We start from the raw sequence: 144,179 nt of genomic DNA, 5'->3' as shown, positions 1-144,179 counted from the left end.
GTAGGATTGCTCCTTGGGCTCCAGGCTCTTCGCAGAAGAGCCTTACTAGGGAGAAAGGCTTGACTGCTTCTTTCTAGTAGTCTTACACATATTGATGTGTTTGGGAAAAACATGATGCAGTGCTGACAGAGAATTATCAAGTTCAGGCAAGATTCTGGAAGCTTCTTCCACCAGACTGACATCCATTCTATTTACGAAGCATGAATAGGTTGTATAATCTCTGGTGGTTTCAAGGTGGTAGTGCACTATTTTGGTAAATTGCACAACTCACGAGCAGTCCCTGCTGTGTTAAGTTTAAAATGAGTGACCAGCTGAAAGATCCGTAAGGACGTGATCAGGTTGAAAAATGTAGAAGGACGAATGTGTCTTAAGTGTACAAACTCTTCAGGGCAACTTTCCCAACTATGTAAAGTATATATCAAATATCACAAAGCAATGGATTTTGCTCATCCTGTAAGGTGCTGTCACCACTCCTGCTGAAAGTGCCTGAGTGATGATGTTTGACACTAATTCTGGTGTGCTGGAGATTTTTCTTTTTATTCTGATAGGGAAAGATCACTCAGAGAACTTCAGAAATAATTTGGGATGTTACTTCACTTTTGGAGGTCTTTGCTGGGTTTGATGATAGTTTGAGAGAAATGTGTGGATGTTCAGGTGTTGTTTGGTTTTTTCTTACTTGTTTTTTCATGCATGCTTTAAGTATGTCAGAGTAAACACTTTTCAATAATTTGTCATCTCTGAAAGCTATGTCTTAAAACAGTATTTTTAAAATACTATGTTATACTAGCATATAGGGTTATGTTCACACTAGCCAAGCAATGTAAGTGGCATAGTTTTGAATCCTCAGTAAAGTTTAATAAGAAAAAAAGTAGCTCTGTAATATCAGAGGGCTTCTATTTCTTAAAAAAAGTAGATTTCTCTTTAGAGCTAAAACACCAGAGACAAATTAATTGGATGAGCTCTGTAGGGGTAGCTGTAGTATGTTACAAAGCTCTGTATTGCAGCATCTTTCTTAGAGGATATTCTCCCTCTTATTCAGGGCTGTAAGTTTGGTGGGAATTTTACCTCTCAGGGAGAAGATAAAGGGTTATAAACTTATATGTATAGCATTTGGAAATTTTCAAGCCTCAGTTTCTCCTTGACAGCTTGTGCTGTCACATTCTTTGTATTGCACTAAAAAGTGCATCTTCTGGGAAATAATTTTTTTCTGTTCTAATTGAGCTCCAGGACTTCCTTCTGTTACTTTTAATGTGTGAAATTGCTATTCCTATGTTTTATAATACAAAAAGTAGTGACAAAATGATGCACTTTATTGATTGCTAATATCTATTGAAACATCTGTATTTTAGAAAAGTAAAAAACCTTACAAGAGAAGTCTTGACAGTCATTTAATTTCAAGATGTCTGAATATTTTTCAACAAATAATCTGTTAGGGATGGATCTGAAAATCAAAATATTGTGTATATTCCTAAGTGTTAAAGAACTATAAAGGGATATGTGGCTTTTGATGCTTAGGCCCGCATCTGGTCAAATGTTTTGGAAAAAGTTTGTTCAGATTTATGTTCTGAAATAAATGAATTTATTTTGGACAGCTCCTGTCCCATATCAGTAACATTTCCTGGAAAATAGAACTGCTTCATTCATGAGGAACAGTGGGGAGAGAAATAAGTAAGCCAGCAGTCGGGGTGGGGGATCAGAAACAAGTCATGGCAAAAGAAGCAGGAGTCGCTGAACAGTGCAAGCCTGGTTGGGTGGGCTCTAAGAAAGAGCAGAAAACTGAGACTTTACTGATACTTCATATTTATGGTAAATTAATGAAATGGAGCATAGGTCCAAAGTATCAGCATTGCAACTTTTAAACCTAAACCTGTTGTCTTGCCTTATTGTGGTTTTAGACTATTCCAAATTGTAGTTGAGTAGCTCAGGTGAAATAGAACACGGTCTTGCACCCTGTTTAGGCACTAATCTAACTGAGTGCATTCACTTCAACTTTTCTTCTTGTTTTTCTTACATTTATATTTTTCAGTAGTTTAATTTATTAATTTGTGTTCTGTGTATCTGTACTTCAGATGACTGACTACTTCATGTGGAAAGCAATCCAAATAGAACATGATTTTAACAGTCTGCTCAAGTAATGTGTTTCCAGACTTTTTTATTGTTAGTCTTATTTTGTATCTCTGACTTCTTTAGAAATCAGTTCTGAAGGCTGGCTGCTTGAGGTTTTCATTTTACTAAGTTCAATGACATTTATGGATCTGTAAATTCCATCAGTTGATCTGTATATTTTCTTTTACACATCTTTCCCATAAAGTTTCAGAGAGCTCAGAATTCTTCTGGTAAGTCAGGAATGTGTCAGACACTTTGTCTTTAACAGAGAGTTTATCATAAATTCTCAAGTGCGATAGCAATTCTACATATACAAAACTGGGAGGCACTGGCTTGACTGTGGTGTAGTTGCAAAGCAAAAGTTTATTTCTGGTTTGGAGGGCATGTTAAAATAGTGTGCATGGTTATAGGAGTGATCCCTAAAGATTGCTCCGTAACATTTTTGTTACTGCCAGAATTGGTGCATCCACTGTTAAAGTTTTGGCTCATGCCAGTGGGAATTTTGTGAGAACTAATGTTAGCAGCTCAAGTGAGATGTAAATATTCCTCACTTTCTTCTAAACTTCTCATCAAAATTTCATAAAACTAGCTGTTGCAATAATACATACACAGTTATTTCACAGTTATCAAATTCAGCCCAGACCTCTTATTATTCACCACCTATTAACATAAGAGAAAATGAAATGTAGGCCTCATGTGGACGTTTGTAAAAGGTATTTGTTGCATGGTGCTCCATGACTCTGAAGGATAGACTTGGCACTTGTTACTTCTGTTTCACTTTTTGTGAGCTCTAGGAATATTTTTGCACTTCCTAGATAATAGATCTGAACCTCTTTTCCAAGTAGTTTTGTCAAGTAATAGCAGCTGAAGAGCAAGTAGCCTTTCCTGTTTGTACTGTATTTCACATCATTCACTATTTTCTATTGCATGTGTGACTGTGCTTTTCCCATATCTCTGAATGTCCGATTTCAACTGAATGTGCTTTACATAATTTATTAGCCTGATTGTTTGTTTAGTTGCCCTGTGGAAGAGGGTCAGCAAACACAATGCTAATGGCTCCTGAGGAATTTCTTTGAGGACTGAAGAGCTCCCTGGTGATACAAACCACTCTTTCATGTCTCTAGAGCTCCTAGTTTGTGTTTTTCCAGTGCACAAGGAACACAGTTCTATGACTTCTGTGATTCAGCTATTCTGTTTTCTGGAGCGACTTTATTCCATAGCAGGTTTCTGCTTTTAATTAGACATTTGCAGCCTACACATAAAAAAGGATTCATTGACTGTCCTTCCCCTTCCATTCATGCTTCCTAATGGATTTATATTCAATATGATAAGCTGATATTATGATTTGCCCAATTGAATTTGATGCCAGAGATCTACAGGCAGTTGAGTGTAGTGGTACAATATAGAGTGGCAAAAATTAATTTCTGAAGATATGTAGAAAAATAAAACATGCAAGAAATTTAGGCATAAATGGATTATTTAATGAATCTGATCAAGTACTATTTCCTGTTCTCCAGAGAATTATAACATGGTGTAGGTGCATTCAACAGACGTATTACTAGCTTGTGTTGGCTGGTCTAGGGACATCAAGATATCACTACAGGCAGTTTAGCATGCAGCTGAGTTTTAAAATGTAAGCTATATGCTAGAATGTTTAAGGGTGAAATATCATATGGAAAATATTAAAGGCCTTTATAGAAACCTACTATGCTGTATCATTTAGAATAATTCTTTGTGCTAGTTGTCTTGTGGAAAAAATCACTCATGCAAGTAAAAGAAACTAAAATGGAAAGGCTACAATTGTTTCCTTAGACAAAAGGGGAAGCACTGCCATAAAACAGTGAAAAAAGATTTCAGAGAGAGTAGTTCAACAAGGGCACATTCATGAATTCAAAGAAGCAAATTCAAAACTGATGAAAAGAAATAGTGACAGAATGTGTGATTAGACTGGGAACAACTCCACCGTAATAAGCCAAAGAAAGAAGGAATTGAGTGAGAGTCAGAAAAGGAATGGGATGCTTTATTTTATATAGATGAAAAATTAATTTTCTGAACTAGTTTTAGTGAGTTGAAAGTTCTGTTCTCTGTTCCAGATGCAATTTTTTATCAAGGTGTAAATGGATGAAAAAATCCTGAAAGCATGAATCTTAACTGTGACACAGCACTGCTATCTATATATACCCAGCTATTGGTTTTTTGTTTTGTTTTGTTTGGTTTGGGTTTTTTTGTATACCAACCTTGTGGATGTACTCTTATCTAGACAGAGGTCCAGGTTAAAATTGTGGCTAGATGGAACTTTTTCTCACATTGACTCCCAACTTAGGTGTTACCAATGCTTTACTGTGAGGTGGGTAGTATAAGTCTGAATTCCCTCAGTCTACTACGTGGATTTAAGAAATGTTTCCCTGAAAATTTGGTAACTCCTTTAATGTTCTTTTGGTTGCTTTCTTGGGTATTTTTTAAACTTTTATAGTAGGCAGAAAGCACTCCTCTTCTATGGAAAATATTTTAAATCTCTTAAATTCTCTGAAACAGTATCTTTTTCAGCAGGAGTGGACTTTGAGTTTTTGTGGATGAAAGCCCTCTCTGCTCTTGATTCAGATAACTGAGTGCAAGAGAAGATGAAAAAACCCTGGAGTGCAAACAGCTCCTAATTTTAGATTCTGTCTTAGGGATGAGCCAAAGGAGCAGATGCTGCATATACTACCTGTGGATGTCCAGAACTGTTAACTGAGCTGGTCCATCTCCTGGGCAGACAGGGATCCCATACATACTTCACTCAGGGTTTTGGACCAATCTGCTTTATCGGATGCTGGTGACTGCAAGTACTGATCTGCTGGATTTGGGGACTGATCCTGCATTTCAAAATCACCTAAGTACATAATGCAATCAATCTGTATTTAGCACTCTGCTGTTCATATACTATGACAATAAACCCACATATGAAACCTAAGAGTAGGCAATTGGTTTGTGACTTAATCAAAATCAAAATAAGGTGAAGTCCTTGAGATGGGATCTGATCCAACTTTCAACATACTTGCTGGCAGTCTTTCAGTGATTTCAGACACTGTTAGTAGGACCTAAGCATATAAGAGGAAATAACAGGAATAAGAGAAAACTGCACTAACATTTTCCAAAATATAAAATAAAATCCGTATTTTAACATTTTAAAGTCTCACAGTAACACAAAAGTGATTATAGAGCTGAATGAGTTCAACAAACTGTTGCTTGTTAGACTTCCTGCAGCACAGTTAAGGCAGCAATGAAAAGAATAGAATCTCAATTCACTTTATCTTATTACATTTTCCTAGAACATTTTTTAATGTTAACTTTTAGCTATTAAATTTATAGCTCCTAGCTATCAAATACCTTCAATCAAACACTTCAGTTTATAGACGTGATGTCTTTTATGTAATCACCTTCCCCATTTAACGATATTCCTTAATGGCCAGAGTTGTAATTTAGCACAAATATAAATACTAGAGACAGAGAACAAAAGGAACCAAGTATCAAATTAATCAAGCAGCAATGTGAATAAAATAGAAGTTCCAGTTGGGAGTTTGCACATTTCTGCAGCCTCAGGGCTGCAATTTCTGTCAACACTGTTTATCTGAAAAATAGCATTGATATAGAGTAATTGCTGCAGCACTGTAGCAGTTACATAGATGGGTACTAAAACATAATTTTAGGACCATATTCCTGTGAAAAAATTAAATGGAAAGCTCAAGATAATTTGTGAAGGTCAAAAAACTACACAATCCCAGCTATGGGGAAGAAAACTGGAATACTTTATTGAACACTTGACCACTTTTTAAGGTTTCAGGGAGACATATGCTAATAGGTAGGAAGGGTTATGGTAATTCCAGGAATTTATGGAGGGAAGATAGCAAGGGATTACAACACAATCTGATAACATTCATTCTAGAGTCTTTTCTTATCTCAAAGCAGGAGACAGCTTATCTTCAAGTTGAGCATTACCAAGCCTCCTCTGTACTTGGTGATGGAATTTCTCTCAGACCTAAATTTCTAGAACCCGACAATAATTTATTTGAATGATCCTGTTACATGTTGTACACCATATTTTTCATATAGACTTGACTGTCTATCTGTGATCACCCAAGATTGCCTGTTATGTTGTGAGCCTCTGTCTGGTGAAGAGCACATTGAAGGTTCATCAAGAGCAGTGTGGGTGAGTTTGTGTCCAAGATTTGTAGTCAGATTGCAGAGTTTCTAATTGTTCATCAGCTCAGCAGGAAATCAAGTTGGGGGAAAAAAGAGCCCATGCCAAAATTTTGCCTTTTGATATAGAATATTCAGAAACTAATGTTTGCTGTAAGATGAACTTATTATTCAGTTAATTTTGGCTTTGTTTTTCAAATGTAGATGTTAGTGAAGAAACTGCTATGTTCCAAGATGGGAAAAGTAGAGCAGGGTTTGTTTTTGTTTGTTGTTGTTGTTTTTTTTTAATTTAATCATCTGACAACCCTCAATCTTCTTCATCTTCTTCATCTCCCCTGAAAAATAAATAAGAAAAACTAGATCAGTTCTTTGTAATTTTTTTTTCCGGTATTCTAGTGGGTGTTTCTTGTCTCATTAGTTTTGGAGGGGTTGTTTGTTTTGGTTTTGATTTTTTGGCTTTGGAGGGGTTGACTTTTTATTTTCTTCTTTTATTTTAAATGACATTTTATATCAGTAAGCAGGTAGCAAAGCAAAAAAAAAAATCAGAAATTTCAATTATATAAGATGGTATAAAACTTGGCATATAAAAATAGTGTTAATAATCAGAAAGTCATCTCTTCTAGTGAGCTATTCAGCAATTAATTTTTATTGGTTTTACTTTTTTTAAGGAACCAGTTGCAGGTGGTTCCTAGACAGCATGACTTGGAGCTTACAAAATCGTAGGTGTATATAATGCATCTTAACTGGTGCTCAGCTCTTGCTCTTCTCATTTTTAATCATACTTCATAATGTGAATTATGAGGTGTACTTTACCACTCCAATGCTATGATTCCCAGTCTTTCCTTCTTCAAATACTCTCTGAACACCAAAAGAACTGGTGATGAACTGTATAGTCTTTATCATTCAAAGCATATTACTTGGTCTGCCTTATGTTCCTTATAAAACATTTAATCTGTTTTACACTTCATTCCCCATTCTTTCATTAATCTTTATAAAAGGACTATGCCCCAAATAGTTTTCACACTATACCAAAAAACAAACAAAAAAGCTTTTTTTCTTTTTTTTTTTGCCTTTTTTTTTCCAGGGGTAGTCTTTTGGGTTTTTCCCCTCCCCCAAGAGTGAAAAATAAGAATATCATATTTCTGCAGTTTTATATTTTTAGGGGAACTTTTTAGAAGACCAGAAATTTTAGTTTCAATCTTCTTTTACTAAAACTTATTCACTGTCAAAACTGAAGGCCTCTAGAGATAGTGAAAATATATGTATGTAGTCATACATTTTGGCAATTACATTAATATTACTGAGTACCCATGTAAAACAATTGGCAGAAAGGGGTTTATGTGCTGCTCTGAGGTTTTTTTCATGGTATCATCTCCATATACCTGCTTACCATTGCCTACATACTGCTATTTTTACCCAACTCTGTTTCACTAATTTCATTCATTACTTGGCCAGGTGCTGAGAGATAAGGGAGGAAGTTAAGACTGTTTGTTAACTATATTTTCCTTTTGTCTACAGAAAGCATATGTCATAGAACATTGTCCATATATTGTTAATATTATTTAAAAGTGGCAGCTTCATTGCATTTACAATATGTTGTAAATGCTGGAAATATGTTTTTAATACACAACAATAATATATTGCACCAGAAATTCATATTTCTTCCACATGAATACTTGAGGAGGCGAATGGACACTCTATACATCAGGATTCATCACTATCCACATTCCAGTGTCCCAGCCAGGCACATGTGTCTGATTTGGCTGTTTCCTATAGCTGAGCTGTGCTGAAGCTGAGTGAGGTGCATATATATCTAGTGGAGTGTCACACTGGCATTAGCACGTGTGTACCTACAGACATCTATCAGTTTCTAATTAGCAGGCTATTGTGTGCTCTGCCTTAGAAACATTCTTTGTGTATTTATTTTGCCTCTATGCAGACAGCCTAACCTGTCAGTGTTCCATTTGGAATCTAGTCCTTAGTTTTCTTTGCTTAAAGCATATACAAATGTCCCCCTGTTCTGGAAGGAAGAAGCTGAAAAGACCTAATAGTTCAGTTTAAGCCTTTCAAGAGTTTCATCAGAAGGATGGTCCATTTGTAGTAAATAATAAGCAAATGTTGCCCTTTTCCTGTTTGCACTCTATTTAAGTGCAAGGCATGGATTTTTATGCATTTTTTCCTTGATTTGGAATTGCTGAGAGAACATTTCAAGTAAAAGCTTCTGGCTCATAAGCAGTTTCCAAATAATTTATTTAAATTGTCTTCCACTATTGGTTATTTATGGATTGGTGTCAGTTCATGCCCACATGGGTAAAGCTTTCAGAAAGTTTGGGAGGGAAATCCATGGCATTTCTCAAGGATGTGTAAGCATTTCTGGGTTGAATTTCCCCATATACGAGTATTTATGATTGTGATAACTTTGCAGAATCTGTGTGTATCTAGTGTGTTCTGGTTGACTTCATGGAGTTATAAGACTTCAGTTTTAAAAATAATCTCTTTCAAGTGTGTTTTTGATGCTGTTGACCAGGGCTTAACCACATTCCTTGCAGACCAGGCATACCTTGTGGAAGTTAGTTGTTGAGATGGAAATAACTTGTGACAATGGGCTCAGAGAGCCAGGGGGTTTTGCTTCCTATCTGCAGGCAGGAGTTTTGAAGTAGTGGAAAGTTAATAAAGGCAGAACAAAGAAGCCAGATGTTGTAAGAGAGACTAGAGTAGATTCAAAAAATGTTTTCCAACAGGGGAGAGAAGATACAGGCATGCTTATATGATGGGAGGTGATTTGGTTGACCAAGGTCAAAGACAGGGAACTAAACTGGGCTGAAACAACTCACACTGAGAACAGACCCCAAAGTATTTGAGGTGGTTTCACATCCTCTAGGGACTTTCTCACACACTCTACAGCATAATAAGATCATAAAGACAAGCGGTGTTTTAATCCTGTGAGGAGCCAGCCTGGATTTTTGAGTGGTTATGCCCTCCAAAAAAGTAAGTGGTCCAAATTCTCCTGCAGGCACAGAGTTCTAGCTTCAACTATGAAGCTATCTCAAGGACTTTCCTCAGATGAGATCTCAGAAGAGAATCCATGCCCCAGAAATATTTATAGTTTCATAAGGAGGAGAGTTTTGGGAGTTGTATGAAACCTGGTGATCTGCCTAACAACACGTACATTGTAACATTGTCAATTCTACATTACTTTTTATCTAGAAGTGTTTACATTCACAGTAAGGGGTTAACACAGTATGATTTAGATCTTCCATATGCAGCCCAAACAGACAACAGGTCTAGAATTGTGGAAGAGACTGTTTTTAAACTATTATCTCCTTCAGCCAATTTCAGTTGTTTCATCACTGAATAGAGTATAAATTTTAGATAATTCTTGAGAAAGGACGATGCAGTTTTGTAACTGCAAGCTGATTAGCTGACTGAACTGCATCTGGTATAGGTGCCATGGATCTTGCAAGACATTTTATTTTGACATATTAAACTAACACTGTCAAAGTAATCCATGTCTACAGGCCAAACCTTTTCATTGGGTGAATAACATTTGCTTGTATAATTAACTTGTGACTGATTAATTTGATCTTCTAGAAGTTTCCAAAATGAGATAGCTTCAGCAGCTTCTGAGATTAACCTGTAAAAGTTTTCAGATGAGTAACAACTATGAGAATGCTTAATGAAGACCAAAACACCAATGAAATGGCATAACTTTACTTTCTCCCAGATATAATCACTAGTGTATTTAGCAAGTAAATAAATCTAGGTTAAATCATTCCCTGGTAAAGTTGTAATATCTGTGGAATTTCTGTGTATTTATACAGGTTGTAACATGACAACAGTTTTTGCCAGGTGATATTGGATTATGGGAATTAATGTATTGAACTGTGTGAATGTTTACTTTTTACATGTGAGAAAACTAGTTTTAATAAATGAATTTTTGACTCATGCACCTTATAGAAGATGCAAATATTTCTTTCAGGCATTGATGTGGACTTTGAAATGAAAAGAAAAAAGATTTTAAAGAACCATTCATCCTTTTATATAATTGGATATATTTACTCTGTGAAACTTTAGTGTCAGGATATGTTGTTTATCAAAATTTTATATGTTGAACAGTTTGATTCTCTAACCACTTAAAAAAGCTCTCTGTCACTTCAGAGAAACTTGTAAAAATAATTCAATTTGCCCATAGCATTTTGAAATCTTTCCCTTACAAAAGTCATATTTTGATGGAGATAAGGACTCTAGCTTAACTGCTTCTATCCTATTGCTTAATTAGTTACTAAATAGTAGTGTGTGTCCATTTTTGGTGACCAAAAGGTACTGATGTAACACAAGATACCTAAGGGGTGAATGCACAGCAGAAACTGACAATTCAATTCCAACTGCTGAGAAAATCATATTTTTAAGGAAAGGACCAGTTTTTTAACTCTCCTTTAAAGAAGTCTTGAGGAGTTTGGGTGGTTTTGAAGCAGCAACGAACTATGCACTCCTGAGAAGAGCTCTAAATCTATATAGTTTATATAGTTTGTATATTTTTATGATGCCTGCTAGTGTATTTATCAGCCTTTCTTGTGATCAGCTTCTCACTTTTTTTGGTCTCCTGTCCCTTTCAGACCCCTGGTAACATACTGCCTACTGTGCACTGTATTATGGGGTTGGATGCAGAATGTTTCTGCAGCATGCCATAAAAAAGGGAATAGTTTAAATTACTAATTGCTAATAGTCTGTGGGGAAAGGGGTGAAGAGAAACACCAAGGATAATATTTCAGTGCCTTTCCAGAATGATTACAAGCAAGAGCATTCAGTAGACATAGTATGTAACCTTGAGATGTTTCAATGCAAACTGTTGTTTATTCATACATGCAAATGAAGGTATTTAGCAAAATTGGTTTGTAAACATACAGTAATTATTTTGCTTTCTTTCTCCACTGAGCTAGGAACAAACTATGAAAATAGGAAATTGAATCTGTGATACAAAAAGATTTTTTATTTAGAAATTCATGTGGTGCCAATGAGAGAGTCCCAGAGCCTTTCTCTGTAGCATTTGTCATTTAACAAGCACCTGGAAAGTTTCCTCTGGAAACTTGAACTGTGAGAGGCATAGAAACCATTTAGGCTCCAGTCCCTTTCAAAAGCTTGTCTTCTGGCTGTGGAGTTCCTCTTATAGCAGAGCTGAAAAAATTAGTCTGTGAAATTTGCAAGTGAGGGATGGGGACATGGTATTCTTAAGAAAAGGATGAAACATTTACACAGTTAAAAAGAATGGCAACACTTGTATTAATAAGAATAAAATATAGAATCATTGGGTTGTAAAAGACCTTCAAGATCATCAAGTCCAACCCTTGGTCCAACTCCAGTCCGTTTACTCAGTTTACTCAGTGCCATGTCCAATCTCTCTTTAAAACCTCCAGGGATGGTGAATCCACCACCTCTCCAGGCAGGCCATTCCAATGCCTGATTACTCTCTCTGTTATGAATTTTTTTCTGATATCCAATTTAAATTTCCCCTGGCAGAGGTTAAGCCTGTGCCCCCATGTCCTACTGCTATGTAAAGAATTGTATAGTTTTGCTTTGTGACAAGGGATGAAGGCAGCAACGACAACCCGTGAGCTCAGCAGTTACCAGTGTAGCAGTCTGAGAGCTCCAGACTGTTGCCCAGGTTGTTGGTTGGGACCAGCATCCTGCTCCTGACTATGCAACCGTAAAAATGTGTATTAATTAGATGATTTGTGTAGGGAATGTAGTTGAATCTTGATTGTAGTATGAATTTGCTCTCAGCCCGTTTAATGTGAGGTCTTTGAGTCACCCAATGATGCCACAAGGAAGTTAACCTTCAGATAACTGTTACTCTGAGTGACAAGGTAGGGTTGTTCTAATTGAAAGGGCTACACACTGAGCTGTAGCCAATCTCCTAAGCCCTTCAATCACTAATATCATTAATGACAGAAGCTTTGAAATGAATGCTAACATTTGGAAGTTAGTAGAATATAGAGGTACTAACATGCGACTGTATAAATGAATGTTGGAGGACTTTTCTGTTAACCCCATGTTGTCTGCAGGTAACAAAATGACTGCTGCTTATAAACTTGGGGACTCCTATCACAGCAGTAAAAAATCACATGCACCATTCCTGTTGGGCCAATGACAGATATACCAGTTTGTTCTCATTAAAGAATCCACTACTGTGGTATAGGTTGTGTTAGCAATATTATTTTAAAACATATTTATTAACCAGTTATAGAAGACATAACCTGACAGTAAAACTGTTACCATGTTTTACTGAGGGTAACATGGACCTGCACAGGAGGGATTTATGCAAATGATTTTATAATTATTTTGTTTATATTAAAACTGCTGTGTGTGGAATACAGAAAACTTCTTTCCTTCTATTCCATGAAAAAGAAATAATATTGTAAGAAAATATGCTGCTTGGGGCTTGTAATAAACTTAGTTTCCTATCTTTCTTGATAATTCTTTTAACAATGAAATTGTGGTGGTCGTATTCCTCACTCTTTTCCTAGTTGCAAAAGAGCAACAACTGGGACAAAATGTTCTCTAAAAAGCATCAGCCTAGTTTTTAAAATACATTTATGTGAAATACTGGTCTCTTGGTTTGGGTCTGTAGCTGATAGGTTCTATATTAAACTGATGGCTTCAACTGATCCTTGCCTAGAAGTTTGTGGATAGAAACTGACTCAAGTCAGTGGCTTCAACTAGCCTAAAAATGGCATAAATTCAGATACAATCTCTGTATTTTTGTATATATTCACCTTTAAATCATGTTTAAATATGTGATAAAAGAAAGGAATTGAGAGAAGATGGAAACAAACCATCACTTCTCTAATTCTCAGGGTTCATGAGTCTTAAGTAGAAGTGAAAAGGAAAAAATATTCATAATGGAGAATCTGATTAAAAGGTCTGGTTTACATTGCAGTGTAAGCAGGAAATGATGAATCTTGGCAGAGTTTCAGCTGTGAAACAAAGCAGTGAAGAAAGCTGATGCTTTGGGTAGAGAGGAGAAAAAAAGCACTCAGAAAATAGGAAATTACAGACATATTTCATTTTGGCAGAGCCTGAGAAATTGGTTATTGCCACCATTGAATGAACAGTTACTTATTATCTGTTCTGCACAAAAACAAGGGAGGGTTAATTATCTAACCGATGGGCTGAAAATAAGACCAGTGACTTGGGGATTGAGTGCTAGCATAAAATATAGCTAGACTGCTTGTCCTCTTGCTGGAGAATCATAATTTTAGGGGGAAAATCAGACATGTAATTAGAAGGAAGAGGCTCAGTATGTACATTGGGGTTACAGTAGACAAGTTTAGTAGTTGATATGACTAATCCTACTTAATCATCATCCTTAAAACAATATGCTCTTAAATTTATTAATGTTTAATAATTTTCTGTTTTTCTCTCTGCTTTTAAGAAAAAAAAATGAGGTAGTGTGCAGATGATTCTTATGATTATTATTTAATGTTGTGTTTCTGCAGAGTAGGGAAGTTCTAGATTTCCTCAAAATAAAGAATAATCAGTGACTCCCCATAACTTCAAGCAAGCTCCATTGCTAGCAGAAATCAAAGAGCTGAAACTACTGGGTTATGACAGAGTTTAATACTCTAGGATATTTATGTTCTTCTATTATCACCTGGGAAGATTTATATTGCCTATATGCAAAATTAGCTGGTAAAAAAATGTTGTGAATCTGGTTTTAGAAGGGCAAGCTCTTTGTCTAATGACCTGATGCAAAATGAGGCACGTTTGAAATGTACCTGAAAACATAGCTGTAATATATTTATTCTTCATCTTGATGATGTTTCCTACGGATAAAAGCTCTCCTTGTTTCTGAAGGTAATTTTGTCTCAAGTGTTTTTTTAAAATGTTTACTGGATGAATATGACTTGAAATTGGTCGTTTCACACCCCTTGTGCATAAATGCTACAATTTTAGTACCTTTGTGACCTATTTGAACTAAAATCTCCTTGCTTTATATAGGAGAGAGTAGTTTCAGTGAAATATTTTATGTCCCAAAGCTTTGATTTCCTTCCTGCTTACCAGAGATGACATTTGTTGACATCTGCACTTTGGGGAAACCACAATCTTTCATCTTTTTAGGAAATACAAGGATAAATGAGTCTACTGCATTATGCAGGAGGAATGGCTTGAAATCTCTGAAATGTATGGAACCTCCTTCTTTGTTTTATTGAAGAGCTATATTTTTACCTTTAGATTAGCATTGTTCTAAGTAGTTCCTTCAGTCTTGGAAACAGTAAGTACAGTAAGCAAGGCTTTAAAAGAATTATAAATACAAAATCCCAGAGTGGTATTCTTGCTTAATGTTGTGTTGGGATTCTCATAGTAAACCATAAATGTGGAGGGTGTGTGCACTGGGAAAAAAGTTAAAATATATGCTGGAAGTTTTAAAGCAGAGGAATTGGAATATTTGATGCATATGAGGTGAACTTTGAATGAATGTTGGTAAAGTCCCCATCTTCCTAAGTAGTCTGTCAAATATTGATACTAATCCATTACCCTAGATGCTAGTGCTGTACAGATCTGCAGAACAGACCTGGACAAACTCAGAACAGTCTTTCCGCTTTCCTGTGTGACAGTGGAAACAAAATGTGTGCAGGAGAAAGTAAGAGAAGTTGTGTGAATGTTTGTTGTGAACCAGAGAGTCCAAAGAAGCTTCAACTTCCTGAGTGTGAGTCTGAAGTGTATTTGGTGTCTGGTCAGGTACCACCTCGGTGACTACCCCCAAAGCCAAACCAACCCCTGTAACCCACTGCTGCCTTCCAGCCCAGGCCTTTGTGAAACTGTTTTGGTCAATTAATCTTTTTTCTAGAGAATCTCTGCCTTTTAAAATTGCTGATGACAAATATGTATAGTTTTCTACCTAAAGACATGAATTTGTGCTTTATCCAGTCAAATCTCAGCTTTCATAGGAAGCTGCCGTATTACTATAATCCCTGGAGCAGTGTTTGCTTGTGTCAGGATCACAGATGACCAAAATATTTTCAGCAAAGGAATTATCAGGTTTTCATTTCTTCTCCTTTATGTTTGATGGACAATTTCCTGCTGAAAATTGAGAAACTTTCTGCTCATGTATCAGCCTTTTTTCCAGTCTCTGTGCTGGCTGGTGTGACTCCCTTAAAGGGAAAAGTCACCTCTGTCTAATGCAAAGCGCTCTTTGTACCCAACCACCAACATTCCTTTCTGTCTCCACCCAAACTTCACACACAGAAGGAATGTTTCTTATAGTCTCTATATGAGTTTGGTAAGACTTAATGAGGCATTTAACCTTTTTCTTCTTCTGAATCGTTTCTGCCTGTTTCTGCACAACTATTGTACAGAAAACTGATTTGCTAAAACTTAGGGAGGTTATAATCCTTGGGAAGGTTTCTACTCCTGTTAGTTGAAGTCTTTGGATTCATGTAATCTTAATAGGAGTTTTAGAGGGCCTAGCCTTGAATATGGAGCAACTTTGGAACAACTGATCACTGTATTAGCAGTATTGTCTTAATGTTTTTTCTCGAGCTTTTGTTACAACAGTATCCAACTGGTTCTTTAAAAAAAAAAATTCTTAAATTCATATGAAACCATGCCAAGTCTTTATGAGTTTCTCAAAGGGTTTATGGCTTTATGAAGAACCCTTAAACTATGTCTTTGAGAAGCAGCTGCATTTGCCACACTTAGAAATCATTCCTATAACTTCCCTATTCATGCCAAGCTAAAATAAAACACCTCTGGTGCTCCCTCTGAAACTTTCCACTCCGGATAAGGCCAATAAGTATTTTTGGAAATGTTTCTTAGAAAGGTTGGTATAATTAGGCTTGCTTTCTTTTTTCCCAGCTCTATTTATTTATTTGGCAAAAGACACTTTTTCTACATTGATCTGAAAGGGCACTATTCCATTTGGCCTCAGACTCAACATTCACCCCTTTCATCAGCCTGGGCTTGAGAAACTGTCTTGTATTGAATGTGAAAAATTAACCTAATTCATCTCTCTGCTTATAAATAGCTTCTTTTAGAATACTGTTTTGTAGTGCCTGTACTTGTAAAGGAGGTATTGCTTGAGAAAGAGATTTATTACCAACCCTTAATTTGCAAACTCCAGTTGTTGTCCTTGTTTGCTGATCATGCCTAACATTAAGGTAGCCGAGTCTTCCATGTGGTGGTATGAACAAGGGCCTTGATGTAATTTCTGTTCATGTCAAATGGGAAGTCCTTTCAGTGCCACTTCTGCTCTGGTTGAAGTAAAAGGGGAGAGTGAGCATGTTCCTGCCAGTACAAGAAGATAACCTCATGTCATGGCCCTGGCTGTGTTTCCCTAAGGTCATGTGGTAGTGTTATATATTGTTAGTGGTAACATCTTTCTTCTCCTAAAAAATGCGGAAAAAAAAATAGACTCCTTGAAAATCAAACTTTAATTACTTCTGTTGCCCTTGCGTGCCTGGGAATATTCTGTACTCTCCACATTTTCACTGAGCATTTGTACTTTGCACTGTTCTGTAGAACTTCTTCATTTTCTTCTATTACCCTCAGAATAACTTTGTAATAGGAAAGACTAAATGATTAAGATAGAGAGGAATATAATGTTACAGCAATGTTAATGAAATGGTAGATTGTATCTTGATAGGAGAAGTCAGTGCCTTGCTCATGTGGCTTTGATTTCTCTACTCTAAAGTTGCTTCTGTTACCTGTATTCTTGGAAATGTGACTGGCTTATCAAATGTTTTCTCCACACCAGATAAAGAAAGGAAAAGCTAGTGAGAAAAGCAAAGACTGATCAGTAGAGGAAATACTAATCAAATAGTAAAGGGCTCTGCACCAAACTTGAAAGTTGATTTGGCTCAAATTTGTGGGCAAAAGGTCCGCTTGAAATGGCATTTTGGATAGTAAATGAGAAATGCTTGCCTTATTTAAGCTTTCCTGGAAAAACATATGGAAAGAGGTCATCAGTCATATTTTGGATCCAAGTAACTGCCTTTCCATATAAGTTTAATTCCAGCTATTTGAAATAATTACACTTGGTAGGAGATGCAAAGGAAATTCAGACCTTTGATTTGATGCCTTCATATGGATAGAGGTGTCCAATATTTCCCAAGGCTGAGTAGTTTGGAAAAAGGATCTAATCTGTGAAATCAGAGATTGAATCCCAGTTTTTTGGCAGATGTTAGAAAAGTCTCAAACTAAGAAAGATAAGTGTAGTTTACGTGCCCCAAGCAATGCAGAGCCACAACAGACTCTAATTTTTCTGTCCCTCTCTGCAACTATAAGAATTCCTCAATGTCATTGTCTCCTCCTAGTTTATCTGCAGTTTCCTGCTCTCTTCTCTTTCTCCAGCTTCTCAAGGTACACACTGTTCATGCTCACTAGAGTGCATTGCAGGGTGAGCAGGAGAAGTGAGACTGACCTGTTAAACAGCACTGAAGAGTAGAAACAGCTGGGAAGACTTGACAGTTCAGTTTGCTTCGCCTTGCAGAACTAAGTGTCACTATAATGAGTAGTGCAAGCTTTTGAGCTTGTTTTACGGAAATCTCTCTGCCACTAATGAGTAGTAAGTTCTTATGAAACTGAATTCCACCTCTATTTTTCCAGGTGTGTCTTTGCTTATCCTGTATGGTGACATATCCTTCTTACAATTAGTCTTACCTGGTTTATACTGAGAGAGAATTAATAATACCATGACTCACCTGCAAGTCTTTGAAGCGATATAATTAAGAATTAAACAACCAATGACTGAATTTTGTTAGTATTCAATAGTTGAAGTCATGCTCAAGATCCTGTAAATCTTGAGCTAAGCCTCTTTGACTTACTTACCTTTGTAGTTGTGGCTTTGTTCTTTTCTTTGGTGAGCTTTTTTCCACATTGTGCACTCCCTAATCTTGGCACGTGCATCCTTTCGAAGAAGATACTCTCCATTATGACTACAGCAGCTGCTCTGCAGATTCCTATTTGTCCAGGCCAAAGTGAAATCACCAGTCATGGGTGGGTAGCATCAAGTCTGGTTGTTTTATGGTCAACATGAAGCTCTTTCACATTCATTGGTCATACAAATGATTGATAGACCTCATTATTTTAAAAGAACTATTGCACTGTAATGTTTCCAGATGTTTTCCAATAGAAGCTGTGTTATTACTATGGGGAAGTATCAAACAGTAAATAACCCATGTCACTCATTGCCCTTCTATGCAATCACAGTGTTCTGATCTTGTGGCTTGGCTTCATTTACAAAGGAATTGTCAATTCAAATGGATTATTGTTCTGTATGTTACACTGCAGAGGGGACAGCCTGAGTGCACGATAGGATCAGCCTCCTGTGAGCTAAGTGGAATCAACTGTGATCAATGGTCAGGTGAAAAGTCAATAAGGAAAAGTGAAATGCTGCAAAGAAATTATTTCTAATGAATTGGTACAGGACATTAGACCATCAGTCACTGAACCTTTGCACTACTGTTGTGCTTGAAGGCACTCTACCCTTCCTTTCATGAAGCAACTGTGATGCTTTTAACTAGAGAATGTACGTTTGTTTGCAACAGTCTCTTATTTACTAATGCTGCCTTCAAAACTCTGAGGGTAATTGCAATGCAATAGCCAGAAAGTTCAGATATAAGTCAGGAAAAAGCATACCTGCATTGAGGCTTGGAGGGGTTTTACTCTTTGTGGACCCTCCCAAACTGATATAGGCCTCTGTGTTGTAATTAACTGAAATAAAATCTACTAAAACTGTTGCTTTGGAATCTTTTGTTTAAGAGCATCTAGAAGTCTGTTACAGTATTGAAAGTTTTGGTGTTACACCAAACCTAAATTATTTGTTCAAATTAATTCAAAACAAAGATTAGTAGCACCTACAATTTTCATGCTAAATTCTGTGGCATTTAGTTGATACTGTTTTTTAACCCGCAATCTTTAGAGCTGCTTTTAAAAGCACAGTTCAAGACACATTGAAGAAAAAATTCAGTCTTTGGCATAAATGAAAAATGACATTTGCATTTTCCACTTATCTTGAGACTCAAAATGTAAGAAGAATAAAAGAAATTAAATGTGCTTTAGTAAAAAAAAAACAGATTCATTTTAGCAGTTGCACAGTTCAGATGAACCTGGCCCATGAATTCTCAGCTCTTGGAACATTCTGCCCATAGAAATTGTTTGCAGGAGGAGGATCTGCACGACCACACAAAGATTACTTATGGAGCTGTTTCCAGCTTCCTCTGTTCTGGTGGTTCATTGCCAGTTCCAATAATTACCATCCTCTACAAGCTGCAATGGGGCATGAGTAACCATTGCTGGTAATATCTATATTGTCTGTGATGGGATGCTTTGCAGTCTTGTTTACCAATTGGCTGTGTCTGGGATTTGCTCAGATTTAATTTACTCTCTTTTAGCAGGATAAAGGGTAAAACAAGTGTGTCTATTCACTATCTTGTGAGTCATCATGTGAGCAGCAAGTATTAGTAGGTCATGAGGAACGAGAAGCAAGTATTGATTTGTTATGAGGCAAAGAACCTCAATAGAAACTTGGGTTGTGTTCTGAATTTGTATTGTGTGTTGTTCTGCTATACCATCAGTGCATCACTGTTAGAGAAGGACATCCCTCCCAAAAATAGTATTTGATAACTGTTTTAGATCTGTTGTAAAAGAGATGTTTTTCAGCATATAGACTTTTGTGTTACTACTGAGGGTCTCTAAGCCTCTACTGTAGCTGAAATTGCTAAATTAGATGAATTTAATGGGAAATGTAATGTAAAACAACAGTGAATTTTTCTTTTAAACTTTTGTGTGTGTGATTTAAACTACGTATTTTTTTATTTTCGTACTTAATACAGGCTTAGCAACTGGTTTAGTATATTGGTCTTGTATATATTTATTTAACTTTGCTAGCATAACTTTAGTTGCTAGCACTATTTTTGACTAGAAGCTGACTTTCTGATAATTTTCTTTTATAATGCAGTTTTGTCAAATTTCCAAATGTCTGAAATTAATGCAGTGATTACCCAGGTTTACTCAGGTATTTACCCAGGTTTATTTACCCATTTACAATATTAATCTGTCTTCCTTTATAATTTGAAACATATATGTAGTTTTGAGGATGCTGACAAGCAAAAGAATGACAAACTAAATCAAATATCCAGGTGCAGCAGATAAGCATTACACCAATAATTAATGAACTTGGATGGGTTTGGGCACAAGGGCCAAGGAAACCTGTAGCTGGAGTATGGCATATCCTAAATCTATTTAAAGACTACACTAGTGTAGCAATGGGGAAAGTGGAATACTTGGCCTTCCAGAATTGTAGTCTCTACTCTATTGCTTCTGGTATCCATTGCAAGTTCCCGCCCTCTTGACTGGTGTTACCTTGAGGTTCACTCCCTGAACAAAATAACTCTCCTCTCTTGTCTGTCCTTGACCAATCCTTGTCAGAGTGTAATTGTGCTTGGCTGTCAAATTCAACAGTTGTTACATGAAGTTTTCACAGAGATATAAGAATTTGCATTGCACTTGGTGTAGGGTGGTGACTTAATGTGTGAGTGCTTGGATATTTGGACCATGCAAAGTATTGTGTGAAATTTGTGTTGTTCTTCATTGTTTTTTACTATTTACCTGAAAGGAGCTCAGCTTCCTGTGTGTAGGGAAATGACTGGGATAAGAACAACGTGGCTCACAGGACACACAACTGAAAAGGATGAGGTGACCTTACCTATAAGATGTCTGTCTGCATTACAAAAAAAATATCTGGAATACCTCCTTTGCTGAATTTAATTAACTACAGGAGAATTTAAAGATTTTACAAAGGCTAAACTCAATAAAAAGAATTTTCACTAACAATAATCCCTGAACAAATATTTGTATAAGGACACAAACCACTTGAAACTTCATATAGACATTCCTTTTCATGAGACTTTTTCCTTTCCATATTTCCTTTGAACCTTCTTAATAAATTTAGGACTTTGTTTCCTCTGAGCCAACTGGGGCAAATGCTGATTTCATTTACACTGGTTTACTAATATTACTTTGAACAAACCCGATATGTTATGCTTCCCTTGCAACAAGTATTTTCCTGTGGTACTTCACTACTTCCAGAGTGGCTGAAAGCCAGTAATTAAGGATGTGGGTGTGTATACATGTGTGTGTGTCTGCACACACACAAGCAGCCCAATTAACTATTCAAATATCTCAGAACTTGATGTTTTAACTTGATAAAAACAGTGTGGGCTGTTTCTCAGAAATAGTGCTGATTCGCAAAGTGTTTTTATTTTCCCTAAGCTGATTCATGTTTCTTTATTGTAGCCTTGCACTGAGTTATCAGCCTTCACATACCTCTTATGAAGGCTTTTTCTGTATGTTGAATATGCTCCTTTTCAGAAAGCAAAGAATTTAACTTTCCTGCCACTAGAACCTCAGTTGTTCTGTCCCTGGTTTTCTATATTAACTTCTATATTCCCATCTTGTCACAATCTCTTTGGTCCTTGGCAGTGGTGATATCTTTTCTTTCAGGCATGCTGACCTCTCCCATTCCCTTTGAAGCATTTAAGAGCCATATACAAGAGCTGCATTCCAGCTGTGGCGCCTTCTGAGGTACTGAATATATTAAGATAAAAAGAAATAAGCTCAGTTATATTAATAAGAAGCTTAAATGTTTATGCAGGCATGAGCTTTGAGAAATTAGATACCTGAAAATAAGACTTCAGTAGGAATGATGAATTAAGTACAAAAAGTGATGCTCTTTTTTTCATCATGTTATGGTCCAGTCAGTGGTCATATAGCATTTATTACTGCTGTAACTATTTTAATATCTGAGTGAAAAATACTTTTCTTAGAGATTCCAACATGTAAAACTGCAAATTCTTTAAAATGCTTTGACTTACATTTTAAATTCAGCAAAGAGGTTGTAACTAACATTTATTCTCATACCTTAAGACTCTTACGCTTCAATATAAAAACATGTATGTGAGTAACTTTTTGCATAATCTTGGAACAAATGCCAGAGGATCTTTCCTTCCCTCTAGATATGAGCATTACAGAGGCTGTTGTCTGCTCCGAATCATATCTGATAGATAGGAGACCAAGGAGGAGTGAAAATGAGGAGTGGTTACTTAATGGCAAGCCCAATCTTATGGTACCCAGTATAGACTCAAAAATATCATGGATAGATGTTATAATGGATCAAACTGACCCAGAATAATTTTGCTAGCTGAAATATGTTTGGAGAGGATAACTTTGCGCTCGTGGGTTTCATTTCCTGATGGAATAGGTGAGTTCACAGAGATCACAGGTTCTTTGGGCCTGTTATTGTAGACTTGAGTGTTCAAAGAGAGCTTGAGACTGAAAGCTGCCTGTGGCCCTTTTTTTCCTGTGACATCCTGGATGGCTGACAGGAGGCTCACAGGCTTCCTGCAGAAGAGAGTAGCACTCAGGAATGTTTCTCAAAGCTGCATACAAAACACTGTTTTCTTTCTACAGCACAGATAAACAGCTTAAACAGTGAGGAATGCTTCTGTGCCATGACTGGCTGCCTTCCTTGGCCGACTGAGAAGGAACTGCCCTTAAGCACGTATTTCCTGTACCTTATTAAATCAAAGTCAAAGAAGGTGTTTTTCTGACTTGCATCAGAGCAAAGCCATATACACCTAAAGCTCCAGTTTAGGGATAATTTTGTTTTAAACCAATACAATCAACCCCTATCTTTAAAGTTATGCACATGTCTAAGTGCTTCAGTGGACTGAAAACTTTTAATATTTCTCAAAACATACAGTTGGAGCAGTTTTTAAATTGCTGGTGTTTAGTTTCTGTTCTTAAAATTGGAACAGTTGTATTTCCATCAGGGGTAGGAATGAACAGAAAGCAGAAAAAGAGGCTCCTCTGAAATTAGTTTTGGGGGTGATATACAGAGCAGTGGTACTTGCCAAATTCATATTCTATTTTGCTTGAGGGGAAGACAGTTTTCACTGTTGATATTCGGGAAAAGAAAAACATATCTGTTTATAGATGACTAATTAGATTTTGGTTTTCCCAAACCAATTTTTCTGGGAGGTCAAGGAGGTAGAGTTGTTAAGAAGACTGCCTTCTATAGAACAATCATAAATATGCAAGCAAAGGTCAAAGGTCCTGTTGCATATAGGTCAGTATGTATCTGTGTCCTGTTAGCTTCAGGTAAACCCTGTTCTGGGTATATGAGCAGTGAAATGGCCTGAACATTTACGTGAATTTTCCCATAAATGGAACATTAGCAGACAGATGAGGAAAGCAAGTAGAGAACACTACACTTAATGAGAAATAGGTTTGTATATCACAAGACAAGTTTATAAGGTTTCTTTTCAGAGAGATGTATAAGTAACTTCTTTTTTTAATTCTCTTTTGACCATGAAGAACTTTTTTTTCTAATGTGCTATGCAAGAATGAAGACCTTAAATTTCAGATGTTGCCTTCTTTATTTCATTACTGTTAATACAGGAAATCAAAAAAGATCACAAAAACACTATGTCTCATTATCAGGATGTTTCTTTTGAGTCTGAACATGCCAGCAAAGAATGCTTGATCCAGCAACATCAAAAGATGAAGCCATTTGTGCTTAATGGTTTGCCTTAGATATTTTTTCTTTAAGGCAGAAGGTTTAGCTTTTTTTCTTAAACTCCAAAGCAGAAGACTGCAAGTGTACCTCTCTTATTGCATCTGTATTTTATGGGAGTATCTTACTTGAAGCACAGCAGATGGACTCATTTTAGCCAAGATTCAGAATCTTCAAATGTTATAGTATTAATATGTGGATACATAGGCCTATAGTTTTATTACTGAGAGGCAGAGGTTGTTGATTTTAGTGCTTCTATACCATAGAAAACCAGCCAACAACAGAAGGTTTGCAGCATTACATTTATTTTTTAATAACAAAAATGACTACATGAGGTATAGTTGCTGAATCATTTATTCACCCTTGTTATATGGCTATTCTATGATAAATTTTATCCAACTGACCATACAGATCACTTAAAGTTGTTTTGGTAGTTTGAGCTGAGCAGAGGTTGCCAAAAATTCCCTGTTGAGTTTCAGATGATGCACACTGCAGTGCATTAAAACCCAGAATAATATTATAGCTAACCCATATTAAACTTTAAAACATATTATAACGTTTTAAATTGCAGCAATACCTTCATTTTACTTTGGACTGTAAGTCAATGGATATGTTTCAAGTATTTAGAGAGCAGACTTGATTTGCAGATGAAATAAATCAGGTTTTTGCATAGGTAGCATAACAGACCTGAGAACTTTCATTGTGCAGACTTCACTGATGGCTTGCAGTGAACTTGTATCTTGGAAATGAGCTGGTAGAGATTGCTAACTTGAACGGCCCACACTGCTTTAAAAGATGCACTGCTGGCTGTGTGTATGGCATATACACAGACAGTAGAGTCTCACTGTTACAATACACACTTTGTCATGATGTGATAAAATATTTTATCTATCAACTGTAATAATATGAAAATTATTGAATTTTTGTTTAATGTTTTGACCCTTGATCAAGCTTAAAACCCACCTGACAGAATTACTGTAGCTAACTACAAGTCAGTATAAATGGTGTAGGGTGACACCTGAGAGTCAGTTAAACATGATGCTTGTTTTGCCAGTTTGGAAGTATATATTTCACCTCTTGAAAGCTATCCCATAATATTCCATATTTGATGACAAATCCAAGGTGACAGTTGGAAGGTGCTTTCTATTGTTTCATGCTTGCCAGTATGCTTGAAGCTGGATCCAAGCTGTAATGAATTCCAGAAAACCAAGAGTTTCCATCATGCATGATATCAAAATGTGGATCTATACTCAACAAGAAATGCAATAATGGAATAGTCTGTGGAACTGAAGAGATTGGGGGATTCATAGTAGGAAATGCACCCTCCTGTTCACCTTTTAAAATATAGACCAGGTGAACAGCAGCTAATACATTTTCTTGTTAGTCAGCTCCTGGGTGGCCTTTGTGAGATGAGAGTTGCAATGAGGAAACATGGAGGTTGAAGAATGGAGGATCCAGGTTATCTCGGACACATGCTGTGTACTCTTCTGTAGGTGGACCAGGGGGCCCACAGGTGCTTTTGTACGAACTGGTACTACTGTGCTACACCCAACTTTGCCAGAAACGGCTGTGTGAGGAAGCAGCCAACCTTTTAGTCTCACACAGCTTGTGCAGGGCTGGCGTCCAGGTGCAGGCAAAGCAAGTAGAGGATGACTCTCAGCAACTCCAGTGTGTCTTATTTGCCCATGCCATCTCATGGAAATCCTTAGTGTGTTGCCAGAGCATGCAGGAGGTAGCTAGAAATAATGGTATGGAGGAAGCAGCATTGCCTTGACCTGCCCTCTGAGCCCTCCAAAAGGTCTGTCTTCCAAATTCCCCCTTTGTCTCCACCGTTCCTTTTTTTTTTTTCTTATGAGTGCTTCTCGTACTGATCATTTGGTTTACTTCTAAGTAAATACCACTTTATCCAAGTGAGATGCCTCTCAGGCTCTGAAGTGTTTATCCTGTCTCAGGACTTTTTAAGTTGCCAGCTGAGAAGAGAGTGGGCTCGCATTTAAATGTGTTTGCACTATAGAGCAAAATTCAAAATATTCATTAATTCAATTAGCTGGTAATTTTAAAAACTTTTGCCTCCACTTTTACATATCGGGCACCTATGTTAGTTCTCCCAATCCTTTTGGGAAGTAGCTGAAGATTTCCACCTCAGCACATAGTTTGTGTCCCTAAGGATGCACATTTGCAGACTTTTTTTTCAGTGAGTGACAAAAGAATGGTTTGCAGGTCATTTTTTTCTTCATCTGGTTACAACTGTTTACAGGAACTGTGTGAATTACTCAAAACAGAGTCTGAAATTCTAATGCTTTAACATATGATAAACTCTGAAAACTGAGGTAAATTCATCTATACTGTGAATCTGAAGTGTGAGTCTGACTCCAGGAGGACTGGTATAGGCAAATGCTACCAACAAAATATCTTACTGGGGCCTTGGGACCTTAAACCAACCTGGTCTTGCTATTATACTGTGCTGATAGGTTTTAGTTGTTAATAGAACTTCTTTTTTTAAATGGTTGTCCTGCTCTGACTTAAATATACTTTTTTTGAAGCCAACTCTGTTACAGGGAGCTTGGGAACATTTGCACAGTGTTTTTACAGGGACACCCTAAACTAAAAAAAATGCCCAAATATTTTACTTCATGCTTTTTTGAGCAATCTTGGGCTACTCTTTGATTTTACATGAAATGTATCAAGTTTACATGTTTAGGTGGCTTGGACATTCAACTAGACGAGATCTGATGTCTTGGCATTTTGAAGTTATCAGAGTTAAACTGTGAATTGAAACTTCTTGAGGGGTCCTGAAGAAGGTTTGTATGTGGGGGAAGAAATAAAATCACTTCTGCAAGGAAATGACCAAAGCAACTGTTTGCCTGAGATCAGAGGCGGCCTTGCATAGTTGTGATTGCTAAAAGTTGAATGTATCTCTTGATAATTTTATGATACAAATGTACCAATTAATTTTTTCTGTTTATACGGTGTACTTTTTCTACATTTTTTTTCCATCTGAAATGTCTTGATAAGAAGCAGTAAATGCAAGTTGGGGTCGCAAACTTGTAGTATTTTGGCAGAAGATAGCAGTGTGAGAGAAAATTTGAAAGAAAGTGTTAAGCTTTAAAGGTCTGCAGTTTGACAGGCTGTTATCTTTTATCCTTCCAGCACAAATCTTTAGGCTGACTTCTCTTGTATCCCTTCATTCCCGGAGGGAACTCAAGTTCATTCACATGTTGCTGGACAAGAGACAAAGAAGGTCTGTTTAACACATGTAGAACAGATGCTCAGGGGAGGAGAGGGAATTTTCCAGAGCAGTTACTGTAATATCCATTGCTGCTGTCCTGCTCCCTGTGTGAGCACTGCTTCCCTCTCCAGAGCTGGTCTTTGGGGATTTTCCCATCTTGGAGATGGCCCACCCAAGTGAGCTGCCCCTGCAGACATTTGCATATCAAAAATAGTCCTGTAGAGTGTCACCAGCTTCTATACTTCCTTAAAATCAATTGAATGACTGAATGATTTGTTTCTTGAAGACATGGTTTAAGGCATGCAATATATAGGGTGAGGAGAGAATATACGCTGCTTGTGGTCACTCATTGTTGTGGTGATCAACTTTTGCATCCCTTTTTATGTTCCATGAGTTGCGGACAGCAGGAGGTGAGATGTTAAGATTCTCATACTCACCTGAGGCATGTTGGTATACAAGGTAGGCAGATGGAGCTAAAACTATAGCTATTTAGGAAATACAGTAACTTCTTAGGGAAATACTTGATCCTGGAGAGCATGGAAAGGCACTGTGATTGATGGTACAAGAAAGCAAAGGCAAATTTCTAGCACCTTCTGCAAAGATGTTTAAAGGAGTTTTCTGTCAGAGTGGTCAAACATAGGTTTAATTGGTTGTGGTGACTTCAGTCCTTGCAACAACAGCATTGAAGATGCAAGGCATGGATAAATGAGGCATAAACCCTCAGTCAGTTATGCTTTATTTTTATCCTGTTTTTACCAACAGCACATGGAAGCACAGCAAAAATGAATACAGGATAGAATTTGCCCTTCCTATTCAATATGTCTAGTGCTGGATACCAGCCCAGCCTATCTAAAACAGTAAATACACATTCTGCTACAGCTCACCAGAGGATAAAAAATTAATTACAAATAAAAATAAAGTCCACTGCTATACATCACAGTTCCCTGGGCTCTGCAATTACATCTGACCAACAGAACAAGCAATCACACTTAAAACCAACCATATACTAGGCTGCTACAGAGTTGTATGACTACTGAATGGCTTTGTCTCAATGCAATAAGGCTCAGCAACCGATTGCATAAATCAAACTTTGGAACCCCTGATTAGAATAGGGACTTAGGGACATGCAAAGTGCCTTTTCAGACAGGACAAATATTTCAGTTAGGGAAATATTTGCAAAAGAAGTTCCCAGTAAAGAGAGGTGTTTCCCCAAATGTAGAAAATATAGGGGGGAAAAAAAGAAAAAAGGAAAAGACATCTGGCCTTGACAGAAAACAGAAATGTCATTGTAACATGTTATAACCTGGCAAAAGTGAGGAGTGTGAAAAGTTACCACCCAGCCTGGAAAACAGTCTAGGCTGCTTCCCCTCTCTCTGAGGAAAGCTGTGCACAGCTGTATTGCTGTATGTGTACAAACAGATACAATAGGTCAACGATCCTAATTTTGTTCCCAAGGAGTAATGGAATGTGTTCTGCCTCCTCTAAATCATTGGAGTTCATGGATATGCCAGGTCAATTGAGATGTAAACTAAGGCAGATTAGGAGTTGCGTTGAATTTATTAGTTGCGGTACATGATTGTGTTCAGGTATTTAAGACTGGAAAAAACCCCCATTCTGAGTACTTCCCAGGTAGGCAATGTCTTCCTACTTGGAGAATATCTCACCTGGCCCAAAAGAATTGCTTGGGTTTCTCCCTCAGAAGTCCTGCCCTTCTACAGTAGTTTGCTATACTATATTGACTAAGAGGAACAGATGACATATGTTCAGTAGTTGTTTTAATTTCTCTGAGATATTCCAGAAGACAATGCTGGACTTTTGCTCCTCTTCACTTCTAATTTGCTATGTGGTTCTGTCTTGTTACAGAAGACTTACTGCAGTAGGTGATGAGTTATGCAAAGTAAGTGCCATGTGGTCATCTTTGGCTGGGATGTACTTTGAGGTGGAATATTATCCCCTTGTGTTGGTTGAATTATTACAGCACCAAAGTTTTCAGTTCAGAATGAAAATGGGGTGGGTACCCTGTCAGATCTCAGGTTAAAATTGCAGCTGTTGTGTACAGTTTTTTTTACTTTATTTTCTGAAAATAAATAACACAAACTGTAACTAGTGAGGCCACAGCCATCACAGTGTTATCAAAAACAGTGGAAAGTTTCAAGAAATAAAATATGTTCTGGTCTTTTCTTGTTTATTTCTTATTACTCAAATGACTGAGGGCATTAAATATGTGATGCTGAATGGGACTTCAGACTATTTACTTTTTTCATATGAAATGTTTTAAAATTGGTAGGCTCAGGACACTTGAGTTGTAATTAAGATACTGTGATGGAACATTGAAATGTGAACTCCCTTTACACAAATACAGTGACCAAACAACATACCAGGATCTGCTTTGAGTGATGACCTGCTTTAATGATCTTCATAATTTTCACCTATTTTAGGAGAAATTGTTTGTGTTCTCTATTACTGAACCAGCTAGTAATTAAATTAGGATTTTTATGACCTTTCCTAATTAGTTTACAAAAATGGGATTATAAATGCAGTTGATAGCAAGCAGAAAACTCCCAATAACCTACATCAGGAAAAAAAAGCTCTAATGTAACAATCACTTCATAGTGTAGTAAAATAAAGTGCTGGGAAAATAAAATTTTGTAGAATATAAAGGATCTCTATGGCATGGAAATGTGTACATGTCTAAGTTGTGAGGTTTCTGGAATATATTTTCATAAAATTAATAACATGGCCAAGTGGTTTAACTCTTATGGTTTCCTGAGGCTATTGTTATTTTATAGGGATTAGTCCACTGAATATCCAAAGTTTCTTATTTTTATTATTCACATTTTACAGTGTGGTTTATACTAAACCGCCCCTTGTCAGTTTTAGAAGACATTCTCTCTCTTTACTGTCTTCTTTATGTTATTACTCAATTAGGTATCATGGTAAGTTTGAATTTTTAGAAAAATAACCTGCAAATACAGGGTTGCCTTTTTATAAGTCAGGCCTCCTGCACATTCAGTTGCTGCCTTTTATTTTTTAAACACAGTAGAATCACAGTGCTTATTAGTTGTGCACTCTGCTTTGAAAATAAGAGTTTCTTTAGAGACTATGTTTGAATCCTTGAATTGGCAAGCACAGCACTTGCCCAGTTTTAATCACGTCGGCTGGATTTCAGTCAAATCTCTTGGTGCTTAAATTTCCTGTGTTTAAGCATCTCGGTTGTGATTCCAGGATTAATTTAATAAGGTCCAGAATGGTCTTGTATTTAAGTACCATCTACTTTTGGTTAGAAGGGATCATTTGGACCTTCTGTCACTTCAGCTAGTTTTCTGAGGGTATGAGGCTCCCAGCTCTACTAACGTAATGACAATAGGCAAGTCACACAGCTGTGGTTCATATAGAAGAATGCTGCATTGCCAATACTTTTATGGGATGTTTTTTGAACTTCTTGTTTGTCTAAGCTTCTCTCCCTTTTCCTGTGCTCTCACCGTTGGATATTAATATATATTAAAATTTAGGATTTCTTTAAAAGTTATTTTTGAGTGCAATGTGAATACATATTTCTTAGAGGAGAGTTGGTATTCTCATGCCTTTGGTATTACTCCTTTATCTATCTTGAATTACAAAAAAAAACCACCCAAAAAACCCTCCACAAAACAAAATAAAGAAAAAAAAGAAGGAAGGAAGAAAGGTTCCTCTGACCTTGAAATTTCAGATGCCTGACATTAAAAGAAAGGACTGGGTTATCCCATAATCTATACTGGCACTATAGTGGTTAAGTAATTTAATGTGAGTGCTGTGGAAATGATGATGTATGCCATCAATGGCTCTGAACACAGCTGTGTTTCATCATTCTCTGTTTCCCATGAGACTGAGAACTATCAATGACTTTTACACATTTGATGTCAGCATTTGGGTAGGTCTGAGGTTTAATTATTTTGTGGAGTTTTGCTTCAGTCATTCTTCATTCCCCCCATTACTTATGGTAGAAAGTGAGGCCTCATTATTTTAATAGCTAACGAAGAGAAATTGCAAAGAAAAAAAATCTGCTTTGTTCATTGGAACTGAGATATAAAGTGACAATATCACACTTTTTGACAGATTTTGCCATTCTGTCATTCATCAGTTCTATTCCTGACTGACAAGGTATCCCACATCTGGGGTGCTCAGCCATTGCACCATTCCAGACTGACTTTTACTTGGCTGTGAGTTGTCACTTCTCTATTTTTTTTCCTTTTTTCTGCTGCTTCTCTTGTCCTCAGAGGTTTTTCTTTATTTACATATATTTTTTACCTTGATGCAATATTAAATTCATATTAATGTAATATTATATTAATATTAATATAAAAATAACTTTTTTTTTCCCTATGAAAATTCTCCTAATCCTCACCTCAGGCTGTAGGAAGAAGTTCCTTCAAGCTACAGCTCACTGACATCTTATAGTCCCAGTGTCAAGGTTCTCATGGTGCTGCACTAAATTGACAGAAAAATCTGAAATGATATGGTTCTGAGGTTGCTGTACAGTCTATTTCAAAGGTACAGGCCCAAAAAGGTCTTAATTCAGTCACGATGTGGAGCAAAAGGCTTGATTCCAATCATTGTAAGGCACTAGATACAGTCCTACCCTGTTCCCATGTTCCTGGTGTTCTGTAGGAGCTGCTGTGCCAGGTTGTAGCACACACATGGCACTATGAAATGTTCTGCTGGAACTCTTATCTAGATCAGGCAGTGATTTATCCTTGCTGGATGATTTAAAGCATTTCATATACTTGTGCATATTGCTTTATTATAGACCAGCTCTGTTTATCAGCTTCTCATACACAAAGGAATAAAGCTCTCATGCACTTCTTGTAACACCTTTGCAATGCATATCACAAGTATAGCATCATTTCAGCTGAAGTCAAACATGTCCCTCCTGTGTTTTATTTGCATCTACTTATTAGAGTAAGAATAAGTATGTTCATTTATGCTTCACCATATTTTAACTTCATGTTAGACTGCATGAACAATGTGAGGTCTCCACAGATAAAAGAAAAGGGGAAAACTGTGTACATAAGCATTTTTCCCCTCAATTTTAATGTTGAATATTCCTATCTGGAGCTGTTTATTCAGGGAAAAAGTAGAATACTTCAGCTATATGTAGACATATTTGAAATCAGTGCAAGTAGGAAAAAAATCTCAGTTCTACTATCTTCGTGATCAATTTTTTAATACTAATTCTGCCATTTTTAGCAGAATTACAGTTTCTGACTCCGGTGGTTTGTGCTTTTTTGTGTGGGTTTTTTTAAAATAATTTCTATCTTAATATCTCTCCTCCTTAGTCCAGAAATCCCTGGATTATTGTCTACTTTTAAGTGAAGAGTGTTTTTGATCTGTAAGGACATTAGGCTGGATATTGGGCTGTATTGTTTAGTATGTGTTGGTGCAAACCCAATAAAAAGTACTGGGGAGATGATACAAACTGATGGGATGGTGTGTACTAACAGAGCTCAGTTTTGAATCTAGTAATGAACTCTCTAAGTAAGCATTGCAGTTTGGGTGACTCCACAAAGAATATCTTATGTGACACTTGTGATGTTTGGGCACTTTAGTGAAATGTATGAGATCAGAGGTGGATTTTTTAGTAACTGCATCACATTTTTTAGCATAAATTATAGACATGAAAAAAGGCAATAAACAGTATTAGGCTGAGGTTTTTTAAGGGTTGCTGGGCTTTGGTCCAAATAGTAGGTATAATTTTACCAAGCTCTTTGTAAATGTCCCTAAAAATAATTACTTCTGCTTGGTTTTTTGCTGGAGCATGGATGTGTCTCCCCACGTAAGCCCAGAAAGAGACATAGAAATCTCTATAATATACTAGGATTTGACTTGCAAGGAGAAATGAGTTATTAAAAGAAATAGAAGAAAAATGAAAGAAAACCTATGTCTTTAATGAATGGAATAAAGGAGAAAAGAGAATGTTGATTTAATCTATTGATTTGCTGTGAAGTAAAAAAGAACAGATGGTTTCTGTTAGGTCCCTGGATAAAATTCAGTAGGCGCCACTAATACTTACGGACTGGTGACTTCTGATAAGATTGAAAATTGATGTCTGCTCTATTGTTACCAAATGGATATGGCAGGTTATGCTGCTGTAGGTGACTCATTTCAGAGTACTTTAATACAGAAACAATATCTCATTTTCCTAGACTGAAACAAAAACAAGAAATGTTTTGCCAACAGTTTTCAGCTCCAAAGACATGTCAGCCATGAAGAGTTTAATACTTTAGCTAGGCAGTGGAACACATAAAACTCCTTTGTTGTAGGTCTGAATCCCTTTGGATGCCTAGAAAAAGGGTCGATTATCTTTATTTGCCTGATTTCTGTTTTTCTATCACCTCTTTGAATGTCTAATTCAATAATTATCTACAGAGGTGCTTGGGGAGATGTGATTACACTGTAGAGGTGTTGGAAGTGAGTCCATTTCAACATTGGCCCAGTTTATCTGACTGCCTCTCCTTTGACAGATCCAAACATTAAACAGATCACTTTTAATGGAAGTTCAAAGGCTTTCCCTAAAGGTTCAGAATTCTCTGTGATCAAGGAAAAAAAGTTTCTTGTTTGCCTTCTTGGAAACCACTCAAAGCAACATAATTCTGGAATTCATAATTGTCCCATAGTGCTTTTTGAGAGAGACGTGCAGAGTTTGCTGAGGTCAGTGTAGAAGTTCCCAGGTGTCTGGTCGACTTTCAGGCAAGGAGAGCAGAAAATCCATGCAGAACACCCTGTGAATGCAAACAAAGCACACATGTGATGTGCATTTGTTATACCTGCACATGCATCCACATGTGTCTCTATATATACATACATATATGTATTTAGATAAGGCGAAGCATTTGAATTCTTGTTTTCATTGTGAAATTCACCTCAGATACCTCACTAGTAGGCAGGATCTTTCTGCAAAGTGACTGAAATCTTTTCTTCACACTTCTCTTACAAGGAAGCCTGAAAGACCATTCTCCTCAGCCTTTTTGAGATTTTTGGCATGGGGCTTTCATGTATTTAACTGCATGCACATGCACTCACCCATTTACTGTCTTGCCTTCTTGCTGTTTCTGTGTCTGCCGAAAGGTGCCATAAAATGCATAAGAGAAGTCTTTGAAATAACTGAAATACAGGTTTGAAAACTGTGTTTTCTTGATGAAGTGACTTCTAAGTATATGCTTGGACTTTTTTAGTTTAGCAGTTTATTTCTTTTTTTTTTTTTTTTTTTGCAGTAGCAGGGGCCCTAAAAGGACAGACAATTCAGATTTTGATATCATACACAAAGGGTTGTCATGGCAACGGTGGGACTCACCTGAAAGATGTAGGTTATAAAACGTGGTGTCTGGACTCCAACCTGGGACAGATTTGTTCTTACTTATGGGTGAAATTTGTGAAGAAGAAGAAAACGTTTAAAGGGCTGTAAGGCTGTTAATGAGAGACTTATGTAGCATAAAATGATGTACCCTTTTAAAGACTTGAAGAAAGCAAGAAAGAATTTGAGAAAACATGGTATAGTTTTGATGTGATGTCTTAGGTATGAGCTAGTCAGTATTGTTTATAAATCTCCCCTTTCTAATTCATCAGGTCAAAAATTATATTGACCTCCAGAACATTGCTAACTAGTTAAAATGAGTGTAAAATATAACCCAGCTGATGTGTAATAGGCATTACAGACTTGGAATTAAGTCAGATGAATGGAAACATAATTTAATTTTCCAAGTTTCTTTTACATTTAAAGTATTTTAAGTGTCTTGCTGTAACAGATTCTATACGGAGTGGTTGACTCTGAGCTGTTAGGCAGATTCAGATCTTTGAGATGCAAAAAAACCTCATTGAGAAGTAGGCAACATTCCCTAATCTTCTTAAGAATGCTATAGGATTTTTAGTTGCTCTATGGCCAACTTAGAGGCACATCTGTATCCTCCTACAGGTGCTGGTTGTGGTCTTGTGTCAGTATTACACATAATCCCATACTCAAATTAAAGCCATTCATTTGTCAGGTTGAACTCATTGAAATTAGTAAACAGAGAAGGAGTTATTCACATGCTTATTCTAAAATCAAACATTCTTTAATTTTGAAGGACAAAAAACTGTTAAAACTACCTAGTCAGACTCTCTGTAGAGTTCAGGCATTAATCTGTGTTTTCTACAGTGCTTCTGGAGCTCTCTGGAATCATAAATAAGTATTTGTAAGAATTTCTGATCTTGAATTGAAGGCTTCAAGTGATGGACAGTCCATAATGGTTGAATGCTCAAAAAAAAAAAAGGCACTTCTGATTTCTAATCTGATTTTTTAGAGATTCAGCCACTGCATCTTGTGTTTCATCTGCTTGGTTTCAATAGCCTTTATTATTTCCTTCTCTAATAGCCATGCAAGAACATCCATGTTCTCTAATCTTCATTTTGAAGAAAACATATTAACTGAATTGTGAGGCCTTGAATAATTCTTGTACTTGCTTTCTTAGCCCATTCCAATTTTGTTGTGTTTCATTTGTGTTTGCTTGCTTTTCTAAATTGGGAGCAATGTGCCTTGTCTGGAGAGAAAACTTTCTGATGAGAAACAATGCATGACGCTCAGAAGCGTGAGCAGTTTGGTTCAGATAAGGACATAAAACTCCAGACATGTAAACAAACCTTATTCCAAGCTCCTCATGCCATTTCAAATATGTAGTATCCGTCTAGACTTTGCATGAGAAAAGTTCCCTGATGTTGCAGCAGAGATGCAGTAGAAGACACATAAATGGAAACAAAAATATATGGGAATGACAATAGTTGAGCTCACAAGTTTTGTACTTCTGTTTAACAATGAGAGTGGGCCCCGTTGTGTCCTTTTGACTCCTGGTTTCACTAACAGCTTTTGAGACCACATCACATCTTGCAAGGCTGGGTGCTGTGATGACAGAAAGCTGAAACAGCAACAGAGTCATTTTAAGTTCTATCTAGAAATGTATTGAAAAGGCACACGCTAATCTTTGAGCACTCATTTACAGCCTAAATCTGTGTCAACAATGTAGCTTTATACTGACAATATGAAGTCAGTCAAATGACTTTGCTTTGGTCTATGACTAATCTAGGACAAATTGCAGAATTATCCAAGTTCTAGCATCCAGTGTTCCACAGGCAGAAGCCCTGTCCACCTGTTCTATCTTTAGTGTTTGTCCCCTGTACTATTCATATCAAATTTGCACTAGAAACTTGCCAAATGGACTTAAGTTTCCTGCCAAGAATATAAATATATTATCACGGGTGTCTTGGAAGGGTTTTGATATAGCTTATGATTTCAACCAGAGGTTCGATCTGCTTTCCACTGGGCATCAATTCATGCAGCTGCTGCGATCTTGGAAGGCATGATGGTATCGGTGTTCCCCGACGTACCCTGAAAGTAGAGCTGCCATTCTCGCAGCTGCCACCAGATGGCAGCATTTACTGTGCGCAGCCACGGGCGCACGCGGGGCGCTAAAACCCCTTCCTGGCCTTAAGGAGTTGGTTGCTCTTGTTTTGGCTGAGGATTTGGACCTGCCGTGGTCATCAAGACGAGATCTTCTCATAACACACGGAATAAGAACAGTCTCCCTCTGATGTGCTAAAATCAGGTAGCATCCCTCTGCAGAGCGGTAAATTTGTAGAGCTACGTTCGTGTCAGATTAAATCAGTGAGAGATACAGGTAATGCCAGGGTCCTGAGTGCTTCCCCAGTGCAGGAAAAAGGTTTGGAGAGAATCAGAGAACGTGTCTGGCATGCTGATTCCTTGGCAGACAGGCCAAAGTAAGGGAATCTCTGCTATCTGGTGACCAGTGACAGGACCTTAGGAAAGCTGTGTCAAGGGAGGTTTAGGTTGGATATTAGCAAAAATTTCTTCACCCAGAGGGAGATGGTGTACTGGAGCAGGCTCTCCAGGAAAGTGATCACAGCACCAAAACTGCCAGAGTTCAAGAAGCATTTGGATAATGCTTTTGGGCACGTGATGTTACTCTTAGTCCTGTACAAGGCTAAGGGTTGGACTCTATGATCCTTGTGGGTCCTTTCCAACATAGGATATTCTTGATTCTACGAAAGCAGATGCTGTTGGGGAAGTTAGGGACCAGTTCTTTGATAGATTGAGGTGTTTGCTTTCTTTGGGTGAAGTAAAATTGTAACTTTAGTGTTCTAATAAGTATTTATGGGGAAAGACAATGTATAAATGTAGCAAACATTAATTGTTTTTAGGCTGTTCAATTAAAAGGTTATGTCTGTGTACTCCCTGAGGAGCGTGTGTGTGTCTGGCTTTGCTCCCTAGAGTCGGTTTGGGATCACATACATAGTATTTCAACATAGGATGTGGAGTTAATAGGTGAAGCTTAGGCTTTCACATTTCCTTTATTTTATGGTTGAAAAACTATTTGCATACACTGTACAAAAATTTATAGTCTCGTTTCAGCAAACTCCCTGTTCTTGCAATCTTTTTATTAATAAAATGTGATTTATGAAAACTTGTACTTCTAATCAAGAAAGAATAGACCCTAGAACTTAACCATGGAGGTGGTTAACTTACTATTTGTTTTAGGAAAATATATTAATATCTATTTTGAGACATAGCAAAAATCTATTTCTATTGAGAAGAAATAAATACCTTTCACATTTGAATTACAGTAACCTGTGGGCACTCATTTTTCTCAAAATTTACACCCATTGTTTTGACCTTTGATCTTTTCCCCTGCTTTTTGTGAGGCATATTCCATGCAAAGTTAGATGCAAAATAGTACAGCTTCTTTGCAAACAAGCTTGAGACTATTAAAAAACCCCCAAATGAATAAATAAACAGAAACCGCAAAACAACAACAAAAATCCCAAACAACAACCAGTGTCCTTTTGGCAAATGTTGTTACTGAAGTAACATAGATTAAAAAATTAAGTTATAACTCTATGGTTATGAAAACAGGCTGCCCGTGTGTTGAAGAGCCAATTTTTTTTTCAGTTCCTTTCCTATAAGTAAGAAAAGTGGCATAAAATGCTATGTGATATTTCCTGTTGTGATTCTTCAAGGCTGACCAATGGCATAGGATAGAAATCATAGCTTGGAGCAGTAGCTGCAGCCACATGGGAGCATTATCGAGCAGGAATTTTGTACAGGTGGTCTCCTGACACCCACTGTCCTTCAGAACAAATGTCCTCAGGCTAAGCTTTCAAAACCAGCTCAAAATTCTTATTCAGTGATTTATAGATCTGGCTTAAGTGCATATTGAGCATTTGTCTTACAGTCTTTTTCTGAAAGCAAATAGACATAATTTCAAAATCGAAAGATGCTTCCCAAATACCTTATCAAATCAGTTGTAATTAGCTATATAATCTTATGCAGAGAACATCCTTAGATATGCTTTGAGTTTTCTAATATGAACAAACACAATATTTTTTTTCCAGCTGCTTAATCCACTTAATGAAAAGTAATGAGTAAAAGGGAGAGCTGACTATTCTGATAACATTTCTTTTGTCGTTGATTATGACAGATTACAACTGGGAATCACTGGCTATCTCTGGATATCACCCTCTCAGGAGCTATTTATTTGCCCCGGCCTTTGAGCTGTTAGTAACCAAGATGATACACTTCTTTTGGAACATGCACTTCTATGTTAGTTACAGAGCGCACTTGGAAGAGAGATACTTGCAACTGATCTTTTTTTTCCTTATTTATTTTACTAATTTGTGAAGCTTTATTTATTGAAGGTTTACATATTTTTAATTTTGCTTTTGCAGTGGTAATATATGTGACTAATACAATGGTCAGTCCACAGAAGGGTGTTAAGTAGAATGCTTAGTGTCTTTTCACAGGGACCAGGTAATCTGCAGGGTAAAGCACCATTAGAACAAGAATTAGAAACAATTTTCATCCTAATAGAGATTTCTAAAGGATATTTTCTTCAGGCAGTCTGGACGCTAGGAAGCAACATTTCATTCAAGGGTAAAGGTAATTATTAGTGTCAGTCCCTGGTGATGTATGTTGGTACAGACCATCTTGTCATCCTGGGCTGAAGCCATTGAAGCAAGTCTGTTTTTATGCTCTTTGGTTGCTACTGCACAGACCTTTGAAGTATCACAACTTGAAATACTACAGAGCTTCTCTGTGCCAGTCCAGCTTACTTATGGGAAAGGGAAATAAACCCAGTATAGATACTGCAGTTGGCAACACTGCCATCATCACCAGTTCCCTTTCAATTCCTCTGACAGCTTTGAATCTCCTTTGCTCGATCGGTTGGAAATGATATTAAATGCTGATAAGGCAGCATATATTTCAAGTCACCAAAGCCCTGTCAGTCATTCTCAAGCATCAAACCTTTCTTTAGGGTATAGCTACCTGGCATTAACTGCTCATGATATGGTACCTGGTCACAGCCAATACTGCTGCATTCCTGCTCTGTGAAATTGGGCAAACTGCAATATCTTTCACTTCCCTCCCATAACTGGGTCATGAACTCAGTTTTTATAGCTGTAGGAGACTGTGTGTCTGAACAGAATCTTAATGTTGGGGTGTTTTTCTTCAAAGTGAAGGGTGTCATGGCTTTAAGATTCCAAATTTAAATCTTATGGAAGCTGAAGTAATAGAGGTTCAGTGATTTGTATACTCTTTCAGGTTCTCACCTACATTTCATTCTTAGTGAAAGCTGCATTTTTTATACAGGGGAGAAATAGCTTATGATTAGAGCAAGTTTAAGAAAAAGCATTATGGAAGGAGACAAATACCCTTTGTGACTCTTTGTCTGTAGCAAGAGTGTAGATATCTGTTAGTGCATGTTCTTTGCTAAATCCATTTCCATCCACACAGGTTTGATAGGGTTAGCAACTGTGATAATATCTGCTGGAAACATTTATATTACACTTCCCCTCACAGACATGCCTCTGTCGTCACTTGAAACATATTTTGAGTGGGACATTCACATTGTATCTTCTATTCAGTTTAAGACTTCAAGTTTCTTTTAGCTTTTCCTTACTCATCTAGCCATATTTTTGATTGTAAAGCACATTCCTCTTTACACCTGTAAAACTGACTTTGCTCAGAATTTTCTCTGTTTTACTACTTCTTATGTCAGTCTCTTAGTAGAAAGTCAATAAAAATATGCTGTATAAAACCCCTTTTAAAGATAATAAGACACTTTCATTAAAAAATATCTGTCCCAAGGGAAATTTTAATCAAGATAACAAAAAGCATAAAAATAATGGATTTTTTTGAACTAAGTGCAAGTTTATCTACAACTAGTTTGGAATACTTTGAGAATATGTTTCTTCAGGAATCGCCTCATTACTTCAGTGGAGTGATTGTGTTAGGTATGCCTGAAAAGACCAAAACCCATTTTGGATGTGGAGGGCAGAAGTGCAGAGATCATCACACCCATCAGCACCATATTCTGGTTGTTTTATGTTTCAGTTATGTAATGTTTAAATAAAAATAAATTAAGTGTTAAGTAGAAAGCCTTCCTGCTCTAGTGCAAATAACAACATACTCCTGGCATGACAGTATAGCAATTGTTAGCTCTGTTCTGGAGATGATCTCATAGTTGGTTTAATCAAAAATGGACATAGACTCTTAGAGGGCCATAGCTATGGAAACTGAATCCTTTATCGTTTTGCCAAGAATTTACTTTCTTTTCCTGAGGGTCACATTGCAAGGCTCATTTTGTTGTGCTAGGGCTTTCTGAGTGAGAAATCACACAGGTTTTGATTGTGTAGCCTCAGAGGGCTTTTCTCACATGGGCTGGGATGAATTAGGGAAATGAATGAACTAATGTCATATCATACATGCTTACTTTGTCCCTTGGCTGTCTGTACCTTTTTTACCCCTTTCTCTATCATCTTCTTAGTATTTAGTCAAAATTCTTACAATTCAAGGAGATGTGCTTTCGTACAGTGTGTCTTGGTGTACATGCCAGGTTATATTTTGATATGGAATATATCTGGAGTATGTTTGGATAGAGGAGATAAAAATTATATTTATTTTTTAATACTATTAATTTTCTTTAAAGGGTTAACAAGTGTTCAGAAGAGCTTACTAGTTTGTTTGTTTGTTTTGGGTTGCCTTTTTATCTTTTTTTCTTTCTTTTTTTTTTTTTTTTAAACATTGGAAAACCCTGTAGGAATCCACAGTCAAAAGCAAGCTTGTAAAAGTCTCTCTTTACTCGAGTGCTCATAACTCACAAATGCCGTTGTTTTTAGGAAACTGCTGTTGATGAGCAGGCTTTTCTAATCAGTATGAATGCTATATTGAAAAATGTAGTTACATCAATTTAATCAGTTCTTACGACTTTTTTTTTAAATACTATGCTTTTCAAGCAATTTTCTATTTCCTGGTAGAAAAGGCTGTTATTGCAGTCTAGAAGAAAAACTCTTTTAGATGAAAAGGGGATGATGCCTGAGGTGTCTGATGGGGGAATCTCTCTCATATTCTGTTACCTGGAAATAAGAATGGAATGTCAGAGAGATCCAGCAGTTACTACCAAAGACATTAGAGAGACAGGAAAGGAAGAATCCTTCTGACCACTGCCAGATGCACTCTTGGGGCCTAACATGTATTGCAAGAATTGAAAACATCCACAGGTGTTGTAGAAAATCTGCTCATTTGAGTTCAAATCCTATTTGTATTGTATTCCATAGCAGAATTCAAACAGATTTTGAGGGGACTTTATCAAAGCCTTATTTCATAGCCTGTGAAGATGAATCCTCTCCTTCAAATCAGTTTTTGTGCATTTCTGTGTGACTTCAAACCTTCTTATACAACTTTATGAAACAGCAAAATATGATATTTATTGTGCAAATGGCAATGTAAGGCAACACACTGTAAAAGCAATATATATAAAGTGTTTTTTTTGCTGAGTTATGCAGTTCAGTTTGGTGTTATAAGAGTCACACAGAATTTCAGCAGATTTATGGCTTTACTGAAAACTGTCATGACATACCCTTGCACTACATCACTCTCATTCCAATGGCTGGGCCTTTGTCCAATGCTTGATAACCAAGTTATCCATGAAGTGATACAAACCCCATTTCGATTTAATGCAAGAGGACATTTTTCTGACAATTAGTATAGGTTAAAGGTCCATAGGTGTTTCATCCAGCCAGACACTTAGGCGTGCTTGTATCTCTGAGCCGGGGGAAGTCCCGTGCTCGCTTGCAGTCCCATTGACATCCATGGGATTCAGCACTGGTGCGCACCTCCAAAGCACTTATCGGTGCTTTCAGGAGGTGAAAACTAAAAACAGCCATTCAAACAACCTGTGCTCAGTTGTAGTTTCATGAGCCACACCTCGTCTTTATTCCCTATGAATATGTTTCTGCCTATGTGTTGCCTGTATCTCCTGATAGCGATGAACCATAATTCTCTTTGAGAGAGTTGAGAGTATAATTTCATCTCTGGGGCATACTTTTCCTCATGAATGCCATGCTAGGAATGTATTAATATCTCTTTTATAGGCCAGAGGAATGTGGAATATGCATACTGACAGGGTGTTTGGAGCCCAAGGGAGACAACTGAGGAGAGAGGCTGGACTGATGGAAATGCAGTTCCCTGCGGGAAGTAGGAGTGGTGGAATTTGCTGTGCCACGCTTTCATACTGAGCTTCTGCTCTGTTTTGCCAGTGGCATCCCTACAAAATGTTATATCAGCTGTTCCCAACCCTTCCCAAACACCACCCTCTTTTGAGTGACCTGGCGTCAACCCTGGGGGAAATGTAATGAACTGGATAATACAGTTTCTTCCTGAACTTTCAAGACATAATAACAAGCTTGAAAACAAGGAGGCAAGAAAGAGAACACAGATATTTGCTTCATGCTTCTTTATTTCTTTAATTTTAGCTGTCATTTATGCTTTCACATTTGTATTTCTCTAGTATTGCTTGAAGCCCCATGGGTTGTTACAAGTTCTCACTAATTAAGATGATATATTTTTCTGGCAATTCTTTTTAGGCTCCTTGCTTTGTGTGGTCTAACTGTGGGCAGGCTTTATCAGCTGCATGCTCTTTCATGTGCTTTCTATTTCTGCTAAATAAATTTTAAAAATCTTATTATTATGCATTTTGCACTCTTTAGTCACAACCCTAAGTGACTGTTTGGTTTTGTTGTTTGTTTTTTTTAAACATGGATTATTTCTCAACATTACCAGTATTGTTATGAAAACTAATTGTTGTCTTCATTGTCCTTGTAGCCCTTTTCCACTCAGAGCATTCATTTAATTCCCTGAATAATGTTATAATTCAAGCCATTATGAAACATACTGGAAATACCTTGCTGAGGACAAGCTCCTTGATTACATCTGTCTATATAAATATATATAAATACATATATGTGTGTGTGTGCATATTTCCAGTTAGTGAGCCATTAATAAGAACTCCTTGAACACAGTGTTTCCTCCAGTCTGTGTCCTCTACTGGTTTATGCAAATATCAAAGGAGACAGTGTTAAAAGTTTTGCTCTGCTCAAAGTGACATCTACTGCATGTCTTCTAGGCACGTGCCTTGTTACAAGACAGCAGATTGATTTATGTGACTTGTACTTGTGTTTTAGTCTAACTTAATCTATTTTGGTAAAATACTAACATTTACATTTAGTAGCATTGCATCCCCCCTTTCTTGAGTTCATATTAAGCCTTTTGCTTCCAACATCCTCTCTCTCAGTAGTTATTTTAGCTCTCAGTGCTTGTTTTTCATTCCTGGTCAACTATTGGGTGGTGGTAATATTCCACCTGTTGTATTTCTGGGTTGTGAAGGTTTTGGTTTGCTTGGGGTTTTTTGGTAGGGGTTGACTTTGTCACATGTTATTGTCTTGGAACCATTTATTACTTGCATTGTTGTACTTCAAGATGAACTTCAGCTCTTTGTGAGGGGACTTCAATGCAATAGATCTTCATGTTTGTTGTAGACCCTAAAAAAGGACAAAATTCTCAAAATTTAAAGCTGCGTGTGTGATATTTGATCTTGTTGGAGAGTATCTCCCTTATTTTTTTAATTCCTTTCTCAGTAATAATCAGTAATAATTCAGAGCCTCAAGTCCTTGCTAACATAGGCAGAATCCCATTGGTGTCCTTGGGAATTTTGCCCTCAAAAATGAACAAGCAATTACTGTCAGGATTTCTGTCTTCAGATGGTAGCTGAATGGGCATTTAGGCAGAGTGCTATTCAGTTTGCCACCCCCAAGTTTCTGTCTCTGACCAAGTCAGTCTGAAATTACTGCTAGTTAAAAGGCTTAGCCAACTCTGGGATGCTGAATGTTCAAAAATCCCAACAGTCTGAGAGGGAGTTGTCAATCTTGGCCATTCTCTGGACTATGCTGTATATATTTCTAGCTGGATTGCTTCAGAAACCTGGCAATGAGTCTGGAGGGCATTTTCCTAAGCTGTTACTCAATGTTCTGCCTACAAATATGCAGAATATTCCCAAAGGACAAAATGTTGTTAGTAACATGAAACACACTCTCACCCACCCCAGAGAATAATGTCTATTAAACTCTTTTTAATTAGTTATGGTATTATAGATCCTTAATAGTGCATATTTACAAAACTGTTGTGAAGCCACTGTCCTATCCCATTTCTCCCTTAGAGGCCTTTAATGCTCTCGGTCCTGTTCCGTGGCTCGCCAATGCTATTCAAGTCATTATTTAGGCTTTGCAAAACCTGCCCTCAGGCTCCCAACTTCTTTGAACATGCCTCAGCTTTTCCAGTCTCTGAGTCCTTTCTTCATACTCTGTACCATTGAAGACTGTTGTGAAACACATTTTCTGCATTCTTAGTCCTTCGAGGGCTTCCATCTTGAAATGTTCTCCAAACTGCTTGGAGTATAAAGCTCAAAAGTTCTGAAAGCTCTGATTTTATGGACTTGAGGAGAAAACTAAATAGGACCTTAAGGGCATCATCCTCTGCACAGTTTTTTAAGCAGCAGGCTTTTGGGATAGTTTAGTCAAAAATAGATTTTCAGTGAGATCAGTTGTTTTAAATGAAGAAGTGTGTGATTTGCAACAATTGCAGTAACTCATTGAAAGACGGCCTGTCTCCATTGCCATCTTATTCTGGGCTTTTAAAAAAATACATTGAAAAATTTTTTTCTGAAAAATTTACATTCTGAGCAGCTTCTACTTATTTGATCAGTTCTAGTATTGAGGTCTTGAGAAGAGTCAGAAGAGGGGAGTGACATTTTAGGAAAGAAAAATATGTACGGTGGCTGAACCTTTTTTTTAATTTTAGTGGGAAAGGAGGTGAGGCAATTGATGGTTAAGAAGAAGAGCTTGCAAGTTGAGTTGTTTCAGCCACAGAAGGCTGAAATGTGAGGGAGTTGTCTTCAGCTCAAACACTTCTTAGAAAGACTAAAATTTAGCTTAATTGGAACAAAGAATTAAGGACTGAGTTGTCTCCTCAGTAGTAAAATCAAAGAATATTTCATGTTTATACTTAGTGTTTATTTTCTTCTTCATGTTTTCCTCCCTTCACAAAACAAAATTAAATATAGTGGATAAAAGCAGAATTTACCTAAAAATCTGGTTTGATGGATCTTCTAAATGAAAAGCATTTAGGTTGTTGGTCCCTTTCTCTCTACATATTTAGCTGTACAGAATGCATGAGTATAAATTCTGGGCAGCTGGGAGCTGTTTGTTTTTGGAGAACTGGAAGCTCTTTGAAAACTGCAGGAGTAGATATGTTTCTGAAGTTTTATTTCATTGTTTAGTTTTCTGTCATCCAGAAGTGCAGTGTTTACTTAAACGTTATACAAGCTCAGTGTTGTAAATTAACAAGTACTGTTGTAAATTAGGAGTCTTGGCTTTAAACTGCTGGACTTAATGCTATAATTGAAAACATATCTACAAATGCTCAGCTGTCAAGTCTTAACTTTATAGAAATACCTTGATTTCAGAATGTGATATTCCCAGGCAGTTCTGAAAGTACACTGAGGTAAATCTGAGGTGTACATTTGAATCTTGATCAAATGAAACCTGCCATACAAATATGAGAAATCCAGAGGCTGATGCTAGCAATGCATGCCCTCCTCTTGGGGCACAGCTCCTGTGTAGCTCCTGTGTAAGACCTTGAGAGTACATGTGTGCACAGCCCCAAGAATAAATTTTAATCTAAAAAGTTTAATGAAGACTGTAATTTCTTCCTGAAGGAAAATTTGTCATGTTGGCATTCATGTTTCAGGTCATATTTCTCCATCATGCTGCATGTAAACACAGTCACAGTAAGAGATGGAAGCTCAGAGCAAAATAGAAGAAAATGCTGGAGGTAAGATAGATCTAAGAGTTCCCTAAAAAAGAGTTAAACTATCCCAGAGAGAAGTGTTTTGCAGTTGAGATGAGATGGAATAGAAGGAACACAAGCAAGTCTAACAGTTTCAAAGAGTACAACTGCAGGAAGAAATCAAATAGGTAAGAAAAAACAAAGCAAAGCTGGGAATGTCTTAATAGGTAGGAAATATTTTAATGTTCACTCTTCATACCATGATCTCTGTTCAGACTTCCCTTTAAAAAAGAATGTGTACATTTGTGATGGAGCTATTTTTAAGAGGGTAGCACAACATGAGCAATGGGAGTGGAAATGATTAAGCAGTAACAGGACAGATGTTTACCAGAAATCCTTACTTCCAAGTTGGCTGTATGTTTCCTTTGAAAAAATTAGATTTCACAGAATCCCAGAATCGTTAAGAAGGGTTGGAAGGGACCTCTGGAGATCACCTAGTCCAACCCTCCTGCCAAGTCAGGATCACCTAGAACATGTTACAGAGGGACATGTCCAGGTGGGTGGGGTTTGAATATCTCCATTCTAGTACCTCAGAGAGGGAGAATCTGCAACTTCCTAGGGCAGCCTGTTCCAGCGCTCTGCGACCCTCAACATCAAGAACTTCTTTCTCACGTTGAGGTGAAACTTCTTGTGTTTCAGTTTACAGCCACTGCTCCTCATCCTGTCTCTGGGCACCACCAAAAAGTCTGCCACCATCCTCTTGACACTGATCTTTGAGATATTTATATACACTTATGAGATGTCCTCTCAGTTATGTCTTCTCCAGACTAAACAGGCCCAGTTCCCTCAGTCTCTGTTCATAAGAGAGATGCTCCAGACCCTTAATCATCTTTGCAACTCTCTGCTGGACCCTCTCCAGTAGCAAGCACCTCATTTTTCTTTTACTGAGGAGTCCAGAACCAGATGTGGCCTCACTAGGGCTGACTAGAAGGACAGACTCACCTTCCTTGACCTGCTGGCCACACTCTACCCAGTGCATCCCAGAATACTCCTTTCAAGTAAGATGTATGAGAGGTTTGCTTTATATGATGTTGCCTCAGTGATGGTTTTCCTCATCTCTAGTATTAAATGTAAAGAGCAACTTGAAAGCTAGGATGTTTCAGAGTAAAAAGCAGTGTTTCTTCTTTCTCTCCATTATGTTAGTGTGGGATTTCAAGGTTACTGAGTTTGGGAGGGATTGTAGGAGGGAGAATGCCATGTGTTGCTTTGTTTGGTTAAAGAAATGGCTCATGCATTTTATGTCTAATTCCTGAAGGGACAAGCTCCCACAGTTGCGTACATCCCTACATAAGCTGGGGGTAAACTCTGGGCAAAACTGCTGGTATTGCAAGTGTTGCAATTTGGCAAAGCATGACACAAATATTCAGTTTGAGTTGCTTTTCTGATATTTGAAATCACAGACGCAGTTGCTGTGCTGTTTTTTCTCTTTGGACATTAGACCCCCACCAGTTTACCTACATACAAGGTAGAACATGCCAGGTGGTGTCACTTCTGGTTTTCTTCCTCCCTGTTAGGAAAGATAGGAAGTTCCCCAGCTGCCTCCTGCTTCCCCCACTACAGGAGCACTCAGCTGCAGTCCTACACCTTGGAGCAGGATGTGGCTGAGGCCAAAACCACAAAGGGTGATTTTGCAGCTTGGAATTTCCCCATGGCTATTGTGTCCATCTCGTAAGCATAGCAGCAGAAAAACGTTTAACTCAGCAGTTACTTTTGTTGAGGGCTGATTTTAATGGGTGAATGTTGCTGCTGTGAACTCAGCTTCATTGCATTGAAATGCACTGTGATTTGACTGCTGAGCACCAAGCCTGCCAGAGTTCAAGGATTTGGACAAGGCTCTCAGAAACATGCTGTGATTTTTGGGGCTGTCCTGTGCCAAACCAGGAGTTGGAATCTATGATCCTTATGGGTCCCCTTCAATTCAGATTGTTCCATGATTCAATGATAACTACTCACTTTGTTGGCTTTTGCTGAGAGGTTTTTGTGTCACATGTATCTTCAAGAGACTAAAACGCTCCGTGTGAACCGCCATACACTATCCTTCACTTTTCCATTGCAGATAAAATGCTTGTTAAACCACAAGTGCCCCTGTTAGGATGAAGTTACATGTGGAATTATAAGGCAGTATTTACATGACTTCTTCATGTGAAGGAATCTTTTGGTGACTTTATTCCAATAATGAATAAAGCCAAGACCTCTCAAGTGCTACTCTTCACATAGAAACAGAGTATTTTACATTAGGTTGTAGAGGCTTAATATTAAATTCTTGTAAGTTGGAAGGCAAAAGCATTTTCAAGAGTATTTGAAGAAACCTGCACCTTTTTTTCAAGCCTCTGATTATGTTTCTTACTAAGAGAAATTATGCAATTCTTGACCTTATTAGAGGGAAGTCTAGTCAAGCAATTCTCATTTGGTAGCATGTATAACAGCAGGCTCCAAAATTGACCATAATGTCAACCTAGCAAATGATAGCAGTCAGGTATGGTCAGTTCTGGTGCAAGTCTAGTGCACCTTAAGAAATGCATTTAAACCTTTTTTCTGCCTAATTCTTTTTCTGTAATAAGTGTAATGTACCATTGGTCTGTACATGCAGCAAAGACTGGGAGCTGATATAGCAAAGTATGTAGTCAAGTGCAGTTAGAGTTGCTGCCAAGGTGTGGAACCATCACTAACCATCCTCTCTTTAAAGCTAGAGCTATGAATTTTCATCTTTTAAGGAATCTTGAGCTTTTCTGGAGCAGTGCTAAACGTCAGATCTCCACCGTACTCCCAGATCTGCTTTCAGTGGTATTCGTGGGACTTCATGTATCAGTGGGAAACAGGCTATTAATCTGACTGAGAGCCTATAATTGCAGACAACCTTCCCTGTTCCATCCATTGCTTGGTCTTCTTACTCCAGCAGTTTCTCCTACTCCCATGCTGGCCCACAGTACTGCTGATGCTGCTGTCATGTGGCAAGACAAATAAGATCTTTGGCCACCTCTGGGTTAAAATGACACCTTTTTGCTTTCCTTTGTATAAGATTATTTTTGTAAACATCTGTGAATGTTCATGTTTCTCTATGACTAATTTCTTCTCCTGGTTTTCCATGTGGACAGCTGAACCAGCTCAGCTGAGAGATGGCATGGGAAGGAGGGAGTATGAGGAGAGAGTTGCCTAAACCAGCCCTGATGCCAGCAACTGAAAGGCTGGAACTGGAGCTTCAGTGTATAGGTACATAGCATGTTGGCTTAGCTTGCAAAGCCCGTTTCCTTGCTCTTGCTTTGCCCCACCAGCAGTCAATGACTTGCCCTGTCTCTTGCAGTCTGAGCTAAATTCCTAGTGTTGGTAATGACTTTGCCACTGTGCTTGTAGACTTTAAAACAAAGCATGAAAAACACATGAAATTGGTGTGCATTGAGTTTTTAATATGTGAGATCTTTGTCTTAAATGAAACTCTTCTAAGTATTGAAATTCAAAGGGAAAAATACTAGAGCTTCCTGGGTGTTATGTGTCTAGCAAGCATCATTCTAGCTCTATTTATTTTACATATTTGTGATTTTACGTAAAAAATTAGAAAACAAATGTATGCTCTGTCTGCACTAAGGAGAGTAGCCAACCATACCTGAGTTATAAGGAATGGTCTAACCATTACTGCGTGGAGCACTCTGAGAACTCATGTACTCTGCAATGCCCCAAGAAATTTGCATTCTTTTGCCTACAACCTGTGTTTTGCTTGCACTACAAGACTAAATATTGACCTTCTCCATTCCTGCTCTTTGTCAGCCTTTGTTTATGGCTCAGAAGCAGTACATGGAGGGTGGAGAAGCTTACATTTTTTCCTACGTAGCCATTGGCTCTAGATCAAGACATAGGTAATCAACATTTATTGAACATGGTCACTTGCAGACATGTAAGTTCACGTTACTTCCACTAACATTTTTCCATTTAAACTCTTACTTCTCCCACTTGTGACCTCAAAATGGGAATTTATCATAATCTGCTAGCATTCGAACGTGTCTGATGTTATAGACAGAGATTTATGGGTATCCAGGGCCTAGGTGATCTCAAGCCAGGCCAGCAGATCTCAGATCCTTTAATGTGAACTTTAGGGACTATTTTTACAAAAGGGAACATTCAGTTCAGTGAAAGCTGACTCTATTTTCAGGATTACAAGCTGAAATTTGTGTCTATATTGAGCTGCACAGCAAGTAGAACATACGGAAATTCCCACTGCATAAACCAGAGTGAAGGGTGAGGGAGACCTCTCTGCTCCAGTGCCATGACTATTTTATAATAACCTGAACCATAGCATGCCTGGTGATTTGTTAAATTTGCATTCAAATTTGAGTTCAAAGCTGAAACTGTGGCCAGGCTAAAGTTGCCCAGAGTTTTGGTTTTGACTTCAAAGGGCCACCTTTTTTTATTCACGTCTACAATTGCCTGAGTGATTTGAAGAAGCACTTTTTCAACTCCTCTGCATAGACAGGTCTATTTGATGTACAGCGCTCTGCCATGGCAGCAGAATCCTTTCTCTATGAGGTTTCTGTTCTCCTCTCACTTTTTCCTTCTCCTGAAGTCATAAATCTCTGTTGAGGGCACCAAATGCCTTCTCTGTAACAGCTGGTACTGATTTCAAGGATGCTCCACGTAAGGGAAAACATCAGCGGAGCAATGTAATTCCTGTTGGCAGGCATTTTCCCCTAGATATTAAAAAAAGAGAAATTAATCTTTTCTCTTTGTCGTGCTTGTTTGTTAGAAGGAAAAATATGCAAGAAATCTCACTCGCATGCTCCAAGGTGTGACTGGAGACACTTGCCATCACTACTTTATCCTGTCCCCCTAGAGAGTGTAGGAGAGGTAGGAGACCTGCAGCAAATGGCAGTGGGAGAGGGATGCAGGACTTCCCTAAGGAGTGATAGGGTAGATCTCTTTTAATGTGAATTTTAAAAGTCACTTTCAATGACTCTCAGAACAATGTTGTTCCACTGCAATCTTTGTGGCTGAAATATCTAACTGTGCAAATGGACAGGATACTTATCAACTTTCCTTCTTCCTCTACTCCCCAAAATTGTTATGGATGCCCTGGCTGTTCTCTTAGCTCAAATAATGTTTGACAGTTCAGCAATAAGACAAAAGACAACTTTTTTTTTGTCTTTTTAAAATCCAGATAATTTAATACAATAAAGAACCAAAGACATCAAAGCAAAGAAACCATATACATTGTACAAAGCATTGGCAATCTGTTCTCTTTTCAGAATTTTGACATGTGCTATGTAGTGTGGTTACGGCTATTAAGAAAATACAGACATCTTTCCATGCAGTCCTCTTGCTATTTAAAACAATAATATGAAATCTGTTTTGATGCTGCACAGAGACACGTACAGCTTTATTACTGGCCTTTGGTGAAGGTGGGTAGAATATGTTGGCCTTGTAGTTCATTAGAGCGGGAGCGTGGCAGTTAAGTCTGAATGAGAGACATAGACTAGATTTATGACACAGTACAAGTTTTGTGTATGTAGACTGCTTTCTTGTTCTGTCTTCAGAGCTCTGCTTAACTTCTTTTGAAGCATGGTTGATTATCCTTTATTGCCTGTGAGGGTGTTTTCAGAGATTTTCCTGTCCTAGTCCATAACATTTCGTCAGGAATGCTATTGAGACCTAACACAGAAATGTACAGGATCTGCTCTTACGATCTCTGGTGTCTAGAGAGCAGCATGTGAGTCTGTGCCAGCATCATCTCTAATCAGCTCAACAGTTCCTGAAAGAGTTGATGGAGGGGACAAATGTTCTAACATTGCTCATAACATTCCAGAAAATGTCTCTTTTATGGACCTGGTGATTGTCTGTAAGACCCCCAAGCCCCTATTTACCTTCAAGCAATTAAAATGTATAAACATATAGGGTAACATAATTCAGTCATTTTGAAAGGAGAGAATGAGCTGTAAGTCTTTTACTGGACTCCAAATGCAACCATACCTCAAGTTAAATACTATTATTGCTCTTCTCCAATGTGTTTATGCCAGAGCTATGGAAAGACCTTTGCAAAAGCAGGGTGAGCTGCAGGATCTCAGCAGCTCTGAAACCTGCATTCACAGTTCTTTAAGTTGGGCCATGGACAAACAAAAGAAACTAAAAACCACCACAGTCATTCAGAGGAGACTGCCTAGCTTGTGGTGTTTGGTTTTGGTTTTTTTTTTTTGTTTTGCTTTGGGTTTTTTTGTAAGAAGTTGAGACTGAATTATCTTAGGCTCAGGTTGTTTTATTAATTATCATCCCTGTAGTGAATTAATGAGAAGGACTGGATACAGGGTTTTCAGATGAGGAGAGATGAATGGTAGTTTTTGTGTTGTTTTATTTAGCAGTTTGTAAATTAATCATTTTACCATATTATGTTGCCTGTCTGCAGGTTTATGCGAAATTTTAAGAGTGTGAAAATAACGTTTTCACTCAGTTAATAAGCAGGCATTGGAAAATTCCAAATCCCTTCTTCTTGCTTGTGTGGGAAGGTGAGATGGCAAGACTAACTCTAAAAACAAATAGGTATTTGTGAAAATGATGTGTGTGTACACCAGGTCAAGGCTCTCTTGAGATTTCCAAATCTGAAAGTTACATCAGGATCATGAACTTTCCAGTTTGGTAGGGATATATGGTAGGTAGGAAAATTCAGCAGACCATTTTCAATAGAGAGAAGTTCTTTCCTCTCAAGCATAAGTGCAGTTGTACTTCCCCCTGAACACATTCTGATCTCTACTTCTGGTTGAAAGCTTTGGAAATAAACATTCATCTGTTACAAAGGCTTCTAATGTGAATAGTAATATTTTGTGGGGTTTTTCTCTTTGGTTATGAACATGATGGGCTACACAAAGAAAAGAGACCATATTTGGTAAGGATCAGACTTTGTTGCTAGTGAATTTTATTCATATAAATAATGTGTTTTATTGCTATAAAGTATTGGCTAAAGAGACGGGCTAGACATTGACTAAAGAGATAGGCATCCATCAACAACAGAACTGTGAACCAGACCAAGGGAATATAAGCAAAGAAATGGGGTTGTTTTCATCTTGAATCTTTAGATGGATTCCTGAGATTATTTAGTGCTCTTTTAGCCACTTAAGTTCCCATTGAACTTGGATTTGTCTTGATCTAGTCCATTCCAGACATTGTTACTTAATCTTTTACATATTCCAAGATGTCACTTGAATTACTAACGAGATTTTTTTTATGCTGTCAGCCATAATTTCCCCCGGAATAACTGTTTGTTGCATCCAGATAACCATCTTCATATGAATAACATTTATTGTTGCCCAACATGGAGAAATTCCAACTCCTACTGCAGTTGGGATGACAAGATTTTCAGACAGCAGTAGTAACCTCTATGAAAATTCCTATGTAGATGATATAGACTTATATTAAAATCATAATTATAATCAATATCTATTCCCTTTGGAAAGGGGATTTGAGGACTGATGCATCTCTTTAGGTAGATGAGCACATAACATCAGGCTGAAATCCATTCAAGCCACCAGCTAAGACCACAGCTGAACCTAGCATAGCTGAAGGAGGACTTCATGGAAATGTATGGTCACAAGTTAATGGCTGGAAAATAGGCCAAAGCCTAACAATTGGAAATACTTCTGCTGTGCTGCTTTTTGGTATGAAGCTGGTAACATGACAAAGTAGGGAGTGACAGTTACTTGTGTTGCATAACTGGATACAATAGTTCCTCAGCAAAAAATTCAATTAGCATTTCAAAAAGGCATTTTGTACTTTGCAGATGAGACTGGCATTTCAAATGTAATATATAATCTGTAAGTCAGAAGTTAATTTTCCTCATGTGTGATGTAATTTTCTGAGCATACCTAGAGAAACAGGTTTAATACTAAACTTTCCTCTCTTTTTTTTTATTTATTGCAGCTTTTGGAATAATGGTATCACAATTTTTATTATTTATGGAGAATGATAATCATTATCATAAAATAGGCATCTTATGTTCTGTGCATCTGTAATTTGTATTATGTGAATAGGTTACTTCATTATTATCACTGGCAACACCACCATCAATTCTTATTCTTTTCAGGCTTTATTAACATCAGATCAAATATTATGGATTATGACAGAGTAAGACTCTTTAAGAACATGGGTAATAACACATTGCAGGGGCACAAATGAGCAAAAAGGAACTGTTGGAAACTTTGGGTAACCATCTGTTTTAATCCAATCCTGTAAACTTGCAAGTACGTGTTAAATTTTACTCATGTGAATGGTGAAGCTACTGATTGAGAATTGAATTATCCACAGAATGAGAGCATTGCTTTAAAGTGGGCACTGCCAGTCTGTGACATGGCAGGCACGTGTAACCTGTGAAATATCTCCACATATTTAATGAGATCCTGCTGGAGAGGAAGACTGAGTATCCTCCAGTCAGGTGTTACCACGATACAAACCTGCTTGCTGCAAGCACTGTTTCCTCAGTACAAGCAGGGCTCCATTTCCAAATAGCTACTGCCTAAAAGGAGACAGATAATCCCATCCAAAAGGACATGATAGAGAAGACCCTTGCCCAGATCCTCATCCTAGGAGATGTTCCAAGCCAGATTAGTACATGTGTATTGATACACTGTGCCTTTGATACTTAGCTGGAACAACAGGACTTCTGCAGTTTCCAAGTCCAGCTTTGCTTTAAATGCTGTTCACTAGACTAAGTATTTGTCTCCCTTAATTCAGAGCATTTAGTTTCCTGGCCTCCAAACAGGAAGTCTCAGAAAATTAGATGATTCAGAAGGCTTGAGTTTAAAACACAGCTAATATCTTTGAGAGGAAAATAGAAAATGGTAGCATAAAGAAGCATCTCTTTAATGAGCAGACAATTCACCACCTACCAAGATGCTGTTGTTCTGTAGCTCACTAGAGGGCATGTGACCATACTTTATAATCATGAAGATAAAGAAATTCTTATTAGATCGGTGGGAGGAAGGAAGAATGAACCAGCTGCATTGCAATAAGAAAATGTTAGAACTGCACCCACGTAATTCAATTGCTCATTTGAGTACCTTGTGTGGAAAAGAAGTTTAAGATTAGTCTTGCAGTATGCATGTTGTGCCTTTTCTTTACTAGGGAACGGAAGCAGAGGTATGCTGTGCAATTTACTCTGAATTCACTTTATCCTATTCTTTTTTCTTACTCTTTTTTCTTGCTGTTTCTCTGGGGAAAAAATGTGGATACCATGCTGATCCCTTCTTATACAAGCTGCCAGAATAAGCAACTCATATATTCACCGTAAATATTTCAGAATATCTAGTATTTCTATTTGTAACCACTTAATCTTATACACATGTTAAAGGAAATAAATTTTTAAAAACAATTATTTTAGATTTAAGTTTTCTGTAGGCAATACAACCTAGCAGACCTGGTTATTTTTAATATGCCCCTACCTTGGAGCTTTAAATAGAGGCATTTGGGTCAGTTGTTTTCATCTGCTGTAAAAACAACCCCTAAATCTCCTGAATTTCCTAAGTATTTCCAGTTGCTTTCAATTTTGGGGGTAAAAAAAGCCATAATCCAAATAATTCTAGCAAAACCAGCTTCCTCCTCATTTTTCTGTCCTGTATTGTATTATGCCTGAGTGCAAAGCTATTTCTTCTTTATGGCTGTAGCAACTCTGCTGTTCCGGAAGTAAGAGAACAAAGTATAGCACCTATTAGTTAAGAATGGTAGAGTACCTGTTAGTGCAGAATGAAATATGGCAGAGGACATTGCTTTGAGAGTCCTGGTTGAAATTCCAGACTTCTTCTCTTAGGTTTTGATTTAGTTCAAACTCTTACTGGTACAAACAGAACTTAATTGAGATTAGCCTTTGTTTTTCCAAAGTATTGTTCCTCATCATCTTCTAACTCCAAGAGTCAGATCTAAAAAGGAGCAAACAAAGAAAAAGAGGTCCAGCAATTCTCTTGGACTTGGCAGTGACAAGCACTGCAGAGACACTCTAATTTTATTGTTTGGTAAGGTTATTTGTTGTATCTTCCATCCATATCTAAAAAGGCAAGAGGTGAAATGTTTATGTTTATGTGGTCCACGAGTGGCCACAGGAACCTGTCAACTCCCCTCTGGCATGCAGTTCAGTTGAAACACATCTGCTAAGTTTTTCTCCCTGCTCCATGTTACCTCTCATGGCATTGCTCTCTGTTTTTCATTTGTGTGCTCTGGGTACCAGTGTCTGGTCAGCATCCAACCTCACCTAAGCTTCTAAGCCTCTTTAATTTGCCTTCCACCCCTGATGTGTGCACTGTTATACCTCTGAGTTCACTCCTCTGCTCAGCCACTGAGTCACCCTGGATCTGCCTTTGCACAGCTCATGTGGCTTTTCTCTTCTACACTGTTAGTGGCTTTGTGAAGTGATAACTGTACGTTTCATCAGGGGAAACATCATAGTGCATCCAAACAGTGAATGTTAAAAACAGAAGAGAAATAAAAGGCTGCATTTTCCACATGTAATAGCTAAAAATTAGAACATCTTACCCTTTTTAATCATTCTTCAAGGTTATCTTTTGCAACAGTGCCTACAGAAAGCCTCCAAAAGATGATGTGGTTGAGAGTAGATAGCACTATGGCCTTAATTATAATGTAAAAAGGTGTAAAGCATAAGTATATGAAAACTGAACACTAATGGCTATATATTTCTCCCATAACCTTCATATTCCATTTAAAATGGCTGTGTCTTTGGGTGACCTATGGCAACACCTGGACTACAGGCTGCAGCATAGAGTGCAGAGGTGGCTTTGGAGCACCTGGTGTGAGCTTCAGGCTGGGGCTGGTAGCAATCAAGGTGGGGCAGCTCTTAGTCCAGGGCAAACCACAAAACATCTTGACTAGCAGGGCAGGTTGACCTGCTGTGTTCTGCAGCCAGCATCCAGCCATCCTGCTTACAAACAGCTCTTGTAGCTCAGTAAGACACTACCATGTGTTCATGTAGTCATATCCGCTGTCCAGAGAAGGAATGTGAAGCTGGGTGGCTTGGCAACAGCAACATTAAATAAAATTCTGCTCTGGGAGATTGGGACAGTTGTCATAGAGCCTCTGTGAAGTTTATTTGTCATGTAACAAAAGTCGCTGGGTACATTCTCCATCTCATCTGCATTGAGAGAAAACAGCTGGGGTTAAGCTGACGCACTTAAAAATTGCATTTGAAATCAGTTTGTTACCAACCTAGCTGATACCAACCAATCCCCTACGTTACCTTACATTCTGAATCTTTAAATACACCAAACTTGACTCTGTTCAGGCCATAATTAAGAAAGAAAAAGCATAAAGGAAAAGAAAGCAGCAGTCTTTTTGTTGAATGAAACAAACTTGATGTATCAAACTTGCAAGAATGTTTTTTTTTTCAATATTTTTTCCTTTATTAAAGAAGAACCCTATTCTTCATCTGCCATGAAGATTTGGATGGTGGGTTGAGATCACACTGAAAGTCAGGGTGGCCTACATCAGAAAAGTTGCATTTCACAGAACATTTGCTATTGATATGTTGGGAAAGTGTCAGACTTGTGGGAGGACTGGAGAGTATTTGCATGATACATTAATAAGAAACAGTTTAGTATACTCGATTACTAAAGCATGGTTAATTTTGAAGCCAAAGCCCACACATTCTTAACTTTGTTTCCCAGCTGAAGAGCCAGTCGACTCTTATGTATTGTATGGGAATCAGAGTGTTATTCTTTGAAAGCAAACCCGGTGTTTAGAAAATCCAAAATTGAGCTAAGAGCACAGCGTACAGGCATCACACAGGATGTTATTTTAAGCTGTAATGGAGAAATGTCAGTACACATGATATCTATATTTGCAGCATGTGTGTTTTGAAAAAGCAGGTTGCATACGTTCTTACTTTACAAGTCCTGCAAAATTGGGATAGTTTCATTTGTCTTGGGAAGTTTGGTGTCTGACAAACTGACAGGAGGACTACTCAACAGTTCTGAGAGGCTTTAAAAGATGTAGGGCCATATGCTCGTCTCCTTTGGCGTTGATAAGGGGCTGCTTTTTGAGAATGCTTTCCTCATTCCAGGAGCATTTTGAAAAATGATTTTCTGAACTGCAGAGTTTAACTGGATTTAACCAAGTTACTATATATCCCCCACTACTGAACTTGCCTTTTGGAAGTGTTACTCATCTTTCCCACCTTGAGAAAAACAGTGGGTTTATAGGAACGTATGTAGTCTAGAGCTGATTTTAAATATATTATTGTCAAAGCAGTCCTGTTTCCTAGGTTCATATGAAGAATTAGAGCTAGAGTAGATTAAATACATTCTCAGTTTAATCAACACAATCAAAAAATAATACAACCTCCAAGTCAAAAGCAAGGGTGGCACTGTTACTGGATATTGAATGTCAAGTACTGCTGTGATTAACTGGTCACCTGTAAATTCAATGTTAAGGAACTGAAAGGTAATTTTTATAATGTTGAAGTCAGAGTGAGAAAATTTGTGTATAAGTAAGCTCCTATCATCTTGGGGGTCTTTTTGGTTTGTTTTTGTTTTTTGAGGGAATATTCTCTCTCTGACAATTATTGCATGGTAACAGGTAGTGGCTTTCACTCAAGCAGCAGAGCTCCACTGCCCAGACACTGTGCTGAGCTGCTTTCTTGCAGTTAGTGTCACTGTTGTTCTTGAGTTGTATATGATGCCCTCTGAAAAGTGCCCTAGATTCTTGCTTCTTTTTTTGGTTTATATTTTTTATATCCCTTTTTAAAAAATACCTTCTCTGATAGTAACCATCTGGATTGCTTTGATGATTTGTTACTGCCAATATGTGTTGTGTGTGGTAGCAAATAAAAAGAATAGTCTCTTAACCATTAACTGGGTCGCATAATAGTGCCAGGGAGTTTGGGAGGGGGGATTACTTCCGCAAAAATGCTCCCTGTTCCTGCCCTAGAGATACTGAGTTGATGATCATCAGTAAAACAGTGAGGACAGAGGTCACAAAAAAGGTATGTTGTAAAGCCATCCGAATCTTAAAAAAACAAAACAAAACAAAAAACCCAACCGAACATAACCAGATATATCAATAAACCCATATTATTTTTTCTTTGATTAGAGCCATGAGGAAAGGCTGAGAGAATTGGGTTTGTTCAGCTTGGAGAAGGGAAGGCTTCAGGGTGACCTAATTGCAGCCTTTCTGTATGTGAGGGAAGCCTGCAAGAAAGATGGCATTTACAAGAACCTGTACTGACAGGACAAGAGGTTATGGCTTCAAATGAAAAGAGAGTAGTTTTAGATTAGCTATTGGGAAAAATTCTTTACTGTGGGGGTGACAAGGCACTGGAACAGGTTGCTCAGGGAAGCTGTGGATTCTCCATCCCTCAAAGTGTTCAAGGCCAGGTTGAAGAGCTCTGAGCAACCTGTGAAAGTTCCTGTCCATGGCAGGGCAGTTAGAAGAGGATGATTTTTATGGTCCTTTCTAACCCAAACCATTCTGTGATTCTAGGATTCTATTTATACTTCTTTCCCCACTGTAAGCTGTGCCTAGATTTTATCTGATTTGCTTTTTCTTGTTGACTCTTTAGTACTTATTACCTTTCCCTATTAGTTTGTGCCCCCTTCCCCAATAATTTAAACTCCACCGTTTTAATAGCTTAATACTTAATTTCCTCACTAATACTTTATACAAATTTGAAGTGGCTAGTAGCACCTTTCCTTGCAGTCAAGCACTTCTGTGGGAATTCCAGATCTATCATTATCCAAGTGGGCAATACGAGTGATTTTAATATCTACTGTGCCAGGACACAATATTTTAGATTATGAACTAATGCTTCAAGCTTCTAGGGAGGCATAAAGAATCTAGCCTGAGCTGAAAGAATCAGAACCATGAAATGAGAATCATTTGAAAACCTAATTTTTCCATGTTACCATTAATTCATTATGTTTTGCTTGGGAAAAAAAATAGAAAATCAGGTTCAAAGTCCATATAGCTTTCTACACACAAACTAGCATTTCATCTAGATTATACATGTAAATCAAGTTGCAGCTTGCTCCTACGACATAAAAAATGAAGGTCATATGATGGAAATAAAGGGAAAAACATGTAAATCTGTTTGTTCTGCATTTCTTGGCAGCCAGTATATTCAGTATTCTGGTACTTGTTATGTAGAAAAATAGAGCTGCCTATTGTGGATTATAGCAAAAAAGGCAAAGGACCAGTTCTGTACTTCTTGTAACTCCATCGATGTCAGTGTACTTAAACCAGGAATTAATTTAGCAGAGGGTTCAAGTCACCACGTGAGGTTCAAGTGCCAGTTTCTAGGACTCAGAAAAGTTGTGTTGAGTAAGGCCAGCAAAAAGGTTTGATTAACTCTTTCAGCTGAAAAACTGTGGGACAGAGCAGGTCCTGGAGCACAGTGTAAGGAAGAGCCAAGCCTTGGGAAGGAAGCTAAGGCTGAGGTTTACATAGTCATTGTCTTTGAATTATCAAAGGCCACAGAGGGGTTGGGTTGCCTAACGCCAGAATGAGAGTAAATTTAGATGCTCCCAGGAGTATTTGTGTTTTGAACGGTGAAGCAAGGTCCCTTCTGTCTATCAAACTGGGCTGCACACCAAAGAGGAGAGGCTCCCCTTCCTTCCCCTTCTCATTTTTATTTTGTCATTTTCTTGCACTGAGAGAAAAATGGAGAAACAACTGCAGCCAGGGAACTGAGTGTAAATATACACTGGCAAAGAAAAATTGTGTTCTGACCTGTAATTATTGACCTTCACAGTTGCTCTCCATTACCTGTGCAGTTGTCTAGGAACACAGCCTGCATAGGTCATTGAGTGGCTATCCTAATTTTACCTGCTTCACAGATTTCGAGGGGGAAAATAGTCCCATAATTCTCGATATTGTTCCCACTTTATTTAGCAACTAAAAAGACAATCTGTAAAACAGTATGGACTGAAATAATTTTATTTCTGCCCACTTTCAACAACAGACAGAGCAAAGAAATGAGGTTTCTTTTGTGCTACCTTGAGGTTCTTCTTTCTCTGCTAAGAAAGATGGGGATAATAATTTGTCCTTTTTTCCCCCCATTTTTGTGAATACTGCTTGTGGATTGTTATTTTTCTTTTTTCACAGTAAATATCAGGTGCTCTGAACTGCACACCTGGGTGGTCAGAAAGCAGTCATTAAGTTGGCATTGCAGTGAAAAAATTGTTTCAATAGAAACAAATCAGAATTAAAAAACAAAACAAAAAACCCAAACAAACACAAAACCTAGAAATGAAATGTATTTGCAAAACAAAATGTTCTCATTTCTCTTCAAAATTACTTTTCATTTCAATATTTTCTATACTTATATATTTCCAGTTACTGCAAGTATATTGGCATAAAAGGACAAAGTTGATCAGGATGACATTTAAAACATTATTAAGAAGAGAAATGAGATGTCCCTTTTTTGACAGTTATTTATAGAGTCTACTCTTTTTTTAGAACACAACCCAATTGCTGAGGCAGCTCATAAGTGATCAATATCAGTTTCTTATTTTATCAAATACAGTTGGATTAACCTCTTAGTAGGACAAATTTTGAGTCTACTTAATGAACTAACCATTCATCATGTGTTCTTAGATTGCAGAGAAGAAACTTTTTGCCTGTCATATTATCTCCTGAGTCTAAAGCAATATACTTGTGCTAGAAAAACTGAGGGTGAGGGCTGGGGAGAAAGTAGAGCAGCTTATGTTTTAAAATATTTATTTCTTTTAGTTATTTTCTTAAATAAGGATGGGGAGTAAAATTGAACAATCATACAGAGAAGGAAGCAACCTTACTTTTTTGCAATGCAAAAAAATCTTGCTCTGGGAATGGGATATTTATTGCAGCCTCTAGACACACCATCCTAGCTCCCAAACAATTTCTTTAGGGTATTTAATTTATTTAATGAATATATTTTTACAATTGCTCTTTCATACAGTCTTCAGCTGTGACTGTTTTTATCAGAAAACAGGAGATAAATGTGTGATAAACAACAATCAGCTTTGACAGTAATTATAGCTAAGGTTGCACAATGGTTTCCATTCTAACCCTTTTCAACTTCATAATTTCGGCTGCTTTCATTCCTGAGAAGGGAATTTTCCTTACTGTTATTTTTCTTTGGAAAGTTTGAGTAACTTGTCTCCAATATTGCCAAAAATATTTCAAAGAAAATGGGTGTATGTAGACTCGCTAATTATAGATATTTTTCTTGTTTTAACAACTCTTCAACATATGCAGCTGGGGAAGGGAGAGAGGCTGAAATTTCAGCTATTTCCATATCAAGTCAGCCGCCTTTCTGGGCTACCGCGGATATGTGTTTTGGTTTGTGAGCTGTGATCCTCTGGCAAACCGCGTGCTGAGCATTCACAGCAGAGCTCACATACGTCTTCTCACGGTGCTTGGTGCTGGGAAGTGCTCCGGCAGGGCCAGCAGGAGTCCTGCGCGCAAACACGGGTGGAGGACGGGAAAACACTGCTCGGCCAGCGCTGCTCCTCTCACCCGGCACATGTGGCTGGCTCCCAGCAGGGAGGCTGGAGGGTTTACTTGTGGCCTCCCAGGTGCAGGACCGAAACCTTCGCTGCGTCTTGCTGAAACCTTTCCTTTTGGAAAGTGCTTCTTTCTCTAATCAATGCTAATATAGATATAGCTTTGGGAGCACAGTTGGGCAGCAATTGATTTAATGACATGGTGAAGATGTTTTAGGGAAGACAATGAAATAGCTTAAAATAATTTAAATTGGCCGATTATTGCATTGGTTTTTGAAGTAAAATTTATCAATTGTTCTTAATTTTCCTGGCTGGGAGTGTTTCCTTTGCTTTATCATCCTCTCAAGAAGTTGGTTATTCCTGTTCCAAAGATTTAATTGTCAGAGAGGCTGATTGAAGTCCTGGACTGTGAGCAACCAAGCTAGTCACAGCGCTCTGTGTTGTGAATTAACTCTGACACTGTCCTGGACTGTTTTGATCAGAAAAAGAAGTTATTTATGAGAAATAACAGTAACATTCAGTACTCATCTTTTAAAAAAAAATATCCGCAGGAGAAACATTATAAATAAGGATTTCAAAACAGTTTTATTGCATCATTTGCCTTCCTGCTCACGAGGAGCATGGCATTAGGAATTAGACCCAAAAATATAGAAATCAAAGTATGTGATATTTCTTCTCCTGTTTCCGTGCCCGGGGTTGCACGCTGTGAGCCTGCCCCTCCCCAAGCTGCGGTTGTGCCTCCTGCTCCGGCTGCAGCTGGGGCCACCCGTTGTGGCTCAGCTGGGTCAGGCGGCAATTACACCAGTGGCTGTAGTCGCTGACAGTTTTTGGGAGAAAGTAAGCTTTGGAGAGGATGAGGTGAGCTGGGCCCTCTTGATGTGGCTGGGCTGGGCAGGCATGACATCAGCAGGGGGATGTTCTGCAGCCGGCATCAAACCCCTGCCAGGGGTTGTTTGTGGTGACAGTCCAGCGAGTGCTGGCTGGCTTGCTCTCCTCCCTGGGCATGCTGGCACAGCCAAGGAGCAAACCCCAGCCACTGCTGCCAGCACCTCCCTACGCCACCACTGCACTGCGCTGACAGCATGCCCCACAGCACAGAGTGGTAAGGGATGAAGGCTGAGGAGGAGGAAGAGTTTTTCTCTCTTGGAAGTCTGTCCCAGCACCTGCAGAAGGGTCTGCATGACAGTTTTGGGTCACAGGCTTAGGGCTGCGGCTTTCACACATCATCTGTCAAGAGGGAAAGAGGAGGAGTGGAACAGTTCTTGGGGTATGGGTCCCATCTATGGGCTTTAATGCTGAAAGAAACATGGTGTAAGCTCTAATGAGTGCTTTCCCTGATAACAATATAGAAATATTATCTGTGGAGAAGAGTTTTGTGCTGGCCACAAGGCTGCATTAGTGTGGATTTCTGGACCTGACACCACCTGTCGTGCCTTCAGGTCCCAGCTTGTCCTCCAGGTGTTTTGCTGGGGCCACAGTCAAAGGATCTGAGGCATTTGGTGGAAACACTGGAGTGAGGGTATTCCCTTCCCCTTGGTCCCCATCCTACCAACAATGTCTGCATGCTCTTGTTGTTCTACTGCCATGCAAAGCCTTTTGTGTTGAGGGGTTTTGGTTGTGATCAGAATATCAAAATGGAGAAGAAGGAAAGAAATGCACCAAAAAATCATCCCCATGGAGACCCAGAGTACAGAAGGGAAGATGAAGCTCCCTAAATGTACTTTTCTTAAAAAAAATTATTGTTGAGCTGTAATCTTAGGAAAACCTAGTTATTGTGTGATGGTTCTGAATGAATTGTTTAGTCAGAAATTAAATAAAAGACAGATTAGGCCCCAGGAGCAATGCTAAGAGAGGTTTGGTCATATCCAAATTGTGAGAGTTGCTGTAAGGGGCAGTGGAAATTCAGTGCAGCTGGTGACCTTAAAAAATAATAACAAAAACCAATACACCTCTGCCTAATAGAATGTCTTTCATATGACAAGTATTCATAAATGCTTTATATAGAATTAAAAACAGATTTAAATTGAAGAACAGGTAATTTTGTTTGTTTAAGGGAAAGAAAAACATAGGACATTAGACTGAACTAAAGCTGGTGTAAATCAAAAAGGGTTCAACTAAAACCATGTATCTTAAAATCTAGATGCTGTAAATTACATGATTGTAATCTGGCCCATAATATTTTACATTTACAGTGTGTAATTTCGGCCTTTTGGAGGAGGTCAGGCAAAGGATCTTCTCATTATCATTCTATTTCCTTATTGTTCTTAAATTGAGTATATTAATTTCTCATGTTTCTTCATTTCTTACTTATGTTTTCACTTCTGCTAAATTCTGCCCTTTCCAAATATTTCCTCTTTTAAAACTTTCAGAGTCAAAGGTGAGGGGAGCAAGATGAAAAAGGTTACTTTTCTTTTCCATGATGTTCCTGCCCCCTCTCCCCACCCCCAAATCCTCTTCTCCTCTCAAGAAAGCCAGAAAAAGCCTACAATTAACCTGATGGAACTCCCTGGCAAAGGCAAATTAAGTGATAGAAGAAAAGCAATTAAAATTTTGGGTTTTTTCAGTGAAAATACCACAATTTAAATGAATAAGTTGTGAAACTGGGAAAAGTCTACTAAACCTTTGTTAGTTTGAGGCCACTTGATTTTCTCATTAAATTTATAAACACGTGTAATTAAAAGAAACACCAAAGCACTTGTAAACCAGAAATATATGTCTGCAACATTTAAACCTCCAACATTTATTCAGGGTATGAATACCTGATTTAGAAATAAAGACAGTCTTTACTCTGTGGTGTGTCTCCTCTTCATGGGTGCAAATATGACAAAAGAAAACCTATTTTTCTTACAGAAAGCATTCTAATTTAGCCCCAAAGAGATACAAATGCATATTTCTGTATTAAAATAAATATGGGGTTTATCATTAAAGAAGAACTGTCTACGTATGGCCCACTGATGTAGTTCTCAGTGTTTGCACTGGAGTTCTCACTGGCATTTGATGAACATGGCCCTGTTGATTGTCAGGCTTCCGTGTGTGGGATGTAACGAGGACAGCCTCTCCTGCCTACTGGAGATCTTTGGGAAGAATTACCAGTTCATGCTAAGCATGGGGGTCTTTGGACAATCTACTTCCTGAGTTAAGGCATAAGTCCAACTGCTGGAGGATCCCGGGAAGATTTGTGGTTCTGTGTGCAATGATCAGGAGCAATTTCAGTCTCTGTGATATGGTACTTGATGAGAGTACCATTCAACGTGTTATATAGTATTTGTTATCGACTGCGGTTTTTCAGAGTAATTCTGCTTTCATTATTCTATGTGGTTATCTGCAAAATCCCTGCTGGGTGTAAAAGACAGTATTGCTCTGAAATGTTTGATTAACCACACACAAAGAATGTGGGTCTCAGCTTCCCCAGAACAGGTGTCCGGACTTAGTGGTAAACTGTCTTTCTGCCTGATGTGTAGTGTGACAGTCTTTGCTTAGTGCACTCCATGCTCTTGACCATTGTTTTTTGTAGCTGGTTCCTCTGGTATATCCCCCACAGCACTTAAATGTTTTAGAAGCTCTTGGTGTCTCTCAAAATCTATGTTGTATTGTCACAGTCATAAATCTGAAAAGTAGAGATTCTTCTTGGTATTTTTGCCTCCATAGTGTCCTATTGGCATAGAAATTGTGAAATTAAGTCTGTTTCCTTGAAGGACATCAGAGTTGCTGCAATAAGGAGCATAGGAAATCTACACCTTGGTGTGGAAGTCTGTGTTTGACCAGTTTGAAGTATAAGTGGTATGGGTTGAATGCTAGTAAAAAGTGGGGAAAACAAAACAACTCATACCCTGTCCCCAAACTACTGAATAGCTTGTTTCTCTGCAAGTATACCTATGTATTATGCTTTTGTTAAGGGAGGGACGTGGGAAAAAAGCTCCTTTCCAACACAGATTTAGTGTCCTGCTCATCTACTTCTGATTTTTGTGGTCTTGAGCAGCATGTTGGTCTGGCAGCAGCTGCCCTGCAGTGAAGTGTGTTGTTGCTTCCTCTGGAGGGAAATGTCTGTCATGGTAATAAAACAAAACCTGTTTCCATTTCCTCACAGATGATGCACACTATCCTCCCTTCAGAGCAGTGAGTTACAAGATAGGTCTTGGTTTGTTGGAAAGATAGCAACTTTCATTTCCTCTAAATTTAAATTAGGGCCTGGAAACTTAGTTGAATATGACTGATGAACTTCATACTTAGCTGAATCTGGACTGATTGAAAAAATGACTTCGGGGTGCCTGTTCTTAGCTATCTGAAAAGCTTTGGTTATTCCTCCCCAGATTTCTTCAACTTTCTAGAGGTTATGAATTTACTTTTTATTTGCATCTAAGAACTTTGATTGTGGCTTGCATTTTTCATTTTTTAATTTAATAATTTTAGTAAGATAATAATATATATTTAATTAATTTAGACAGAGTCTACTGACTGATTCCATAGATTCTGTGTGCCTCTTTTAATACCACAGATGTCCATTTATTTCAAGAAGATCTGAATGATATTCACATAAGGTCATCACATTGCATGTTTATTGTCATTAATTCTCCTTGCATGTCTCATCAAATTATTTTGTTGACTTTGTAATCTTCCCTTATTCCATGAAACTCTGGTGAAGAATACACTACCACTGATTAAAAAGTTGTGTTCCTTCCTGGATAAAAGAAACACAGGTGAAATTACACTCAAAAAATAATAATTTGGTGGGAGTTGCTATTGCTGTCCCCAAAGTTAACAAATACAACAGTTAATAGATTCAGAGTCCAATTAAACATGGCATAAATTCTGAACTGTATACAGCATTTTGTAAAAGCGTGCCATTTGAAGTGTGAATTAACACACCGTCCCATATATTTTGATCAATATTCCAGACCCACCTATTACTTTATAAAATGTTTAGGACATTTTGCCTGTCCACCTTCTGCAGTAATCTTGCAAAACCTGCCAACCTGATATGTTTACAGATTTGTTGCCATCTATGAAGGCTAAGGCTCTATGATGGCATATATGGAGAATACCAGGAAGAGAGATGTGAACTGTACCTTCAGTGATGTCTGCAGTGTATTTATCTTCATCAAGAAAACAAAATATGACTAGGGCAGTTGACAATAATAGGAAAAGGAAATGCAGGATTGACTTGTTATTAGAAACCAGGGAGCTGTTGCCAGTTTGTGTTTCTCTATCTCAGCTTGATCCTACATGAATGGGTGGGTGGCTGTCACCCCTCCTGTGTGTGATGCTGCCTATACACATGTATGTATATACACCACGGATGGATGTTTGAGCAGTTTGCATGTTTCTTTGTGACTGTGATTATACCCATTTTGTATGTGGTGTTTATATGGCTCTCTGCCAACTTGCCATGAAATTATCTATTAGAGCTTTACCTGATAGCAGTTTGATTTTGGGTTTGGGAGGGCTGAAGCACCACAACGGCTAGATGTCAAACGCAAAGTCAATACTTAATTACTTTCCTGTGAAACTGAAAATTTCTTTCTAATCTTTTAGAAACCTTTCCTTACAAATGTCTTCAGGAATTACTGAGAATTAAGTCAGAAGGGTGATTTGAATTTATTTAAGGCTGAGCAGAGATATAAAAAAGGGAATGTTGGAAGGAAGGCAAGCTTGGTTTCTGTTTTTTTCATTCTTCTTGCCAAACTGCATAAAGAAAAAAAAATTTAATTCTGAACCTAATTTTCTGAAATCAAGTTCAATAAATTTTCTTCCAGTTTCAAATCCAGTAAACATGAACTCATCTGAAGCCTGAGTCAGAGCAAATGCTATGCTCAGTAGAAGAGTTTAAAACCCAGTCTTGGGGCCAACATGCCATTTCAGTTGTTGCTCAAAAAAAAAGAAAAAAAGTAATAATCTCCTAAACTAAGAGATCATTAAATAAGAAAGATAAAAAAAAATCTGCCTTGGGAGGTGGGATTAAATCTTCCCAAACAGTTCTAAGGTTTGAACTGTGGAAAAAGGCACAAATGAATCCACTCTTCACAAGATGTCTATTTAATATTATATAACTCATAACATTAGAACACATTGCTAGCAGTCACATGTCACTAGCTACACAATATTTGAAAAAACTTACCCAAGGTAGTGCGCTCCCTGTAGCGTTCCCTGCAGAGACCTCTCAGGTGCGAGGAGGGCTTCTGCTCAAGGGAGCAGCAGCACTGGAGGCCAAAACAGTGTCTCACTCCTTCCTAGTTTTTCTAACCTTAGCAACTGCCTTTTGAACAGCAGTTAATGGAGAATAAATGAAATCTCAGGTTCATATTTCTCCTTCCACCCCTTCTGCTATGTAAAACTGTAGAGCAACTGGAAAGGATTGAGAGATTAGAGGAACGACCCTTCAGAAGAGAGGGAGAACACAAAAATTCTCTGTACTGTTCCCAGACAAGGTAATGTTTGTACATGAACATGTAGGACAGCAAGGGCACTGCTTCCCTCACCATCCTTTGTTCCCTCCACCCCATTTTCATACATCCAAGGGAAAGATAAGGGCTTGTAGCTGCTCCACTGCAGTAACCAAGTGTCTCATGGTGATGTTCTCTGCTCTGTACAAGATCTTTTGCAGGTAACAGGGAAAAGGCAAGAGCTGAGCTTGTCACAGTTCTGCTGATTTTATGCTCTATGTCCCCGTTTACCTTCCTTTTTCTGAAATGCATTGTTTTGGTGCTGCAGCAAGGAGATGCCTTGAACCATGTGGGCATAGTTCATAGCACTTGGGGGGGTTTACAGCAGTCAATATGAAAAATGAGAAGGTGAATACAAAGTCTCTCAGATTATGGTGGCACTGTGGCCCTGGGAAGGGTTAGGTGTGGGAGCAGTGCAGCATTCGCGGCTGGACATGCTCTTTACGTGGGCAGCAGACCCGGCTGGCTAGGGGACCAGATGTGGTGGGGATTTGCCTGGCAGCCCTATGCCTTCGCAGCCCTGCGGGAATAAGGGGCTTTGCGCTTCCGAGTGCTTCGAGGACCTGGAGCACCCCGACACGTGTGTCAGTCTGGCAGCGCAGTGCCGGGAGGGAGCCACGGGGGGGACAGACGTGGCGGGGAAACCCGTGCCCCCCTCGGGGCTGAGCCCCTTGGCGGGGCCGCCACCGCAGGGAGCGAGCGAGCGACAGCCGGGAGCCAGACCTGCGCCCCGGGCAGAGCCCGACAGGGGACAAGGGTCACGCAGGTCACGAAATTCGCTGTGCAGTGTGTCCCTCCTCAGGGCTGGGGAGGGGCACCCGCTGCCGGCGGCTGTAGTAATATGGGGACCAACGAGAGACCGCTGAGACCACCAAGTGTGAGGGGGAGCACGCAGGAAGCCCGACGGGGTCTCTGCCTCTCCGCCCGGTCCCGGTGCTCCCCCCGCCGCCGGATGCCCAGAACCCCTCGCCCCGCACCGGCCGGGCTGGAGGAGGAGGAGGAGGAGGAGGAGACCGAGCGCTTTCACTCCTGCTGACTGCAGAGGCTGAGGCAAAAGACAGAAAAAGGAGGAGTGGTATAAAAAGTAAAGAGGGGGGAGAGAGTGAAAGAAAACTAAGCCCAGCTTTTGCCGGTGCTGCTTGGATTGGATCTGGTTTGAGTTTCCTCTCTGCTGGCTTGTGCAGCAAGAGAGGAGGAGTGGGGGGAAGTAACTCAGTCTTCCTCTGTAGCTTAAGCAAAGTGCTGCTGCCTGAGCTGCTGGGGAGCTGCCGTGAGTGCAGTTGCCTCGCAACTTATTGCTCTCAGTTACTAAAGAACTGCCTGGACTTCTCGAAGACCTGGAGGAAAAAGACATCACTTCACAGACCTGATAGTTACTCAGTGCCTATAGACTTGACATATTTTTGTTTGGGTTTTTTTTTTTTGGTTTTTCTTTTTTTTTCCTAGGGAATCCTTTTTAAAAATTATTTTTCTCCTCTGTCTCTCAGAACAGCAGTTCCTTGAATGTGTGGCATTGAAATCCATTGCTTTGTTAACAACTTTGGGAGATATTTTTAAAAACTTTTTTCCTCTCTTCTGTTTTCTTTGCCAAAAAAGAAAAAGAAAAAAAGGCTAATCCTTTTGGGGGAGGGGAGATGATCGTGCTGATGTGGAATAAGTGCTCCTGCTGTCTCTTCTTACTAGCCGCGGTCCTGATCGTGGAGAGCTCCCAGCTAGACAGCTCCAGCTCCAAGGTGAACTCCATCAAGTCCACCCTGATGGGGGAGGCTCCAACTCAGGCAACCAACAGATCTGCAGGCATCCACCAGGGACTGATGCTTGCTAGCAGTAAGAAGGGCAAAATGCTAGAGCAGATGGGAAAACCTCCCAAGCACTATCACCGGCAAGGAGAGGTAGGACATCACTTCATTGCTTGAGTGTCTATCCATCTGTGTGCTATATGCAAACAGTTGCTGATCTTCCCCTCACATTGTTTTCAGAGTTTTAATGTGTTAAATTAATTCGTTTACTTCATCAAGGGTGTCTGGGATGATATCATCTCATAATTGGTGTCAAGAACTGTGAAAGTGGGAGTTGGGAGATGTTAAACCATTCATTTTTCTTTGTAGAGTTAATAACTGGAGGAAAGAGCAATCTAAAAAACTATTATCTTCAACATTTCTTTGTTTGACTCCTTCAAAGGGCTGCTAGAAGTAAAGGAAGAAATTTCTTTTTAACTCTCAGACAGTAAATTAGTTGAATCTGAATAGGTGAAGAAAACTGTTCACAGCAGCGAAACTTACTTGGTTTTAAAAATCACACCTACCAAAGTGATCTCTGGTATCTTGCTCCTTGGTGAGAACAAGAAAGCATGATATCTCAGCAGTATAGTCATTTGTTTAATATGACAGAAAACAAATTCTAGATTTCTTGTCCAGAATACGCTTCAGTGGTTGTGGGAGTTTTGTTTGGTTAGGAGAGTTTGAATGTAAAGAATACTGAAAAGGTTACAGAAACTTTATTAAAAGAAAGGAAAAAGTAACAACCCTGACTTTCTTGTGCAGTTTTCTTTCCTCACTACCCTTCCTGGAAACTTGGAAGTCTGATAGAAGATAATATCCATTCAACTACCTTTGTTATAAACTCTAAAGCAGCATTTTAAGCCATCAGTCCTCTACTTCTCTCTCAAGTCTCAGCTTGGATGTTGTGCATATTGTGCATTGTGATGTTGAGGGAGGTAGATTTCTTCAGAAAATACAGATTTTATACTATTTGATATTACTAGTATCTCTAAATACAGCTGCTTTTCATAAGCAACAGTGTAGCAGCAAGGGAGCTGCCAACGTTCAGCACTAAAAAGGCAAAATACTTAATGCCTGAAGGGTCTGTATCTTGCATTTTCCTTAAAGCAGCGGAGAAGTTAAAATTCAAGTAATTCACTGAATTTGTTAGAGTTTCACATCAACTTTCTAATAATTGAATGTTATCATTTGAGTTTGTACGTGAGATATTTGTTTTTAAACTCCTCCAACCTTTCTTTCCCTAGCTACTCAATTGTCTTATAATCTACCCAGAATATGGTTGCCTCTCCTTACCTTTGAGCAAAGTTTAATAACAGGCGCTGTGATGAAGTTTCATATTACTAAAGTACTGTGCTCTTTTCTACTTCACATTGTTAACAATTACCACATTGAATTACCTTGAGGAAATAGGGGAGCCCAATACACCTTCTTATATGTTGTCCTTAGATTTTATTTTGTTTCCCACGTATTGACAAAATGTCAATATACAGGTCCTATTTTCCCACTTAGTGCTCTCAGTCTCATGAGTTTTGTGAGGCTGTGCTGTACAGCCTTTTGGGGAAGATTTGCCACTTTCCTCTACATACATCATCCTTAGCACTTCTGTGAGTACCCAGGACAACACTGAGACTAATTGGTTATAATTCACCCAGTTCATGAAAAACAAGTTGTACTGTCCACCAGTGACATTTGCAAGATTTGCCCCTAACTTGCCAACCTGGACTGGGATTTGCTGGGGACTTCTCATTACTGGCATGAATTCACAAGGCATGATTCAAGTGAGAGGCAGCAGTGTAAGTATCCGTAGTGGTAGAAGAGATGTCATGCATGTTAACATGTCATGTTTGTAGCACAAGCAAAGACCTCTGGAGAATTGGTGGCTTTGACTCCCAGGGAGTGAGGCCTGACCTCCCACCAAGGGCTGTCAGCGCTCATTTCACCCTCTCTCTCCGACACTCCATCCCCAGATTCTTCATGGTCTCTCACAGATGTATGTGGAAATGATGTAGATTTGATCCCAGTAATTGTAGATGCTATCTTTGGCTGTCCATCTGAAGCAACACAGTTAACACAGAATTGCATTAAAAAGAAGAAAAGACAAGGAAACACAAGAAAAGAAAATTAAAGAAGAGAAAAGAGGGGAAAAAAAGAAAAGAAGTCTCTTTTGTGATAATGTTCTCTCTTTCGTGATACTTCCAGTTGCAGGGTTGGTAAGCTGCAGCATTTTTTGGCAGCAGTGTCATGCATATCAACCTATTAAGACATGACATTTTCATAGTTTTTTTTGAAGTACTCTTTTATTAGGTTAGTGCTTGATTTGTTTAGATTATGTGTCTTCATGCTGAAGTGCACCATGCCACTTGCAAAAGAACAGGCTTATGCTTTTATTTCTAAAACAATCAGTTGAATTAGTGGAATTTATAATGTCTTAAAAATAAGAATACCTTTTATATCTTTGCAACATTAAGGGGTGAGTTGAGTGTCTTGTTTACAATTAGGAAATAGTTTTAATAAGGACCAAGATATGCAAGTTAAAGCAAAATTAATAGAATTTTTCTGTTGTGACAGCTTTCAGCTGTGCTTTCAACTCCGCACATACACACAGTGCAAAGCAGAAGACTCTCACTAAAACTGATGAAAGGACTATTAGCCTGTAACCTACTTGCTTTTCAATTATGTTAATTCTCAGGACTAGGAGCAACTCGGGGGTCTTTAATCAGCAATAAATCAACAGATACAATAGTTCATGGCTTATCTAGAGTGTTGATGTATTTCAGCTGGTAGTTACAGTGCTTCTGCCCAGAAAGGGAAGACCCAGCGCTCCTTTGTCAGGCAAAGTTCCAGTTCAAATTAATGAAAATACATGAGCAAAGCAAACTGATCCGACTGCAGAGAGACTGGAGGGGCAAATGTGGATTTTAGTAAGACATTTTTATGTCTTTCTGAGGAATATGATTTATTTTCTGTTCTTATTCCCTTTACTGCCTTGGATCAGCAGAGAATAAGAAGCACTGATGTGCTAAATCGGTGAGATTTCGCTCTCTTCAGTGTTCTTCACTGTCACTCCTATTTTCCCCTTTCTGCAAACTGTTAATGTTTTCCCAGTTTCACAGAGAATCAGAAAGTATCTGTAGCATTTGCACAAGGGAAAAATATACTCGGAAATAGGATTGTACAGTGCATGTTATTCTAGGTTACTTGGGGGGATATTGATATTATATCCTGTCTGACATCAATTTCCATTCAAAACTCGATTTAAAGAAATGGCTTCTAAGGATATCTAACACCTCAGTAGAATAGGCTCTCTGGGAAATTGTTCTGCATATATCATCTCTCCAGATAAATATGGTACAGTGAATAGGGTCGTAATTGGCAATGAAGATGGATTAATTTTTCTGCGTGTTAGCTATAGCTTTCACTCTGTTCAGGCAAGCTCTCTCATGTGAGTGCTCTAGCTCAGATATAGAGATGCAACTTGAAAGGAAAAATACCACATATCAGTAGCTGTGACTGAGAAGCATAGCCATTCCGTAGATTCCTGCTTAAAGCCTCTGTAGTCTCTTTAAGTCACTTCACCATCTTTTTGACTTCTTGCCTCTGGGTTATAGTCCCTTCTTTCCTCTTAGGCTTGTTTCCTCCATCAGTGCTGGGATTTGCACTCCTTCACACTCAGCCACCTTTAATGATCTAGTAGGCTGTAACCTACCAAACCTTATTTCCAACTGTTTTCCTTTTCCAGTCCATGGGTGCTGTCATCTTCTGCCCTTTCCACGCCCTGGACACAAGCCATTGTTTCAGTTTTTTCCCTAATAAAATGTGTCTCCTATTCCCTTTGCTGTTATACAGCTGTTGGAGTCTGTGCTTCCCATTGGGACTGTCCCTCCCCTGTGCATGTGATGGGAGCAGCAGCAATGAAGAGAACTGGGACAGCTACCAGAGGGGACCAGAACAACTGTGGGGCTGACTAAGAGATAATGAGGTCTGGGAAATGGAGAGAGAAGTGAAAAGCTGGATCAAGTTTTAACACTGCAGAGACACAATAGATGGCTATCAGATAAGCCTTAGTATTCCAAATGCACTCAGTTTAATGTTAAAAATGTATTTATTTTAACTATTGCAGCTTGAGCTAAGAGGTTTGAGACCACAGAAGCCAAACCAAAGAGGCATTAATTCATATGACTAATTTGATACTGATACCTATTATCACAAGGACATACATATGTTTCTTGGACAGGATGTAGTTACCCACAAGGACTTGGTAGAAAATGTTTGGATGATGCTTTGTAGCAAGTAAAACAGCATGAGATGTAGTAATTGAATGCAGTGCCCTGACAATGATACAATAAAATGTACCAAAGACACAAAAATTGTAACCACAATATCTTAAATAGCTAGCAACCAAGAGAGTATAAATTATTTCTCTATGGCATTAAAATAAATTAATTACAATATCTAGACATTACATCCAGCAATAGCTGCTTTTTAAATTATTATTAGTAGTAGTGTTAATATTACTAAATAAATACAGAATTGCTAAATCTGCAGGGGTCACTAGAGAATCTGTTCTTTGCTCTTGCTGTTTGCTGGTAGGAATCTGGGTGACATACTGGTTTCCTGAGAGCAGTCTTGCTAAGCAGCTGAATGGCTGGTCTTTTAATTGCAAAAACAGGATGCAGAGTATTATCTCCTTCCTGGGTCATGCTTGGTGTTCCCTTCAAATTCATATTATTAATTGATTTCTTAATATATAGCAAAATCTCCCTTTAAAGTAGCTTTACTACAATTATTTCCTATTAACTTTGCAACAATGCCTAGAAAATTTCCAGAACTCAGATGTGCTGTTGGGTGTGCAAGTACTTAGGAAGAATCAGTTTCTCTCTGGAAAGTCTGTCAGAGTTTAAGGACAACACAAAAGATTATGAAGCATGATTACATTTAGCCCTCAGAAAAGTGAGTTTGATTAACTCATTATGTTTGATTAACTGATGTTTTGCAGATGCAAATATAGCAGAAGTTTCATTTTGATTTTAATTATCTCAACACCGGCTGTGTCTTGCAAGCATTTCATATCTCATGGTTTGTCAGTCGAGCCTTTGGTCCTTTTACAGTTGTACTTACAAATGCCTCACCCTGAAAATGTCATTTAGGAGGAATTTAACTCTGCAAAGGAGGAGCCCATGAAGCTTCTGCTTCTGTTTGCTTTCTGAGCGTTGCTTTCCTTTCCAGATTTTGTATATCTGTTAATTTTTTAAGTATATCCAAACAAAAGGTTAGTTTGGAGAACCCTTTCAAAGCAGAGAGCTCCCCTTTCTGCCCTGGCTTTCCAAAGTCTCTACCAAGCTCATGTCATCCCTCATATGCACACACTGGTTGTGGCTGGCAAGAGTCAGGGAGTGGTGGGTCAGACATGGATCCAGCAGCCCCTACTTGGCTCATCCTTGCCATGTTGCTTGTCACTGTGTCCCAATGCTGTAGAGCTTCATGTCAGTTTTAACATTGGAGTCGTGAAATATTTACGATAGATTTCAGGAGCTGAAGTCTGTATGATGCTACAGAAGTGGTGAAGAAAAGTAGAAGCCACCATTCTGATTTTCCTGCACCACTAGAACTCCAGATGTATTAAGAATTTTAGATTTTTTTTTTTTTTTTTTAGTGAACTGAGGATAATTGTTTTAAAATCTTTGTCTTTCACTGCTGTGTTCTAGGCTGTGTTTCTGGTACTTTTAGATTGGAACCAGCTTCTATGGGCTTCATATCCACGAATGTGAAAGGTTAATACAAAACCCAGAAAGATCAGAGGGTTTGCTTTGTTATTCTTTCAAAATTAATTTTGCTTGAAAAAGTTATCATATTTTTTAGAAAACATCGACCCTCATCTCCTTTTTTCATCAAGTATAGGATATGCAATGACAGTGTGTGTCCCCAAACCATCTTGTTTCTTCAGTATGATTGTTCTCTTTTTGAGTGAAGGGCAGATTTATTTTAATTGAAAAATTCCTTAACACAAAGCAATTTTCAAATTGCAATGAAATGTGAAGATCTATGAATTTATGATACTTCTAAGCTAATTGCAGAATCCTTTGTTCCAGAGCTACAGAAAATAGTGTTAGAGGGAGAGATGAGTTAAAAGGATACATATGTTCACACTAAATGACCAAAGCACAGCAATCTTCATAAAATGAGTTTTGTTCATCTTAGTTACAGTTTTCTTGGGATCGGCCTTGAATCCATCTATGATTTATACATTTGTATTCACAGAAACAGAACTTAAGTTATGAAAATAAATGGATATAAACACTTAGTGGGAACACAGAGTCCGCTCAAATTGAGCAGCTATTTTGTTCTTACTAATGGAAAGAGCAGGGCAGTGCTACAGAAAGGAAAAAAAAACCTTAGAAGTTGTTGGTTTTCCCTCCTCAAAGCACATAAGCACACAGTTCAGCCCCTTGGGACTTTTGTAAAGCTTAGCTTTGATATGATTGAATTTTCATATGCATAGTAATGAATCTTTGAGACATGCATGTTGCACATATGTAGTGCAAATGGCACGGCTTCAGCATTTTTAGCAGTAAGCAAAGGCAGACTGTTGTGCACATGCTTGGGAATGAGGTGTTGCTTCACTCTGCAAGCGCTCTGCCTCATTCTCTGTGCATCATGTAAGTGTGAACCAGGCCGTGCATGCTTTTAAAAGCATATTTATCGGTCCACTGAAGGAGAGGACAGGGTTCAGTTCTACGTGTTTTGGCAGCTTGCCTTGGGTAAAGCAGTGACTTGCTTGTCAGCATGATCTCTCCTTTGCAAGTATGAAATGACTATAGTGGAGATCTCTTGAAGAAATTGTGAACACAATATGCCTATGTTGCAGCAGGAAACTTTTATTCTTGAAATCTTGTTCTTAATGGGAACAGCATTGGAGAAAGCAATGCATCTGAAGGGGGAAGAGCTCCTTTTCCTTTTGTGCAGAGCAAAGTAGTTTCCAGAATTGGGGTTTTTTGTTTGTTTATTTCTTTTGCTCTATATTCCTGCAGAAAATGGTGCATCTCTTGCTGACAGTCTGAAAAGATACTAAACTGGACATTTTGCTGTAAAACAGGGTTTATGGAAGCAGGAGAGAGAACTGTATGTAAAACAGCTAGCAGAGATTCAAATTATTAAGCCTAACTAATGTAGTTGGCAATAACTTAGTTCAACCCATTTTCAGAAGTATCAGAACTATTTAGTTTCTGTCAAAGAGGAGAAAAAAAAAAGGAAGTGAGAGAGGTGTTGCCATCTTGTATTTGACCTTTTTGCTTTCATATGACTTTCTTCCCTCCTTTCAGGTTTTTGGGTTTGGTTGATTTGGTTTGTTCATTTTTTTTTTGTTTTGTTTTGTTTGTTTTTTGTTTATTGCAAATCTCTAGTGTTTCATGAAGCACAACCACAATGCTCTGGACGGTCAGTGTCAAGAGCTGTGGTCTGGCAGACCCTTTGTCTTTCCTATGTCTCTTCAGTAACAGCTGAGGGAAAAATGGCCAAACAAGGCTTCTGTTGGCCTGACCTGTCAGGGCTAGTACATACTGCAGAGCTTGCCATATTTGTTTCTTTTCTTTTGGCTTCAAAACGGAAGAGCAGAGCGTCCCTCCCACCCAGTTCATTGTGAATTTCCTGGGAGACTTGAGATGTTGTTTTCCATCTTGAAAAAGAAAAGTTTGTGTTTCTCTCTGTCGCTTGGGGCTTCAGGTTGCCCAGGACGCAGAGACTGACTGAGCTGTGTCTTTTACTGTGTACCTCCTTGGTAGGAGGAGTACTGGGAGTACACTTTCTTTCTTTTTCAAACATCATTTTCCCTGTCCTTCAAGGAGGGAATGAGGGAAGGAGAGAGGCAATGTCAAATGGTCATGTTTTACCAGACCCGTCATTCTTAAATTTCAGTTTGTCATCCAGTCAGGTAGCAATAATGATTCCATTTGACTCACGTAACCAAATGCTGTGTGTGAGCTGAAAACTACAGGGTGCTCAGCAAGGCTAAAAGTTGTTCTTCCAGACCCTTTCAGTTCCTATTACTTACCAAAAAAACAACTCCTGTGGTGGAGTGGGTATAGGTCAGAACTGAAGAATGGAAATTTTGGGAACCAAGGAAGGACTAGAAAACCAGGAGGTTGCCATCCTCTCTCCACACTTTCTCCAGGATGCAGCCAAATGTTGATGCTGCGTCATGTTATCTTACAGGTAAAGAGGAAAACTGCCTAGGCTTAGAAGTCTACTTTATATTTTGGTGGTGGATCTAAATTGCTTAGCTGTATAAAATGTAATGTAATTGTTTAAATAAATACAGAGTTTTTAAAATGCTCTTTAGGAATGCTTGTAAATGTCTGTGCTTGGTTTTGTCCCCATTGCTATCTTTCACACATCCCACTCCTCGCCAAGAAAATGGCTTTTTAACAAGAAGAATCTTCTGAAAATTACTTTCTTAGGGGGTCCTGGCCACAGCAGCTGCAACAAATTGCAACTGAACTTCAGTCTCAATTGTTTTTTATTGCTAAAAGGATAAGTGACCAAGTAAATACTTGTATTATAGCTTCATGACAATTTATTAAGTATCAAATTGTAGTGTGTGATGTTTAACCAGAAGATTAAGGTTTTCTCTGTGGAGGGAAATTTCTCTCAGACTTTGTACTGCTGCTTAAGCTAAAAGAGACTTGGAAAAGTCTTGCCAATCCCAAACTGTTCTGTGGTTAGGCTGACTTAGGATTTTCCTTCTGCTGAGGCCTTGGTGCTGGGGCCTGTTCAGTGGTGCCAGCACAAGCGGAGTTACAACCCGCACGAGGCAGCCGCGAAGAGCAGTCGCGGCACTGCCATCCAGTGCGTGCTGATCCGCTCCCCCACAGTGTAAACACGTCTGCGGGGGCATCTTCTGAGCAACATGGTTTTGAGCAGCAGCATAGCTTCAGCATAGCTCAGATTATGCTAACTGGGAAGCATTTTTGGCGTGATTTTCTAAATAAGCAACAAAGAGTCCAGGAAGGTCAATGAAGGATGGAGCAAAACCTTGGGATGATACAGGCTGCTTCCTTGTGTCTTTGAGCAGCATTCTCCAGCTGGAAAAGAGTTGCAGGTCTGCCTGCCTTCCCCTCAGCCTCTCTGCTCTAACTGTGAGGCCATTAGGGAGAATCCCTCTTCCTCCAGGCATGCTGACCTCACTGTCACTGCTCCAAGTTTGGAATCTGGGTTTGGTTTCATCCATTACAGTCACAAGGATGACACCTTTTCTTAAACAATGTCCTCTTAAGTTATCAGTGAAGGATAGATAAGAGAATCTTTATTACAGGCACACATGTGCATTGCAGGTGTGAAGGGAACTTTTAAACTGTTTATGAGTGCACAAAGCCCCATGAACAAAGAGGGCAGAAAAAAATGTTGTCATTTTAAGGAGAAATATGTTTTAAGGCCCTCTTAAAAAATAAAGCCAAAAAGAAATAGCAAATGGGCTGCAGATTGTCTGTGTCACAGGGATTAGCACTCTGGAAATCTTTCATTTTTCTGAACAGGCATGTCCCACAGACAGTCCCAGTTAGTCGAGATACCACTCAGCAATGGAGAGGGTATCCATTTTCAGGCTCTTGTCTTAGAAGGTTACCCACAAAATCGTTCTCCAATAGCTAAAAAAAGATGAGTAGTACAGCACAGTCTTAACTTTGTTTTAAGGGCTTTAGAAGACTAGAAGTCAGTGCATACATTGTAGGAATAGGTATGATAGTGGGGTATGAGTTCTAGGTCTGGGGTGCAGTTGTTACTCGAGTTTGGTGGGACTGAAGTAAACTTTACAGCTAAAAGGTTAGAACGGAAGGATCAAGGATGGCTAAAATGAGAGAAAACACATTATCTTCTGTAACGGCCGTGTGAAGATAACTTGTTTGGAATAGCTTTCAGGTACACTGAGGGTAGCATCCATAATGGTGGTGAGAATTCAGTACCCCCTCAAAAAAAAAATGTAACTCACTCCCCTCCAGTCCTGTTTTCTGCCAGATGCACCAAACAAATTTAGCCACAGACACAAGTTCATGCTGCACAGAAGTGCTACAGTTCAGCTCCTAATTCTGTAAAATATGCTGTTTCATTACTCTTCTTGTCCAAGAAGTGCCATACATTTCTGCACAGAAAGCCATCTTAAAGGTTTGGCCCTGCTTATAGATTGCATGAATCTGAAGTGTGTTTATGTACCTAAGTCCCTAAACGCTTTCAGTGGGAATTAAGTTCTGCATGCATTTAGGGAGTGGGATCATGGCCTTTGCCACGCAGGAGAGAAGTACAGCTCAGAGGAAATAGTCTGTCTGGGATTCCTGCAGTATAATGAATGTTCAGGGACAAGGACCTTTCTCCTCTTTCATCACCTATGCAAAACAGTCCGAGTTTGGTCAACAGAATAATTTGTTATAAATATTATTACAGAAAATCAGAATAATTTATGCTGTTCCAACAACAATGAAATCATTATACGAAAGATCAGTGATGGATCTGTGTCTGATGTACCAGACACAGTTACTCTAGTCCTTCTGTATGGGTTTCAGTCTTCAAGAAGAGTAATCTTTTTCTTAAACCAGCATATTTTTTGTTTAATGTAAAACTGTACAAGGATAAAGAGATGTTGCAAGCAGAGCTGTAGTGCTTGTCTTTAATGAGCTTCTTCCTGACCCACCCTATGTAAAGCAGTTGACACATCATGTGTTGTGCAGCTGGGATGGCTCCCTTTGCTCGCGTATCTGATATATGAACGTATTGACTTTGGCATTTTGGAAACACCGGTCCCATGCTGTTCTCCAGAGCTGTGCTTAAGTCATTGCCCAGATAATGAGGATATAGTGGCAGTAGGAGCAAATGCTGAAGTGGAATTCACTAGTACACATTTAGCTGATTCTGTGAGAACAGATTGCACAACAGAGACTGACACTCGGTTTCTGGATTTTATTTTCTCTCTTTCCTTGGTTTGATTTCCAGTGCTTCTTCTGTCTGTTGGTCAGTATTTGGTTCTCAAGTGGTAGAATGTGTGTGTGGTTTTTTCATTTAGGGATTTTTTTGGTTCTTGTTTTACTTCTGGAATTTAGCCCTTTGAATTTGAATTTTACCCCTTGACCGAAGGGCAAACCAGTTTCTGTGAGACAGCAGCTGGAGGGCTTGAATGTCTACTTAGGTGGTGCAGGGCTGAAATTCAGCCAAAGTGATCCACACTGCTGAAACAGTATGAGCAGACTGAGCCAGCCATGAACACAGTTTGTGTGCTGTCAGTGGTGTAATGCCTGTGTTATACTTCAGCACCAGGAGCTTGACTGCTCCCGCCACCATTGACTTAACTGGAAGCCCTTGTGCTTGTATACTTTGACCATTTGTTAGTAAAATATCACACTGCTTTTACTTTTGACCTCCTTCCATCCGAACTACCCTATTGGCATGGAATTAATTGAAACAGTAGCTCCTAGAAGACATTTTGCAAACAATTGCTTCTTCTGAAGTTCATTTCAACAGCATGTTTCACCTGAATGTTTTCCAGAACAAAAAAATCTCTAGTGCTCTTCTGTCCTGGTAACATTTGCAAGGCTGAGGCTTCTCTCTTCCTCTCAGCCTATATCCCAAAACAGTCTCTCAACACTCAGCCTTAATCATATTTGTAATTACAATATTGGGGCGGTCCTGTGGTGTAATGGAGAGCACTCTGGACTCTGAATCCGAAGGCCCTGAGTTCGAGTCTCAGTGGGACCGTCCCCTGGCAGTTCAATGCCTCCCTGCCATCCCATCCCGTCACATCTCGGATGCTCAGCAGGGTCAGCCCTGGTTAGTACCGGGTGCTGTGACAGTCCCAAGGACTTCATTGTCACTGTCCAAGCTCGCTCTGCTGTGGCAGATGAACCTTAGGACTTAAACGGGGGGGCCAGTTCTGTGCACGCTGTGCCTCACCTAAAAAATCCACTGTGCGGGCTGGAAGGGCACACACACGTGGGGAGAGCCCTGCCCAAATCTGCGTTTGTGAAGTCTGGCCATACAATTACAATATTAATGTTTCAAACCAACACACTCTTACCAGGCTAATGAGAGATAAAAATCAAATGACATCATTTCTGCTCTTCGAATAGTCATTCCAGTGGAGATATAGCTTAAGTGCAAAAACTAAGGAAGCTAAATTCCCAAGAGATAACCCATTTCATAACTGATTAGAATAAATAGTAACTGATTGAAAATAAGCAGGACTAAACTGCCAGGTTTCACAATGCAGGGAGCCTATAAGCAAAGTTTCAAATATTGTCAAATGTTCTGGAAAATGGGGGATTAATGTAGCACAGAAGTTTCTAACAAACATATTCACAACTTAAGAACTTAAATGGACCACAAAGAGTTGTAGTAAATGGCAGTATATACTGAGCATCTGAGGCATAAATCCTGAGGGTAAAATTCCATTTCTAGAAATATAAAGCAACATACATTACATAATATGATGGTAGTTAAACACATACAGTGATAACCTTTAATTTAGAGTTAACTTAGCTGTCTTTCATGCTGAGGCAGCAGCAGAGAGACCTAAATTAAATAATAAAAAATAAAAAAATAATTAAAATCTAGGTGGAATATCAGGAAATGAAAGCAAACAGAGGGCATTTTTAGAGTGATTCTAGTTTCATGGTGCTGAATAACTGTTAAATTTATGAAGACAGTCAGGACTAAGAGGAGAAGGACAGCAGAGGTGATAAGAACAGCAGAACTGCTTTAACCCCGGGAGAAAGTGCATAGGATGCAAAGACTCAGATTGGAAAAGGGATACCCATGGGAGAACAGAACAGAGTTATAAAGTAATGAAGAGTCGGGAAAAGGTGAGTGGGGAACAATCACTCCATATTTGCTGTAGAAGAGCCAAGAGCAGACAGTGTGAAATTATCAGACAGCCAGGAACTACTTTTTCATGTTGTATAACTGATTGCCTCACGATGATGTGGGAGCCATATGGAACTGCTCAAACAGAGAGGAGAGAGATGTAAAGATGAGAATTTGCACTGGTAGGTACTAAACATCCAGCTTCAGATGTATCTAAGCTAAACACAGTGGTAAAACTTCCAAATTCAGATGTGTCTAAGATGCTGTTGATTGAAGCTGGGAGAATGCATCTGGGAGAAATCCTTCTGTATTTGCCTATGATCTTACTCCTTTGATTATTTGCAACTAACAGGATGCTGGCATGATCACTTTACTCTCATATATTATGGTGACTTCTAGGTACTTATTTAGTTTTTCATTTTTATCAACATAAAATCATTAACAATTTATCAGTATCAAAAGTAGCCCAGCTTGTTAACTCAGTTTATCAGAAAACTTAGGCATATCTCACTTAATGTAAGCATTTATGTTGTTTTGTTTACCTCAGTTAGGATGTACATATAGAAATACTAGTCAGGCAAAAATTTGACTACTTAGCTGAACTTGATCCTTGGATCTGTAACAGTGGGGACTGATTTTTATATCCTCTCCAATGCCCACGGACATCAGTGTTAATCTTCCCATGAACTCCAGTGAAGTTTTGTTTTCCAGTAAGACTTTCAGTAAAAACATTAAATAGTCCAAAGAGATCGCTGCAGTCAATGGAAAACATGACTGTATTGAAAAGGAAATGGAAAAATGAAGAAATAGACAAAGAGGATTAGGACAGATTACAAAGTATGTAGGATGCACAAGTAAGGGAGACTTTTCAAAGAGTTTTGCTATGATTTAGTCAGCTGTAGAAGTAAATACCCTAAATTTTCAAAATAGGGTCAGATTTTCATGGCATTTATCACTCGGAATGATGAATTTGGGGTTTGGGAGGTCTTTTTCCTTTACTTTGTTACTTCTTCAAGCATATTTTTTACTCATTAGTAAATTCTTCCCTCACAAATTATCATTATACACAGGGCTAAGTATCTTCAAACTTTGGAAAAGTCTAGTGTTTCGTAAGTTGTTATGGTTTTGATGGAAACTATCTCATGTCAGGGAAGTACAAGGCTGGTTAACTGTCTACAATTAGATACAGGAAGCTGAGGACAAGGAGCAATGGATTACAGTCACACAATGCAAGAATCCACTATTTTATCTTTCAAGTCTATTTAGCCAGGGATTTCAGGAGGCTAAATAAAAGTCACAATGTTATAAGTGCTGGCGTGTGTGTGTGTGTGTGTCTCTTTCCTTGCTTTCACCAGATCCTCCTCTGCATGAGACAAAAGTGGGAGTTTGCAGTGTGTGAAAAATATCATGTTTCCTCCCCCATTTTCCCCTAGCAGAGTCTCTGGTTACCATCTCTCACTTAATGAATATTGACTGTACAAAAAAAAAACCCAAACCCCTCCTTTAATCTCCTCTTCCACCTGCAAACTCCAAACCAGTTAAAAACCATGGTTAACACACATGTTTAAAATACCTTGGCATTCAGACCTGCCTTCCAGCCACCCAGGTTCAGTAAAAACCTTGGCAGAGCCACTGCCCCTTCACTGTGTTTGAGAGCAAGATGTGACATCTTGTGACTCGTTCATTGATGTGAAGACACTTGTGGCACTTATGACTAATGCAGTACATGTTTTTGGTAGATGTGACCAAGTCCAGTCTGCTCCTTTCTTTAAAGCAGATGTAGAAAGTAACTTGCTATCCTGAACTTATCCCCTTGTTCAAATCTCTGACTTTGGCACCATTTTTGCTGGGGAAAAAAAAAGGTGCAACTAATGTGTATTTGTTAATTCTGCTGTTTTTATGCATATATTGGCTACCAGAACTTTAATGGGCAGGACATACAGTATTTATGAGGGTAATGAATGCGTTATTGGTTGGTTGGGGGTTTTTTGGATTTTTTTCAGGCTAATGTGGGACTATCAGGTCCCTTTCACAGTTTGAGGTAGAGAGTCTGATTTTTTTTTAAAATTAAACTTACAGCAATATTTATAGTTTGTAGCTGAAAGGAACTGGGTGCTTAGCCACTTTTGAAGTCAACCTGCTTCTCTAGATGTCTAGAGAAAGTCTGGGCTAAAGCTCCATTCCATTGTCTGAGTCAGTTCTCATTTCAGCATTTTCACACATTAATCTAAACCTTCAAATTCTTCCCTTGTGTCCTTCTATCAAGATGGTGGTATAATTTCTTTGCAAGACAGTATATTTAAAAGCAAAGAATTGTCATTAAATTATTGTAAAATTAGAGTGTGTGCACCAACACTGTACAAATGTGAAAAAAAGAAAAAAATAGAGTTGGTGTTGGACATCCAACAAAACATAATGTATGTCTTCTATATTGATGGACTCATTAATAGAGAAGTTCTTAAGCCATTTCCAGCCTGTACATGTCAGCTACCCAAGTCAATTCTGTTCTGTGTTACCTGGTAAGAAAACATTATTTTGCTACTTGCATCTTGATGCCACAGCATTGCTATTGCTGATAGAAATGCACTGGTGAGACCAATATGGCTTTTGGGTTGTGAAGGTTGTTTCTGATTTTGAAATGATATTTTTCTTGAAAAAGGAAAGATGATTTAGAAAATGTTTTTGTGAGACCTAATTAGAAATATGAAATAGGCACTGAAATTCTCTGGATTTGGAGTGGAATCCCACCTCTTCTCTTAAAAAAGACATGTATCCAGACCTGTGTTTCTCCTTGGGACTCCAAAAGACTTCCTACATAGGAAAAAGAGAAAAATTTTAAATTCAGTGTCATATTACCTTCATGTATTATTAGTGTTAAAGGGTGCAGAAGCACAAGCTAAACTGAAATAGAAAGCCAAGTCTTTCAAACAGTCCTAAGTGCACAAAGTATTGGAGGACGAGTGGAACTGCCTTCCCAAGGTGGCCCATTGTTTTGTGAGTGTAAACTTACCTGAATATGAGGAAACTTGCTCCGAGAGCTGTATTTAATAGATGACTATCTCATTCAAAAGCATAAAGGGACTACTTAATTCACCCATGAGTGGAAGCCTGTGACTTAAAGCATAATGTTTGGTTGGCGCAGTCATTAGTTATGCTAAACTTCAGTGACACTGATTCCAAAAACTTGTCATCATATGCTATCTGAATTTCCCCATTATGTAAAATGCTCTTCTCTGAAACAAATACATGATATTTTAAGGAACTCAAAATGTTTGGAAGATGATAGCATAGATGACCAATCCAAACACTTACACAATTGAGAGTATTTTCAAAGAAGACAAACACAGATGAAGTTAAATGTCATGAAGTTTAATAGAAAGTACACAGACTGAAAATGATACTGTTTAAATCGATGTTCCTTAAGTAGTTTTGCTAAACTTGCCTTGAAAGTATTTGTTTTTAAAAAATGCATGCTTGACATAATTTCTACTTTTGGAACTCATTTCTTTTGACAAAATATTCTGCTTCCAGAATTCCTGGAAACATCAGAACTTACAGAGTGCTTTTAGTGCTTAAGAGGAAACAGAAAAAAAAATGGAATGGAAATTGTAATACTTCACTGAGACTGCTCCATTTTGACAGAAAAGTTCTCAGAATAAAAACCTGCTTTTTTCTTTTTAATGGTTCAGTGGGGGTGGGGTGGGGGGGAAGGTGGTGTTTTCACAATTTATACAGTGTCTAAGCAGAAGAGTATCACAATTTATTGCAGATAGGAAGAGTATTAGTTTTGAGAACCTTCATTTGCTCTTGAATCAGCAGGTTACTGCTACATTCATTTTCTATCCTTCTCAGTTTGCACTGTCTCTCATCCATCCCTTTTAAATATTATATTAAACTCTTAAGTATATGGAAATTCAAGTTCCCAGGACAATTAATTAGACAGGAACTCAATTAATCTGACGGACTTTTGAAACTGGAACTTTAATTCCTAGCTTATTTAGACACTTAACTATCATTTAATCTCCTGTCTGTATTTTTACTTGCTTACTCACTTCTTAGGCAGTACAAGTCAGTCATTCTTCAGATCAGAAGCATATGGTAAACCTCCAGCAGACAAACATTTTCCACCAACATTTTGAAGAGAATAAAAATCTAAATAAATAACCCCCAAGGCTGAAAACAGCCTATTCACCAAACAGTAATTCCACAGGAAAAATAAATGTTCAGCAAAGTGATCTTTCATTTGAAAAATTGGATCCAGATTTGACAAACTGAGAAGGGTGAACTGTGTCATTTGCAGTGCAATGTAGTTTGCCTGCAAAGTATGCTGCCACAAGGTACTGCTTAGGGAGAAGAGCAATCTGGGCAAAAATAAACAGTGTGTTTGTCAGCAAACTGTTGACATCATGGTGCCATAAATGTTATCCCTCATGAATTGCATACAATTAATGTATATGTACTATCTACCAGCTAGTTCAGAATAACTTAAATCAGCACAGATTCATCTTTCACGTTCTTTTGAAAATTAAGATTTCTCTTCTTTGAAGAAAGATGGTAAGTCCATTGTCTGGAAGGCAACAAAAATTAGTCATTTGATTAAACTACTGATCAAAGGTCAGACACTCAGTTCTATGCTTATCTTCTGTTCTAACATTGTAGTTCCTTGGTTAAATTCATCATTACTGCTTTTATGTTCTCTTTTCATGAGGGAAAGAATTCACTCCTACCATGGAACGAACTTTAGTAATAGCAGCATCTTATCAAGAATGGAGGAAAGAAAAGTATTGTAGAGACTTAATGGCCAACTATCCCATTAAAATGCAGTGTTATAACTCTGCTGTGTCTTCAAACAGCAACGTGAATTTGAAATAAAAAGTCCTTTTTCTGAAAAGAAAAATCACTGTAAGCTGTCATAACTTGGAAAACCTCATTTTTCTGAAGTTGCACTGATTTTTTTCCACCTGAGCAAGTTCTCTGAATTGAAAGGAAATTTCAGCAATATAATACTTTCAAGTTTGTGATATTTGTAAAAGTTAACTCCAGTATCTTTGTGCTCCAGGCCACGGTAAATTTGTGCTTAAATGGACTTAGCAAGTAATCAGGTAGGCTGTGGAAAAAGATTTTAAAAATGTAACTAAAGTGGTTCTACCTTTAAAATACTTTCAGAATTTTAGCCTAGGACATAATTTTAGAGATGGTATAGTAAGGAAAATGTCTCTGGTTTTCCTACTGTAATAGCATATCCTCATTTGATACAATTTTTTGCATTATATCTGACATATATCTGTGCATATATGCATATATATATTAAGACAATTTATGCTATGTGGATTAAGCAGGAAAGTTATAATTTATTTTCTGATTTTTTTTGCAAACACACTGTTGTTAGAACTGCTTTTGCAACCTCTAGTACCAGGAAAAGAGAAAGTATTGTAAAAAAGTTTGAGAAGTTTTGATAAAAACACAAACCCTTCAGTTCTTGTTCAGGGAAAAAAAAAGCCTTCAAGAAATTAGGTCTCTTGAAAACTAAATTATTTGTGATTTTAAATTTCATAATTCCATCTTATTCACTGCTCAAAGCATAGCAAATATTTTCTCTGAATAGTTTTTTGAAGATAAGATTGGAGCTTGGAATTAAATTAGAATTATTATAAATTAGTTTTGTTTAAAAATGGTAGCATATGCTTTCATATGTATTGTTTTCCAAAGTATAAATTTAGTCACTTCACAAACAGAATGAGAATTATTCTATCTTTTAGAGATGAAACCTTTCCTCGGGTCAGGCCCTACACTTTTTCTGGTTCACTCATTACCAATAATAATTATTTTGTGATTGTCTTTTGGTCAAAATTTTGCTTTTAATGCACATGCTAGAGGAGATTTCAGTCATCAACTGGATTCAGATTAACTGGAGTGATAAATGAGGGAAAATAAGTATTAATATAAAGGAAATTTGGAGAACAGCTGGTTTTAGATTGATCTGATGGCACAATTTAGCATAATCCCTTACTTCAGCAACCTGAATTCAGATGGATCTTTTGAAGTGCAAATCTAGTGCTTCTTCAGTTAAAAAAATCCCCAAACTGTGGCAACAGTTGTGTTTATCATCTTGGAAAACAAAATTTCAAGAGAAAAATTTGGTTTTTAGCACAAAGCCAAGAAAAAATAGTATTTGCCATCCTCTTTCCCCTAACACTGCTGTCTTTTGCTGTCTCTCACAGATTTGTATCCTGAGCTTGTCTTGCTTCTGTAAGGTGATATTCCTTCCATAGTATCTTCAGAGCAATGGGCACCTTTTAATTTTTTTTTTCTGTCATAGCCACAGGGCTTCAAGTGGCGAGACACTTACATGGGACTTGTTGGAGAGCAAGGCATTCTCACTGCAGTAAGCCTTTGAGAAAAATCAGGAGCAGCAAAAGAATTTCCTGAGCACTGTTGAATCAGAGTATGATTCCTATAGAATTGCAGCTCATCACACTGCCTTCTGTTTTAGGGGAAAGCTAACACAGGTGAGAATGAAGATGGCTAAGATCCATATACTCTGCTCCAAGGCCTGTTGAAGATAGCCTAGAATCAACTAATTTCAGCTTGCAGGGACCACTTTGACTAAGGTTCCCCAAAAGAAATAACCACAATAATAATAACGCTAAATTCTAAAACATGGCTCGAATACTTGTTTGCTTGTATTGATAGATCTGCTAGCTGGTGTCTCTGTCTTGTCTTTATCAAAAGAACTCATTAGGAAACACAGTTGGGTATATAGAATGATTTCTAAACCACTTCCTACTTAGTAAGGGAAGGATGGGATTGCTAAAGTAAAGAAATGACCATTTGACATGTGGTTTTCTGACTCACTGGCTAAAACTATTTATGCTGTGTGACATCAGTAGGTTTTCAAACTACATCAGGGAGACATTTATTGGCACTGCTGTTTTTGTGGCATGGAGAAAAGAATAAATAAGTGTAAAGGAGCAGCTGCTTGAAGTTCTTCTAGGAGAATTTAAATCCCATATTTTCCAACAATGTGAATGAGCCTGCATTTGAACGCTAAAACAGAAAGGTTTATAGTGCATGTGGTACCTATTTGAATTTTTTAAACGTCTAATTTCTGCTGTGAAAATGGAGGCCAGCTTGAGTTATTTATGGTGGATGCAGAAGGAAATCACGACCCTTTGCAGGGACATGTTAGAATCCCTGCACCATTCAGCCAGTTTTCTCCTGTCACACCTACTTAAATTTTAAAAAAGAAGCTTTAATGTATTGAGTGTGCTCTGGATCATACTAGTTCCGAGCACTTATGACAGCTTTCAGACATTGCTGGTGGCTCCCAGTAGATTGTAATTCTAGAAACAGGAGCCTGATGCTAAGCATCACCACCTGTTCTCCATTACTTTCCTTCAGAAGAAAACAATGCAAGTATAAGATTACATACTAATGGAACCCATTTTCGCTAAATAGGTACATTTGGTCACATGTAATTTGGTGGCCTATAAAAGAAAAAAAGGAAAATAGTAAGCTGCTTTCAAAAAGGAGAAGCAAATAAAACTTATATTAGGAGTTTCCTAACTAGGTTAACTAAGCCAAATTCTTACACGGCAGTTCTACCAACAGGAAATATGTACGCACATACAGATTGCTTGTTGGAATAGCTGTGTTTTCTATTTGATTTGTTGACATGTCCTAAAAGACTTTGGATCTCATTTAGCTCTTTGTAAATCCACTACAGAGCTAGATTTGAACCTTTCCAGCATTTGCACTGGATTCCTATTTCTTCTTTCCTTAGAACAACGCAAGTCTTGTCTCTAACCCAAGTTTCTCTGCTGCCTCTCAGTAGAAAAAAATACAGATATAACATGATTATAACAATATTGGCAAATTATGTAGTTGTTATTGTTACAGTCAATAATATATGGACTTCATCCCAGGGTAGAACAAAGACATTTATTGTAAAAACTTTCAGACTAATATAGGGCTAGCAAGATTTGAGAGGCAGGGTTATGCTAAACGTGGGAGTGTTATCATATGTTAATCATGGGGAGAGCAGGTATCTAGAGCTAATCCATTATTCATGATCACAACGGAAAGGGAAACAATAGATGTTGCAAAACAGATTTCGGACAGAGCAAGGAATACACAGAAACTGCAGATCTTGTCAAATGCAAAGTGTCTGCAGACTGGATTAGGTTTTATCATCTGTGAATCCTTGCTGAGCCCTGATGTTTTTCAGTTTTGAATGCCAACAGTTATATTCTGTTATCATTTGCCATACACCAGCATGGTCCCATGTCATATCTCTCCAATATATATTCATGTGATGTATTTCTAGATAAGTGAAGAAATTTTTAAAATGAGCTAATCAATGCTCTTCTTTTAGAAGATACATTTTTCAAGCATGGAAACATATGTATGTCTCCCTCCTCTGAAGCCCTGAGCATAGAACCTGCAATAGCCTGGCTGGTTCATGGTGCTCACCAGTCCTGGTTTTGAATGCAGACCAATCTCTAAATTGTACCTGTGTATCTGATCCTTAGCACTTCTAGTTGTTGGTTTTCCTTTTGCTTGTATCTTATTCCCAGGACCATTCCAAAAAGGCAACCTTTTGGGTTTTTTCAAAGTTTTTTCCTGCATGTGATGCTTGGTGATTCTTCTCCAAGAATCCATGTCAGACTGCTGTTAGCCTTCCAGTAGTCCTGTTTCTTGAGAACTCTTCAGTAAAAAGTGTGGGTTTTGAGATAACATGTTTTCTGAAGCATGTTAGTTCCTCGGTTTTGAAAATTACATTCAGCAGTTAATTGAATGGTAGCAAATGAAGGATGATGGTACTTCATCCACTCCTTTGGACTTCTGGGGAGATGAGGTGTTATTAGCAGTGTTTCTTTGGTGTGTTTGTGCTTGGGAGTTGCCACCTGCTAGTGCAAGCCCCCTGCCTCTAGTCTTGTGTCCTGGCACCCAGCTGTGGGGCAACTCCGGAACTCCCTGGGTGGCAGACAGGCTGGGGTGGGATAAGGATAGATCTAACTCCTCCCAGTCACTGCTAAAGGATTGCCAGTCATTTTAGCCCTCCATTTGGAGACCTAAAATATCTGTAATCCAGACTTCCTGTGTGATCCACTGGAAGGCACCCAGTAGGGACCTGTGGAGGAGCACACTCTGCACTGGTTAGATCTAACAGTAGGTGGTAGAGCTCCAGCATCCTGCTCAGCTGGGGCCTGACTACAAACCTGCAGTGTTTTCTATTTCATCACAAGCAGCCCGATGGTTAAAATACAAAGGTTCTGTTATACTTCCTTTAGGACAAAACCTTCAGTCAATAATCCCATCAGAAAGAACAAGGCCACATGTCAAGGACACTTTGTAGCTACTTAAGGTAATTTTCTGGAGTGGGTTTGGTGGCTATATGGAGCAGCGTAAATGTATGCACTGTCTCAGCCATAATTATCAATGGAGAAAGGGTTAGGATTAAAAAGTAATCTGGTTTATTCTCTCAGATGTGATTGTTCTGTAGTGTTGAACTGGAGTCAGAGCAGGTTTTTGCTCAGCAGAAGTAGATTTATGGAGTGCTCTACATCTGCTTTGTCTGAATGCAGTAATTGTCTAATGACTTATATATTCATACACTTGGTTTGTCTGCAAAAGCAGATTATTTAAGCTTTGAAAATATTTCACTTCTGTCATACAAGATGTATTGTAGACACTGTCAGACCATGACATCACTCAGTACAGAGATGAGTGGATGTGGTGCTTCAGAAAAATTGATAGACATGGTCTTAGTTTTTCTGTGAACAAACAAGACCATTTCCATGCCTCTTTTCAAAGGCTTGTCCAAGTGGCTATAAAATAACTGAAAATGAATTCTTCCATCTAATACAAAGTTTACATTTCAATATTTTTATGCTGTCATGTATTGATGACCTGCTCATGAAATCTTTACTCATGTTCTAAGTCTGTAATGAGTAAATCTATTGTGAAGCTCGGTGAAAACATGGGATCACTGTGAGGACTACTCACATTAGGGAGAGATTAAAAGATCATGGCTTTTTAGTATTTTGATTTACCAAATAAGTTTAAATCTTCATTCTGATTTTATTTCGGAAAACACCCTTGCTGACCAGACACAAAATTTCCCTTCATTTCCATCAGACTTTTTCTCACAGAGCAGTGTGGTTTGAACATGTAAAAGAACTCTCTGGCAGGGCGGGAGCCTGCACCCAACTTGATGAACGATGTACAAATAGCTTTGCAGTTATTCATGTAGCTTGCTAACAAAAACAATGACCTGGGAGAGTCATGAACAGAGTTCTGCCTAATGGAGTCTCATTTAAACAGCAGTTTGCTGCTTTCCTTTTGAATTTTTGAGATGTCTTTCTTGAGTTACACTTGATAGGAATGATAAGGGTACTACTGCATGTTCACCAGCAAATCTGTAACACAGGGTGCTTTTCCATTTAGATGTGTGTGCATTTACATGATAGATGGGCCTAAGACAGACTCACATTTCCAGACCAGATGTACTTTGAGTTGGAGACTCTAAGATCATTAACTTGGATTTTTTGGTGTATTGTAAACAACTGTGGCTTAGCCATGAGTAAAAAACAGCTGACACTGAAAAGAAACAAGGAAAGAAGGTCAACAAAGTTTTGTGTAAATAGCTGGAAGAAACACTGGGGAGAATCCAGGCATTTGTCTTTTGCTCCTAGCGTGCAGTCTCTACTGGCCATCACTCTACAAACAGCTGAGTTTAAGTGGTGTGACAGATTGTTGCATTGCTGCTAATGCTGATATTTGTCAGTGCCTTCAATCTCCCTTCACTGAATTTTATAATGGGGACTTAAAAATACAGGCAAGAAACAGGTCAATGGTTATAAGGTGTGCGTAGACCAACTTTGTCATCTGTTTAGAGAAGAATGGACTAGCTGTACTAGGTGCTTCTTCCTTTATTTTTCCAGGTCTTATGGTCTAGCATGTAAGTCTTGTTAATCCAAGATGATGAAAATTAAGAGAAGGTTTGGAAAGGAATGTTTTGGAGCAGAATTATTAAGTTCTCTCAGAATGGGCTAGAAAAGTGTCAAAATAGCAATGTAGTTGTACTTCATATTCAAGAAATATTCTCAAGTATACATAGACCTAACTGTTGGACAGTACACTTGTGTGACATAGTTTACCAAGGCACGTCTCAGTATCTGAGCTCATGCTGTTTCACAGTCAGCTTATAGTCTTGAGCATAATTGTCTTGGTTTGAGAGAAGAATCTCTTCTGTTGAATACATCTGGATAAATATATTAGATAAAATCTTTGTAAGTACACTACTTGCTATCTAACAGTCAAGTATTATGTAACTGATACACCCTATTGTTACAGCTAAAGATAGCCTGACATCCTCAAACCAAGGCTTTTGACTGATCATTTTAATTATACTGATGTAAATGTACGTTTTTCCTTTATAACAAAGCTTACCTCTCTGCAGTATAGGTATCCTAGCTGTTAACCCTTTAAAGCTGAGCACTGGCTTGGCTTCAAACCAAATCCTGAAGTGTCATGTGTGAGTGAGGTTCTATTTATTAAAATGAGAACAGTTCACCAAAACAACCAATTGTGGCTGGAATAAAACCAGTGTTTGCTATGTGTCATACCTATGTCTGTCCAAAGTGGAATAATTTGAAACACGGTAACTCCAGCACAGCCTTAGAGAGTCCAGGCTTCCAAGAGGTTTTATTGAAGTTTTCAGAGCAGCAGTTTCCACGGTGGGAACAGGGACTCTGGAACAGTTATTCCTTCCCTCAGAGGCATTGAAGGTGGAGGGATTTATTTCCCCTTCCTTTATGCTTTGCATCCCTACTCAGCATGTGGCGCACCAACACCTGTAAAGCAGGCTGCAGTAGAAGCTGATAGCCTCTGTGCCTCTGGTGCCAGGCAAAGTGAATACCAATGAAAATGGCAGTTCAGCATTTCGGGGGAGGGGCAGTTCTACCCCAGGCAGGGGCAGAATGTGCAGTTGTAGCAGCAAAGCACTACAGAGGTCTTGTACTCTCTCCCTATGCAAGTAGGAAGGTCAGCCAGAGACCAGCTTAGGAAATTATGGCAAAAGCTGATGTTTAACCCCTGTGCACTGTATTCTGGTGATCATTTTGCATGACTCCCAGGAAGTCATTCCTGAATTAATGAGACAGCAAGCAGCAGCACAGTTGTGCACCCAGTGCCTCAGTTTAGAGAGCTCCTCTCAGCAGGCAAAGTGCTGCTTGCTCCTATCCCATATGGAGGACCTTTGAACTGGTTTCAAGCAAAATGTACCAAATTTAGGAAACAATACCATTTAAACAGTGATAGTTACTATATAGGCTGATTTTCCTACTTGAGAGAAACTTCTGAAGACAATGGGAATTGTGTCTGTTTTGAGACTAAATGGTCTGTGGGAAAGGGCTTATTTTCTGTTTTGGGGTCTTTTTTTCTGTGTCTTTTCACAAACCACGCAAACACTCAGGTGACTTTAGACACTTGGGTATGCAAAGAGCTGTCTGGTGGGTTTGGCAGCTCTTCCAGCAGTGCAGGTGTGCAACCACCACTGACATCACTGTTTGCTCAGTGCAGGTGGAGAGAAGTCCTCAAGCCCAAGTGCTCATCAGTGCTAAAGACATGGCAAAAAGGGTGCCTTGCCAGGGAAATGTGCTGTCTCGCTCTTTCAACTGCGAAGTATTCTGAGCAGTCCTGTCTCCTGGGGAATTAGAAGAGCAGGAAACTGTAAGGGAATTGCTTGACTTGGTAAATATTCTTCTCATGATTGAGGAAAACCATTACTTCATTACTTTTTTGTGATGAAGTACTTTTAATTTATATCAGTCTAGTCTGCTTTTTTGCCTACTTGCCATGTAACTGGGAAAATAATCTGCTGTCTAAGAGATGAATCGTACTTTGTATACGACAAACTATTAAAATATGCTTATATTATCAGAAGCATAAACATATAAATAGCATAAATCATTTTAATAACTCCACTGCCATTAGTTGAACTACCAAAGACTTAGTTATAAATAAAATTTTATCTAATTAAAACTCCTTTTTTTCTTTCTCCCTCTGCTTGGAGCATCATGTGAAGTATAGAAAAAAACCATAAATCTCATCTCCTTTACATCTTCCAGCAAACACTCTAGCAAAAAGCTAAGAAAAGAAATCTTCCTTTGCCGTAATCACATAGCCATGGTCAATGGTTGGTTTCAGCATGGAGTTTGAGGAGAGCTCTGCACACATCCAAGCTCTAAGAAATTTTTGGCATTTGTTAAGTAGACTGAGTAAGTTCTTCTGTAAAATGTGCTTAAGGAAATCAAGTTATTAATGTAAAATATGCTTTCATGCATTTCATGGGTATCACTAAAAAGTAGGAGTATATTTTTTCCTACTTGACTGGTAAACATGGCCACCTTGATGTGTGGTTGTATCTCTGTATAGTGAAGAAAATGTAACAGACATTGTCACTTATATTTAGCACATCTGAAAAGAAGGGTAAAAATTCAGAAAAAAAGAAAGAATCATACAGTTAAATGGATGAGGGCTGAAGAAAATTACTTGTGTACGTTGTACTTCATATGTGGCCTTGCCATAGTCAAGGCATTGAAACTCTACTGTTTAGAGTCCATCTGCTTAAAGGAAAGAAGAAGGAAAAAACAAAAGGCAGACAAAATCAATGAAATAAAACCCTTAAAATCTTTTCTGCCTTTGTTGGTCCTACATATGTAGGCTATCTAGCAAATAGAACTGATCATGTAGAATTTTAAGAAAGCATAGCACCTAGTCACTGCCTCTGGGCAAGGTTATAGTGCAAGTAATACCAACAAGAGGAGTTCAGATAAGGGCTGACAGTATGTTTGCACTCTGAGGCATTTAAACACGAAAAATGCTTACTAACGAAGCTTGCCATGCTCTGGAGACTCCAACTCATGCAGAATAAAAGTTGTCAAGAAGGTGGTGCAACATTACCATGGTTTCTGTTTCTTTGCCTTTCCTATTAAGTATCAGATATACACGGAAGTTTTCATTACAATAAAGTTGCGTGAACGAAAAAATAGTATCAGGTTGCTGCATCTGGCTTAACTTTAGAAGTGGAAATACAGTAATGGGATAAATGAAAGGGCCACCCACTATAAAGTGTGGGTGACCAGTATAAGGAAAAATAACGCCTTTAATGGGTATTTATTCCAAAGGCTGTTACAACGAAATGCTCTCAGTCTGATGTAGTGCCAAGCATAGAGCATTAAACTTCTTAATGACTTTTTGTTGACCAACATCCAAGACATCTAGGAACAAAGAAGAGATTCCATAACTCCACATAAAGAACATTATTTTTCAGACAAGAAGAGAGTGCTTGAAAACATAAGCTGAGAGGATAGGATACAAGTCTGAGCTGCAGAACAGCTAGTTTTGAGGGTTGAGAACAGATTTACAGTTAATTCAGTGTTAATTCTAGGTAATTGCATGCTGAGAATGACTAGAACAGGACAATATCCATTTTGACTTAATTCAGAAATTGTGTAGGATTATTTCTCTTTCTTTGAAGTTTTTTTTTCTTGGGGGATGTTGTTTTGAGTTTTTTGGGGGTTTTTTTATTGTTTTGTTTTGTTTTGTTTGGCTACACCTATCAAGAACTGACTATCCCCTATAGTGAGTCTGGATTTTTTTCCCCTTTCTTTTGTCTTTTATTTCTATGAAATTACACTTTTTTTTTTCTAATTTTTTTTTCTGAAATCCTACTGTTCTGTCTCTTCTGTATTATGGTACCTAGCACAGAAGGAAGTCTTGCTTTAAAATGGAAAGAGGCCCATAGGATCGAGAAGAGGGTGTAGTTGGAGCACAACGTCTGGAATGAAAGATGGTCCCTCAGTGACTATTGCCGACTGAAACCAAGAGCAGTCTCTGCTAACTCAGGGGCTGCAGACATAAATGTAGTCTGAAGCCACCCAGTTCTTGACTCCTGGACTGCATGTGCTCAGCTCTCTCTTCTGAGAATTGGGGTCTGGGTTTGTTTGAATTAATAGTGAAGTCATTACACTATGTAAATATGTTAGTGGTCATCTGGTTTTACTCACAAGTTATTCTTGCCTTGCTGTGCTGTTCATGTTTTCTTGTTTGTGCAAAATTAACCAGGAGCATTTTAAAAGAAAAGGGGAAAAAGGGTAAATAGTGTTGAAACCTTGATTGCTATGTTATTTACCACAGGCTGAATTTTGGTAGGCAGCTCTAACTTAATCATATAATAAGAGTACAATGACATTTTTAATGAAGCTGTTAGGGGTCCTTTCCCTTTCTGTCATCTTTGGCCTTCTTTGAGTAAACTGTGATAATTTGCCTTAATAGCCTAGTATTAAAATTTTTCATTTTACTCTTACTGAGGAATGAGGCAAGCAGCAATATCAGTCTAAGCACTTCACAGAGGTTGTCTGTGCCCTCAGGGGGATGTGACCAAGCACTTTTCCAGGACAGTTGTGTTTTTGCAGGTAGTCCCATTGCATAAGTACTGCTGGCTCCTCATACAAGCATAACTGCCTGTAGAATGAGTCAGGATGAGGAGCCACATACCCGTATTGTAATTCTTCCAGTTGCTACAAAAAAGAAAGTAACAAGTTGCATTATTGACTCATCCTATTTCTCAGTCTCACTCATGCAGACCAATTGTAAAACCTGAAGAACTATTTACCTTATGTTTTTCTTTGTTTTTCCTTAAAACTCATGGGCTTCTGTAGCCCCATCTCTGAATCCTCTGTGGTGTATGAGACTGGAGAAGGGAAGCTGGTGCGGGTGCCCCAAAGTTGTTTGTTTGTTCTGATATTAAGTCTGAACTGACTGATTTTTGATAACCTGATTTCAGTTCTCTGTAGGTGCTTTAGAGTTCAAAAGACTTGGGCCCTCTCACTTCCCCTTCTCATGGAACAGTCATAGCCATCATGTTGCAGAGGAGCTCATGTAGAACAGGAAAAGAGGGAAGATGTTCAGAATATCAAATGACAGTGGTGGTTTCTGTTGCATAGAGAAAAAACTGGGAATTGAAAGAGGCATATGAGCCAGGTGTTTCCACATAAATGACCATCAGGGAAGGAGTCAATAACACTGACATTTGGTAACAATGTTAGATTGCAGTCAGCAGTCTGCTGAGGTGAAGACTGCAGTTCATCCTTCTGAGACATATGGCATCTGGCTGTCTCTAGCTGACATGAATTCATGTTTTCAGGTCTGTCCTTTTAAATATGAGAACCAGAGAAAGTGCACTTTGAAAAATGGTGTCTTGAATGTTTAATGTAATCTGCAATGTAAAGTGTATTCTGCAAGGAATACCTAAGAGTAACTTCCAGGGTGAGAATAGCAGATGCTGCACGAATGTTTATAACCTGAGAGTATTCTCTCTCTGTGACCTGCAGAAGACAAAAGAGAGTTTTTGCACTGACTTCAGTAAGACAGGTGTTCTCCCTTATTTTTCTAGATTTTGTGAATGTTTAAAAGCAAACATAGTTTACTTGTTTGGTAGGTATAAAAAAGAAGGTAAACCTGTCATCTCGTTTTTCTGGCTATGAATACATGTGTGCAGAGATGGCTCTCAATAAAAGCTCCACTTTGAAAGTGTGTCATGATTTGGGCATGTTCAGACCCAGGTGTTAAACAATAACTTGCTGCCAGTTCCCAGCAGTGTTATTCTACATGCAACCACGACATCTGAGTATCTACCTCTGGTTTAATGCCTAGTACTTTAGGAGCCATAGGACCTTCTAGCTGTTTTACTGGGTAGTATTCTTAGATTAATAAAAACCTCCATACTTCTATAGTTAATAGATCCAGAAAGAATACTGGTTTTGGCAAAGCACTGTTCACCCATTGTAGTAAACATGTTGATCAAAAAGCTAGGCGAATCTCACCCTGGAACAGATGATAAATAGCCAGTTGGAGACAAAATTAAATAGCAAAACCATCAGAAAAAGGGTGGGGGAAAGGCAGAAATAAAAGGGCAAGAGCAGTCTGCTGAAAATGCTGGACATCAAACAAAGTGCATTTTAGCAAACCTTTATCCTTTGAGCAGCCTTTAGTGATGCACTTGAAAATGACGTAAAATCAAGACCTAGTGGCTTCCTGTTGCATTGATTTAGTACTACAATTTTGATTTCAAAGATTACCTAAGATTGTTTTGACACTCTATCGTAATGCTGCTGCTGATAGTTCCCCAGACAATATGAATCATACATATTGAGATAGAGTCTGCAAAATTTGAGGTCAAACTGACTGTTCCCCAAATTTTTGCACCTTCTGCAATCATGTCTTCAGTTCTATGGAGCAGGAAGCCACCTTCAAAATCAAGCAATATAGGTGGCTCATGGTCTTTCCAAAGGTTGAGAAGAAAACACTGCTGTGTAATCTCATGGTCATGATATGATGTGGAGGGGCAGAACCTGAGTGTTCCTGCTAATGTGCACTATGTGTGGGTCAGAAAACATAATATGCTTCCTTTGAGGTGGCAGGACTTAGCAGGGTAATGCCAATATGGATTTAAAGTTGATAAATTTGCCTTAAAGATGGGGTAGAATAGGAAGATTCGAGACTGTGCTGCCTTGAGGTGGACAATGTATACTATGTGTTCTGGAGACAGTTGGATGCTGTTCTGTGATATAGACAATATACATCTGTACATATATTGGGCACAGTGTGCTGGCCTTTAAGTTTATTTGGAAATATAACTCAGATTTCATGTAGATGAGGAATTGAAGGTGAATTAAATTGAATAAACATGTAAGTTGAATTTAAGTGCATTAAACCTTGAGTTTATACTTTCATGTCACATGTAAAATGCACTAAATTAAAGCAAATTTAGTTGATATGGTAGTATCTATGCAGGAATTTAATTGATCCACTTGCAGTCTTTCAGATTACCTTCCTCCATATGTCCTTCTGAAGCCAAGGCCAGCTTTTAACAGATAATACCTCTTCCCAGTAAGACACCAAATGTAGATAGTTCTGTAAGAGAAGGTGTAAAAGAATCTGTTGAATAAGAGGTTCTGCTCTAGACCTAAAATATTTGTTGAAATCCATCATGTGGGCTGAGAGATCAGAGTGGGAGTGAAATTTAATTCAGGAAAAGTCATTGGATGTTTTTTTCTGTTGCACTGAGTTGTCACTCACACTAACACTGCATGAAACAGGGAAATACAGCTCCTCTGTTTATTTGAAAGTGTTTGACTGTCTTTCTACCAGATGCAGCGACACACTCCTCCTGAGCACAGCTCCCTGCACAACTGCCTAGCTACATGTTATTTTTCCATGCCATTATTGTTGGGACAAGGAAAATCTGAGACAGGACCCATGGGAGTGGTTCAGAGGGACCTCAGTGAGGTTTGTTTTCTGGTTGTTAAGATCTGAGTTTTCTTTGGCTCTAGCAAATCATGACATTTGGACTACTGCACATTTTAGAAATGTTCCTTCCCTGGTGGTCTAGCAGTGGATTGAGAATTACTTTGAAACATGACTATTTATTGTTTAATAATGCAGTCTTCTGGGGCCATTATCCCCACAGTTTGAAGGAATGATCTTTGGAAGCTGTGGTATATGCATCCATGATGTAGCACTCTGTGAATCAGACCTCATGTAACAGCAGTGTTGTGTTAAGTTGAAGAGTTAAAAATAATTTATCTCTAGAAGGAAGTGCTTGTGCTTAACTAGAGGCTGAAGAAGGTGCTTTTCTCTCTGGGTCTGTCAGAGAAGTGCATCATAGGTGCATTATTATAACCAGAAGGAGGTTCAGTCAGAAAAAGTGGATCATTAAACTTGTTACAGGCAACTGAAAGAAGTAAATCTGTTTCATTGTAACTAGTGTGAGTTTTGCTGTCAGGAATGGTCTGTGCCAGAGCAGTCACTGAGAGTTGAGAGTTTCTGGTTTCTCAGTCTGAGACAGGATCCTTGTCTGGAGCTGTCTGAGAGCACAGCACGATTTCCTCTGTGGGATAAATTAAACATGGCTTTCTGCTTGCGCACAGCGAGATCCCTCGCTCTATCATCTATGCCTATGTTGAGCTAAGAATAGAAAAGAGCAACATCAGCAGTGCTGTGGGAAAACTGCATGGCTCCAGATGGCTTCTGATAAACTCTTTTTTCATTTGGGATTAATAATAAAATAGTAGTAAATAACAGTCATTTCTCATCCACATCTTAACCTACATGTTTCCTAAGCATCTAGGAGAAAGTCAGGCTGAAGCTTGTCAGTTAGATGTGGATTTCTCTAGGTACACCTGAGAAGTCATCTCAGTAGTAGTTCAATTGCCTTGCAGGGAAAAAACCTCCAACTCACAAAGAACTAGGAGTTTGTTTGTTCATTTATTAAGAAGCTTTGAATACCCTTCTTACCCATTCCATTTGGCTTTATCACATTCATGTGGTTCTCTTATTTCCATTGTTACCAAGGTTTGTATGCTGTGAGATCATGTTAGGTCTTCTCTTTGACTTTCATAGATAGGATCTTTATTCTGTCTTCTAAGAGCCAAGTGGGACAAATCTCACATGTGATGTATTCCTTTAGCTCTCCAGTTGCGTGCAACTGTCCTACCAATGTTGATCTGTTAAAAGCCAAAACAAATCTGAGATCTCAGCTCAGAATCAGGCCCAGCTTGGGAGCCAAACAATTACTTGCATTCTTTGGAGTTAGTTTTGACAGCAGGCTATTTGGCTATAGCATATGTTTGCATTTCCTAATTAATTGGCATGCTTTTATTTTGGACGACTAATTCTTTAGAGAAAGAGTAAAGCAAAAGAAAACATGGCACCCCTGTGGCTATTTCATATGCTTGCTTTGTGGGGACCAAGTCCTTGCTCAAAAAGATTGTTCTGTCCTGTCCAAAGCAGGATGGAAGGGAGAGACTCTCACCATGATTGAGCTAGTTGGTTGCTTCATTGTGCCTGATGGCTGAGGAATATTAAGCAATATGCCCAAGACTAAAGGGCAAACAAGATCTATTGTTCATCTCTTAAGTAGAGGTTGGAAAATCTGTCCTCTTGCCTACAGTTCAGGACAGTTTTGATCCTCTAGCTAGCATATTGGCTGTAGAGAGGTCAGCTTACACCTTCTTTAGAGTCCTTATTTTAAAATTTACTGAACTATAATTAATGAAAATTTTTTCCTTAAGTAACAAGTGAGTATTAGACTGAGTTGCAGTACCAATTCATTTGCTGTCTCTCAGGCATGGTGTGAATGTACAAGATTATTCTGACAGCAGAAAAAGACATTTCTGTTGTATGTGGTAGCACAACCTAGTGGCACAGGTATTTGTACAGGATATTAATGACTAGTGATAGTATGTACAAGACTGAGTAGCAGCCTAAACTTGATTTCTAATTCACTGGTACCTATGAAGCAAGAACATTCCTGGTATATTGTATGTGTTGATTTTCTTGTCCCACCATTTCAAAGTAGCTATTGCCTCTTCGCCAAGCGAGAAAAGGTGATGGTTTGACCTGATAGCTCTGTAAAGTTCTTACTTTCTGTCTGTACAACAAGTTGTGGCTTTTCTCCTGTTCTTCAGCTCAGTGCCCAGTATCATCATGGGATGATTGTTTGCATCAAACCTGGTGGAATGTCAATACAATAAGTGCAGTGATACTGTCATTTTTGTGGTATGTGAGACTTCAGTTGTCACTGAGTGCTGCTCTGCATCCACACTGAATGGGTTATGAACAACCTCCATGCTGTTTCTTCTGCTGGGAGTGGTGGCAGCCATGACCTCCTGCCAGGACAGACTCTACACTTGGACTTTATGATGTGTTTAAAAACCCTAAGTTAACTGCTTCTGGGGAAGTCACTACTGATAGTTGTTCCACCAAAACACTTATTTAGGCACAGCTCCTCCCTCTCAGCATTGAAGGTGATTCTGAAGCCAGCAGTGTCTAACACTGCTTGTGCTGGTTAAGTGATGACACAACATAGGTAAAAATGCCAGTAGCTCTTGCTGCTTTTCACTGACATAGTTTGTTGTATGGCGGGGGGCAGCTTCAGCATAAAAACAAATGAAACATCATAATATCAACAAATGAGAGCCTGGTGACTAAGAAACTGGCTGGGAATATTGTCTTCAAATATTTGCTGGAGGTCATGCTGAAATTCAAGACCTTATCTCCCAAAGCTCAGCGAAGTATGTCTGCCATCAGTCTCCTCACCCTTCAGCACATTATAATGTCTGTCTTACTCTCACCCTGGAGTGCTTCTCCATTGTGTTTATAGTGAAAGACACAGAGACTCAAACTATTTGGCTTAGCACAAGTCTTGCCACTTAGTATTGCTACAGCTTGCAGTGAAACTCCGTGATTCATATAAAATATGTGTGATAGCAAATAATTCCAAGAAAAATAGCAAGAAAATCACATTGCACTGAGAAAAGGTGCTAAGTGAGATCACCTCTAGCAAAAGGGGAAGACAAATGCAGACATAAACCTCACTGCTGCACATTTCTCAAGTCATGGGAATGACATTACCCATTTAGTCACAAAATCTAAAGTCAGTTTACTCAGCCTCCATTTGAAGTTAAAAAGATCTTCACTAGCCTGGAAGACTCTCTCAACTATAAAAATCCCCAACTTCTCTTCTCTGTCCCCTGCATAATTTTGAGTATTTCTGTCATGTACTCTTGGAATTTTGACTATAAATTCAGGGAGGGAAGGAAGGGATATTCATGTTCTCTCTCTCAAAAAGAAAAGTTTAATGTTTCTGTGTTGCTCTGATCTGCCTGGCAAAGGTTAGTCTTGGTGGACTGATACAGACAACAGCAGCACATCATCAGCATCATGCACAGCATGAGTGGCACCATATCAATATCTAGTCTGAATCCTCCAACATCGCAATAAAACCCAGTGTGTCTTTGGTGTAAGTTTTTGGACAAGCACTCAACATAATCTTTTATACAAAGATACAGAAGGAAGTGGAATGACTGAGGAAAAAACATGTCAGTAAACAATGCTCTTAATCAGACAACACATTCTGAAAATTTGACTCTTTACCACAGGCAAATCTAGTTTATGTCATGCTGCGGATTACTTGATTGCCTGTAATCTGAGATAAAAAAATTAATTAAGATTGTTTAAATGCAGCTTCAGGGAGTGCTACATATTTTATCTCTGTTTCATCTGGTTTCCCATGATATCAAAGCTGTGTTTAGTGGATAGAGATTTACAACCAGAAAATGATATGTATAGCTTAAGAATGTGAAGGGATGATGTGCCTTATAGAATTAATTCTCATTGCTGGGGAAGTAGAGCTGGTTTACAGCTTGCTTTTTCCCTCTCCATCTGGGACTGATCTGTGTCTGTGTGTTCAATATAGGAAATGTTCTCTGCAATTCTCTAAATGTAAAGACTGTGTCCAAGGCACTATGTAGGAGATTTTGAAAGCCTTGACTTATGCATGTACATTTTTTACCAATATGTTTTCTTTATCCTCTATTTTAAAAAAAGCATGCCCAGACTAGCTCAGCAACTGCCAACAATGGCACAATTGTGGGTGCATTTTCTCTCCTGTTAGCCAAGTCTATGCACACACTATATTATTCTGTTTCATTTTTGTGTTTTAATGATGAATGCTACACAGAGATAGAAATTACTTTGCTTGGAGTGGGAATTAATCCATTTAATGTCTAGGGAGCAGGAAAAGCACAAGGCTATGCAGGCATTTTTGTTTCAAGCTCCCTGTGGCTGATAGTGAGGTTATCGATCGACGGTGGTTTTGGAAGATCAAGACAGTTGATGGCATCAGTTATTTGGAAGAGGGTTTTTCATGTAGCTGGCTGGCTGCTGGCCTTTTGGGGTTTTGAATGGACTTGCTAGTTGTTTTCTGAGCTACATGTAACACAATTTTATTTTTAATGTGCTGTAGTTATTTGGCTTAGGTAGGCCAGTATTTTTGCCTTTTTTTTAATTTAAAAAGTATCATCCTTGTTTAGGAATGGATTCTAGATTGGGAATAAAAGCTGAGTTGTGTCACTTTCATTAGCAATTTTAAATGTCAAGTTGTCTTTTGTTACTTTTACCATTCTTAAAGACAGACCTTAGAGTTGACAATCAGATGCTTATCTTAAAATACCTTTTACATGTCACTCAGCTTAAAAGCCAAAAGTAAAACAATAGCTAGATATGGTATGTGAGAGCATTCATTAGCACCATTCAGAATCAGGGAACTCTCTTTTTAAAAAGCTATTTGAGGAACCAAAATAAAACTGCAAGTAGGCTTCTTGCTGACAAGTTGCAGGTGTATACCACATGCCCATATTGGAAAAAAGATGTGGTTATGAAGGTCTTGATGACAGACAAGGGTCTAAAATGCCTTCATCTCCAGATTTTAGCTAGTCCATCTGTTTTTTATTTGCATTTTCCCCAGCTAGCAAAGTTAGTATTTTCCAAACTCAGTATAACCATGCCGAAGTCTATGTAAAATTCCCTTTTTTTTTTTTTGCATCATAAGATCCTTAGATTATTAAGCTATCATTTAAGTAAAGGAAGTCTTACTTTTATGGTAACTGTATCATAAATTTTAAATAATTTTTATTTATTTTTTTATGGAAAAATGAGGGAAAGTAGTGATGAGATTGAGGGGAGAGTGCTTTAGCCTTACCAGAACCAAAAAGGTGAGAGCTTGCAATTATGTTTCATTGATACCTGTACCTTACAAGATCTGACTTCCTTTGATGTTCATCCTCTTGAGGAAGAACTCAAGAAGAAAAGTTTGTTCTTAAGGGAGAAAGAATTAAATCTACTTCAGATCACTCCAAACAGCTGCACCTTGGAATCATTCTCAAAGGCACATATTAATGAGGCAACCACACTTGGGAAATATCAAGCCAGCACTTTTGGTACTGTAAAGTAAATTTTAACAAAGAAAGCAACTCATGAAGTCACATGGAAAATGGCATGGTTTCCCCTTCACTAGAGGAACTTGCTTGGTTTTCTTATTGAACCTCTTGTTTCTTCTGTGATTCTCAACTGAATGGCACAAAGATAGAGAAACAAGAGTTTCTCCATCTGAAAGAACATTTTTCAAAGCAAATTATTGGTGGCCTCAAAGTTTTTCTTTTCTGAGGACAATATAATCAAACCTTGATTTAAAATATTATTATTACAAAAGTAATCATCCTACTCTGAAAATTAATCAGTTGAGATTTTTGTTTGGGGAGAACAATTAATTGCAAGAATGATTTTTGTAAACAGTAAAAGCAATAGTTTGATATATTTAAAATACTGGAGAAAATCAGTCGAGGAAGTGTAAAGATAATTTTCCAGAAAGTGCTCAAAAGTTATTGTCATCTTTTATATCTAAACAAATTCCTCAAGTATAATTTTGAGGCATGGAAAACCGAAATCTATGATTAATTTAATAGGCAGTCAAATTAGATTCAGACAGATAGCACAGTTGTAGCTGTGTAGGAATCAGCAGAAGGGATTCTGGAATGTGACTGTGTCTGCTGTTACAATTCCTTCAAGCATCATGTCTTTTCCTTTTGTAGGCACAAACTTTTCTTTCTCTCTTTATGGGAGAATGCAGTCCTTTCACATTTTTTCTTTAAAGTCAGTTTTCCTGTAGGTTAATGCTGTTTTTGGTAAATATGGAAGAATTGCATACACATGTATCTGCTTGCAGGGAATTATATATACAAGGCATTTTGTGCTCTATAATATATTCCATGCTGCATACCATAGGGTGTTTTTCAGCAGGTGGCAAGTGTAAGGACTATACTAAGACCACAGGCAAAGTAAAGATTACCAAAGTAAAATGCTGACTGCTGATGTTTATTCACTTTCAAGGAATCCCACTGATGTGGGCCAGTGGGGATAGAGTGCTGTTGCGGAGACATTTTTACAAATGTGATGCAGATATTCACTGTGACAACAGTGAAATTATTATCAATCAGTGTGTTTGAAAACTGTCAAAGGAAAAATGCCTCCTTGGAGTTTAAAACAAAATGTTACCTACTGTGAGGTTGGTTTCAGTATTTTTACTGATTTTGTGGCTCTATTGATTCTTTATTGTGGATCTTGTGTATGAATCAGAGGTCAGAATCCACAAAAAAATACGAGATCTCTTATGCCAACTTGTATTTGTGGCAAGGAAAGATGAAACCATGAGTGAGCTGGTTTTATCTCTCTTATTATTTAAGCTGATGACTATCAGTAGTATGAGCTTAAAGACTGCTCTGAGGCAACAGTGAAGCATCCCTAGCTGTATTTCCTAGCTCCAGTGAATGGTTATTTCAACTATTGGTTTCTTTGTTTGGAGGTTTTGTTGGTTTTTGTTTGCTTGCTTGAGTTGGGTTGGGTTGGGTTGGTTTTTTAAGGGCTGCATACATTCCTTGCAGAAAGGAGTTCTTCACTTTAAACCTTTGTTTTACCCCCCAGGCCTACCCTTGCACTAATGATAAGGAATGTGAGGTGGGCCGATACTGCCACAGTCCTCATCAAGCAATGTCTGCATGCATGATGTGCCGGAGGAAGAAGAAGCGCTGCCACCGAGATGGCATGTGCTGCCCTGGGAACCGCTGCAATAACGGTATAGAGTCATTTCCTGGTTTGCACTCATAAAAACAGCATTTTGATAGCATCTATTTCTCCAGGTGTTCTCAGCAATGGTATTTTTTTTCTGGGTGATGGCACTTCTCTTTCTAAACTAAGAATACTTAATTTTCTACTTCATTCCACTCCACCTTTCTTTAATAGTACTTCTATGTTTAGGGCTTATGCACTACCACATCTTTTCACATTTTGTGATGGGAAAACCCAAAAATGCTTCTCCTGCCTGTAATCACAACTCTACATTCAATGTGATTTGATTCACTGGGAGGCTGCACAGAAGCCACATTTTAAGGAAGAAAAAGGGACTTGAGGAATCCTTGATCTGCTCTCCCTGGGCAGAGTTACAACCATATTGTTTGCATTCCCACACTGTCCTCTGGAGACTGGAGAGTCTACAAGGAAGTCTTCAGTGCTCAGACTATAAAGTCAGAGTGACAAGGAGACTGTTTGACAGTGATGAAGCAGATCTGGCCTGAAGCTAAGTGCTAGGAGTCAGAGACGATCACGTGATTAGAGCTGCGCATCATTAAGGCCAAGCCACAGTGCTTTCATAGCCCTCATCCTGATCAGTTATGACTCTCAGTTGCTTTTCCTCATATTCAGGTCTTTGAGTGACTGTCTTTTCCTTGCAGGTATTTGTATACCAGTAACTGAAAGCATCCTTACACCCCACATCCCTGCTCTAGAAGGGCCACGCAACAAGAAGAATGGTCATTATGCTAGCAAGGATTTAGGATGGCACAGCCTAGGGAGGCCACGCTCCAAGCTGTCACACATAAAAGGTGAGATCACATTTGGACTACACTGCTTTGTTCCTTCATGTCAAGAATCATGCTGTTGCTCTTAAGATACAGCAATGCAAACCAGAAATAGGCAAAGTAATGTCACAGGGACTGAATATCTGTTGTGAAAATTCAGAGCATGACTCAGAAAGTGATGTAATGTCAACCAACAGTTCCTGTGACTAAACAGCACCTGCTTTCTCCTCTGTATCAGATGTGGACTGACAATCTGTTTTATCAGTTGTGGAAGACATGCACATGTAACAGCCATGTAGTTGACCACTTGTAATTCTGCTTACAATTCTTTAGCTGCATTTCTCCTTACTGGATCTTACGATAGGTCTCATTAATTCCCCACTGTAACCTTCCTGATTCATATATCTTCTTTTGTGCTTACATCCTTCAAATAGCAATACATGGAAATATCCTTTTCCTGGGTTTTATTTGCATCAGTCCACACTCCATCTGTACTTTCCTGTTTTCCCATGAAATAGTAAAATAGTTTGGTTGCTCTTTTTAGGACACGAAGGCGATCCCTGCCTACGGTCATCAGACTGTATTGAGGGACACTGCTGTGCTCGCCATTTCTGGACCAAAATTTGCAAGCCTGTGCTGCATCAGGGGGAGGTGTGCACCAAACAGCGCAAGAAAGGGTCCCATGGACTGGAGATTTTCCAACGATGTGACTGTGCCAAGGGGCTGTCATGTAAAGTATGGAAAGATGCGACCTCCTCTTCTAAATCAAGACTTCATGTGTGCCAGAAAATCTGAATGAGGATTGGGAAGACAGTATTAACTGACTGTGGCTTTTTGTGTTTAATGCATTAGGGCATGGTGGAAAAAGAGGACTGCAAATGAAAGCAGAATGGCTAAGTAACAGTTAGAGTAGGAGTAGAAGTCACATGAAATGCATTTCTTTTTGAGCTGGTGGTAAACACAAGTGTAGCTGGAGTTCGCCTACTGCCCAGTTCTTCTGTAAATAACTTCTACAGTTTGTGGGAAATGCTAGTATGCAAACAAGTAGAGGGGAAATGAATGTCACTTACCTTGCTGTATTGCCCCGTGATGTTTCAGGGGTTCAGTGCTAGGGCTACATTGAGTTTCTGGTGTGGTAATGACTGCTAAATAAATTGTATACATTGTACTCCTATAGGAAGCAGTGCATGCCAGAATGACTCATCTATCAACACATGATTGGGCACATTGCACGTGTAAGAAATGGAAATAAAATTACTGTGAATGTCCACATGCCCTTGTCATTCAGGGCTGACACTTCAGCAGAGAAAGCACTTCTGCAGGACAAGAGTGCTATGTTTTGCAGGCCCTTATGAAGGAGGTAAAATCTTGCCATCTCAAAATTTCAAGAGAGAGCAGTTTCTCTAAGAGGAGGCATTTAAAACAGGGTTTTTTTCCAATACATGGGTAAATTGAAATGCTTTATGTAGTTCAATGTCATAGTATGGCACTTAAACACTTGCATTTGCCTTAGTTCACTGCTAATACACATTGGGTTAGCAGAAGAGGCAAATATGTGTGCATGCTGAATCCAGAACTATATACAGGCAGTTCCTCATTACTCCTAAATACACTTGCCTTACCTAAGCATTCCTGCTTTATAGACATTTCCATAGGAAATAGCAGAGTGTTGAAGTGCCTAACATGAAGAGCTAAGAAGTTGTTCCTCTGTTGCTGTTATAACAGATGATATCGACATTTGTTGCAGTGTTTGGAGCATACTGCTACAAACTCAAATTTTTACATTGTAACAACTGGCTACTGATGGCACTCTGCAGCAGTATAATGAATTTGAGCTTAGAGACAGCAAAGAAAAAGGAGCTGGGTCTTGTGAGCACCTCCTCTCCTGCAGAAAAGGATGTAAGAAGATGGTGTAATCACAAATGACTTGTTAAACATCATGTGATGTCACAGCATACTGGCCTCCAGCATGTATTCTGCCTGAACTTGGTGTGCTCTCATTCTGGAGTGTTCTGCCAGGAATGATCGAAGTACATAGACTGTAGAAACAGCTGTTGATCCTACATTGTTTGTGTACTGCTTAAGAAAGGACAGCCTCTGTCCTCTGACTTGTCTCCCAGGTCTTTTCAATGAGAACTTTTCAGTTTTACTTATTTGCAAGTGTTCCTTTGTATAGACTCTGGTAAAGAGACTAATATTACTTTAAAGAAGTCTGATTCTATAATTGACCTACTGCTAAGTTGTAATTACCCATTTATAATTACGCATTTTCATGTTCTGTGTAATAGAGTGGGACTTTTCTGTTTATTCTGTCTTGAATAACAGGGGTAGACCAGTATGCAGTTTAACTTTGAAGACCCTGTCACCATTAGCTGATGCCTTTTTCCACCAGTGGCATGCTTTAAAACCATAGCTTAGCTACACCACTTGACTCAGCCCTCATAACTGGAACATAGACCCCAACTACGTTCCCTTATCTTTCATAAGAGTCTGAAAAAGAAGAGTGTTGCACACACCTTTTTCCCTACTGGAGCTAGTTTTTATTGAGCTAAAGGGATGCTCAGAGACAGGGGCTTTTGTTTTTAATAGTCTCAGAATTTTATCGTGGAGTCCTATCATCACAACTTGGCGTATTTAGGAGTTTTTCCAGTGTAACTGGAACAGGAAAAAAGCTCAGAAATTTCAAGATACTAAAAAATTCCAGGAAGCAATTTTGCAAGTTCTATTTACACTGACACAGCACATGCTCAGCAGAGGAACTCTACTGCTCTCATTGTCACTATGTATAAAAGAAAATGAAACCCAGAATGAGCAAGAGGTTTGCAGAAATGGGGTCTCGGCAATTTTTATCTCTTCCTATCATTGGCCTACCCCCCATTTTCTTCTTGCAGAACATAGCTATTTGGGATAATTTATTTACAGGAAATGTTTAATGAGATGTATTTTCTTATAGAGATATTTCTTACACAAAGCTTTGTAGCAAAATATATTTGCAGCCTGTTGACTTTAATGTAGAAAAATGTATAATAAGATTAAATATATTAAATGTTCTTTCCCATTCCTCCCCAAATATTTCACCCGAGTTCTTTTCCTTACCTGCTGCTTAAAAAGAATAGTTCTTTCTGGAAAAAACATGCAAATCAGTTGAAGAAAAATCATATATTTTAGCTATGCAAGTATAAGCATCTGATTGTGTCTCCGAGCACTGTGTAGGCTGAGTTTTGGTAAAACACAGGAAGGATCTTAAAAATCCTCATGCATCATTTTTATAAAACTGGCTTAAGTGACAACTATCCACAGGTTTCTCTTGGGTTGGTTTACACCCAAACACTCAAGAATACATTTAGAAAATAATGCACCTGGTTGTGTAATGTAAAATCAACCAGGTTAAAAAGGAAAGGTGTCCAGACACATTTCCTGGATAGTAACACATATTAGAGGAACTCATGATGGATAAAGGTGATGTTCAAATTACACAGCATTTTGCTATAGGTTACAGCATGGAAATGTACTGCTGCAAAATCTATAACTACCAATTCTGAAATGCCAAATTACAGCATTCAACTCTAATAACATGAAACAACCCGTGTGACATGACTGAAAATACTGTTACTAAAACTATCCAAGTTTTGATCCCAGGAAAACTCCTGCAGAGCTCAATAAATATTGCAAAAGAATGTCTGTGGTTATTGTGCAATGGTCTTGATATCCTTGTGACTTCTTTCTGGTAACCCTTAACTCAAACAGATGTACATTTGGAGGATGGAATTGTCTCCAAATTGCACTAGTGTTTGTATGAAAAGAGAAGGTTTACCTACTGTTATTTACAATATTTGGTGGGTAGCCCTTTAAAAATTTTAACACTTTTAACATCAACAGTATAAAGTTGTGAGCATTTTCAAAGCCCAATGGCTTCAACAGAGATGGCCAAAGCCTTCAGAGATTTAATCTGGGAACAAAAACAATAGACACAGGCAGATCCTTGCAGACCACAAAGACCAAGCCACAGAGCTGCACTGTGTAGCATGCAAGCAGTTTCATAAGACTGAAGTTCAGTTGCTTAGAAGTTATTCAGTTAATGTTTTGTGCAAATATACATCAGTTTGAGAATAAAAGAGCAGCTAAACTTGGGGATAATTGCTCTCACTCACTGTGTCACTCATCACAGGAATTAAGAATGACTTTGGCTCAGTAACATTTCAGAAATCTGCTGCCATGACACAAGTACAGATGTTAATGCTGAACAATTCAAATACTTTTTCTATTAGCCTAGAATAGCCTCAGCAATGCAACTTTTCTTTGGAAATTCTTATTAGTTTTCCTAAAAATAACGGATTTCTACTCTATATTAGCATGTTCTGATTTACAGTATAAAGTGAGTGCATGTCTATTAATGTACTATTTGCTTTGTCTCATGGTGTTTGTGACATAGTATTTATGATTTTAAACATTTTTTAATGAAAACAATTAAAATGGATTTATCTTACTTCTATAACAACACTTTTAACACCTGACATCTAACATCTGACAGTATCTGACACCTAAACCATAATTCATGGAAATTGAAGTAATTTTCTGCATATTTTGATTTTCCTGCTTGCTGTCTCAACAATAGCAAAAAAAAAAATTTGTATTTTTTTATCCCTTCCATTTTTTTCCTTCTAGTAAAGCCATTTTAGAAAGATATCCTGAAGGTTAAAGCCAGCAGAAACTCATATAACACTATGATGCTAAGCTAAGACTTTTAGGAGTCTTAAGATTTATCCTCTAAATTTCAGAACCTTAATAGGTAAGTGAGTTATGTAATATTAAGACCACACTTACAAAAAACAAAGAAACCTAGTTCTTTGGATTTTCAATCATGTTCTGAAAATAACTGTCGACAATGGAGGAGAAAAAACAAATTCTTCCTCCTCCTGCAAGCAACTTGACCTGTGGTCCCTGGCAGTTGCTTTGGATTTTTTGCACTAGGCACAGTTTCATTGCACACAAAGGCGTCATCAATTTTGTTTTTAAATCACACAAGTAATAAAGTTATGGTTTCTTACCTACCTCACCAGTCTGAGGTATGGCATCTTTCTTTTGCTGCATTAGACAGGAGCAAAGGAACGGAGTTAGTCTCAGGGTCTGTTTAAATCCTATCGTTCCACTGAGATGAATGGAAGCTTTCAGCTCAAGTGCCTTATTAGCTAGTACAGTTTCTCACATGCTCACCACTACTAAAGAGTTCTTACAGTACAACACAGAGCCCATATCCATTCTTACCTTTTGTTTCTGCTTCGATTTCATGTGATTCCTCTCAGTCACTAAAATGCAGCAAATGTCTGCTGCAGCCCATTACTGCTCTGCCAGCTTTATACAGACCTGCTCAAGGCAGCAATGTCTCAGGTAAGGGGAAAGCACAGAAGAAGGGGGAGGTAGCAAGGGTGAGAGCGAGCCCAAAGCTTGAAATGATGGGTACAGTGGGAAAGCTACCTTAAAATGTAATTAGAATGCCATTGCAAAAGCAGTGGACTGTATGGTAACCCATCCAGTTATCAAGAGCAGAGGGAGGGCAAGTGTGTTCTGTTTGCTCCTGAGCCATGACCCCACAGTAATGACTCAAAGAGGGGAGGTCTATTTTCAGAGATTCTGGTTCCTCAAAAGCTGAAGTGTTGTGCCTAGGTCCCCTGGAAGCAGCATTCCTCTCACCTTGGTTCTCTGTGTATCTAAATCCCAGTAATTCCTGAAGCTTTACATTTGCCACCAAACCTCAGGCATATTGTTTAGACAACACTGCTACAGCTCAGAACCTGCCCATGCCTGGGGATCTCACTGGAAGACTGCAGAGTAGGAAGGAATAGGCAAAAGCAGAAGACAAATTCTGCCTTACAGAACTCCAGCTGGTCCCAAAGCTATTATTTTGGCCACCACTGAGGGGCCTGACCCTGATGGATATATAGCATTGGACAGAGCTCATTGCAAAGTTGTTTATTCTGGCAGCTCTGTGAGTTTTTTTGGAATTGCTTATTGTTATAGCATGAGTCAATTACTTATTTACAAATGTCTGGTCCCAATAAACTCTTCATTTCTTACAGTGTCGGCTTACAGTTTGATTTAGAAGTGGTTTGCTGCCTGCCAGCTACCTGAAACAGAGGAAATAATCTTTTAGAGGAAATCAAGATTTTGAGAAGCACAGGATTTTTTGTTAGGTTGGTTGATTGGTTTGTTTGTTTGTTTGTTTTGGTTTGTCTTCTTTGATTTGAAGAAAATATCATTAACACACAAAGATTTCTTGACACAAATTAAAGTCTTGGGATCCTTGGCAAAACTTCTACTGTAATTCTATGCTGCTGTTATCAAGGTTGGCCAAAAAGTAGACAACAAATGTGAAATGTAAATCAGTGTGTCTGCTATGGCATATATGTTCCCATTTCCTACTTCTCATGAGCTAATTATTTCTGAGAGTGTGTTATTCAACAATATTCATTCAAAATGCTTGCAAACATTTTTTAAAAAATCAAGTATTAATGAAACACTCAGTAATTTAGTATAATTTCTAAAGTGTAGGTCTCACAGATATTGTTTCTTTCCTTAATTACAGTATTTTTAATGGAAATATCAAGGTATATAGGTACATTAAATGTAATGCAGTTCTAGAGGAAGTTTGCCAGGAATTTTGGAATGTATCACATCAATGAATTCAATGAACACCCAAAGCATTAGAAAAATCCATCTAGAATTATTTGGGAAATGTCTTTGTCTATCTGAGCAGTCATGACTCTATTGTTTTGTTTTACTCATTCCCCCACCAGTCTGCACTTACCTCTCTGAAGTCTAAACCTCTGGTACTGGGACTGGCTTTTCCTATGTATTTTTACAGCACTTAGCACAAGTGCATCCTAATTCACAGCTAAAGGTCTATTATCTTTCCTATTTTTACTACCATATATAATTGGAAGCACAAATTTCAGATGGGATTATTCAATTAACAATTCCTAAGGGAAAATAAATTCACAGCATTGCCCTGCCTCACATTGCAACAGTTTTCAAACTGTGGCCCATGAAGCTCCCATGTTCAGAGACCTTAAACTAGGAAGCAAGATGGAAAAAAATTAGGAGTTTTCAAATAAAAAAGTCTAGAAAAGTATTGTAAAAAACAGACAAAAAAAGTGAAAACCTCATACTCTTCCTAAAGGTGACCCTGTTACAGGCTTTGGGAAGTTATTCCATTTTTCAGTGAGAATGTGAATCAAGCTGCATGTGTCTGGGAAGGCACGTTGCAAACACAGGCAAGCTGGTGGCAGTTCTTCAGCATCTTCTCCTAGGAAGGCAGAACTGCTGCTTCTGTGTTTGCACATCTCCATTTACAGCAAGATACTTTAAATTGTATCTTGCCATCACACTTCATATCATACTAACTAGAGGAACTCTTACTATCTGCTGTTCCCATCCCATGAGAAACACATGACTTCACTATACTGTGATTACAAACTACTCCTAAAGCAATGTGATAAATTAAGTTCCATTTCCCACATGGGCAAGGCAAACAAGCTGTAGATGGACCTTTCAGTTATTTTTTTTCTTTTTAATAATTGACGCATGATGGTCTCTAAACTCACTGGTCAATCTTAATTTTTTGTCTATTGCCTGGAAAATGCAGCATCTTAACCCTGGACTGATGGAAGGGATCCTTCAGGGTTGGGAATTAAAAACAGCTTCCTAGGAGAAGTGAGGATGGGTGCTGGCTTTGGCCAGCTAAAGAGGTGGAGGAGTTGATTGTGAGAAGGAAGGGTCTAGACAGAACCACTGATTAGGAAGATGACACAGAGCACTTTGTCAAGCCAGTTTCAAAACCCATGACCCTTGACCTGAAACACCCTGGTATGAGTCCAGCCATGACCAAGGGGGCTCTGCCTTGTCGTGATGATGTGGTGGCAAAGCCCTCTGCACACATGGTGATCAGTGGTCTTGGGTCTATTCCCAGAGAAGCAGAGTTCTCAACTTTGGTCCAACTGGCAATCTTAGTTTTGTTATAACATGACCCAAGGTGGAAATAGCTGGGGAGGTGCATTCTTTCTTTCCTCCGACAAGTGCCTCTTGAAGGAGCTGCTCACTCACTGGTGTGGCCATGTGAGTTGAGCCATCAGCTCAAGTCATACCATACTATGAAAGGGGACACAACCAAGACATACACAGCAGAAAAGGAGGGCTTTCCTCAGGGAAGAAAGGGGCCATGTGTACCTGTGGTTTCATAAGAAAGACTGACTAGAGCCCCCAGGAGCTCAATGTGTCCCACATGGAAAGGCAGAGTGGTTTTGTTCATAACTAATGCAAGGCAGCCCTTAAAGAGTGTGACAAATAAGCTGAATGGTGAAATCCACCACAGTGTTCACTTCTCCTGGGGTGGAAGAGCAGGTGCATGCTGCATGTGGAAGAGGTTATGGGCATGTGACTCTCTGCTCAGACAAAGAGACATGACTCTGACACTGGCAGAGCTATATGGGTGTGATTCTTCATGAGCCCATAGAGTTTGGGCACCTTGGGCCCTGCTGACCAATGCCATGACACTAGTTTGGTGCCCTGCATGTCAGGCTCATTCATGAGGTTATTAAAAGTCATTCATCTACAAAATCAGGAGAAGAAAGTAGGTTCAAAATAAGTTTTGTAATACAGAAACTCATTGCAATATACAAAACAGAAGGAAATCTAAAGGAAAACAATACTTGTCACACAGAAACAAAGTGAATGCTCTATAGTTTTTGACCATAAAATGCCAGGCTTCAAAAAGGCAAGTTGGACATAGAAATATCTTTTGTATACAACTATCATGCTTTTTTTACCTAAGTGGAAGAACTTGCCTCCTTCTTCCCTGTCTTCCGCTTAACACTATCAATCTTTCCTTTGCTAATCTATACCAAAACATTAAAACCAAAGTCTCACTGAACTACCACATCACTCCTTCTCCTGAAGGGGCAAGATTTCTGCTCAGGGTAAGTTTCACAGAATTTCATTTTCTGAAATTTCATTATTTTAACTTTTTGGATAGTTGCTTTACCTCAGGACAGTTTTTTTTCCTCTGCTGTTTGACTCATTTTACAGTGGAAAGGGAAAGGGTGTTTAGATACATGAACTGGGAAGGTTGATGTTGTGGTGGAAGGACGTCTCAGGTTTTTTTTCCAGGAAATCAGGCTGTATCTGCCCAGCACCTTTCATTTGCTAGTATTTAAGGTATCAGAAGAATACCAGGCCAATGACGCATAACAGAGTTTATCTGTAAGCATCCCTTACTCTTTGCAGCCAATCTGTATGTCTATTACCTTCCCTGTCTCCAAAACAATTCTAAAAGCACTCCAGGGACAAAATCTAGTTAATTGCAAATCCTGAGGTATTTCACCCAGTTTTTCAAGATAAAAATATCATGTGGAAATTAACTTTTGCTGTTTTTTAACCAGTTGTACTATTATATGTTTGTATTGCTCTCTCCGCTAAAAAAACCCCTAAAAAACTTTTTCCATTTTAATTGATTTTAAAAGTCCCATTTGCCTAAAACCCCCTCAAACAACAAAAACCCCCAACAAAACAAAACTTAAAAAAAAAAAGCTTTTAAGCTTAAAGCTTTAAAGGGCCATCTTTCTATATAATTTTTTAAAAAGTCAACTTTTTTTGAAAATGTTCTAACATTGACTTCATATTTCTAACAACAACAACAAAAATACTATAATTCTACTTGTATTAGTTTTGTCTGTCAGAGCCCTTTCCATTTGTTTTTCAAATGCATCTGAGCTAGGAAAATCGAGGAAAAAATTTAAAAAGCTGAATTAAGTGACACGAATTGCAAAACAATATTTTGGAATTGGTTTTGATTGATGAAGGGAAAAACATTCATTTTAACATAATATGTAAAAACGGGTTTGGAATTTACTAGACAATAAACAGGATGAAGAAAGATTTTTACACTACTTAGCTGTTCTAAACCAAGGCAAGTTCTTAGTCAGAATTTAAAAATACAGATCTAATAATCCAATATCTATATTTTGAGCTTAATAAAATAAAACTTGAACATTCAAATTAACATAACCTTATTTAACAAATGCCAAGGGCTAGATTTCTACTGTGTTTTTTTCCTGTATACACAATAAGTTGAACTAATCTTCTTGCCTTTGAATGTGACCACATTTAAAATGGTTATAATAATTTAATTGAATTTGCAATGCTAGGAAAAACACCAAACTTCCCAGTATTTGTTCCTACATGAAAAGTGCTTGCCAGAGACAAAATACCTCATTTAAGGAAGTGTGTTCAGAAGTTCTAAGCTGCCAGTCCTGAAATACAGGGAATTTTTGATGTCAGTTGTCTAAGATGTCTAATACGGTCAAATTAAGTGAGACTTTCAGGAACATTGACCTTTTAGTAATTTCCTGGCTTTTAAATTGAACTTTTCAACAATTTTCAATATTTTTTTCTTATGACTGCTGTAATTGTTACATTGTTGTTGCAACACTTGCACCTGTCATGTCATAGCAGACATCCCTTAAGAATTGCAATTTGAATTCAAATCCTACTGATAAACTTCTAATAACCTGGATATGAAAAGGGTCCATTTACTTTTGTAACACTTATAAATCCTGCATACCATGTCACACTTTTTACTCAAGTTCAAGATACACTCTACATGCTTAAAAGCCTTGGGCTTTCTCACTCAGACTGGGAAAACAGCTTTTCAAGGGCTCAGTCTGGAGGAAAGAGCAGGGTGGGAGTCCTGGCTGCCACAGCCTGTTCCCCCAGCCTGCAGCATGCCAGGGGCTTGAACACCCACTGGCAAAGGCAATGCATATTCCACTCGGGTGACCTCCTCTGACTCAAGCCACATGATTTCTGCAATAGAAACTACACAGAGCCAACAACCAGGCACTGCCACCAGTAGAACAGCTGTAGAAAAAGCTAAAGAAGGAACTGCTTGAACTGAAAAGACTTTTTGGATTCTGGCTGTAATTTAGCTATCCTTGGCAACTGATGTTTGCTTTAAGCTTGTTCCACTCCCATCTCAGTCCCTTCACCTCTGCAGTGCTACACAGCTGCCCTTCTTATCTTCTACTCTTCCCCTATTTCCTACTCATTTCCCCTTTTCCTTGTATTTCTAATCCCTGAGCAATAGTCTTCTGCCAAAAAGGGAGAATTAACATGTCATTTATCATCACAGTATTGGTAGCTATATAATACCCCTTCCCATTTTGTCTATTCATACACAGCTCTTCAAGGCAGGAAGATTGCCTCTTACCCTGCCATTTATATACTGCCCAGAAAACTGTTCCTGGCCTTGGTTGGTCCTGCACAAGTAACACAATCACTAAAACCTGTGCAAGAAGAAAAGCAAGGAAACTTCCTCACCAGCACTTTTGACAGTGATGAGATATTTTCTTAGACTGAACTCTGACAGAAAGTATCATGGTATCACCACGTAGAAAATTCATACCTGTAGTCATTTGACTGAAATGGGAGAGCTGTTTATACTCCCAGAACAGGCTATAATTCTTTGCTCATGGCCTAATAAAATGCTTCAATTTCTGATGCTTACTACCTTTTCTCTTCGAGTTCCTCTGCGCTACTCAGATAATACAGCTACAATACTTGGTTTCTTAGAAACCTAAAAATTAAAACACAATGCAGACTTCCATTTGTCCCAAATTCCTGCATGTTATTTTACTACAGTCTTTTAAAACTGCAGAATTACACCAAGATCGAGATAATCTTTGGAACACAATAAAAAATTACACAGTATGAGAAGAGCACAGCATTCTGGAAACCTGTGAAAATTCCTTTGATAAAGCTATAAAATAAATTCCCAGTCTTGTTTGCCAGGTTTTCTAATGTTCTTACCCAATAGCTTTCTCAACAGGCACTTGCAGCTTTTCAGAGCTTCTATTTTCACTGACCATCATTCTTCTGCATGGTCCTATGCAGCAATGACCAAGACACCTGTATTGGCATGTCTCAATGCAGATCCATCATTCAGTCATGGTGCTTTCCCTAAGCCATGACCAAAACGTACAGCAGACCATCTGATTCCTGTCTTCTGGTGTCTTGACTTGCCCTTCCCTGAACTGTCTCTTTTACCCTCCTATGGACACCGTCCCCTTGTTATTACCTGCAAGAAGCACAAGCCCTGTGGGTTTTATGTTCTTGGCCAGGCTTCGAGTTTCAGTGCTTTCCTTGCTTCTCGCCCTCCATGCACTAATCAGGGGTTCCCTAGTGGGGTCTGGGATGTAGATGCCTGTTTAACTTCTGTCCTCAGCATTTCAAAACCATTAGTCAGGGCCTGGATTGTGGCCATCTGAATGCAAGTATTGTAAGGTAAACAGAAACTCCTATATTTTCTTCACCCCCTGCATCTGGAAGACAAATAATGAGTCCCACAGTGTATTGTTTATTCTCATCCCATATTAATTTCAGTTAGAATGGTAAGCTAATAGCCATTTCCTGGCTATTAGGTGGAGCCCAATGAGGTACCATAAAGCATGGAGATGGGTACCCTTAGATGGGAGGATGGCCAACTTGTGTCTTCACACATTTCACCATATTCTGAACTTTATCTCAATAAGTAAACCTGGTCATTGTCACTCTAATGAGTTACCTGTGACAGTCTGTATTACCTGCAAACCAAATCCCAATCAACCTGAGGTCTGAACACTCTTTTGTGAGTTGAACTCCTGTAAGTCCCCAGGCGATCATGTCTCTAGCTGCATTGCTATAAATACACAGCTACGCTGTTAAGTAGCCTAACTGTTAAACTCATCTGCTAGCACTGTGCCTTCAGCTAATCACTGTTAATTCATTCAGGCTTCCTTCTTCTTCATTTTTGATAATGTCAGGTTTCTTCTCTCTTGGGTGAGATAATTCTGATTACTAATTCCCAGCTTGTAGGAAGGACAGAAGAAATCGGTAAGACAACGGTCAGAGAAAATGTTAAGCCCATCTGCAGCTCTTCTGTCAGTTTCAGGTTTGAAATAGTTGGGGTCTGTTGGTTTGCCTACATTTTCTTTTGACAACAGCTCTTTGCTACGTTGTCCTTCATATTCTCTCATCATTTATCACATCACTTCACTTTTACATGTGCAAGCTACAATGTTTTTCTTCATTTTAACTTGTGCCTTTGCATACCAGTATTAACTTGTATTGAAGATCTGCTTTTTACTCTGTATTGTGCTCACAGACTATACAAATCACATAAAATACAATATAGTTTAATAACCCATATTAAAATATAGTGTATTCAAACTACATAAATTTTAATAAATATCCAAACCAAATGTTTAGGATCTCTTGTACTCCTATCTGTTTACCTAGCAAACCCACACCCCCTTTTTATCATAATAACAAGACCTGGTCCTTAACTAATGCTAGTGAGACTTAAGTGCATGCAAATTGCTTGCTTTTCATCAATATAATACCTAATCAAGTTCTGGTACATATCAATGGTGGTCTTCATCAACAAAAAAAAAAAAAGGAAAAAGAAAAATTAATAAACATGAGAAAATGGAAACAGATGCTTTTCTAACAATCATATTAGAGAAGACAAATTTACGGAGTAGAAACAGCTATTTGCTTGGTCAACTGTAATGTAACAAATTATGTATCTTCTGCTATATGTTAAAAAAAAGTGCCTCCTTTTTTGCTTTATGATAAATGATAAGACTCTTACCCAAATGGGTTGGGGAAAGACAGGTAAAGGAGTTGTTCAGGATCATACTGTTTTCTTTCCAGTTTTATGCTTACATCCTTTTCCATATTACAATATTTGTCATTCATTGGCAAGCAAAAAAAAAACAAAAAAGAAAAATGTTATGTAGGATGAAATAGTATTTTTGACATCATCTACCACTATTACAAAGGTTACAAATCATAAAAGTCTTGGATCTTGATTTGTGCCCATACAGCATGCTAAAACTTGGCTTTGATTGTAATGGAAATCAATCCTTTCTTAGGATAATATTTCTATACAGGCTATGTATTCATTTTCATAATGATTCATTACTTGGAGTTTGTAAGGAGTTAGAGATCATAGTTGCCCATCACAAACAGTGTTTAGGCCACAGAAGGACTTTGCCACAAGATAAGGACAGAACGGAACATCTGGATGGTGCTAAATCCAGGTCTGGTAGAAGCAAGGTCTGGATAGCACATCCTGAGTAATGTATCCAGACAAAAATTCCCACTGTGGCAAACCGTGTAAAGAAGCAACTGCTTGTATGCCTATCACCAGTCAAACAAAGAGCACACCAAATTACAGGACAGATGGCATCTGTGACTACCAATGACCACTGAAGCCCTCCCCAAATACATCTCCATGGATACTTGAAGCTTAGACTGTAAATTAAACCACCACAGAGAGGACTTTAGATAAGATAACAGGCCTAGGGGAAGGTAGTCAAAGTTGGGGGAGAAGAATGTACCTCTGATAATGACAGAATTTATGGGCCACAAGGAAAGTCAACTCAGCAACTGTGCTGAAATCAGCTTGGGCCAGGGAAAAGGTAATTCTGGCCAGGGGAAATTGTGATGACCAACTCACAACCCACCAACTCAAAGAAACTCACTGCCTCTAAAGAAGAGAGAGACTGAGCATAGGACTAATGAGCATTAGAAGCAAGGGAATAATTTAACCAATAGAGTAAGAGAACCGTGTAGTCAATGAGCATTAAATCCTTTGTATGCAAAAATGTATAAATAATGAAAGTTTTGAATGATCTCAGGACCCGCATCACCTGAAAGCCCAGGGTGAAGAAGGACCAACTGGATCCATAAGTAGTGTCTTCTGCTTTATCTCTTTCTCTCTCTCTTTCTCTTTCTCTTTCCCATCACCACTCTTTCTTATTTCTTTCTATCTCTCTAGCTCAGATTCACAGTTAAATAAAATCTGTATTACTGAGTTTGGCATTTGGTCTCTTTTGGACTGTAATTCAGGCAGAGGCATCTCACAATAATCAGATCTTAATGGAGATATTGAATTTTTTATGGAAAATCAAAGAAACAAGAACTAAAAGAAGCAGAGAAATGTAACTAAATCTAATCTTTCAACAAGAGGCAAGATAAAGACTTATGACTCAAGACACTATGATCTGAATGACTGTCACATCTCACTCACTAGACAAAAAATGCAATCCCTCCCTGCCTCTTGAGAGGTAGAAAAATAAAACAGATGAAAACAGTTTTACTGGGAGTGTTTTGCACAGAAAAAAGTTGTTCCAAAAAGAGGCTTGAATGACACAAAGCGAATTCCTTGGTTGTTGACAAATTGAAAGTGGGACAACAGAGGAAAGAAGTTCATCTAGAAAGAAAGAAAATTAAAAAAATCAGAAAGAAGTTACTGGCAACCATCAGGAAAGAGCAAGTAAATGCTCTCTGAGGATGTCCACAGCAAGTCCCTTGAAGTTAACAGGAGATTAAATTCATCTTTGTGTAACTGCAGTATAGACTGAAGCCAAATAATTTTGCCCTTAGCTTCAGCGCTGTCAGGATTTCCACTTACTTCAATGTATCATAAGCCTAACAATAAATTTAGCCTTAGTGTTAAATGGCTCAGTCTGCAACAGGAGATGTCATCCAGAATCAGATCTTATACTGAGGTAAGCTGCTTTATAACATGTAGATCCACTAGTTTCAGAATCAAACATTCAGCTCAGAAACTGCAGAGGAATCCACGCTTCTTACAGATCATCTAAACTAAGCCCTTACACTAGGAAGCTGGGCTCCTGACAGCCCTGGGAGGAAGATAAGTCCTTAATTCAGGTGGTCTGAACAATCACCTGGCAGGTCCCCCCCAGTCTGTAGGAAGCATCGGCACTGAGGCTTGGCAGCTCCTTCTGCCATGTTCTTGGAAGGCCCTTTGCCCAGACACGGAGGTAGCAGAATGTTGCACAGATCCTCAGCTTTTACTTAATGCCTGTGCTTTTCCTCTGAAGATTACTTTCTCACTCTCACACCCTAAAATTAAAACATATTAATGAAGAAACCTACATAAATTACTAGGAATAGAACTGTGGTGAGCTCTCAATTATACAGCTGGAGTGTTACACAGCTTGTGCATTGAGCCCAGAACAGCTCTGGCACAAGCATTTCATTGGATTTCCTCCCCTAAGGAGCAGATTCACTGTCTCTCTCTCTTGCTCTCCCTAGTCCCTACAAACGGATGTAGGAATGAAATAAACTATCCTGGGCCAGAAAATGCAGATGTGCTGCTCTGCGTGCTATTGACACCCAACACTGTGTCCAGTGAGAATGAAGCCAGAAATGTCCACCACACCCAAGCCATCTCTGAAGAATCAGACAACTATGCCCTTCCTCCACTAAATAAAAAAAATTACGAATTACAGGTTTTATTATCTGCTTTCTCAGGTATTTTTTTTTCCTTTCTTCCCTGTCAGCCCATTTACCTGAATGAAGGCCCCACCAAGATTGCTTCTCATGAAAAATGTTTCTCCTCAGAGACATTTAACATTTTTTCCAAGAATCACACTTGGGCTACTGCGTGGTCCATCTTCTGGATTGCACACTGCTCATCGTAGAGTAAAAGAAGAAACAACAATGACTGTGGGGAAAAGAATGCTAGAACAATAAAAAGTGAAGAAGTGACTTCCAAAAAAAACCCAAACAATTTTTTGAAGTACAAATACACCTCCTCTTTGCTCCCTCTCCCTCCATACCTGCTTCTATCTCACGCACACAGAAACACTGTACTTTGGATAAATTACCAAGTTTTGCACAGAATAAAGAGCAGTTATTCTTACTGACAGTACTATATGGAGCCAGTAACTAGAAGTAACTGGGGTCAGGTCCTTTGGGGAAAAGGTCAGCAGAATTCCAGGGTATTTTTTCTGTCAGCACTAAGCAATCTACAGGGAGACAAAATTTATCATTATACTGGACTCATGCTTGAACTTATCAACTTTTTCTTCCAGGAACTTTGGTCCATATATAAATATAGACTAAATATATTCTTACATGCTGAAATGCTTGGCTTTTGGTTTTGCCACAGGCATTCAAATATAGTCATAAGAGAATGAACATGAGGAAGTATATATGGACATATGAGCAAGAGTGTAGAAAAGTATTTTTTTCCTAACCATATGTAACACTATGAATCTGATTTTACTGAGAAATTGCATTTACATGTTTGAAATTTGCATGCAGTATTTTAAAATTAATCTAAGTTTTCTTATAAAATAAATACAATTTTTCAACCATATGATTCGGTGATTTTAGTTACACAGGACAAAAAAATCAAAACTGTCTATAACTATGCATATGGTCAAAACTCCACAAATTACACACAGGGCTTCATTGAAAATAAAATAATGTAAAAATAATATCAGCCTGTGCTTCCCTTCCCACAGAAGAGCAGTAGAAGAGACAAAAGCTGAATTTTTTCCTGAAATACCTAGAGAAACACCACAATCACCCTGTGCTGGTTTTGGCTGGATTAGAGCTAATTTTCTTCATAATGTATGGAGCTATGTTTCAAATTTGTGCTGAACACAGGGTTGATAATACAGAGATGTTTTTGTTATTGCTGAGCAGGTCTTACACAGTGCCAAGATCTTTTCTGTTTTTAATACTGCCACGTTGGCAAGGAAGTTGGGGTTGCATGGGAGGCTGGGAGGAGACACAGCCATGACAGCTGACCCCAACTGACCAAAGGGATATTCCACCATAGTCAGTATAGAAAGTGGGAGGAAGAAGGAGGGGGGGACATTTGTAGTGATGGTGTTTCTATTTCCAAGTAACTGTCATGCCTGATGGGGCCACGTTCTCCTGGAGGTGGCTGCACACCTGCCTGCCCATGGGAAGCGGGGAATTCATTTCTTGCTTTGCTTTGGTTGTGTGTGCAGCTTCTGCTTTCCATATTAAACTGTCTTTATCTCAACTCACAAATTTTCAACCTTTTACCCTTACAATTCTCGTCCCAATCCTGCTGCTGGGGGCATGAGCAAGGGGCCATGTGATGTTTTGTTGCTGGTTAGGGTTAAACCATGACAAACGCGTACATTGCCATGGTACGAGGTAACTAGTTCTCTTGTGTACAACTGCCTCTCAAATTTACTTTCTAACTCTTTTCCCCCCAGAATTATAAAACCTTTAGTGTAGAAAAGAGGAGACTGAGGGGAGGCCTCACCAGAGTCTTCAACATCCTCACAAAGGGAAGCAGAAAGGCAGATACTGATCTCTTCACTCTTGTGACCAGTGACAGGACTCAAGAAAATGGCATGAAGCTGAGTTGGGGAAGGTTTATCAGGGTATCAAGAAAAAGTTTTTCACCCAAAGGGTGGTTGAGCACTGGAACAGGCTCCCCAGGGAAGCACCAAGCAGGTCACAGCATCAAGCCTGTCTTGAATTCAACAAGTGTTTGGACAATGCTCTCAAGCACATGGTGTGATTCTTGGGGTGTCCTGCACAGGGCCAAGAGTTTGATCCTTATGGGTCCCTTCCAATTCAGTATATTCTGTGCTTCTATGACCGAGTTGTTGAAAACACTGAAACTCACAGATAGCTAACACATTCTCTTCCATTTTAAACCCCAATAAATAGCCACAGATTTTCTCAGGTTCTCAAACACTCATTCCAAACCATGAGCTGGTCATGTACTTTTAGTTTGGCATCAGTCCAGCAAAGCACTTACACATGTACTTAACTTTTAAGGATATGAGCAATCCCATTGATTTCAGTGGGAATTCTCACAGGTTTGATGTCAAGCAAGGGCAAAAGTGACTTGCCTGGACCAGCGCCATAGACTGAAAAGCCCATACCACAGAGACTAGACATGAAGTGCCTGTCCCATTTTGTGTGAATGGATACTTAAAGATAATGACAATAATCACAAGAACTTCTGCTATTTCAGGTACAGTAGGGAATGGAAGATTTTGTTGGACAGAAGAGAAAACAACCCCCCATCCAAACTGGTACAACAACCACTATCAGGTGTTTTGTCTGTGTTTCCTAGGACAACGAAAATAATATTATTGTGTTTCCACAGCAACACAAATGTATATGTCATGATGCAAAATACATTCACAGTATGCAAAGGAAATAACTGTCTTATATATAGTAACATAACATGAAAGATCCCTATCCAGCTCAAGTACAGTTTTTCCTCCCAGTAACCTGCATAATATAAAATCAATCTAGAATTTGCATTCTTCTGTTCCTGTGTGCTATGCACTTTTACAGATCCACTTCATGTCAATCAAGCAATCCACCATTTTTTGGGTTTTAAATATAGGGGCTTTGAATTTCATGGTTAATCATGGACATCAGTCAGAAACTGCCTTCTTCCTCTGTTTACACATGTAGATTAGAAATGTTTATCTGACCTACTAATTACTTTTTATTTTATAAATGTGGAACACTACAGAATGGAGAACAAAGTAGCACTATGGGCAAAATATTAAGCTTGAATCTGTAGGCACAATGATGCTTGGCTGGGTCTGGGCTGTCAGAATTCAGAACTGCTCACATGCAGAGCAGCACTGTGACTCATGCACAAGTGAGCAGCAATGTGTGGGGAGTGCAGCACACACCAGGTGTGCCAACTTCCTCCCTACACCAAAATCACCTCCCCCCCCCCGGTGTCCAATAGACTCAGTCCCAGGCTGCATTTGTTGGACTCAAACATTAGAACCACCTTACAGGGATGACTTACATTCACAAAGGCTACGTCACGCACAGGTAATAACTCCTAAATATATCAGATACACAAAGGTTGCTGTCCCCTTTACCACACGCACACACATTTCTGTTCAGGGTAAGTCTGACAGACATTTTAAATCATTATCCATCCCATGTTAAAAACCACCACTAAAACTGTTGCTCACTCCTTAGCAGAGGTGCCAGTAACTGAAAGGGTTGGAGCTGGAAGAACTGATTTTCCCTGCAAAACCTCTGAGCTGAATGATGACTCCTGGAGTTGGGACAGCCACTATTACTCTAAAATCTGAGAAGAACAAGATAAATAGTTTTCAGTACTACCAGTCCACCCACAGATGAACCTGTGCTCCAACAGGATTTGATAAGTGTGAGTGGCATGTAACTCAACCAAATTTGGCTCTGCTTTTATAAAATCATAACCAGCATCTTGCTAGAAGGAGTCAATTTCTCATAGCTGTGTTCCTGATTTTACTATGAAATGTCAGCCTCAGGTTACAGAAAAAACCCCAAAAAACTGGTGGGACGCCATAGCAAATGGCTGGCTGAACCATTCATGAAATATAATTATTTCATTTTTGATGAGAAAAGACTGATCAGGGTCACAGATACAAGTATTTACAAGTGCAAACTATTATCCTAAGAACTCTAGGATTTAGCTAGGGAAAAATACTTTTACTGGAATGAACACTGACAAGTAAAATATTTAATCCCTAAAGTTTTATTTCCCCCAAACATAAAATAATATTACTTTGAATGGTCCATAAATAACATTAATGGAGAGATTTTGAATGGTAAATCTCTAATGATATACGAGAGAGGACTTAAATAGGTTTAACTGGGCTCTTTCTAAAACTTGGCAACTATGTTACAAATGGTTTTGCGTTTTTTAAAGCAGCATTATAATCTGCTATCTGTTTGGATCAAATCCTAAAAAAGCTTTTAGTTCCAAATTTGCAAACACCACCAATGCAGAAGTAACTGCAGGAAAAGTATTTTTACTGCCCTACCACGTTCAGAGAAAACCTTATTTCAGTGCTCAGTGCTGTGATGTGAGTTCTCTACAGATGCCAATGGATGGTTGTGCAAAGCCTCGATTGTGCTTCAACACAATGCACGTAAGGGAAGGCTTCACAGCAAAGTTCTGCCTACAGAGCTGCTAGCTGAACCTACATCCAGAGCCCAAATGGATTAAAGGCTGCTTTTTTAATGTTGCAATGCAGTGTTACTCAAATAGTGAAGCGTTATTGATCACATTTTCCTAAGTTAAATAAGAGGAGCAGAAAGCTGGACTAGTTTTTCTTCAAATTAGCATAGGAATGCTCCCCCCGCCCCCCCTCCCTTGAGGCCCTACTAGTCCTCACCTCTATGCCTCAAGCAAAACTAGTAATGCTGGAGCAGAAACCACAAATCAAAATCTAAGCTCATGTGAATTGAAAATATTCCCCCAACATGATAATTTTAAGCAAAATAAAAATTCAATCAATGATGAGCAATCAACAGAGGTTCAGCTTAAGATCAGAAACAGGACTAAAATTGTTGCTGGAGTGGGAAGAGAGACCAAAGCACTGTCTTAGAAAGCATGCAATGGATTTATGTGAAAAAGGCTTTAGCTGCTCACATCCACAGCAAAATTGTGCATTAGTTTAACCTTCTCTAGTTTGCATGCTGAACAATTTTGAACACAATAAAATAGTTAAATTTACTGATGATACATGCATGCCACAGTTTACCCCACTGAAAGTATAAAACTACATCCAATATAATTTAGAGAAACAATTTGGAAAAAGCATGTTGCATATAAATAAAAAAATCTAAATCTCTCCAACTAACAACCATTTAAGCATATACAAGAAGATAATTGTTCAAGAGTATGATTTTAGGGGGAAATTTTCATCATGTGTCACAAAAAATATTAAAACAAACGAAATTATTTGGATTTGTATTTAGTATATATTGTCTTGGTTAAAATGCTATATACAGGATTTTACTAAGTCAATATTAAGATTTCTTACTTTCAGCATTAGTGAGAAACGCTATTGAAAAATTCATTGAGGTTTCCCCTCTGCTATAAAATTTCTGAGCTACCTAGATTTTATGTTTGACAAATACTTCTACACAATGAATACAAATTAAGAAAACAATCCACAAGCCAAAATTCCTCTTCTCCCGCTTCCTATTACTTACACTTCCAGAGTAACTTTCTTTCATCTTTAACAGCTTTTTACCCAAATATTTTTTTCCAAAAGGCTTACACATTGTGACTCCCTAAATTGTGCTTTAATCTCTTTGTATGGAGATGTGTGTTGTAGAGTTTTTAGATATTAAACACTGAATATATGATCAATTCTAATATACTCATGGAAAATGTGCAGTAAGGAAGATGTTGATTTAAGAATGCCTGAGAATACAAACCTATCCAGATTGACTCAAAAAAGCAAGCCATAAAAACCTATACAAAAATAACCATACATTTTGTGTTTGTATTGAATGCATTTTTAGCCAAAAATTTCTTAACTGTTGAGATTTTGCCTAAGCATTGAGAGGTTTGAAAGTTTTGTATTTCAGTAGGAATAGTTCTGAAATAAATACAAAATAATAACTGTGTGGATTATAAACAGGAAATTTTTACACTCTTGAAAGACTGGACTGTTTGTTCTCTGATATTTTTATCAAGCTTCATAACACCTTGTTAAGAGTGCTAAGTAATAGCTGTAACATAATGAACTTGTAGAAACCACATACCTAAACTAGTTAAAATAATTTCCCACAAGTAACATTTTCAGTGAGATATTGAAATAAAAGGATTTTTGACTACTTCAAATTACAGTCAACTGAACTACATGGTTTTAGTGCAAATAAGAATAGATATTACACTCAGCAAAAATTATGCCTTTCAAAACTCAAGGAAAGAGGTATATATTTAGAATTTAAATGCACATTTGCACACTCAGGAAAATACAGAATTTATCTACAAATCAAACTCCTAGGCAAGGTATTCTGTAACAATAATGACAATAGTCAGCTCAAATGTGATCAACTTTCTCTCCCTCAATCAATAGCATTTATTAATTTTTTATTTCTCTGTAATTAATCATCTAGGTAAGCTAAATTCTGTCATCAATCAAATCAGCTCTAGGGAAGTCAAAATATTAGTTAGTGGAACCTTTTCACCAGATGTTTGCACTCACAAAAATCAAGAATTACTCCTCTGAATAGACTTACCTGGGTACACAATCAGCATGAAAAGAGAAGGCTGAAGAGACTTTTTATGAACAGGCTATCTCTGTCATTTATTTTTTTCACACCATGAAATGAAACTTGCAAGGTTTGTTTTTCTGTAATGACCACCATAAAATAGAATACCTTCAGTGTCATATTTTTTTCCTTATATTTAACTGCAGTATGGAAGAAAAACAATACTGAGCCTAAATTACATCTGTTAGTTATCATATAATTTCATATTCATATATAATCTTCACCACACAAGATTTCATCAAAATTCCTCATTGATCTTGCAACAAGTAATAGTTGCTTTGCTTTCAGATAAGAAAAAGCATTAAGCATTTCAGAAAATGTAAGTATCTAAACACTGAATATGCAGGCACATGTCCAATCACTAATTTAAAAAAAAAAGAAAAAGTCTGCAAAGCCACTGAGGTAAAAGAGAGGGAGTTATGAGTGGTAACATTGAATGGAGCATTTGGGAAAGACTTAAAGAGAATGAGATGGTACATCTTTTAGACAGGTTATGAGGAATGCAGACAGGAAAAGAGAGCAGGCAGCATGCCATGTTGAATGAAAAACTTGTAGAGCTACTGAAAAAAAGTCACCTCTCATATTTCTCCTTCAACTGAGGCAACTACGTATCCTATATTTGTTTTAGGTCATCAATTCTGCTTCAAAGGTCAGCCTATTAAAAACATTATCTCCTACTTAGAAGCAACTTGTATTTTTTAATAACTCAAAAGAAACAAAGTTTTAATTAAAGTACTTAAACAGAAACTACAAAAAATAGCTATACTCAAATGCTACCATTTGAACCATTTTGAACCACACTCAGTCATTACCCCCAAAAGTGACATGAATGATGTTTGCATGACTCCCTGCAATATCAAGGGCTATGATCAAAGCAGTTCTGAACCCTTTTGTAGAACAATTAAAGTCTTGGTTATAACTCTGGAGAAAAAAAACCAAACAAAAATCCCAAACAAACAAAACCAAAAAACTCCCCAAACCCTCCACCCAATCCAAACCCAAACAAACAAATACCCAAATCCCAAACAAACGAAAACTCAACCCCCAAACAACCCCTTTGTTTTATGTCGAATTTTTGATTAAATTTATGAGGCACTGTCATAATCCTGGTGTTAATACCTCTCTTTATGGGAAGTCCCACTGAAGTCACTTTTTGTCCAATACAGAAACTGTTCTGCCAGAGGAAAGATATCAGAATATGGCTTCTACTTTTCCCTCAGTTCAAAGCCACTGTTCAGTGTTTGCTGAAGGTTCAATTTGGCAACACCTTGAGCCTGATTCAGTTGGAGCTAAATTCAAGGGAACTGTACCTCTTCCTTCATTTAAGTGTTGGATCATATCCCATCACAAGACGAACTATTCCCTGTGATTAACACTTGAGAAATAGAACAATGGAACACTTTCAGTGCCACAAAACATTTCTAGAAAGGATTGAAAAGCTTTCAAGATGTAAGAAGTAAAATTAAAAAATTAAACTTCAAACAGGACAAAGATTGTGTTGATCAAAATATACCATACAGATAAAACCTTTTTTTAATGTATTTGTTTTTATTAATCAGAAATACTGATCTGGTATCCCATAAGATTAAAGTCTCTTTACATCTAACTATGGTAATAAATCATCTCTATTTTTAACACTTTTACAAGTGTTGAGTTCCCTGTGCCTCGGTCACAGAAGTTCAGAGTTTTCCTACACTTAAATTAAGATCTTTGTCATTTCCAGATTCCTTCAGCACTCTTTTCTCACAGGTCAGATTAAGATGTTTCTAGTGTGCCAGAATCATCATCTTTTTCTGTTTGTTTGTTTAAATGAGGATTCCTGTAGGAATTTTATAACATGTCAGGGTAAAAAAACTATTTCTGTCCTTTGACTGGAGTAGGGCAGCTTGAAAATTCCTAAATTCAACCACAGCTAGCACTTCTCTTCCTGTAGGGATTCCTGCAGTTCCTGTATTCCTTGATTTCACGTCATTTTAAAGCTGTTACAGATACCTTTTTATTAACTCATATATCTTTGCAAGTACTTTACACGCATTTTGTGCTTCAGAATATTTTGCGCTTCAGAATATTTTGCAAATTGAGTCCTCATCTTTCACTCTACTCAGAAATTTACCACATCTTCTTGCATATCTCTTTGTTTAGTTATCCAAATATATTTTTGAATTACTTAACTGGAAAAACCCCCAAACACCACACCTCATGATGGACTAAAGTGTGACTTAATTCACATCATAAATCATTGATAATGATACAAAAATACCGATTACAAATTCAATTAGATAAAACCAGACTCTATGTACTTTGATAGAGTTACTCTGTTCGTTTTTTCCAAGGCTTGCCTGTTAGGCGATGGTTCAAATCACACTTTGCTGCTGCTTTGTCTTTTGAGAAATCAGCTCACCTCCTTTAACTGCTTCCCTGCCTCCCCACCCCTTCTCCCTTCCCCCCCCCCCCCCCCCTCCGTTTTCATGCATCTGTCAGCCTATTAAGACACTGTAATTAGTGGTATCTTTTGAGTGTACTGATAAAGCAGAGCCTGGAGTCCACATTGAGTGCATGAGTGGGAGAAGGAGGGTTGATAATCCCAACTGAGAGATCCAAATTCAGTGGAAGCAGTCTGCTCAACCTGCTGATTTTTGATATTGGTCACAAAGCTACAGCATAAGTGATGTGCTTTACTCCAAATGTGAACTTTGTCTTCCAGCACAAACCCAAAGATTTCAGAGCTGACCTGAAGCAGTGATAAAAAAGAGAAAAGAAAGAGAAAAGCGAAAAAAACCCAGGGAAAATGTGGAAACTGGAGGAAGAAAGAGGGTAAAAGGGAAGAAGAAAACAAAAAGAAATTAAAAAGGGAAAAAATAAAATTAAAAAAAAAAAGAAAAAAAAAGAAAAAAGGAAAACCAAAGAAAACACAGAGGGGGGATGAGAGGAAGGGGTTCACAGCATCCAGCTTTGTCTCCCAGTCTGAAGCAGCTCCGGGTTTGGACTCAGGGTCACAGTTCTCCAGGAGTGTTTCTCTCCCAGCCTAATTACCGTGCCTCAGATAACCACTTGTATTTAAGGTGACGAATCTTCATTTGCAAAGCTGTCAGAATCTTTCCAATTACACAAACAGGATCCTGATCAGCACCTTTATGAGGAAAACTACTAGAATATTTTAAAACATCCTACATTCTATCTGAAAATGAAAGCCCTCTAAATTAGATATATTTGCTGCCTTGCAAAGGACTTTCTCAAATTTGTGTAAATCAGCCCAGTCCTTGGCTCACACTATTTTAATAAGACTCATGTGTATTAAAACAGATTATATGACACATGTTAAGGTTCATGTTTGATATCAAATTAAGTATCTGGATGATTTATGGAAAAGAGTTCACCTCCCTTTCCCCCACATGAGGTTTAAGACTAATCTTCAACCAGATCTTCCAACACTTTCTGAGTTTAGGCCTTCCCCACTTGAAACCTTCAATGTTGTTTTTATTATCACAAGAGACTGATACCCAGCCCAGCATCTGTTACTATTCCCTTACCCTCTCTCCCTGGGAGAACGTCTGAGCCCAGCATATATCATTGTGATTACTGGATGCTGCTACATTTCTAGAAAAAAAGCAGCATTTCTTTCCTCGTAAAAGGATTTGATTGCACTATTACTCTATGCTCTAATGTGCTGCTTGGCTATAAAGGGAACTGTTGAGTAGAGTTTTAAAAATAAATTACACACCACCACCACCCCCCCCAACCCCCCTCAACAACATAGCAATAAAATCCCCACAAGTTCCGTGAAATAAATGATCACCCAGCATTAGCTCTTACCCACAAGGATCAGCATGACAGATATATTGATAGTGACAGCCATTTGGCTGGAATAGCTCTGAGAGGCAAAAGTGTTAGTTAGGCCTCCCTCTATCCTCTAAGATGTTGTGCATGAGCATCTGTTATCAAAAGCAAAGGCCGGTGATACTACAGGTCATTCACCCCCTCGTGTCATTCCACTGACAGAGAAGCTTCAGAGGTCACCAGGGATATGTTAACAGAAATTACCTTCTCAGACTGGAACAGAAATTCACTACTTCTCCAGATAATATTTGGGCTGCCTCTTCTACTCTTTCCATGCAATCAGTGCCATCCTTTAAAGTGCAGTTGCCCATTGTGACCCTAAAAACTCATTTCCATTTGTTCTTTTTTTCAGATGTTACAATAATCTAATTTCTGATGCCCTTATTTAAGGTTCCTAACAGCCCTAGCCCTTTCCCCACCCCTTTACATCTTCTTTTCAGAACATTTGCCCCAATTTTTTTAATTAAAAAAAATACATCTGTAGGTATTTAGTCAATATTTTTATGAAGTCTGAGTTTGCATTAACAACATATGAGCATTGTTTTTCCACTGCTTACCATTTTCCTTGAGAAGGGAAACCAGCCAGGTGAGGACCCTGCTGCAAAACTTTCCTTCTTCCTTGGAATAAATGGGTACAGACAGGTATGCCACAAACTCAGACAAAATAGTTGCAAACCAGTAAATATTTCTGACTATAAATACAGATATATTCATATATATATGGGCTTGTGTGATGAATTTGAATCAATGCAGAGACCTGGCATTGTTTAACCATGTGTCATTAATTCCAACAGACCTTGTCCTCAGCAACTGACAGATAACTCTAGTCCTACTTGTTTGTCTGAGTTATTACAGGCCAAAAAAGATCTTCCCAGAAGATTTACTGCCTGAACATCCAGGCTGCACTGAAACCTTGGTATTTACACTGAATTTCAGTATATGCATATCACAAAGTTCATATTCCTCTTTTACAGATGGCTCTTTCAAAATAATCTGACAAGGGTTAAGTTCCTTGCATGCTGAGACCACTTGCTGTCCTGTAGACAAATATTCTTTTTTATTGCTCTCCTCTATTATGTACATAGGATTTTCCTTCTTCTGCAGAGACAATAAATTCTTAGGGTCACAGACTATCTTTTTGAGCTGCATTTTGCTGTACTTCAAGCAAAGGGAACACACTGAGTTACAAGGATGAACAAACTAACCAAATTACTTGACTGAAAATACATAGGAAAACTTAGTGAAAATGTTGTGACAGCAAAAGACCTTTATCTATATTGTGTATGCACATAAACTGCTTCTTTCCTCAATGCACCTCAGGGACTTGTGTCCTCCATCCAGTATCTTAGAAGGAATTGGTCACAGATCAAGTATATGGAAATTGTTTACTCCAGGAGATATCTGTAGTGTTTCAACCTATGGGACCACTTAAGTGGAATCCTGAACTTTTAGGTTTATCTACTCTACAACTTCTATAAATGTGTTGGCTTAAGAAAAGTTAGAAACAGCCCAACAAAATTTTAGGAACATTCATTACATAATTTTTGCTTGTGTATCTCCATTAAAAGCAGATGCACAGTTAAATACCTTTTCTGGTCCTGACTTTCATTTGACAGACATAAGCCATGTTAGAACAATGCTCTGTTACTGACAGCAATTTTAATCTATATGTTTTACTGATAAGACCTTAAACAGAGGATGACAGTGCATATAACAGGCAATATATCCAAAGAACTACAGATGACATTTTATCTGTTCACAGAATGCTGTGCACATTTCTTTAAACTATCTTTGAGAATCAAGTCATTATGATCTAAATATTTTTCAAAATCTTACTTTAATGAAACACATTGAGAAGCTTGTTTTAATGAAACACATTTTACCTTTGCATGCACTGAGATGAAGTAAGGGTTTGCTGTCCTACATACTCCCCTTAAAGGAATCAAAGGCACAAGACAGTTTCATCACAAAAGCAGTAAAACCACCTGCACTTCCAGTTGTCTATCTCATCCGTCTTTCATTTCCTCTGCCTGACAGTAGGGCACTTTATATGCCCCCTAGATGAAAAATAAAGGTAAACTGTTTTCACCTTTTGAGACTGGGACTTGATTTTGCCTACATTCCTATGAACTGAACTTTCAAAGCCTGACTGACTAACAGAAATTTGCCTTTTGCACTAATACCCTTGTAGAACGCTGGGTAGCTATAGGAGTTCAAAAATTTTAAAGCATAGTCACAGTTATGATGAAGCCATATCTCTCTTTCTGTCATGGTTTAGGAATGGTATTCCCCAATTTAGTGTTCCCACTGAAACACTCCAATCCACGTGCCCCTCGCTCACTCCCCACTGTGGCAGGCTGGAGGGTAGAACTGGAGGCACAAAAAGTAAAGATAATGGGTTGAGGTAAGACCAATTTACTGGAAACAGCAATGGAATAAGAAAACAAACAGCAGCAGCAAAAATAGTAATAACAAAGTGTACAAGAGAAGGGAATGATTCACATGGAAACGCTCATCACACAGAGCCCAACAAAACCTGACCTTTTGCTTCTCTCTGTGAGACTGAAAAAGACCCTTTCCCTTGTCCCCAGCAAATGACATAAGGTGGTATGGAATAATCTGTGGGTCCTAGTCATGCCTCTTTCTGGGCACTGCAGAAATTAGCCCTGTCCTGGCTGGAAACAGGACACTGTCCAAGCCTGTCAGCTGCAGAAGTGCTACTGACCACGTGTCCTCCATGAGAGGTGCAACAGTGAGGAAGGTGACTGCCCTTGTCAAGTAGGAACCTCATACTTAGACTTGCAACCAATACACAAATGCAAGAAAGACAAGTATGACTGTAGGCTCTAACTCTGCAGATACTTTAGAACATGGTTAAATAAACAAACACAACTCAAGTTTTTGCAGTCTAGCAGATTACAGTCAAAACCTAATCACAATCCACCTATGAACAGTGTGCAGAGGACCAAGCCTACCACAGTATGAACAACATGCAGCCATTTAATTTCTCCCAATTCATACCCAAAATACAGATATGACTTGGAAGACACACATTTTCTCTCTTTATATAAAGCCTGATTAATCTCGAGTAACAACAATATATTTGAAATTTTCTTACTCCAGTAAAATTCCTTCCTGTTCCATTTTCAATTTATTATACTTGCAGATCAGGAAATTCTAAATAAAAGTAGAAAAAGGATTCAAAATATAAAAAATATTAAAACATTTCCAAAGAAGCCCAATGTCAGACAGATAAAATTTGTAAACACTGTTCTAAAAAGCTTCTTACAAGCACTGTGTAAAATCGTCACTGCCATTACTTCAACACTAAAATATACCCAATGAATGGATCTACTAAAAGATAAACTTAATTAAAGAAAATTAAAAGTGATACAAGGGTGACAAATAGGAACTTTACAGAATGCAATAAGAAAATACATCGCTGAGACAGGCCTTGAAAAAAGAGTGCACGACATAAAACTGAAACAAGATCAGACCAATGTGCAGAATTTTTACAGATCCCACCCTTTGTAGAAATTTTCCAGGAAATTATTTCCTTCTGAGGCAGGAACACAATCTCTGATAAACTGTATAGAGCACATCTCAATTTGGGACAGTCCTCCAGTGTAATCTTTGTCTCCAGTCACCAAATATAAAAGATGAATAGATGCAACTTATGAAGGTCACTCTATTCATTATACCCATACTTAAAAATATGCACCTATTAGTTTTTACAAGAATATTAAGACTCCACCCAACCTTTATTATAAAGTCTTCAGTTTCCCTTAGTGTAGTTCCAGAGGACCTAATCAAAATCCAGGAATGAAAGTTATCAAATGATTTCTGTAAAGAAGTAAAAAAACCCCAAACATCCAAAAGCTCACTGCTGAACACACCAAATGAACTAAATAATGGGAAACACATTTACAATGTCCTTTAATGGTAAGCCTATCCAATTTGTGATTTAAGAGGTCAAACTATTGGTTACTTTTGCATTCCTGGTAATTTAAGAAAAAACAGACTGGGAAATGTGTACTCGCAGGCCTTATAAAACTGCCTTTCTTATTTTGAATAATAGACATCCATTGTAAAAAGCTTACTCGTGAAAAGCACCTCTCCATGGTTTCCACGCCTTGGCTGGAGAGTCTGCTGCCCATGAGGCTCACAATGAAGAATGAGTGTTTAAAGAGACAAAAACAATCGGCCACAAAAAATCCTGCCACCCATGTGTCTGGAAAATATGAATTGCTCCAAGAGCCGGGACAACAAGAATTGCTGACACCAGATGGTAACATTGCCTGTGAGAGTTCTGCACCGTGATCTCGTGCTGAGAATGAGGGCTTTTCTCAAGGGCCTGAGGCTAAGCCTAATAATTGGGCAAGAAAGAGGAAGGAAAAGAAGAGATGGAAAGACATCTACAGTTCTTGGCTGGGGCAGCCCCAAAGACTTCCACCCTCATTGCACTAGCACAGGCTCCAGCCAGCCCACCCACAGAAACCATCAGCCTGGTTTTACCTGGGCTTATGATTATTTCATGAGACTTGAGGGCTGTTACATGGATTACACCCTTATTTGTGAAAAATCACAAACTGAAGCAAATCACAACATATCCATAAAATAAATTAAGTTTTTGAAGTGTATGAAATACTGGATTTCTTTTCCTATGCAAGGACTATAAAAATAATTCAGACAAAAAACAAGTACACATACTACATTCCAAAAAGATAGTTGCAGACCTAAAAGAAGCTTGCATAAACTACTGAGCAGTTGATTGGGGAAATCAAAGAGCAATTAACAGGTTTTAGGTATCTTTCCATTGTCAGTTTAGAGTTTAATATATCATTGTCAAAAAGCATTTAGTAATTTCACAACTTGGTTATGCAGCATTGCCATTCAGTAATTAGCGCTAGCTGGAACACTTTTAATTAAATTTCATTTAGTCACAGCCAAATTGGATCTTATTCATTTGAGGTTTTATATTCCAGTATGAGTGGAATGTAATAGCCTCATGGATAGAACACTGACTTGAGGTGTGGAACAGTGAATTTCAGCTTCATTTACTGCCTGCTTACAGACTGCCTGCATTGATCCAGCTTCAGAAGAAGTAATACACCTGAAGTTGGCCAGGAGAAGCAGCAGCAGGAAATGGAGATATGTTCACCCTGTATCTTCATAGCTATACATTTTTAGTCAGTTTTATTCTTAAAAAAATCAAGGCAATGGATTCTGTGCCCCTCTTTAAGTCATTAGCAGGCCAAGTATCAAGATAATTTTGATTAAAAACTGAATGTGAGAGCAAGCTTGTAATTACCCAAACTCTGCAATCAGAATGACAACCCTGCCCTTAAGAGCTAAGCCAAAGCACAGCCCATTGCTGCTGCTTGGAGCAAGAGGAGAGGCAAAAAGAATTACATTCCTAATTTATCCAAATGGTAAAGCTGTTTTTGCCTTCTGTGCATTTTAAATCAGGATCAGAAAGGCACTGCCCTGGAAACTTGTCACGTTTGTGCTTTGACCTTAACCTCTGTTGCCTCCCTTGGTCTCTGAGAACAAACTATCCACCCAGGAGAACTGTTTCTCCCAGCCTTATCTAACGACACCTTCCCCTAGTAAAGTCAGGCTTGCTAAAACCAAAGGCAAACTCCAAACCAAACCCAAATCCAAGCCTCAGTGATCTCTTAGGAGAACTCACATGGCTCTTTATGGGGATCTGTGACTGGTGAGGAACACCTGCTTGGTCTGTTTTTCTTTCCATTTTGGTATATTCCATAAGGGCTGAGTGTCACAGCCTGTGACTATACACCAGTTCATTCCCTGCAGTTGCTTCTGCAGGGAATGAATCAGGAATATCTCTTTCCTTGATTTTTCTTTTAAGCCCAACCAGAAAGCCAAGCAAGATGAGTTTCAAACTGTTGTGTTTATCAGGCAAATATTAATGCAGACTCTGAAGGCTTTTTTCCATAGCTAAACAGGTACTTTGTAAGTATTTTACTTTGTTTTTTCACACTAATGCTTTTTTTTTGTGTGGAGATAGGTATTCTGGTCTCAGATCCAGGCAACCAAAAGATTTCCCGAAGTGTTTAAACAATCTATCATGATGTAGAGAAATGTAGTAATTTGATAGGCACAAAATAACCTCAACAGATTATGAGACTATAAATCCTTAAAGTAATGATATCTGAAGTAGATTTCTTTGATACACAGAAAGTGTAGATAGAGATTATGTGTGAAAAATAGCAACATTCTTTTAAGGCAATGCATAAAACATTCATCTGTTGTCCTCAGAGTAAAAGCCCACATTGAGGAAATGCAGTCTGGCATTAATTTTCTACAGGCTACGCTGCACCAGTTCCTTTTTGTGACTCCAAAGGAAAACAAGACATAATTTTTTTCTCTTCCACACACCACCAGCCTGGCTGTGCCAAACATCAGTGGGAAATAAACTGAGGTTATAGCAATTTATTTCCAATTGCAAGGACAGGGAGCAGAAAACTGAGACATTCAAACAATGTTGACTGCTCATTCAAGACTAGTCAATGTATCAGCTGCTCCAGGACAGGCAGAAAAAGAAGATCCTCCATGTCTGCTCAGTGGAGAGCTGGCCATCGTGTTGTGCTTGTAGCACACCTGATCCCTTCCACTTCCCCTGACCCCACTAAAATTTACAGTCAAACCTTCTACAACTTTAGGTATGATAGCCTTCTGCAAGCTGCATCTGCAGAAATTAAATTAGCAGCAATACATGCTTTGCCTCAAAGGACTGCCCTGAGTCTTCGTTAGTCAGGTTAGTGGAGGGTTAGACATCACTGGAGTTCTGCACAAGTGCAAGGCATTACAACATCACATACTGCAAAACTTTGTAGTTATAATTTTTGTGGTAGCCTGGGGATTGTCTTGGTCAGAATCAACTATGTCACTCCGTAGTTTTGGCAACTAAGTAAAATAAATAGAACAAATTATTTGGTTTGAGCAAGGTAACTAAGTTTTACTGAGCCATTTTGTTCACCCTTTAGTTGCTGTTTCCCTTTCTGCTGCTGTCCTCATTCAGGACCAGAGAGCCTTTCATACTGCAAAGGCCTTTGCGAGGTCATCCACCCAGCCCATCTTCTCACACAAAGCAGTCCCAAGTCTGCATTCATACTACATTGCCCAAGGTTTTCTCTAATTTGGTGTCCTCCAAGAATGGAGACCACATGGCATTTCTGGTCCAATGCTTGGCTGTCATAG

The 144,179-nt window shown here is 38.4% G+C and overlaps 1 protein-coding gene and 1 non-coding gene across 2 annotated transcripts; both read left to right on the top strand.

Annotated features, from left to right (window-relative positions):
* The first annotated feature begins 70,265 nt into the window (after window positions 1–70,265).
* On the top strand, window positions 70,266–114,567 carry DKK2 (dickkopf WNT signaling pathway inhibitor 2). Its single transcript, XM_071555116.1, has 4 exons — window positions 70,266–71,133; window positions 109,249–109,399; window positions 110,055–110,204; window positions 110,725–114,567. Exons 1-4 carry the CDS (start codon window positions 70,876–70,878, stop codon window positions 110,973–110,975), a joined length of 810 nt encoding a protein of 269 aa, XP_071411217.1. The 5' UTR covers window positions 70,266–70,875; the 3' UTR covers window positions 110,976–114,567.
* Window positions 82,683–82,755, top strand: TRNAQ-CUG (transfer RNA glutamine (anticodon CUG)). The gene has a single exon. It is a non-coding gene; the product is annotated as a tRNA-Gln (tRNA).
* Window positions 114,568–144,179: the final 29,612 nt, after the last annotated feature.

Source organism: Pithys albifrons, chromosome 5 (genome assembly GCF_047495875.1).
Source record: "Pithys albifrons albifrons isolate INPA30051 chromosome 5, PitAlb_v1, whole genome shotgun sequence".
Lineage (NCBI taxonomy): Eukaryota > Metazoa > Chordata > Aves > Passeriformes > Thamnophilidae > Pithys > Pithys albifrons.
This window is presented reverse-complemented; position numbering and strand designations above follow the sequence as displayed.

Excerpts from the sequence above, each read along its gene's own strand:
- DKK2 (XM_071555116.1), top strand. The coding sequence starts at position 70,876 with ATGATCGTGCTGATGTGGAATAAGTGCTCCTGCTGTCTCTTCTTACTA. Across the intron at positions 71,134-109,248 it reads ACTATCACCGGCAAGGAGAG|GCCTACCCTTGCACTAATGA; the intron begins GTAGGACATCAC and ends TTTACCCCCCAG. Across the intron at positions 110,205-110,724 it reads CAAGCTGTCACACATAAAAG|GACACGAAGGCGATCCCTGC; the intron begins GTGAGATCACAT and ends TGCTCTTTTTAG.